We start from the raw sequence: 144,179 nt of genomic DNA, 5'->3' as shown, positions 1-144,179 counted from the left end.
CTTGCAGAGACTAAGATCACTCTGGGTGTCTTTCCAAGTTTTTGGGGAATTTCCAGTGCCTACCCTTTATTCTTTTAAATTAAGTTCAACTCAGGACTTGAGAGCATGTGGGCTAAAACCTGGAAGATGCTGGGCACTTGCATCTCTTACTGAATAGTCTTTTATCAGCCTATTTAGGTTATCCCAGTTTAACCCTATAGTCCCTTCCAGCAATTCAATGACTCAGATTAACTAGACACTTGGCCAGTGTTGGGCTCCAAGCTGAAGGTTGGAGAGAGGCTAGTCCCCAGACAAATGATGCATGGAATTTGTATCTCTGTGTTGCCATGCCAACGCTGAGCACAGATTGCTCAAGATTCAGCAGGACTTGGCAGGGACCTTTATGCTTCCCAGAGACCCACTGACAGGTAATATTACTGAGTTTCTGTTTTATTATGTGAAGTCCCATTGAAATGCTCAGTACAAGCATCTAATTCATTTCAGTGCAACTTTGCATAGCAAAAAAGAGAAAGTGGGAGGGAGCAACAGGGCAGAGAGGGACCCTCCTGTTCCCAGCACAGTGTGGGATTTGCTTGCTGTGTGGGACAGTTTCATCTTTCCCGTACAGACTGCTCTAAATAGGCTTAGACAGCCAAAGATATCTCCGAATATTTCATAATTGATTGGTGCTGATGGCATATTCTCAGAGTGAGCGCTGCCTGAGAGTTTGGGATACTAACCTATGATACAGAGAGTGAGTAAAAAAATAAAAGAAAGTGACAGAAGTCCAACAGTGGTCTAGATGTGGGAGTGCTCAGCTGCTCATCTGCACAGGCACAAAACAAGTTCACGGGACTGAGCAGCACCAGCCCCAGTGCTTGACTCCCAGAGGGAAGCAGAAAGGCTCTGGAGATGCTGGTGGTCTTTGGTTCAGCTCAAGTAGTCAGATTCACTTCTCCCACAGAAAATACTCAAAGGGTCCTGCTTCCGTGACCTTGGTAGAGCTGGCTGAACTAACTGTTATGAATAAATTACGTAAATAGCTTAGCACCCTGCCTTCTGCTCACAAACCATTCAGGAGCCCCTCTTCTTCTACATCAGCCTGTCTGTTCTTGAGGAATTTATGCCAGAGAGTTTCTGTGTCAAATTTCTGCCTTAAGGCTGTTTCCAAACCACTCAGCTTCCCTCCACCCCTTCCCCCATTACTGTTTGTTATTCTGAAGGTGTAAGGTACTCCCAAGTCACATGAGACACTGTTTCCTCCTCTCTAACTTTGCTGGCTGGGAAATAATAAATGGCTAAATGGCAGAGACACATTCCCATGTGATGCTCAGAGATAAATCATTGTGTTAAACCCCATGCTTTGTTCAGGGAGCCCTGGTATTTTAGATGGGGCTTGGGATTCCACTACATGGCAAAGCGCCCAACAGTTAAGGGCTCCAACACTTGGTGTTGCAACACCTAGGTCCTTTTGTTGACTTAATGCCTGTATCTTTGCCCAGAGCAAAATACACTGGATGAGATAAAAACAATCCAAATAAACAGTGAAGCACTGGCATCATCCACTGGCATAAGGAGCAAAACAAGACAACTGTGTTTAGTGAGCTGAGTGATAGCCATAGAAAAGATCAAGGTCTGTCTTTTCTGGCCAAAATGAGAGCTCTTACTGTTGCACATCACTTTAGCTTCATCTAACTGAAGGCTGCCATGGAAAGAAGGAAACTAGTGTGTTTGTCTCCACCTGCCTCCAGGATTCTGCCCTACTTGCATTGGACCTCTGCAATCTCAAGACCCACCACCAGCCATGATCAGTGTAATATGAGGTGGTGGAATGAGAGCAGAGTGAAACTAAAGAGTAGCAGACGGAGCTGACCCGCTGTAGGGTGCAGGGAGATGCACTGACCAGCTTGGGCACCCTTAGTCAGGCAGCCAGTATTCACTACCTACCCACCTGTGACCATGCAGGTTCTGCAAAGTTGCCCACAGTTTCTGCAGTGCAGTGAAAAATAGAAATGAGACCTGAACTTCATCCATCTCCCCCATCTCTTCTGTCCTACCAGGATTTTACGGGATCAGATGTCCCCTGCCAATGTTGACACCAGTTCTGTGTTCTCTTCCATCTGAGAATAATCTAGGGCTCTGAGGCCCAGGACAGGGAGGCCCATGGGCACTCAGTGCCCACAGACATCCTTAGCCAGCAACAGCTTTTTAAATGCAAGAAAATGGTAATCTTCCAAAGCAAGTGAATGTACGTTGACTAACCATATGCTTGACTTACACATTGATTTACACATCAACAAGTTTGCTATCATACACTGCATCTTCATACTTAATATTCACAACAAGTACATAGATTGTTTATGGTAAATATGTACCAATATGAACTCAGAATTTTACAAAAGCAACCCATTACTACAGAAACAAAGAAATTGGACTAATCCATCAATCTGTCCAAGGAAAGACCAGTGCTACCTTTGGCATTCCTAGCAGGTACTTCACCAATCTGCTCTTAAAGACCCCCATCAGAAGGATGCGACTTTTTCTATAGCAGATCTATTCCAGAGAAAGGACTTTCCTAGAAGCTGACTTAAATCTTCTCTATACTTATAACTTGGTTGCATCATCCACAATGAAGAGAGACAGAAAGGTTTATTATCACCTCATTGAGGCAATATTTTACTTATTCAAAGCCTGACAGGCATGATTCCTACCAACCTTCTCCACATAGATTAAGCAGACACTGTTTTTGACACCTGTTCCCATGGAGCATGCTTTCAAGACCTCTGTCCAGGCTCATTTCAGTTGCCTGGACTTTCTGCAGTCTTTCTTGTTATGTGATACCCAAAACTGGAATCTTCTCCCCACTGGAGGCTTTACCAATGGAAGGATTACCTCATATGTCTTTTGTAAAAGTCTGCTGTTTATACATCCCAGAATAATATTTGTTTCTTTCACAACAAAATGCCATTACTGACTCATGCTGAGCTCATGATCCACTACAATTCCCAGATCTTTGCTACCTCTCCTCTCACTTCCCATCAAGAATTCAGCAAGACATTCAGCTTTACCGACCTGCCTGTTTGTATTCAGTGTTATTCTATCCCTTTCAGAGCATTTCTCCCATTTCTCAGGCCTGTCCTCCAAGATGCTGGCAGTTTGTCAGTGCTTAGAGTCACATTTAACATACATGCTCTCTAGTCTATCACTTCAGTTACTGCAATGCTAACAGTGGATCCACACCCAGGACAGTCCCTTAGAACCTTACCTGATAAACGCTTCCAGTGCAATATTGAATTTCTGACAGCTCATTCTTGACTGTCATTTTCCAAGCAGTACTGTGGGCATTTTGCAGCAATCTCATCAAGAATCGGCGATCCCTTAGCCGTGGCACTCGCACAGCAGTGTGCTCGTGAAACCTTCAAATCAAGGCTGACAAGAAAAGAAACACAGAGTTTTTCAGTATTGTTTGTTGAACCCAGCAAAGTTAGAGACCCATGATTCAGACCACAAGTCCCTGGATGCTTATGAAAATGCTGTTTGAGGCAGTGTCAAAAACTTACTGCATTCTTGCCTATCTACATGATTTGTTACCTCGTCATAGGAAAAACAAACAAACAAGCAGGCTGGTTTGATATGATCTGGTCTTGACAAGTCACATTGAGAATTACCAATCACTTTGCTCTCTCACAGATCATTCGATCCCTTGTCCAAAGATCTTTCTGAAAAACAAAAGTCGGGTCAGCTGGGACTCTGTGTCCTCCTTTTTCTCTTTTTTTTTTTTTAATAGGCACTCTGTCAGCCTTTTTCTAGCTCAGCATCATCCAAATTCTCCAAGATAATTACCATGGCCTTCAAGATTGTTCAGCTAGTTCCCTAAGTAACCAAGGGTGAATTACAGGCCTGACTGATCTGAGAAAATCTAATTTATCTTAGCAGTTTCTAAACATTTCTTTCACTATTCTTGCCTGAGTTCTTACCCTTTTGTGGTTGATGTTAACTGTGTCAACCATCTGATTACAGTCGGCTTTTTAATGAAGACTGAAGCAATAAAAGACATTAAACACTTCAGCCTTCTTGGCATGTTTTGTTATTAGCTTTCCTGTCCCATTTGTTAGCCATCCAAAGCTTTCTCTGGTCCTCATCCACCAAGAAAGGTGTACAGTGTTTTCGTGTTACCCTTTATAGCTCTTTACATTGTTCTGTGTGTTGGCCTTTCTTATGTTGTACTTGTGCTATTCTTTTATGCTCATCCTTAGTTTTTTGACCCAGATTTCACTTTCTGTGCATTTCTTTTTAAGTTTTATATTTGCAATAGAATTACCAACTTATCCGCAATGATATGTTGCTAGACACAGTACCTTTTCCTTCTGCTGGATGAATCTGGAGTGTAGGTTTAATTTTTTTAAACAAATACCAATTCTTCAGAACTATAGATATTTTTCTCTTGGTTGTCTTTGTTCAATTCTATCGATTTTATGAGTGTGTTCAGATTTTCTTAGCTGTTTTTCTCTGATTAGTTCACAAAGATTATGGATTCTGCCCTAAAAATACTACTGTCTAAAAGAAAGGAAAAAAGGTACAAATTTAAGTCAGCCTTGAATATGCAGTCATCTATGACTTTGTAGGAATCTATCTCAAATGAGCAGTCATACCTTTAGTCTTGAACATGTAAGATTCATCCACAAAAAATGGCCCAAGAAAGGTGATTAAGGGAACTTCAGTAATGATGTAAGTGAAACGGTTAATGATCTTATTAGGTCTAAATGCTGGACCAAGGTTGGATATGCTTGGTGGATTTGTTAATTATAATGATTTGGTTGACACTTATACATAGGAACCTAATGAAGATCTATTGCTTTCTGGTTCTCCCTTTTTTATTTAGTGAGGTTAAGAAAGCATTACTTCAAATGAGTTTGAATAAAAGTGCAATGGCAAGCAACCTTGACCACAAATTATTTAAAATAATTGCTTCATCCACAGTAAAATTAGTAACTGATTTATGTCACTTGTCTTTCTTCATTGCAAAACACTGTAGTGTCACTGTAAACCGAGACATTTTTTGGAGAGGTGGCCTAAAAGCAAATGCTCTCTGTTCCTCATCTGTCAAATACCTGGGGGCAGGCTCTGGTTTCTACTTTACCAGAAGAGTTTTGCATTATAGAAATAAGACTTTAAAGCAATCTGTCTCTCCACTTTTTGTAAGGACATAGAGGCAACTCCTCATCTGTTTGGAGCAGTTATTCAAGATGTTTGCAGTCAGTACCTTATCACGTTCCTATGGACACCTATGGTGTCATCACTGTATCTGAAACAGGCTCTTCCAGCAGGCAAGTGAAATCTTGGGTAGGTTGGACCTTGTCTGAGGATGAAGAGGGATTCCAACAGTCTGACTTGTCTAATGCATTTCTTTCCAGGGTCTCAATCAAGCCGTTCTTAGTGGACAGAATTGGATCTGTGTTGCTTTGTGAAAACCAGCCCTATTCCTGGGCATTCAGAACTGGATAAGCTGGTGGTGAAAGGATAGGCACTTCTATTCAGAACTGGGGTCCACAGCCTGATTGCATGGCTGTAACAGTCAGCAGCCAAAGCTACACCATCTTCACTCTTGCAGTCATGAACATTAATAAAGCAGATGACAAAAGGGGAAAAAGAGTGATTCATCTGAGTCCATGCACACCATCAGCTGCTCCAGGGAAAAGAGACCAGTACCTGAGTTTCATTCCCAGGTCACACTGGTTTCCCTACCAAGTCCCATTGCTTGTTGCAGCACTCATACTGATATCAGAGCTTTTCCTGTTACATATCCAAATTACCTGGATTTCTGTGCCAGGGGTTGATGACTGTTCAGCATAACTTGCAAGAAAAGCCATCACTGTGTAAAGCTTCCAAAATGTTGAAAAATAGCACGCTGCACTTTTTCCCCTTTTGACAAAGAAGCCTGAGATGTAATAGCTATGGAATATCAGACACAGATTTATTTTTGTCTCTTCAACTGGCTGTGGGTTGCTTGCATGCACATATATTCATATTTGTGTGGGTCTGGGTTTGTGTTTGTGTGCATATGCCCATATGCTGTTAGGTTTTCTTATCTTTGAAGAAAATGACCATGAAAACTCGTTCAGTTGGTCTATGCAAGTTGAATAGCTAACAGGAAGGAATGACTCCTTATCTAACAAAACCTCTCACACTGTATTAACACTGAAAGGAAAGTGAGAGTCCCTTACATCACCTTACTAGTTAATAGCCAGCAGTGTTTGTGTTACTCAGTATTAAAGGGATATTAGAATTCTCTAATGTTGAATTTTTGCTTTGTATTAAAATAAGCATCTATTTTAGTTGAACATTGCAATAGGGAAATGAGGGCTATTCCTGCAGATGGCAATTAGTTTTCTCTCCAGATTTTGTGGCTGTGATGAGACCATGGTGCTGCAGATCAGCCTTTAACTACAGAAGCCTACGGTTATCCACATCAGTACAACATCTGCCATACCGACAGAGGCTGCATGAGCCAGCTCAGAAATTGATCTGATTCTGCCCAGGAAATCAAATCCATTCATATCTCATTGTGCAACTGAATAATGTATTACTCACTGCGTACTGAAATATTGCACACGAACATCTTGAACCTCCATGATGCAACACAGAGAATGAGAGATGCTGAGATGCTGCTCAGTTCCCACCAAGGTGAACAGGAGCAGAGGATCAGAACATCCTAGGAAGACATCCAACACCTTCAAGATTTTATCTGAAGCTTGATGTGCACTTGTTGACAGAGCATATCGTGGGCAGATGGAAGCTTGTTCAGCTGGTGTTTGGAGCCAAGAAAGCTGTACGGCCATGAAAGTAGAGGCAGTGTTGGTAAGCCCTACAAGCTTGGCACCCTGATGCCACCATCACCGGTTTTTCTTCATGTCAAGGGATAGGCACAAGGAAGCTTCAGTCTGCACAGTGCAGCAGCCAGGGGAAGCTCACATCTGCAGATTTTCTTTGTCTTTCATGCACTAAAATCCAGAAAGAAGTGCCAGTCATCACACTCTTCGGGATTAGGAGCTGGGAAAATCCTGCTGCTGCAGACACAATCTTTTTTGCTGTGCACAAAAACATGAGTTGTAGGAGGACAAACTACCAAAGGCTGTATGTATTTGAGGTCACCAGCTTGGAGGCTCTGAGAGTTGCTTCTGGCCCATTTTGGCTCTAAAGGTTGCTCAGCAAACCTCTGTCACTAAGTGCTGTGCAGTGGCTGCTGTAGCCACAATTTAAAGTCTGCTCACTGGGATTTAACTGATCACTGGTAACACTTCCTCATACTTCTTTAAAATCTCATGTTGAGTTGGAAAATGTTACTTTCCTGACAGGCTCTGAATGCAAACGGATATGTTTGTCTTACAACAAAGAGAAAACTCATGAAACTGTTTTTCCTGCCTGGAGTCAGCAAGAAACAACACTTTTTAACACCTTTCTAAGGGTAACAGGAAAACTGAAACAGGCTGCCTAGAGACATTGTGGGGTCTACTTCTCTGGAGACATTCAAAACCCACCCTGGACACATTCCTATGTGACCTAAATAATCTAGGTGTTCCTGCTCCGTCAGGGGGAGCACTAGATGATCTTTTGAGGACCAATCCCTGACATTATGTGATTTTGTGATTTTAGGCTCTCATAGAGGAGGAGAGGGAAGTGAAGCATGTGTTCTGACAGTTGCCTGTACCTAGAGATGCTCTGGGAACTCCACCACCTCAGGCCTCTCCAAGATTTCCACCATTGTTTTCAGGGCCCCAGCTCTTCCCAAGACACACTATTCTGGTCTGTTGTGGGACTTTCTGACCTCAGCTGGTTTCCACAAAGTATCAACAGTACTTCCACAGCAGAGCAGCACCAGCTTCTCAAGGAACACATCTGGTCCCATGTTTGTGGCAGTGGTGTATGCTTCCAGAGGAGCTGTTTTCATCATTTCAAAGTTTTTCATCCGTGTATCGTAATAGACATGTCTCCCTTGCAAGGCAGATGTTTTTCCCACTCTGTGTTGCAATCCTCCTTAACAAGACAACAGACCTGCTGGGGCACAGCACGTGTCTTTCCTTTCTCAGACACATGGGTTCCCTTCTGATAAAGGGGTGGTGCATTGCAAGATCTCATTGCAACATGCATGCCACCAGGTTGAAACCAGAGAGTACAGCTGCACCCTGAGCCTGGGAGGTCAGCCATCCCCACGCTATTTCTATGAGCCTAGAAGCAATGTCAACTGCAGATGTCTGTCACATTCAGTTCTGCATAGTAAAGAGAAAGAGAGGCAGAGAAAATTGCACAATGCCAAGGTTGTCCCTAAAGCACATGCAAACCCTGTATGAAACAGTACATAAAGCAATGTGCTATACCCCAGAGTGTATAGCATCTAATGGTGCCATGAAAGTCCATGGGATGTGTGTAAGTATTGTAGTCTCTCTTCTTTTAATTTGACCATGATGAAAATGCAGTGTCCTCACATATGTGTGCTGACAGACCAGTGCAAATGGCAGTGACACATTTTTTGATAAAACAGTGTAACATAAATGTACTTGAATGACAAAGATTTGACATTGCACTGCCTTGAACCTTTGGGATTCTGGGTGCTTCTCTCCAGATTTTTTCAAGCCCAGAGGGGAGAGCTTCCCTGTGTTTTCCATATTAGCTCAGTCCTGGAGGCAGAAGTAGCCTAGCATGGCCCATGCTGTGTGCCAAGACTATCCCAGTGATGCCACTAGGGATGATCAGCAGCCACCTACAAGGACAGCATTACCAGAGTATGGCATACACCAGCCATGTGTCCTGCAGCTCAGGCAGCAGGAGCAAGAGCTAGAGGAGGCACGTCTGGAACTGGGAGGGGTGTCTGCATGGCACAGCGCTGTGCAGGCAGCCAGGAAAGGTCCCACTCTCCTAAACTTAAACAAATCCCAGCAGTGGATGGCTTCAGAGAGCAATCACTTATTCTTCTGAAAGTACCCTACCAACTTGTTTTAATTGTAAAGAAATAATCAGAGAGAACGAGTTTGAGAGAGTTAGTCTATTAATCATTTATTGTGTTATTTTTATATGGCATTGTGCTGCTGCTATGATATGTGAAATATTGCAGCTTGATGTGTGGTCCCCAGGCCCAAGGAGTCCTATAAATTAGATGGATTTTTCTAAAGTTCTCTCAGTGAGAAAAGTTCCAGAAAAGTGAGAATAGCTTAGATGCAAAATAACACCAGTTGACTGTGTATTATCCTAACTGCACAATATTCTCATGGGAACTGTATCCACAGGAATCCCTTTTAATGGAGTTTTGAACAGGAGAACTAATCTGCATGGCTATTGCGAGGTACAGCATCAAAATAAAAGTTTCTCAGGCCATTGGAAAGAGATTTTAAGCCTGAGCAAAAATTAACTTTGTCTTTCCCAGAGTGAAGTCTGAAAAAGGCAAGCAAAGTTCCTGGTCTCAACCTTCTGTATTAATGAGTTGGAATGGAAGTCAGAGTGTTTTTCCCTATAAAGCACATGAGGGGCTAATCCTTCATTCATCCAGGTGGGTCAGAAGGAGAGCTCCAACCTTCTGTGCGCTCTGGATATGTCATCTGAGGGAACCCAAGCCCTGCCACTGCTTTTACAGAGCTTATGCATGTCTGATCTGCTGTATAGGTATCCACCTCCAGCCAAAATCATGAAAGATCAGGTTTCCTCCTATCCAATCTGGGGACTAATTTTGGCCCAACAAACCCATTCTCTGTGCAGAATGATTATGTCACTATCCCGACAGCAGCAAATGCAGCTGTACGCCTGAAACAGCTGCTGGAGTGGGGGGAAAAACAGGTTTGTCGTTTGCTGAGAAACAGAGATCTCCCCACGACTTTTTCTCTTTAGTTTTTATCCAGAACAACATCAGGTCCCAGAGTATTAACAAATCAAAGCTGACTGCACTCAGCAGCTCTCAGGAAGACGCCAACTTACAGGAAACACCCTTGGAAAGGATGTCAGTATTACCAAGCCTCCTATGAACTGGTAATACTGGAACTTGCAAGAAGATTAAGAAAAGTCAGTTTCTATATTTAAAAATAAACCTGCTTTGGACCAAAGTCTGTGAAAAAAAAAAAAAAATGCATGGAACTCTATATAAAGTTTGTAGGGTTTGCTATCCTATAAATCAGTAATACATTTTTCTTTAAAAAAATTAAAATGAAATCTGGGTTTGCAGTCTTCACGCCAAGTTTCCACTCTTACAGTCTGAAGAATCAAGGTTTGAAAGAGCATAATGATGTATAATTCATGCAGTAAATTATCAATATTAATAATACTCTGAGAAATGGTTGCTACAAATAATATCAGGGGAATGGGATGATTCCAATGGCTCTTTCTTTGGTAAATCTCAGTTGATTTACAGTGAAAGTTTTGCCTGAAAATTGGCCAAGAGGAGACTGCAAGATTTTGATGGCTGCTTTTAGTTGTATGGAAAGAAAAGGAATACGGTCCAATTTTCATTGAAGTCAATGGAAAACTCCTATCTGAGGAGCAGGCTTACTGCAGCCAAGGAGTAAACCCTAAAATCCACCAGCACAATCATTCATTCGGCATTTTCAGCCAGCCTGTGTAGATGTCACTAGGGATAAAACTTGGTTATTATCCTCTACAGAGGTGTGTCAAGTTCTCATTACTCAAAGTTTCAATATGACAACAGTGAGTGCTTTGGCTGAGGTCACAAAAGATTTCAATCACTTGAATCCATCTGGTGATGTTGGCTAAGGTCTGAATTGGAGCATCTTTGAAGCACACTCACAAGGAAGACTGTGCATTGCATCCTAATTTCTTCTCAGAATATACATAATTAAAAAAAAAAAATAAAATAAAAATGAAAACAAAAAAAAATTAATCTAGATTTACATGAAGGCATGTTCCTGACTAGAAGGTTGCTATGCTGTTAAGCAATACTGATACAGTGTCTTGTGTACTGTCACACTTGAGTTCCCCTGCATGGCCCTGGGGCTGCAGGATGCTTGCCAGCTCCATCTAGATGCTGCCCTGTCAGTGCAGCATGGCTCTCCCACTAATATTTCCTGCCTCTCTGCAGGGCTTAATGCATGACACACGAGGCAGATGCTCAGACTGCCTGCGTTCTGGCACTAAGCAGGGCTTGACATACATTTTAACTTAAACCATGACTCCCAGGGCAGGCAGAACATATGGCTTCCCAAGACGGGTTACATCTATCAACTCAGAGCAAGGATAGAGCAAGCTCAGGTCTTGATTCATTAACTGTATTGTGGGGCCAAGATCATGTAGGTGTGAGCATTAAAGCTGTCTGAACTTCTGCTTGTGTGTATGCATTGCCATACTACAGCATAGAAGGGATTGCTGGCAAGCTGGATACCTGCTCAGGTTTGCTTAAGTGTCTTGAGGTGGCTTTATTCAGTGCTGGCCAATGACAAGAGTTAATTGCTATCTAGAGTCAGATCTATCAAAGCCTTACTCATTGAAGCCTTCTTTCCCCTGTCACCCACATGCTCACCACACCTGAAGCTCAGCAAAAATGAAATGTAATTTCTAGCCTGTGCTAGAAATATTCTTCTCCTCTCACACAGAGGGCAGGAGATATATTCTTTCTTCATTGCTTCCCTTTGGTAGCCAGAGGCTGTATCTACGGTAGGAAACTAAACAATGCCAGGGTGCCTTCCTGGGTGCTGCAGCTCTGTCGCCACTGTTGTTGCTTTGCTGGAATGGGTCCTGGCATGCATAAGGTTGGGACAAGCAGCATTTTCCCAAGCCGTTCCCAGGCACAGTTTGCAGAGACCAGAGATCAGGAGCCACTTTCAGTCAGCATACAGCCTTTTTGTTTTGGAGACTCGGAGCTCAGTGGCATGGACAAAAGTCCCTTGTGCCAGCTGGCATTGGAGAACAGTACCAGACTTGTTTAGTTTACCGTTGTAGATGCTGCCAGAACAACCACGTGAAGTAGAGAAGTTATCTTTATTGTGCAAAGGGAAATGTAGTTAGAAGATGGAGGATTACACTCAGATTGTCAGCTCTAGTGTTTACCTTTGGCACGGTGACTACAGTGGCATCTCCAGTCAGAGGGAAGTGATGCTAAAGCCTCTGCCCCTTCCTCTGCCTGATTCAGCTTCCCTGTGCCGCTGAGGGAGACAAACCCTCTCTGGGCTCTTTGAATGCAGATCCAGCTGTCCTGGGCAAAATGAAACAGCAAGGCTGCAATAAATCCAGGGGAACCTGAACTCAGGACTTTTTTAAGACCCTCTTTCTTCACCTCTATTGCTTGCTGTACAGTGCCAACCACCCAAGACCTCAAATTCTCAGAGCAGCCCCACATCTGCAGGTTTTATTGACTTCAGCTGTCTTTGTGAAAATCAGGCTCCAGTGCCCTACATGGAATTCCCAGAAAATAATGAAGAAAATATTAGCAGTTACTTCCAAAAATTTGGTGAGAGGTTTAAGCTCAACCTCCCACAGGAACTTTACGATAAAAACAGAGATAAAAGCTACTTCCCCCACATCACAGCCAATTACCTTAACCATGTAACTATCCCACTTCTTCCTGTTTCATACATGACATGGGTCTGCTTCATTCTCCATTTATCACAGATACACTGGAAAAATCAGGAGTCTTGAGGAAAAAATGGAATAAGATAAAATAAATAGAGAGCCATATCCTGTGTGTACTGAATGTTGGACAGTGAAGGGTCTGTAGGCGATATGTCAGCTTTGTCTGGTCTAAAGGAAAATCTGTGCTTATGTGGTATTTAATTAACGTGGACTAATTCAGCTCAAGCCAATACATCGTGCATCCACATGAAGAAACTGAATGAATTCAAGTCCAGCTCTTTTAGTTCATGTTAATGACAGCATGACCACTACCCTAATGTAGACAAGGCTCCTGTTCCCTACAAAGCAATGAATGACTCCCTGCACCTTGTGGGGGTGCACAAGCCACCCTCAATTTAATGCAAATAAAATCTGTGGTTTTAGAATACACTATTAGTACTGCTTCAGCAGAGCATGGTTGTCATTTCTCGAGCAGCACTCATACTGATACACAAGTTGATGGAAATGGAGGTATTAGTATTACAGACAATGAAAACAGAAAAAAAAGCAAAAAAAAAAAAGCAAAAAAAAAAAAAGCAGTAGGAAAGCAAAGCAAACAGGGATTATTGACTTAATTTTGACCTCAGTTTCACCTACAGAAAAAGAACAATGCCAAAGCAGCCAATAGAGTTGCTACAGTGATGGAAGACCGGTGTCACTGAAAGGCACTGTTAAAAGCACACCACTGCTCAAGGTAAGGGCACCTCCTCTGCAATGCTGTGCCCAAAATAAAACCTGTGCTGGGCAGCTCAGCAGCTTAAATTTGCTATAATTAAATGTATCACAAATAGCCTAGGGGCCAGTTATGCCGATAGGACAATTCCCACTTGCTCCCACCTTTTTCAGGAAAGCCCATGAACATACTGTGTGCCCCAGCTGCTGTGTCCAGACAGGTGATGAGATCATAGAATCAAATATTCCAACATGGAAGTAACCCACAAGGATCATCAAATCCAACTCCTGGCTCCACACAGGACTAGCATGCTCCCACACAGGTGGAATGAGTCTGAGACCTACAGCAGCATGATCCATAGAGGATCCTTGAGCTCTGGGCACAGTGGCTGACTCATCTTAGCCTGCTCCAGTTAAGCCTATGCACGTAAAACCTTGTGCCTGTCTCAGCTACCAACCACCTCTATGTGGCACTGGTCAAAGCCCTGTCCCACCTTCTGCCTTCACACACACTGTTGTGTCCTTAGATCTGCGCAGGAGCTGCCTTGTAATAAACAAATACTGATTTACCTCAGTTGAGGTCAGCAGTCTGCTGTTAGCATGACAAGGGTATGAAAGGCAAATCTGAGTTTATATTAACCTACTTGTAATTCTGCAGCTGTTAGAAGTGCCCTAGAAACCTAGGACCTGCCCCACCTAGAGCTGACATAGCATCATAATAACAATGAGGGAAGGGGTAAATGGTACAGAGGAGCTGGAACTTGCTGCTCCTGAGGCACTGTGCTGGTATGCCACTGCTGGCCATGTGCACTGTGTCATGCATTTCTTTACTGTGTCAAGAGCACAAGAGAGCAATGGCTTTGACTTTGATAGTTTCTTTAAAAATAAATAAACAAAAAGAGGTGATGGGCATTTTATTGAATATGGCCTCCATAGCATGACTGGGATATTGTCTGGGTTCTAGGAGCCCCTGCTCAAAAATACAGGTGCAACTGCAGGCCTGATGGCACTCTATGCATGTTTAAAAACATGTATTGCACATCTGCATGTGTGAATGGCCTGCTAAGTTGTACAACAGATATTTGGTAACCTAATTGTTTTTACCAGAGGTGTTTTCACTGTAAATTGCTTTGGCTTTGCAGAGACCCCACAGTCTTACAGGGTAGAACCTCTCCGGGACACCACCCTTCCTGTAGCATCCTAGAGAGGTAAGGATTTGCAGTGTTTCATAATATAAGTACAAGAAACAGCATCTTCTTTTGAGATCATACTTAGTTTGCTATCATATTTTGCATGAACAATTGGAAATATTTGGAAGAAAAGCTGCTTCAGACTGATTTGTCAACCACCCAAAGTTCAAAGCACTGGTTATCTCTCATATTAAAATGCTCTGTTGTTCCCTAAGGAAGAATTTTTCATTTCTGATAGGGCCATTGTCACATAAAAATTGCCAGTGAGGGTAAGCCTTTGAAAAAATATGTTTTATTCATTAATTATTTTCTCCCATAACCTCTCTAAATAAAATTGAATAGGGAAAAGCCGCATTATGAAACTGCAACTTCATTCTCTCTACCAGAAGTAAAGCTGTCGCAATACAGCTCATTTCCCTTCCTACATCAAACTGCAGGAAACACAGTAACTCATAGAAGATATCATGCCTCAAAGCTATGTTCTTCAGAAGTATTTTCCTTATTTATCTGATTAAAGGATCAAATGTACAGCGATGCCCACCCCACGACTCACATTTAGTCAGTTTTAAAATAATTTGCCATTTACATATGTTTTCACTAGATTGAGAATTAAAAAACCCACATTTTATGTAATTCCAGAAATAAACAATAGAAAGAGTCACATATATCTCCTGGGTTTAGTTCAGCAGGCCTGCACTAGATCCTTGTGCCTCGGAAAGTGATATGTTTTCAATGGTGAAGGGTTAAAAGAGGATACCAAACTATCTTCTGGAAATCATTAACTTACAAAGCCCCAAGAAGATAAAAGTTTCCATTTTCTAAAATGTAAATCTAAAACATATTCATTAGTATTGCAAAACAAACATGCAAATCTTCACCACTTGAAAAGCTCAGCTAAATATGTACAAGGGCAATACCCAAAAATACATCTGGTCCTCGGTTAGAAAACTTGCCTTTTTGGTTTTATCTAAAGAGCTTGTCTGTCTTCCATGGTTGGCTTCTTGGATTATTGCAATTCATAATAAGCCTTTTAGCTAAGGATGAAATAAACAAAGATAAAGTCTACGTCCTAGTTTTAAATGGTCCAGATGGGATGATTTTTCCATATGTTTAGCACACCAAATGTTTATTAATCATTATTAGCAGAACTCTGAAGATTGCAACAGTTTATTAAAGAGGGCAGGGGATAACATTTACAGTTTGTGTAATTTCTGCCCACTTCCCTAATCCTCCACGAGTGCGGGGTTTCATTTTGTAGGCACTCAGGTTTGGGGTCTGTGTGTGAGCGAGCATGTGCGTGTGCAGTTGTTGTTACAAGGCAGGGAATTTCGGTTAACTGATCAAGAGAAGGTTTTGTGCCCTAATTTGGATACAATATCAGTCATGAGGAATGTGTTACATCATAACAATGACAGTGTGGGTAAAACTGGCAGTACTTGACTCGTTCTTCATCAGAGTGATTTACTTAGTGTCTGGCAATCTGTTTTTCACATGATGTTTGTTTCCCATAAACAGTTTCAACATGGGAGAGTATGGTGTCAAGATAACAGTCGTATCATCAGTCACTGCACAACATCTACATGGGCTGCCAAGAAAATGAGGCTCTTTTATCTCTGGCTTCTCTAAGTGCTTGTGTTTTAGTGATTGTTTCTTATAACGTGCCTGATTGTTTTCTGAAACCTGACCATCAGCAGCTCCATTATGTTGTCACCTCAACCTAAGTGAGCCGAGGGCTGTCAAGGAAGCAGGGCTGCCCGAGGAGCCAGGGGAAGGCTGCGGAGGGAGTGTCTTCCAGAGGCTGGGGAAACAGTGCTTAGAAAGTAGCACAATAGAGAGGCTGGAAATAGAACCACAGACAAACACCAAAGAATCTGCAAGAGGTGCATTGCACCACACTGTTTTCCTGTGACCTTTCAAATCAAAAAGTTTGGAGTATTAGTCAGATAGGATGAGAAATTTTCCATTGCATTATGTATTCCTTGTGCTTATAAACATTCTACGTTTGTTAGAAGCAGAATGAATGTAACTTTAAATAACAAGTAGGCAGCAACAACTGAATCTCAAGGCATGTTTTGATGGAACATAGCCATGATTTGAACTATAAACAGGAGAAAATAAGCCCAATCCTATTATTTCAATGAAATAACTCACCCTTTGATTGGAGATAATTTACATGGGGCTTTGAGGTAGATTTATCTCATCCAAACAGAAGTGACTTATAGCCAGATATACAGAATGCAAAGTGTACTTCTGATTTTAAAGAAAGGTATTTTGATTATTGCATGAGGCTAGAGAAAAAGTTCCCTGAAGTCAGTAAATTCAACACCTGGTGAACACACATTTGCTCAAGACAGTTAGCCTGCCTGAGCCTGTTTCCAGCTTAACAAAGGGAACTAGAGGCTGAAAATGTGATTTTGGTACTTCTGAAAACATTGCAGCTTATGGACTGCATTGAGACTGTGGCCTGAGGCACTGCATCACTGCATCACATCCCTTCCAATCCTTTTTCCTTGAGGTACTACGAGCTCCTCTCACGAAGCAACAATAAAGCATAGGCGGCATCTCATTTTTAAGAAAGAGTGAGCCATTAAAGCATCCAGTCATGTCCTGCCACCTGCAGGGGAGCTGGCCGGATAAGAACCTCTGAATGGATCTTAATTTTGGCAAAAGTAAAAGTAAAACTTTGGACAAAATCAGTACAGCTCTGGTACAAAATCTCCACCCCATATGCCAGATGAAACGGAAAGTCCACTGCACAGCCTATTCACAAGTGTCTGCTCAGGCTCGAGGAAAGCAGCAGCTGCACTTGTCCAAAAGAGAAGCTTTTGGCTTGGCTTCTGCTTCATTCCTATAGCCTTTACTTCTGGGGCTTAGAAATATCTTGGCATCTTCTGGTTCCTCAATGTCCAAGAAGAACAGGACCTAATTTCCTATCCCAAAACATAGAATTGCTGATGCGAAACTCTAGAAAATATTACTATCATCTCTGGCACGGAAGCAAGGGATGAAATTCCTGTCAGCAAAAAAAAAAAGTACAACCGCAATCAAGATTTCCTCCAGGCCATTATATAACAATTGTGTACATATAATTGCACATTAATATTATGGTCATCTTGCAAAGACCAGTCTCTTTGACCCCCAGAACCAATCTATATTCCAGTTGCCCCTCCCTTCCTCAGCCCCAAAATCTTTGGATCTTCATCTTCCTTTCTCTACCCCACCATTTTCCAGCCCAGCACTTGCACTTACCCCTTCATATGATCCTATCTGAGAAGCTCAGCATTGCTACAGTCATATTATGAATAGGTCGTTTTCTCCTTCTCTTCCATATTACTTCAAACACAGAGAAATCTCCATGTTTTCATCTCCAAGTATCACAGTAGCCTCTGGAGATAACAGGAGTAATTGCTTGGAAAGTGCTACTCCATCCAGGAATGGAATATGCCCAATACATAATTTACATAGTGAAACAATCCGAGTTTGAAATTTCATTATAACCTACAAGGCCAAGTGCAACAACATTTGCAAAGAAGCCAAGATTCAAGTGAAACTGGACCAATTTACCATCTGGGGTGGAAAACTCATTCTTTTTCTGCTGAGTTTTGCTTTGCATCATGGGATCCATTTGAAGCCAAAACAGAAGGTAAACTCATATGATAGGGACCCTCATCAGTTGAAACATAAGAAAAGCTTGCACAATCTTACAGAGATTATCTGCAGCTCAGTGTCTGTCTCCATTTCCAGTAAGAGCTTTTGCAGGTGAAGACAGAATAGGTGAAGGCACAGGAATGTATTAAATCTGACGTATGTTACAAAGGACTAAAACATGGGATACAGCAAACTGGCCACTGAATAACATATGTGCACACAATTTTCATTAATAAAAGCAAAATGTTACAAAGGAACAGAATACCCAATCATTTGGGGATTTTGTCATTCCTTCCTGTGATTCTCTATAACAGCATGTTACAATTATTTGTCAAGACCTCCTAATTTTTCCCAGAGATGAAACCTCAGAGCCTCAGGCAAGTCTTGGCATTGCAGGCAGTGCAGAATCCACGGAGACTTTGGACACAGTTTCCTCTTTACAGTTTCACCTGGATGCCAGCGGAGAACCAGCTGCTGCGCTTCAGCCAGCCATGACAAACAGGAACGTCAGAGGAGACATACAGCCACCTTCCTCACCACGCACCGACCTGAAGCTGACAAAGCTGTTCCAGAGAAAGATGAAGAATTATCCCCAGCTGTTTCTGGTGAACAGCTATCTCAAATAGTGATTTTATAAGGCTTGTTTCCAGCCTCTGTTACGTAGTTTTCCTAGTGCCGTCAGTCGGAGAGCCTATAAACCTCCAGTGAGGGCTCCCCAATATGAAAAGCTTTGCATTTTTAATTTCTTTTATGTGATTTACAGCACTGCAAGCGTGATGCTTTCTGTCCACATTTCCAAGCTTTTCCCCACATGCAGGAGTTGAAATGATTCCTGGTGCTGTGGGATTCCAGAAGAGCCAAGGACCGAATGCTGTGTAGATCCGCCATGATGCTTCTTGTTTCTGATGGCCTTCAGATCCTGACACAAGTCAGGCACTTACATCCACTGATGTGATACCCATGCCCTGGGTGTGAATAATGTCATTGCCATTACAGCCCCCTGTCTACCAAAAATATCGTACTTGCTCAAAAGTCTCTCTGCTTTCTCAGTATCTGTGAGTCTCCCCTTTTTCCTAACCCCAACCAGCCAATCATCTGGGCCACGTTATTTGCAATGGGTGGTATAATGGGAACGCTGTGAGTATACATCTGAGCTTGAGACAGCATGCTGTATTTTTTGGCTTTACACTGGAACAAAGTGGAAGGAGAAAGGGGATAGTGGTTTTATTTTATTTTATTATTTTTAAATTATTACATTATTTATTTTAAAAGCCTCTTCTAGAAACATCTGTGCTGCACAGAGGAACAAAAGCAGCTCAGGTGGAGCTGACTCAAGCCATGCTGTTTTACATGCATTGAAGTACTCCTTTTTAAACAATGGCATGGACTTATTCCCACACTGGGAGCGATTTCACACAACCACACCATACTCCTTCTGCCTCAGAGTCACAACATACAAAAAATGCATTGCTGAAACAGAAGAATGACTAATACGGGGATGTAAGTAATTTGTGTGCAAATAGCATGCAAAGAGCGGGACTGAGGCTGCATCTGAAGCCAAGTGTTCCGTAAATCAAGTCATACGGAGTGGGAAGTGATAAAGGGTGTGACCCATGAGAGAAAAGTCTAAATTAATTAGGAAGATCTCCTGCTGAATGATATATGGAAGATTTGACATCTAAAAAGGGAGAATGATGTTTCAAGATTTGAGTTCAGTGTTTCAAGTACCACTACTGTGCAAGAGGTGCTCGCAGCCTGCCTGCCCCAAACACACGGTTTGAAATACCCATGTTAGATCAATCCCAGCTTTGATCATTTTTGCAGAAACACCCTTTCACTCTATATCAAATTTAGAAATTGACAGTCTTGGCCTTCATTTCCTGGTATGAGTCTCCTGACGACAGACATCATCATGGCAACACCCCACTCTTAATGCTCCTGGGGCTGTGACTAACGAAAGAGAGGAGAGTAATAGATTTTTTTAGGCCAAATAACTTATTAAGGTCACCTACACTGACCTCCTCTGTGCTGCATGCCACAGCAAGCAGAGACTGAACACAGCACAAGAATGATTCTTTAGAATGGAAGCCAGAGCAGTGGGCCTTCTTTAGAGCAGCCCCAGCAATAGGCACGGCCACTTGGCCACGGGGATACAGCCGGCAGGAGGAGGAAGAGCAAGAAGCTGCAAAGAGCAACAGCAAAGCATGAGCATGAGTGGATGACACACACATCTGCTCACAACAGGTTGACTGGGATGCAATTGTTATCAGGCAACGAAGTCAGTTTCTAGCAAAAGGTCAGACACTGCAGCTCTGCAGGACAGATGTCTCCCAAATGACGCATCTGTGTCAGATGTGCACCTCAAGTTATTGCAAGTCTGTGAGCCTAGAAGATTGCAAATGGTGTTCAAAGTCCAGAGCTGCTCTGTTTCACTAATGGGGGCTGACAAGAAAAACCTGAATTCAGAAAAGCCCCAGTGAGAAGAAACAAGAGAGACCATTCCTTACTTACATTAATCCAGGCAACAAGACATTTTCATTTCTCATTCTTCAGAAAGACTTTTAGAAGATAAACCTTGAAAGGAGAATCAAAGTCACCTGTGGCAGGATGGCCCTCAGGGCAATGCTCACTTATGCTCCAGAAATATTGCATGGCTTTTCTAACCACCAATATTTTGCAAGAAGCACTGGAATTCATGCATGAAAAATGAGATGGAAGAATGAAACATTGTTCTCAGATGTGTGGTGCTTTCAGAAACATCTGATCCATTTGCTGAGCGCAGACTGCCTGAGCAGCTCTCAGCACTGGGAGGAGGTTGGACCTTCAGAGATGACTGAAGATCTGTTCTGGTGCTGATCCTGGGCTCTGAGCAGTGTACTGAGCAGGATGCAGGTCAGGATCGCATGCGTGAACTAGACTTTGGTCTTTCCAATGAGACCTGATCTGGATTTAAGGAAACCATCACCATCGTTTTCCTTAAAAAATATTTTAGGATTTTTTTATTTTTTTTTTTAAGAAAGTAAATACAAAAGACTCTATAAAACCCCAGTCATTACCAGAATAGAAGCATAATCTTTAAAATTACAAATATGTACATAATTGCTCAGACCTGATTATAGCTTTCTGTGTTTGCCTGGCTATAGATCTGACAATTCTGGGAGACCTTGGGCACTCAGATTGCTTTTTTTTAATCAAATCACTGAGTTAAGTGTCTACATATAAACTCCTTGGAGCCTAAGTTTAGTGACCTATTTTTGAAAATCTTGTTCTATTTGCACTCAAGCAAAATTACCATCGGTGTAACACAAAAGACTGTTATAGCCTGCCCAAACAGAGAGAAAAACAGATTCCCATCACAGCTGCTTGGTGATGAACACCACCACACTGTGCTGAGCAGCTTTGCTATTAGGAAGGATTTCTTCTCCAAAAGAGTGGTAAGACATTGGCACAGGCTGCCCAGGGAAGTGGTGGAGTCATTGTCCTTGGAGGTGTTTAAGGAAGGAGTAGATGCAGATTTAGGGACATGGTTTAGTGGGCAATAGTGGTAGTAGGTGGAAGGCTGGAATGGATGACCTTAGAGGTATTCTCCAACCTTAATGATTCTATGATTCTATGACGCTCTGCTGATGTCAGAGACACAGGCATTTCCTCCATCTTTTGAATAATTACACTACATGGGCTGAAGCTACCTCTCCCTCCTTCTCAGTATGGGCACCAGTCATCTCTCTTCAGCTGTCGCCAGCCTCAGAGCGTCTGAAGGCGATGTGGGATCTCCACCTGCCATTTTCAGATCAAATCTCTCCCCAGAGTCCAAGAGGATCTGAGTAGCTCCAAACACAATATTCTCTCTGTCCTCTATAGCATTCTCTGGAGTGCTGTGAAGGTGGCAGAGCATCTGCAGTCTCCCTGACACTGCAAGGTCCAGGAGTCCATGAGAGATACTCCTGCTTAATCCTCACTGAAGGGGGAAGAACAATTTTAGAACATAGTGAAGTATTTGTTTAATTCCTCTTAGGTGCATGGTGCATTTTAATGAATAAAATATTGGATTACCTCATATAAACAAAGTTTAACACGATCATGAATCGAGGCCTGAGAGTACTTTCTGAGAACTCTGAAATTGCCTTTGGGAAACTGGCAATGTTTGGCATTTCCTGACTGTATGTATTTTATGGAGTATATTATTCACAAACATAAAATGTGCATTAAATAAATGTAAAACTATGTCCAAAGCAGTGGGGTCATTAAAGATCCCATGGCACTTTATACTTATTGTGGGTGTTAGCCCTGGTCTTCTGGCCAAAATCTATTTGGCCATTACAGGCTGTTTGCCTAAATTCTCAAGCAGTTTTTGTCAGATGCCATATTCCTCACTTCCTCCTGAGACCATCGAGTAGCAGCATTGTGTGCTGCTCAACAGTGTGTTTCATCTTTTAAATTACTGTAGTGGCCATGTCAGAAAAGGGAGCTTAAAAGCTAGAAAATCTTAGTGGACACTTGGAAGGCTTTATTTGCTTTGGGTGGGTTTTTTTTGTTGTTGTTTGTTTGGATTTTTGGTTGTTGGTAATTTTTAAAAATTATTATTTATCTGGCTTAAAAGTAAAACCAAGGAGAATAAAGACATCCCCAAAATAAGGATCTCTGCAGCCACATTGGAAAAATATGGTTACAAAATGTTCTTCTGCCCTGACCCAGTTACAACCTGAATTTAATTTGCTGCCTACATTGCCCATGGCTGTAATACATCTCGGGAGCATGCTATTCACATGATAAGGTCCAATCCAACACCCATTCCTCTCTGTGAGAGTCAGACTGCCGCTGCTAATAAGGATGGCATGATTCTCTCCTCGTCATTATGGCTGCTATCGTGTGCCAGAGTTTACACGTTCCCTTTAGGCACATGCTTTTAAAGAAAGAGTTTATTGTGCACTTCGGTGGAATCTGGAGCTGAAGCACAGAAGCCATATGTCAGGGGCTAGCTGTTTTTATATGGAGGTTTGCCATAGTTACAGCTGTAGGTAATTATTACAAATAATAATGACTAACATTTATGTAACAGCTTTCTCCAAGCATCTCAAATCACTCAGTAAGCCTTATATATTGATTACAAATCCTAAGCCAGATTCTGCTTTCATTCATATATGCACAACACTGATGGAAATCTCCGCTGGGATTTATATACGTAGCTAAGGGCAGAAATTAGTTCTATACATACACATACGTACATGTGCAACATGTATACACACACTCATGTAGCTGTATAGAGATTGGTTCATTTACTGGCTGAAAACTGAAGAGTGACACATTTTAAGCAACATTCTGCAACAGAAAAAGCAAGTTGGGATTAATAAACATTTCCACAGAACAGTTTTCTTTGGAAAATTGGACTTCACTTTAATCAAAAAATGTCAGTGGGACAAATAGGCCAATCTCCAAAAAAAACTAGAAATAAGTCAGTTTGTCTTCCTGATTTTTTTTCTGAAAAATGAAACATCTTCACTGTATCAAAACAAAATATTTCCATATTAACCAAAAAGCCATGTTACAATGAAAAAAGTAATAATGTGACATTTCCTATTCTATCTCTTTTATTTTTTCTCCTGAATGGACAGCCTGTGAGAAAACAGACAGTGAGATTTCTCATTGACAGCAAAAACAAATCTAGAAGAGTAGAATTTCCCATGAAAATAAATTCAGTTTTCCAACCAGACCTACTCAGCAAAGAGATCGGGACACAGATAGTGAGCTTAAAGCCTTTGTTCTCCACTATTTACATAAACCAGGAAGAATGGACAGAGGAGACTTTGCATCATCTTTGAACTTCCCACCTCTTTTAACCTTGGATTAGCAGAAGTTGGCACCTGTGGGTTGCTGTAATACCTGCTTGCCAGTAAAAGAGAGGAAAACCAACTGTTTTTAAATAAAGCTCCTATATGGGAGAGTTTTGGATGAGCAGAGCACAATCACCATAATTATGAGTTAATCAAGGAGCTGGAATAAGCAATGCAGCTCCTGAGAAATGTCCAGTAGTGAGTATTCTCCCTAGCATTGCAGCATATTTCCAGTTCCAGGCTCAACCATGGAGAGTCAGGACACCATCTCCCACCACATGCATTTTTGAAGATTTCCCATAGATGCACTGAGCAGGCCCAAGTCTGCTTAATGGAAAGAAAAAGATGAGTGCTGGAGGCAACACGGCAGCAGGCATGCATGACAAATTTCAAGATTCTGGACAGCTTCAGAAACCAAAACTAAACAACACAAACTGGGGGGACAAAAAGCACAGAGTATTTACTATGCTACAATGATAAGAACATTAGGATTCCAAAACAACAGATGCCTTCTGCAATATCTATTAAAATGAATGACACTGTATTATTTATTTTAGAAATTAAAAAACACCCTTGTGAATTATTCATCTCTTTCTGTGACTTAAGATGAGATGGTATGGTAGAGCACATCTTGTTATAATACACAGCAGCATTTTGATCCGCAGATTTAAAGAATTTCAGATTGCTTAGAGATACATGAGGCTCCATGGTGGTATGTAACATAATTTCTCACACAGTCTACCCATTGGAACAACTCTTGCCTTAGAGGAGGTTAAGTGGTAATGCGAAACATGTTGTTTCCTATTGTGAAGTTTTAAAGAAATGCATTAACCACAATACTTAGATTTTTCCCTTCATTAATATTCTAGTTCAATATACGCTACTAACAGGCAACTCTGGGACAGCTCAGACAGCCTGGCTGATATATAATAAAAACAAGGGCCCTTGCTAGCTCAAGCATTGAAGTTTTTGAGCAGAAATACTCCATTGACTTCAGAAGAATTCCTCCTTATTTACTGAGGTACGTGTGACAAGAGAATCAGGCTGAAAGCCATTGTATTGACAGTTAGAAAAATCTCACTTTATTCTCCACAGAGAAACATAATAGTTGTGATTTCCATTTAAAACGTATCTATTTTGATGAAATACAAAAAAATGTTTTAACAAGACACTGTACCATTTTCAATCTTCACAAAAGCACAGATCACATTTTAGAGAGGCATTGTGAAATATTCTTAATGAAACATGCACAAAGGTCCTCCCTCTGAGAAACCTACCAGACTAACACATCAATAGAAAGGGAAAATTAGACGTGAAAACAAACTCTGGTTAGATGATGATAGGAAGCGCTAGATAGCCTAGAGGAAAGGAAAGGTTTGGAATTTAATGCAAAATTTAACTCTTCTTTTGACACAGGAAAATTTCAATGTTTCTTTGGTTGCAAACTCCACAGATGCTAAGACTTTTCGTAGAGGAGATGAGTGTAAAATAAATTATTTTCGGAAACATCTCAAACGTTTGACAGGCTTGAAAGAGCAAGTCTGTTATTAAGGACTATAAAGAGAGTCCTATCTCCAATTTTGATTTTTCCCAGCATCGTTGATCTCAAATCACCCATGAAAAGATACATTTTCTTCCTGTAGCGTTTTTGTTTGTCCAGCTAATGCTTGGAACATCAGCTGTATTTGTGAAGGGAGAATATATGCAAGGAGTTTTATGCTACCATGTTCCCATTTGATTTTGATTATAAAACTGGTCTGTCCTAGAAAGGGATGAGGTGGGAATGGTACTGATCATCTGCCATGGCATGTTGGGAACTGATCCAGCTAAGGATCTGGAGCAGAACATGCTGTAGGATTGGGCTGAGCACCTTAGATCTCACACGACCACCAACCATGCTAAGTGCTAAGGCTCTTCATTCTGCAGTTTCAGTTCCTCAGCCATGAAACAGATAGATAGAAAATCTTCCCTTATTACCATTTTATTTCCATCCTATTACCATCCTATTGCTATCCTTATTCTCTCCTAATAGTTTTAGTATACAATATTTTGTGAGAATTGATTCCTACTGAATGGCTGAACTGCACTTCACACAGTGAAGTCCCCAGTGTCCAGTGGTGCCTTTTGCAATACAAATAAACTATGGTGATAAATATGTCTCCTGAGGAACAAGTTTCTCTGAGCCAATGGAGCTCTGAGCAGTCCCCTTAGGCAAATTCACCCTTTCATTCTTAGCATTTAAAACTCATTTTATGAGCTGGTTATAAGCTTATAATGTTTAATCTTTGCCTAATACTTTTTATGGGGTCCTTGTGGATGAAGGGTGCACTTAGAGGGAAAGTCAGGCTATGTGAAAACTGCCGAAAGCAAGAGCTGGGAGGACGGTTAGATGAGAATTTGGGAATAATCCTGCGGGTCCTTAACACCAGAACTTGAAAATGAGGGAATTAAGGCTCTTTACTGCTATTCTACATTTTTTTCCAACTCCTGTTTTGGGCCATGAATGTTTCCATTTTAGCCAAAGCAGATACACTAATGGCTGGATGGTCCATGCAGTTCTTTTACTGTCTCATAATAAAGGCAACATTGATTGCCTTATCAAAGCCTTAATTAACTGCAGAGAAGATATTCAGCCCTTAAAGATGCACTGTTACCAGAGGCATCCAGAGAGCAGGCTCACCTTTAGTCCTATTGCATCACTCACAAGATAACTGTTCACTTCTCAGTTGCTGGTCCTCGTGGGAAGCTTTCAGTAATCACACAGAATCACGGAATCACAGAATGGCCAGAGTTGAAAGGGACCTCAAGGATCATGAATCTCCAACCCCTCTGCCACATGCAGGGCCACCAACTTCAGCATTAAATAGTAGACCAGGCTGCCCAGGGCCCCATCCAACCTGGCCTTGAGCACTTCTAGGGATGGGGCATCCACAGCCTCACTGGGCAGCCTGTTCCAGCACCTCACTGCTCTCTCTGTAAAGAACACTGACATCCAACCTAAATCTTCCCTCCCTCAACTTAAAACCATTTCCCCTTGTCCTACTGTTATCTACCCATTCAAAGAATTGATAATGCTTGATCACTATGAAATGCTACTCTTTTTTGCTCAAGGGAAAGATGCTTGTTCTTGCTGAAGTGGTGGGTTGCAATCCCAGCTCAGTCTGTACTGATTTTCTACAGCAGCATCACTCCCCTCATCTGCACAAAGACCTTTTCTTCCATCCTTTCTGGACTGCCTCCGTGAGCCTGTGATAGGTGAGGTCTTCCAGGAAAAAGCAGAGCTCATGTTCTTGCAGAAAAGTAGAGCCTTGCTGACTTTCACAGACTTTAGGTCACGGCCTCTGCATCCCTGCCTTTCACTTCTGTGCGCTGCTATCTGTATGTAAAAACATTTGTTCCCACACACTGGATGGTGTGTGCACCAACGGTGCATGCATCCATGGACATCCTCCATCCATCTTCACAAAATAAAACACCACCTGCTTTCTGCACCCACACAAGCATTTTTCTGCAACACCACCTCACACTTCAGAGCTATGTAAACACCAGTGAATTTGCATGGCAGAGCGAACCGAGCTCACAAACAGAGCTCTGTGAGATGTGCCTTCTCAGAGTACTTCAAGCCTTCCATAAATCTTCTGTCACCACCCAGGAAAGCTCTCTAGCTTCTCCAGCATCATTCTGAACAGAGTCAGAGCAGTCACAACCACTACCTGCACACGTAAGGAGTACCAAGATCGTGAACCCCAATCTCTCATCCATCAAGGCTCAACATTGCTGGTTCTGGTGATCACACAAACACTGCAAGATGCCCTACTCTTTGTTCTGCCCTAACACAGCTCAGTGAAAATAATAATAACACATCCTTCCCTTTTGGAAATATGAGCTAAATCTCATTCACTTTTATTGAAAATAACACATTATTTCAAGTAGTTCCCCTAGCTCCTACAGAGCAGGTGCCTCTGGCTGGTTATATATCGAGCTCAGCTACTGTTTTGATCACATATCAATATCTGCCCTGCTTTTACCTCAGTTATGCTTCCCGCAGCCATTTGAAGCACAACGCAGTGTGAAATTGCCCACATGAACTGGAAATTTTGACTTTTATCAATCTCAGAAAAAAAACTGCAGGCTCTCACTTGACGCCCAAATGACACCAGTGATGGACAAAACCATGATGTGTAAGTATAGACTCATTATAGTGACAGAGCACAAAGCCCTGGATACTCACTCAAGATGTCTACCTGGGTGAAAATAAGCAGGAATTATTTGGTTGATTCAGATCAAATGCTGCAAAAACCACAGAGATTATTTACATTGAAAAGAAGAATTTTGGCTCATAAAGTACTTTTAAGCAATTTTCCTCATGCCATAGTCACAGGACTGCAATAGGCAGTAATTATTCCAGTCTTTAATACAGACTTTATCCCCCCTCCTTTTTCTCCTCCTGCAGAGAAAAAAAAAAAAAAAAATTATAGGTAGTAATTTTCCTTCATTGGCCAACACACGGCTGCGTGTGAAGAATGCTCTCTGGTTATCCAGCACGATGTAGGCTTTGATGGATGGAAATAAAAGATCATTCTCTGCAAGCTGGAGCTGAAATGTTAGCCTTTGAGAGCAAAGGTTATTTTATCAGGAAATAAATCAGAGCCCTCTTTCATTACTGTTTTTTTCCGAGCTCATCTCAGTGATGACTAGGGTGTGTGTTCAGACCACAGGAATCTGAAGAACCACCCAGTCGCTTCATCAGTCCTAGAAGACGACAGCGTTCAGAGTCAAAGCAGCACCATCCTGGATTTTTTTTTTCTCCTTCAGTCTTATTTCTGTTTGTTTGTTTGGATGTTCTCATTTATAGGCTGGTGGTTACAGCTCATTTTGTGGATCCTAAGCCAAGCAGTGCTGGGTTTTGCTCCCAGCAGCCAGTCCCCTGGGTGGCTGCACTGCGATATGCCAGCCTGGAGCTCTTCCTGATGGGTCCCCTGGGAGCACTGCATCTGAGGCCCTTTCTGAAGATTCATATTCATGATTCTCCAATGTATGTCCTCAAAGGAGAGGCTCTGCCCCATTGTTTGACACAGCTTCTCCCCCTGGCTCTCAGCTCGCCACGAGCTCATTTGTGACAGAGATGTTGTGCTGGCTACAGAAGTGGTTGCCCTACTGACGCTGGGGTCATGGTTTTGAAGCCTCCAGACCCCCACAGAGAGGAAGGAGACATGTTTTAGAACTTTCCTCCTTGAGGGGAGGAGGATGGACACCAGTACAAGACAAGACATGCCTAAAGCTGGGGGAAAGGGAAGGCCCATTGAGAGCAATGTGTGAGGAGAGAAAAAGGGAAGAATTTGGGGAGAAATGCACAAATGGTAAAGGTGGAAGACACAACAACAAACCAGTACATACACCGGCATCCTGGAGGGCGGAGGGGCACAGCAATCCCCTGACAGCCAGCAGGACAAAAACAACATGGGGCTGGCCCTGGTGGGCAGGATCTGGATACATAAGCCAGAAAGGAGGGTAAATAAAGGGCTTGGCCAGGGAGCCAGGCCCACGTACCTTCCACAGACACTGGCCTGTAGCGCTTTCCTACCTCAAAACCTGAAATAAACTTGGATACCACACCTTCAAGAAAAGATACAGCTATTTATAAACATTCCAGCTATGCCTTTGATGCTATTTCAAAACCCTAAGATATAATTTAGTTTAAAAAAAATAAGAGTATAAGAGAAGATGAGAAAAAAGAAAAAAGAGTTTAAAAACAGAAATAAAGTGCTACCATCATATTTTGCTACTGACCTACAGGCCTCATTTAGCCCCAGCTTCCCAGCAATCAGATTTTTAATTTGTTGATTTATCACTGTATTTTTATACAATTAAATGCGTATCTTTTCAGATATAAATTTTATAGTTATCAGCTGTTAAACACGCACCTCTCCTGCCCCTCTGGGAAAGAGAAAAGCTATCACCATTTTGCACATGGCAAAGCTAAGGCATCAACACGCTTGACGACATGTCAAGTCTGCCAAAGCAAACCTATGTCACAGATAAGGCAAGAGCACAGGACTGCTTCATTTTCAGGTCTGGTGCTAAATGTCAAGCTTTTCTTTTTAATCTATTTTACTGCAACCTGGCAATGATTGTAAGTCTGACTGGAGAAATAAGATCTTCAAATTGAATGTCTCTTAGTGATCTCGCTGTGACTCCTACATCTATTTTATACCAATATCCAGCCAGAAATGGAGGTTTCATTTCTTCTTGACAAGACTGTAGGTTAAATAATGTCTTAATTATCAGATATACCTACATCTTTTTGGAGGTCTCCTTTTTACATCACAAATATCACAAAGGAGCTGCAAGATCCAAGATTTAAAAATACCATTGATCAAGACCCAAAGATATTAGCCACTACAGAAGGCTCTTCTGGGTAAAACATGAAGAATTTACGCAAATGGTTCATCTCATCATGGCATCTTCTGTTTATCTGTATTTTGCACAGCTTGTAGACATTCTGTTTGGCAAAAATCGCTCACTACCTTCTAATACGTGAATACACATAGGAACTCACTAGCAGCCTCCGTGTGATAAAAAATACTTGGTATTTGAAAGCTCTCGGAAATGATACACTGCAGCTATCCAAATGTCATTACAGAAAGGATAGCAACAACTTTGAGGTTCATGGGCTTACAAATTGCAAAAGATGGGTGCACGTGCTCTGTGTATTCCCACCTGTACTGAGAAGTCTTGGACAGAAGTTTTGCTGGGGCAGCAAATAACCTGTTTGGGCAGCATACAATCTTCCCAGTCTTCTCCATCATCCTGAGGAAGCACATCAGATCTGGTACATTTTAGAAGGCAGCATTTTAACCACAGCTTTGACCTTTTCTGATGCTGGCTTTGTGCCTGTTGTATCAATCACATGCTATGAGAACAGCAGCTAAGTTTATCACAGCATACATTTTTCTCTATCTAATTACAGTCCTGCAGTCTACATTATCTGCACAAGTTTGTTTGAAGTTTATAATGCGTGCTTTGAATGTCCCTTAAGCTTCCCGCCGGTCTTGGAAATCTTTCTCTGATCAGCTTTGGAAGCCTTCTTTGAAAGCCGTGGTTCTGAGCAGGAAACAACAAGTTCAGGATTAGCATGCCGAAACACAGCATTTGCACCTATGTAGAGCAAAATGCATTGTGTTAAAGACTATTACAGGTCATCCAAAAGAGAACGGCATGGAGCTGCGTCAGAGGAGGGGCGGATGGGGGTCAGGGACAGGGTGTGCACCAGGGGGTGGTGGGCATGGAACGGGACTGTGGTCACGGCACCAAATCTGCTGAATTTCAAGAAGCGTTTGGGCAATGCTCAGGCACATGATTCGAGTTTTTTGTGGTGCCATGTGGAGCCAGGATCCTTACGAATCCCTTCCAACTCAACGTATTCTATGATTCTATGTTACATTTTCTCCCTTTCATTCCAGAAGCATTGTCTCCATTTTTCTCTCTCTTGAAGTCCTGTATAGTGCAGGATACAAAATAGAAGCTTCTAGGCATCACAGCCTTCTGTCTAGGAGCTCCAAGAAATGCATCCGTGGCTCCTCAGCCCCACAGAGGGTGCTCCATCACCCCCTGCTCCCGCACAGGCTGCCTCCATACCCGCCGAGCGTAACAGTTGGGACAGACTGAGTGCGTGCCATGGGGTGGCGGGAGGGGGAGACACACCAAAATATACCATGAGCAGACATCTCTTAAACACCATTTTCAAAATGCCTCAAGGATTATTCACCTCATTTTAAATACATACCGGATGTTAGACTTGCTTAAATATATCTTTCACTGAAGACTGGACAAGTTCCAACAAAGTCATCCATGCTGTTGAGGTAAATGATATGCAATTTATGACCATTTCTTATTTTATTGAACAGAAAAAGGAAAACAGAAACTGTCACTGCAAGAAGAAAAAAAAAATCTTCCTAGAAGAAAACACGTATTTACTTAATACTATGGCTGCAATACAAACTAAGAGAAGCCAAGTGATTCAAAGTCAAGTCTAGCCTTTATGCTTTTACCCCAGTAGCTATATCAGGTGAGAGCGGAGTACCAGACATAACTTGCATTTCTTATCCAGTGCTGGTTAATGTAGCAATTTGTACATTTTGGAAACAAGCTTCCTCTGTTGAGTCAAACCCTTTCCTGATTTTGCAGTGCCCACAATAAGTACTCAGAACTATCTTTTCCTGAGCCTTTTATCTCTCACTTTTTTTTTTTTTTTTTTTTTTTTTTTTTTAGCATATTCTTTCAGATTTGGACAACTCTGTGCTCTGGCTCCCTCCCTTAACTTCTCTGGGCTCCGGTCCCTGGGCTCAGTGACCCTCTCAGACCACATTCATGGCTAATGTGAAGACAAACCTGGTCCTTAAGCACCCAATGGGCTTTCCTGGCCGTTTTACTTAGGGCTCCACAGGAATGAGAGCAGCCTATAGCCACTCTGGTGCCAGTCAAATGGCGTTATTCCTGATTTTTCTCCCCCATAAAGCAGACTAAGCTCAGGAGCTCTCAGGTCCTGCCAGCCTGAATGCTTGTCACAGCAGTAGATTGCAAGCCCTCATCTACAAACTCGAATATTATTTACCATATATATTGCATTACATTAATACCTGAACCACAGACCAGGTCCCCGCTGTGCTAGGTGCTATGCAACCTCAGAAATGAAGGATGATTCCCACTCTGACAAGCATATTAGGAGGAAAAGCTGACCTTGCAGTTCCAAAGAGCTCTGTTCGTTGTCCTGAACCAGTATCACCACATACCAGCAAATATCATTTCCCAGTATATTTTTCAGTGTTCTGCCAAGGGAATATGTTCTTACAGCAGCACAGAAGGAAGAGGGAAGGGTATGTGACGGGACAAGAAAAGGTGCCTCATTAAGGGTTTGTGGGAGTAATGGCTTGCACTTGAATTCAGTGCATGCTGGCTGACAGGCAAGAGGATTAAAGGGTTGCATACCAAGTAGAATTAAGAAGTGCTAGTTTTCCTAGCTCCTATAATTTGTAAAGAACGGAAAGAAAAAAAAAATCTCATGGAATTAATCTATTTCTTATGCTCATTCCAGCTGTGTTTAATTTACTCTTCGCTATTTCTCCCCTCTGATCGAGGAATGCTGTATCCTTACATTCATATTTCCCCTCAAAATCCCTGTGTTGAGCAGAACTTTTCTTAATTGCTTTAATATGCTGCATTCTGGGATGGGAGAAGCTGATCCAGAGTGACAAGGTCTGCCTCTGCCCCACTTCATGGCAGCACTGTGCTCTTTGCCTTCTTCCTGCACTATTCCATTCCACCTAGTGCTGCACATGTGAAGAATGGATGCCCAGTGCTTGACACGGTCACACCAAGCAGCTTGCAGCAAAGCCAGAATGCTCCCCTCTGCCTGGCTTGCTTTTGTTCATGGATTAAAAGGCAACACAAAAGCCTCTGGGTGGCCCATCAGTGATGTAGCAACCTACGTCCCAGATGGACCAAGCCCGGAAGAACAAGGACTGGGAGAAATGCTGAGCCAGTTAGGTGACAGTATTGCAAAACAGAGAGGAGCCAGAGAAGAGGGTTTGTCATTTCTGTTTGTGTGCGTTAACCTGGACCCAGCCTGCAGGGGGTTTGTGGATGGAACCTCTTTGGCTAAGCTGGGCTCTGCAGCCAGCATGGACTTGCATATTTCCCAAGAGCTGCCAAAGGAAGATCATCACTGCAGGCAGCACTTGGCAGTCTGAGTGTTGGCAGCTAGGATTGATGCCACAAGGAGACCTTCCTGTAGACTCATCAAGGCCCTGCCACCATACTAGGTAGAGCAATGACACACATATCCTAACCAGAACCAGGACAAGGATGAATCTTCCCCCACCAACATCTACTACCAATTCATCTTGTAGATGGTGCACTGCAAGGTCATGAGAGACTTCTGCTCCTCAAGTGAGCCAAGAGCTTCCAAGAGCCGTGTACCCATGATTTTATTTTTTCTTATGATCCAAACATTTCACTATGTAACAGGATTCCATATCTAAGCCAAAGTGTTATTCCTTCCAGCAGGAGTGTGTCCATGCAGAAGGAACAGACCTCCCCAAGGATGAGCCACCAAGGGCTGATGTATCTGGCCCTCTCCATAATGACCAGACTTAAGACAACACAGCACTTTGCCAAAATAATCACCTCCATGCTAGCCATGCTCTCACACTCTGTGCAAGTCATTACGCCTAACTTATGTGGCAGATACATGCGGCAAAATGGGAATTGCATAGCAATTTATGGAGGATAGGATGAATGTTCTGGCCAGCAATTTTCCCCCTCAGGAAGCTTCCTTGCACGTATCTCCCCCTGCCTCAGTCCTGTCCCTGCCTATGTTCTAAGACCTGCTCAGCCTTACTCTTGTGCCCCTTGCTAAGAGTCCGTAGAGAATCCCTTCACAGGCTTTGGGGTTCATTGCTCCTACATTTGGGAATTGTTCTCGAGAAGCTTTGGACTGAATGTGTGACAGGACTTTTTTTCCCCTTCAGTTTCCCATTCTGGCTATTCCAGAGGCAGCCCAACAACTGTAAATAGACCAAGCTCCAACAAGGGAGAAAAAATAAAGAAGAAAAGCAGGCAAGTGAGATGATGACGTGAAGTTATGCAGCACAACCGGGAAGTTGACAAAGAGGTAAATTATGTGGCCTTCGGCAGGGACAACTAACAGCAGTGTGCACGCCGCACCCTGCCCTCAGCTTGGGGATGGCCAACACACAGGAGACCATCGTCTGCTGCGAGCTGCTGGGCTGCTGGATGCCAGGGGACACCGGCACCACCATGCCCACGAACCTGGGGTTTCCTCCTCTAGCAGCCACAGGCATGCTCCACCACTGGCTGGCTGGCTGCTGCTATTTATGCCGCGATTTTCTAAAAATGTGCCTTGGCCTAGAAGCCCAGAGCGTTGCCAACCTCCTTCTTTAATAAAAGTAACAACAGCAAGGTATTGAAAATCACAAGGCATTTAGAAATATACAGAGTCCTTTATGGGTGAAATAATCTAATAGACAAGCTGTTGTTAATTTACAGCCTCAATTTTCAGACACACTTCTTGAGTCAAAAGTACTTCCTGCTCCATAATTCCTACAGGGACACAGGTGGCCCAAATTGCAGTATACATCTACTGTACATTAAAATGTATTTCGGACTTAGCTTAAACATTTCTGAAATCTCAAGTTTATGTCTAGACTATTTTAATCAGCTAAATGTCATAATAAGCCATATGTTGGGCTTGATAGGTTACATATACCAGTCCTGCTCATAAAGTATCAAAAGGTGTTTTTAAAAAGGAGTCTGTGTTTGTTTTACCAGGAAAATGGTGCTTTTAGTGAATCGTATCAAACCTACTAACAGAGTGCACGGGCTCTGACGTAACTCCTGGGAATGAGGGGGCCATGGTGACCGTGGTGTGGGGAATAGAGATGGCTCAGTCTGGGGCACCACTCCACTGCCTGGAGACACCGACCACCACCACCTTTACACTGCGGCATTCCCTGGGCTGGAGCATTTGGGCTGGACCCCTCCATGCAGGATTAAAGGGCACCCTTTGCATCTTAATGGTGTCAGGGACACATCCTCTGATTTGCATCAAAAGAAAGAGGCTTTCGCCCATAAAGCTCTGCCGCCACCAAATTAAATTAATTAAGCATAGCAGAATAAAATAAATCATACATTTTCTGGTGGAAAATAGCAAAAAAATCAAAGCCTCCTGAGCGCTGTTATGGCACCAGCCAGAGTGCCCAGCTGGAAGCACCCCACAGCCCAGCACTGCTCCGTGCTGGTTCCCCACCTCAGCTGAAAGGGATCCTGTGTGCGCCCTGTGCCGCTGAGGGCCTATGGCACATAGACACGTAGCCTGGCCTGCCTCCAGCCATGAGTGGGGATACAAATGCACATGAATTCATCACGCTGTCGTGGGAGATTGTTTCCTTATGCAAAGCTGGCTCCCTTCTGGACGCAGAAATTCCCCTTCTGCTTCCAACCGCTGCCACCAGGCGGGTTTGCAGCCCCTCCCCAGCACCCTGACCACCAGAAATACTCGGTGGCTGTGGGCCAGGCAGAGGCCTGAGCGCTCTCATTGCACGGATAGCTCAAAGCACTTCTTACCTGGAAAACAACACACAGCCCCAGACAGAACACGTGTGCCTGGTGCCGCAGAGGATGTGCCGGGAGTTTCACGGGCAGGAACCTGCCCCTGGAAGATCCCCAGTGACTCAAGCTACACAGAGTGGAGCTTAAAGAGCATTTTAATTATAGACTTTCCTTAGGAAAAACAGTCCATTCAGTGCACAAGGATCCCCAGGGGCAACACCTGAACTGTAGCTATAAGCAGGGCATCCCTCTGGTTAACACAGCTCCACAGGATGAGAGGTTTGGGGTACTAGTTGGAGTGGCCCACAAACTGTGCTTTAGCCTCCACAGCTCCCAGCTCTTTGGCTCCTGGGTAATTTCACTGTGTCCTTTCCAGATGCACTTTTTCTTCCTCCTTTTAATAAGCCTCCAGGGCACAAAGGGAGAGAGAAAGCCAGGCTCTCATTCTGCAAACAATGCGCAGTGCCTCTGCAGGATGTGAAATACGGTCCAGCAGGTGAAACCATGCAGCAGCACAGCCTGCCCGTGGTATCAGGTAAGAATACTGCCTATTTTAAAAATATGCTTTCCTGTCAGTGTCTCCACCACCAAACATAAATCCTTACGTGATCCTATTTTTTCAGGATCCCCCTGTTTGCCAGCAGTAAACATCTGAGAGCTGTTTTTATTTCCACAGCACTTTATTGCTGTGCAAATACCATAATTTTCAGTCTCTACAAACAAAGAGAGATCTTCATCCACCCAGTTTGTTACTATACTTGCTGGGCAGAGGGATGTAGTAAAAGTCATGATTCCCCTCTGCCCAAAGTGAAATTGCAGTTTTTAACTCTTTCCCTGCTTGTACAGGCAATGGTCATTTTCCCTAACACTGTCTGGACAATTTGAGCTCCAGTCTGAAAATTCATCCCACTGCTTCTCATATTTACTATGTGCAGACACCAGGGGAAGGAGCAGCTGGGCAGATACTGAGCTACATCACCAGCCCACAGAAACTGACATGGCTTCATTGAAGGTGCCATTCTGAAGACATGAGCTATTTGCATTTGTGGTCTTAGAAATAATGATTAGTCCATGTTCAGGAGCTACAGCTGGTTATTTCACTTCCTTGGTTTCCTATTTTGGTTGCAAAGATCCAGGACTATGTCACTACAGTGTAAGTTAGCCCAATGTCTTCCTGCCTGGCCTTGAGGAGAGAGCTCACTGCCCCAGCATTGAGCATCCTTGGTGTGCGTGTACTACTTAATGGACAACACCAGCTGAATCCAAGTGCTTCCCAAGCTGTTACTGGTACAGATGGATCAGCTTCTGGAACAGAAGGCAGACAAGAGAATGTCATAATTCTACAGTCTAAATGATTTGATTCCTAATCTGGGTGACCAGGTACCAAGGAAGGAAAGTAGGACATAACTATGTATAAGTTGAAAAAAGGAAACTATCACATGGATTTGTTTTCTCAAACACGTGGCTCGGCTGGAATGGGGACTTCCAGTTTTATGCAAATGAAGATGTCATATCAAGGGTAAGGAAAGGAATAGGGGACTAATTGCCATAATGTCATCAATAAGTAGAGGCCAAATTCTGTTGTTATATCAACGTATATATTGAGTTGTGCTGCTATAATCACTAGGATTATGTGTGAGTTTTCAGCCTCTTCTACCTGTTAATGCTTTCTTGTTTAAACAGTTCACAGTGGCACAGAGGTGAAGGTCAGTCCAGAAGGGACCAAATCCAATTAATTAAGGCTTCTCAAATGCTTAATGTAACATGTAACAGTCTGACAAAACTCCCTGTATATTCATTATGGAAATGAAGTGCTTTGAGAGACCTCTGGGAACGAATTCTGGCTGTATCCATAACAAGAGCCCAGGAAGAACTGCCAGTTCCCAGCTCCAGATGCTCAGCCACCACCTTTCCTTTCTTCAGGAAGGAAATCCAGGTATGGAGGCTAGGAGCTAAAGGTATCCCCTCTACCTGAAGAGAAAACCAGGGCTGAGGCACCTGCTCTGCCTGTCTAAATGTAGCTCTATGGGTAATCAGGTGCTTATATAGGGAGACCCAGATCGCTTTGGCTTTGCATCTAGCTTTCCTGGCACTTAGATCTACCACTTTTCTTCCAGATGAAGGGAGCTGAACACAGCTGTTAACGAAGATTAAACCCTGGAGTTCAGTCTTGCACCTAAACAGGCAAAGGACTCCTCTCCATGCAATTCTACAGTTATACTGAGACATCTTCATTTAAACATTTCAATGCACTTTCTTGACAGAAAACATTTTCATAAATAGATGCATTTCTTGTGTCATTGAAATGACCTACATGTTGTGTTTGTTGGTTTTTGGTTGTTTGTTTGTTTGTTTTTTCCAAATCAAGTCCTGGTGCAAAGTATTCCCATTTTTAATTTATTTCTCATTACAAGCTTTTTTTTTTCTTTTTTTTTCTTTTTTTTTTTTCCTGAAAGTATCCTTGCTTTCATTTTTTAGTGCCTTTTGAGATTTCCTTTTTTAAACTTCCAGCTATGATATTTTTAACAAGCAGCAATTATAAAACACAATACCTGATAGCTTCCCAGACAGATGGATCACAAGAGAGTGTAATTGGAGGTGGGTAGGAAATTACACCCTACCACTCACATATGCCTCTGTTCCTTAGACAGAGACACATCTTCTGATCCTTGAGAGCTCTTTAATCTAACAAGCACACAGAGAAAAAAATATCCTGCTTATTTCTACACTGAATGTTGTTGACTACAACTCTGTCAATCAGCACAACTCATTTCAATTAGGTTTTAGATAGTGGATTTTGACAAATCACCGTCTGTTAGAGCAAAGTTGCTCTTGGAACATATTGCTAAATGGTGTGATGCATTTTCCTTTATTTATCCGGTCCTGACTCAAAGTCTCTATTTGTCTAAAATATGTGCTGCATTTTCACCATAAATTGTTACAATGGGAGAAGTTTTCATAGTGCAAAATCTATGGCTTTTGCAATACTAGTCAAAACAGGAGTAAATATTGCAGAAAAAAAAAACCTCAGCCCCCCTGTTCTGAAGTGACTTGGGACCACAAACACAACCGTCTTGCTTTAATATGAAGAAAGGACATGAGTCTAGTACATCACTTGAGCACTCCTGAATGTGCTGAAGCGATGGCCAACCTGGGGAAAATTCAAGTTCAACAAGACCAAGTGCCCACGTTCCGCACTTTGGCCAAAACAACCCCAGGCAACACTACGGGTTTGGGGCAGAGTGACTGGGAGACTGTGTAGAAGAAATGGACCTGGGGTTGTTGGTCAGCACTCAGCCAAACATGAGCCAGCAGTGTGCCCAGGTAGCCAAGAAAAGTAATGGCATCCTGGCTTGTATCAGAAGCAGTGTTGCCAGCAGGAGCAAAGAAGTGATCACCCTTCTGTACATAGCTCTGGTGAGGCTGCACCTTGAGTGCTGTGTTCAGTGTTGAGCTTCTCACTATAAGACAGATGTTGAGGCCCTGGAGTGTGTCCAGAGAAGGGCACTGAAGCTGTGAAGGGTCTGGAGCTCAACTTTTATGGGGAGCGACTGAGGGAGATGGGATTGTTTAGCTTGGAGTAAAGGAGTCTCAGGGGACACCTTATTGCTCTCTATAACTGCCTGAAGGGTGGTTGTGGTCAAATGGGAATTGGCCTCTTCTCCCGCATAACTAGCAACAGGACTAGAGGGAATGGCCTCAAGTTGTGCCAGGGAAGATTCAGGTTGGACATTAGGACCTTCTCTGAAAGAGTGGTCAGGTACTGGAATGAGCTGCCCATGGAGGTGTTGGAGTCACCATCCTTGGAGGTATTCAATAGATGATTAGATGTTGTACTAAGGGACATGGTGTAGTGGGAAAATGTTGGTGGTACGTAGATGGTTGGACTGGATGATCTTGGAGGTCCTTTTCCAATCTTGTTGATTCTATGATTTCTAGTGGTTATGAATAATTTCTTTTTCCAGAAATAACCCGTTCAGTTGTACAGTGCATGTCTCACCCCACCAAACAGAAGAGCCCCAGTGCCCCCATCAGAGACGTGAGCCCCCAGCCTGGCACCCAGAAGAACATCAGTCTCATGCTGGGTATGACCCAGAGTGATGGGTCCATGGGGGACTCTCTGGGGCACCACACTGTCCAGGGGGTCTTTGCTGTGGAAGATGGGGCTTATTATGGGACGCCAAGAAAGAGCATTCTAGAATTGTGTAATACTTATTATGGGATGCCTAGGGGAGGAATCAAAGGCTGGGAAAGGATTTGTGCATCTATTGGGAACAGACACTCCATCTCTCTGGGGGACGTGGAGCTGCAGCAGCCTCTCCTCTGCAGGGCTACTGGATTTGGCAACTCCTAGCATAAGCTTTGTGGATATTTCCAGGCAAAGATTGAAATTAAACATCCATTATTCTTAAACGAATTGTCAAATGTCAGACTGAAATAAAACATGAGCTGCAATGGCCATTAGCATAGGAAACAGAGGGAAAGTAAATAACAATACCAGATCCCCTAAGTAAAGCCACAGTATCTCCATTTCCAGCTCAGCCTCGAGCTCTTCTAGCGATGATAGAGATAGACATGGTACGGAAATTACGGAGAGGAAGCCAAGAAGCAGCAGAGGGGACATCCTGGGGAGTCTGATAGCCGTCAGCTCTGTCGGAGCAGAGGACAATTAGATCGATGTAAGGTATATTTGTAAACCTAGCAGATCAGCTTGACGGAGACCTGGCAGCCTCCCAAGCCTCTGACTACCACTGACCCAGAACAGAGGCAATCAGGGAGGCTGCAGAGCAACCACAATGGGTAGCACATCCTAACCCAGCACTCATGGCCAGCGCCTCACCAGCACCAAGCACATCTGAGGAGGAGTGTTCAGAAATAGGCCATTCAGAAAATTAGAAGACAAGGAAGAGGAGGACTGACAACATTATTACAACAGGTAGCGCTGCCAGCCCCGATCAGGAGCGCTTTGTGTTTGTCAGGTTGGTCAGCTTGTTTGTCTTTGTAATAATACCTTTTGAGTTTCTTGTTCACCATTTCTTGATCACCATCCAGGTCTATAAATATCTAAGGTGTGGGGGGCTGAATGTCGAGGCTGGACTCATTTCAGTGGTGAGTGGAGACAGGACAAGGGGAAATGTCTGGAAACTGCAGCATAGGAAGTTCCACACAAATGTGCGAAGGAACTTCTTTACAGTGAGGTGACGGAGCACTGGAACAGGCTGCCCAGGGAGGTGGTGGAGTCTCCTTCTCTGGAGATGTTCAAGACCTGCCTGGATGCCTACCTGTGCAACCTGCTGTAGGGAACCTGCTTTGGCAGGGGGTTGGACTCGATCTCTGGAGGTCCCTTCCAACCCATACAGTTCTGTGATTCCGTGATTCTGTGATTTGGGTTTTGAGCCTTGAAGTTTTTCTCTCAAGCCTTTCCTCAACAAACACAAAGTACTGCTTAGAAAATTACTTTCTTTAATACAAAATGAAACCCGAGATTCTTCCGTGCTCACAGGAAATGGCACTTGAAGAAAAGTAATCATCACCAAGCCATGCCATGCAAGAAAACCATCGTACCACCTCTTTTCCAAACTGTTAAGGAGGCTACAAGAGAGTTCACATTCCTATAGAGCAGGTACAGAAACTTTTCCTCCCCATCCTCTCTGGCCAGAAAATATCCTATTTGCTCATCTCTGAGGGCAGACCTAGAATCATGGAATAACTTGAGTTGGAAGAGACCCATAAGGATGATTGAGCTCAACTCCTAATCTAGTTTTCCTCAGCTACGGATACGAAGAGAACATAGAGGCCCAATGACTGGAGTAATGTCACTGCCAGCCATGCACTTGGCAGAGCAGAAAGTACTGCTCCTCAAGTAAAATCACTGTTGCTATAGTTGGGAATGGGCTGTGTTTAAGGCAGAATAACAGGATTCCTCTACTTTAAGAACTGTGCGTACATCGAGTACATGAACCAGATCAGACATCCAAAGCAGCAGATGAAATCAGAAGAAAATGAAAGTAATGTCATTTATGAAAAATTCACTTCAAGATGAGGAACAAACCAAAGGGAGACTGAGAAGTCTGTAATTCCATTCCTTGTCTCTTCCAGTGTTTTGCAAAAGCAACAAAAATGGCTGCAATGTCAGTGTTTAAAATGCAGTGCATGCCCCAAATGTTTTTACAGCAACTGTTTGCAAGCAAGTTCAGCTCTGCTGCAAAGCAGCCAGATTCATCACTCCAGCCTGTTACCCACCAAATGAGATGTGTTTACTCAAGAGATCAAGCACTGCAGCCTATCAGTCACTTCTGAAAAACTGGCCTGAGCAAACAGGTTGAAAGCCAGCTGCAAAATGTCACCTGCTCACTAATTAGCCTTTTCACACACAGTAATTGATTTACCTTGTCATTACCATATCATTAGCCATCCTTCCAGGGTTTCCTGCACCCCGAGGACGTCCCCACCTGGAGAAGCCGAAGCAGAAAACCACTCCTCCTTAAGGCCACCAGAGAGTCCTCAGCCTACCCAAAGCAGGAGTCCAGCAAACCAAGACCACAATGAGATGGTCTTAATGCTCAGCTCCTGTGCAGCTCTATTCATATGGTGAGATGGGTTAAAGAGAGAGCATCCACCTTCCAAATTCCTGTCTGCAGCCACTCTGAAGCCAGCCCTTATTACTAAATATTTTTTTTTCATGCTGAATATAAAAAAAATCCTTCATTTAATGCATTAAAAAAAAAAAAAAGATGCTGGAAAGTTTTCAATATTTCACCTGAAATACACACATTAGATTAAAATCTTAGATGCAGTGTCTGAACTAATGTAGGTCATCGCAAAGAAATAATTGCTAAATGTAAGCCTGTAAGAGGAAACTGTTCAGTGAAGCTGGATAATTGCAAAACAAGGCATGTATGACTAGATAGGAACTCAGATTCTACTTCAGTCACTTATCATTATCAAAGTACTCGAGACAGGTGATTATTTCAGGGAATATGTAACAGCACATAAATCCTTCATCTATAATGCCTCTGGTGCAGCCTATGCAAGCAATGCGAGTCACCCAGCCAGCAGTGCTCTGCGGGGCCCATGGGCAACAGGCAACCTACAACATACAAGAAGGTGGTCCATGAACTGATTGCAGAAAAATAATTAAAATCCAACCCCAAACACCTGCACGTGCCATCCCTCACAGTTGGCAGACACTCAGCGCCTGCCCACAGGCACAGCTCGTGCACTGGCTGCTGTTCCTTGCATCAAAACAGCTCGTTGGTCCTTTGATTTTGAAAGATTGAGAAACGCTCATTTAGCTCCTGTGAAAGAGGACAGAGCTGTCGCAGCAGCACCCAGAGCCTGTGTTTTCTTCTCCTGCGGCTGGCAGCGTGCCACCCCTACCCTGCTGCCTGTCCATCGTGCAGAAGCTACCAGCAGGGATAATAGGTTCAAGCTGGAAAACCTGCATCTTGAATCAAATTTCCTTAAAACCTTCCTCCAACCTATTCCCAGCTGCCCTGGTGGGCAGCATTAGTGGGGTCAGCACCGGATGCTGCTGAGCTGGGCGGCCCCCTGGGCAGAGTTACCACGCTGGCAGTGGTGCTGCTTCATTCACCTCCTGTGGGATCAGCACAGTCATCATCCCCTCCATCCCCTGCCCAGGAGTGGGGTGAGGAATGCCCTGGCATCCCCTGCACAACGGAGCCCATCAGCAGGAGCCTGCAGCCAGGGAAACAGATCTCATCCAATAGTTAAATAAGAGGTGAAAGGATCCCTTTATGTTTAAATTTTGCCTGCTGACATCACCGAATGAAAACAAATATGGAGAAATAGTAACAAAATGAACCCCACAGGTTGTCTGGGGAACAATTGCTGTGACCTCCTGCACATTACTGGGTACATTCATATGTACGGCCGATAGACTTTATTGGTAAACCAGATTTTTCTGTCTCAAGGTCTGTTCCAGTCTGCAAATGGGAGTGTGAGAATATTGTTTCCCCAACCCTTCCCCGATCAAAAGCCATCTCAGACATAAGAAAAACGCAGTTTGTGGGTACTGTTTTTAAAACAACCATTTATTTGAAGAGTGCTTTTCCCTGCCACTTGTGAGCATAACCAGGACCAGCACACTCCCCTTTTCTCCTTGTCTGGGGGTAGCATCGAAAATTCCCTGAAAGTTTTTTCTAAGAGCCAAGAAAGTGAGCCAGTAATCATGTGGGGCTGTGTGGCCAAAGGCACATAAACTGACTCCACATGGGACCCACAGTAGATCAGGTTGCATTGGGTGGAATGAAATAAAAAAAATCCCAGAAGTCTAGTTTCTTTGGAAACGAACCAAAACTGTCTCGCTATACCAACCTGGCACATCATATGTAAGAAAGTGACTATTTCCTAATACAGTATATGGGGTGTTTTATAGAAGTCAAAAAATCAGAATGGCCTTAGTTTGACATCGTAAACACAATATACTGTAATGTCATTGAGAGACTACTTGCCCCAAGATTAAATGCTGAAATTGAGCACGCAGACCTACCTACAGTTTCCCTCTGAGCACAGACATACCGGAAAATCTCATTGCCATACAGCTTGGAAATAATTGCAATAGCTACGTAATAGAAGAAACCACTTCTGTTTAATTCACCAGTATTATTTACGTCTGCCCTGAGAACCTGCAGTGCTGAGAAGCGATGGCGTGAGAATGCCACCCCCCATCCGGGGAACCTTCTGTCTGCATCCCCTGGTGGCTCTCCCAGGATGTGGATTTGGGATCCCACTGCAATGGGTGTATGGCACACAGTGTTGCAACAGGGCTGCTCTGCAGGCTTTGCAGATCCAATGCTATTCAAGATACTTTTCCTCTCAAGACACAACTGCAGTGACAAGTTGGTAGGTGAAGAGGTCACTGAGGATTAACAGGTGTCTCCTTCACAGAGTTGATACCAGTTTAGCTTTTGGTGAGAACTAACTGAAAAGATCAACTGTTCACAGTGCCCAGATGTGGGCTTGGCAGCAGGGTAGGAGAAAGAGGGCTGTCACAGAGGCCCATGAGCTCCAAGTCATAAACTTCTTAATACTGTCTTAATCTGTTTGTATGCAAGATGAGATTATTTTTTTTGACAGGCTACATCATGTATTGGAACCAGTGCATCATTCTTACTAAATCAGATATATTGTCTCCAAATTACAGATCACCACCAGCCTGGAGGCAGGGATTACTACACCGTCAAGAAGAAGGAACAAAGGTAATTAAAAGGTGCTGCAGACACACACACACAAAAACAAAACAAAACAAAAAAAAACAACCACTAATATGATTTTATGTAAATGAAGTTTTGATCAATAGCAGTGAGCTCCAACCCTAAACCCCAACCACCAGATGACAAAGTAGTGAGGAATCACCAAGAAAGCACTGTGACCAGATAACTTCCTAGGCAGCATGGGCCTTACATCTGGAAATTTCTGCCCACAGTTCCTGTATGCAGCTTCCTAAACAATTTTCTGTAGCTGCATCCAAAGAGGGGCAATCCATCAGTGCTGCAGGAGAGCTGCTCCCACAGCCGATGGCCAGTAGATGCACGTGATGGCAGTGGCCTTATGTGCAGAAGTGATCCAAGCAGTGAAGAGTTTAAACTCGACTGATGTTATTTGTGCCCAAAGTCTGAAGGTATTCCCGAAAATGGGAGTCAGGCACCAAGATTTACACGCTCCTTTTTGCCTTGTATGGCTATTAGCAGGCAGCAATTAGCTCAGCTGTGTTCTCATTGCTGCTGCTGCTCCACAGTGAGCATAGCTGGGTCTCACTGCTCGCTCTCACTGCTGCATTCCTCAGCTGCACCAGATGTCAGCCCCTTCGTTTGGGAAGGTTAGAAGCTGACTCCAGGAGACAGACAGCCCTCAGCCGTTCTTAACCTCTCCACGCCTGTCTGGGTTCTTTCCTCCTCCCATCATGAACAGACAGAGCACCAATGAACCTACCCCATACTAGGTTCTCAAACTATCTGCTTGCCATGAGGTATCAACGAGCAGCACTGAATTATTTATTCCAGCTTCCTAGGCAGGTGTGTGGCAAATTTCCATGCAGCTTTAATGGGAATCAGATTGCCAGCTTCAAACCCTAATTCTTCATCTGCAACACAGCGTGACTGTGAAGTGTTGCTGAGCAAGGGTGGGGTGAGCAGCTACGGAGGAACCGACCACGCGGTCACAACTGGCAGAAGTATGTGGGTCTCACTTAATAAAACTCGATAGAAAATAGTTGTAGCTATACAAAAACATGGGGAAAGCCAGCAGTGTGATACACTTAGAATCCTAGAATCATTTGAATTGGAAAAGACCCTGAAAGGCCATCTAGTCCAACTCCCCTGCAATGAACAGGGATGCCTACAGCTAGAGCAGGAAGCTCAGAGCCCATTTCCAGGTGGATATTCACCATGGCACACATATGGTGCTGCGGGATCTGGCCCAGCAGTGGGTGCTGAGTTCGCCTAAGTCATGGCTCCTGGCAATGCTTGTCCTGACAGGCACAGATCTGCCCCAGCCAACAGCTAGGGAAGTTTGAGAGGAGCTATGGTGTACCCTGACTGTGGAACATGGCACACACCTGAGTGCCCAGAAAAATCTCATTGCACAGGGAAACAGAATGCCTTTATTTACTCCCTGCTAGTGTGGAACATCACACAAAGCAAGGCATTAAAAATAAGAATGCCCTGATTTTTACTGCCACTGTTTTGTGCTGATTTGGTTAAATAAAAAAAAACAAAACCAAAACCTCAAACCTTACAAACAACTGCACAGCACTAGAGCAATAAACCAGATGAACGCTGAGGAACAAAATTTGGTGCAAATCTCCAGTGTCTGAATGTGTTTCTTTTAATAGAGAAATGTCTGTGATTATCACAAAAGGGGTAGAGCTGCAGCTCCACTGAAGGGTCCTCGACTGAAGGGCCCTCATTCTCTCCCCAGGCTCGCACATATTGAAGGACTGCAAGGACAGCTTATTGGCTCACCTTGCCAGCGGGGCATCCAGGGAGGGCTGGAAGTGATGGTCTCAATTAGGGGTGGAAAGGGGAGTGCTGTGCCTGGATGCTGCCTACGTCTATAGTACTGTACCTTGAACCCATGCCAGGGGTAGGCATACCTTTATCAGAGCACAGCAGGCAAAAACATTCAGAGCACCTGAAATCTCAGAGTTGTCTCTATTAATTGAGCCATGAAATCGATTTAAAAAATCTCTGAGGTCACTGCTGCAGGTCCAGTTGCACAGGGTGCTACACACCTGCAGCTAGAATGGGTATCTGGGGGCAAATTGCGTCTTAATTATCTTAAGTAATGAATAAGAGAACAAAATGGAAGTGGAAAGAACAAGGGAAAAAGTTCTGGTTTGGACACTATTTCAGAGCTCAGTACCTGCTGCTGCCTCATCTGGATCTATCTTCAAATGGTTTCAAACCATGCTAATCACTCTTGTGAATTAACTCTGCAAGTCGGATGTTGAAAATTGAATGCAAAAGCAAAGTGGAAATTCTGCAGTGCTATTAAAGCTTAACCAGTTTGAGACTTAGACACAAAATGAGAAGCAGCAGCCCCTGGGTGGTGTGGGGGATGCAGAGCTTTGGAGAAGATTGGGCTCAGGTTCTGCAGGGACACACTGACTCTCCAGGAGGTATCTGTGAGTGAATAACTACAGCCTAGGAAGAAGTTTCCCGTTCCACCAATTTCATCTCCATTTAACATTATCTCTGCTCAAATCTCAGCTTCCTCATCCCAGCTCACCAACACTGGCCAAATGCTTGCAGCAGAATGCTCACCACTGCCTCCAGTCTGCCCACATCAGAGATTTTCTACCTAATTCCAGCTTCCTCCACCCAGGACTCTTCCCCAAACAACAATATTAAAATCTACATTCACAACTGCCTTCAGCATCTTCCTCATATATGTGCATTTCTTGAAGTTGGGTTCTGCCCTAGCAAATTATTGCTTTCTTATTCCTCACATTTCCTCTTGCTTCTTCTGCCCCACGTATGCTGGCATAACTGACAAACAAGCACTTGCTTTCCTTCCCCATCCTCATTACACACTCCTGAGAACACAACAGTTGTGAACATCCAACTGCCTCAAGCAGGTTTTGTGGTTTTTTAACACTTTTGTGTCAGAAAAGACTAATACTCTCCAAAGACCATTAACCTTGATGTATCCCTCCTTAGGATGTTCAGACTTCACTTAATCTCTTTGGCAAGCCAGCCTTTTTGAGATAAGCAGTGATGGACACAGAGCTTACTAGCACTCCTAGAGAGCCTTGTGTTGGAGATGGCAAGTGTGAACAAAACCACCCCGCTGAGAAAACAAAATGTTCAAAACAAAGGCTGTTAGAATGAAACAGCTTTATTTTTTTTGTCATCTGCTATTTGTGGTAAGTTAAAATGACCCTGTTTTTGGCATATACAACATCGTTTGGAGACAGAAGAGATTCAGGGCTGAAAAGACAACAGGAAGATGACAGGAAGATGACCAAGGTGTCCATCTACATGAGACTTAAACCTGGTTTTGACATCCAGAAAATGTCTCCCCTCCTCGGTTCTGCCACCCCCAGCCCTCTCCTGGCTTTCCCACCTTTTCCTTCCCCCACTTTTACTTCAAAGTCCTTTCCCACACCTTCCATGTGCCACAGTGACTCTCCTTGGTGCCCTCTTGCACCTCCTGGTGTCACTGCCATGGAGAACTCAGAGTACAGCCACATCTCCAAAAGCAGTTGTAAGTCCTGATGATAAATGGCACAGCCCAGCAGCAGGTCCCAGCACCCATAAACACTCAATACCAGGCTACCAGTAACTCTCTGAAGATGTATCCAGGAGTTGGTGACACACTGAGCAATAGTAGTGGAGAAAAGTATGAGTGGCCTTCTCAGTGCATGGCGCAGAAGAGGCAGCTGTGATCTGAAGATGAGGAGGTTTCATTCAGAGGGACAAATAAAGTCATGAATTAAGGTATCCTGGTGGCAGAAGAGCTATTACACATGAAATAAACAACCTTAATGAGGTTGTAACCTTAGATTTATGGTCTCATCTCCGTACACAGGACTTCAGGTGCAGAACTCCATTAGCACTAATGGGATGTGCACAATTAAAGCCCCCTACACCAAGATGAGACTGCTGCTATTAATACCAGCGGCAAACAAGCTCCAGAGAGGGTCTCCCATTCAGCTCAGCAGAGCAGTCTGAACAAAGCTCGTTTGCAAGGTGGTCATTTCTGAGCACTTGCTGGGCCCCTGCACAGCAGATACAAGTCTGAGGACAGACCTTTGGGTCAGCAGTCAATGTGTCCCTTCACACTTACTGGGATATCGGCTCTCTCTCTTGGGAATGGGCTCGAGCTCTCTGGCTATGGTTGGCAAAGCTTCCAACTTCAGTTGAAGGGGACAAAAGTCACCTAGTCTGTACAGATACAGAACAACACATCTCAGTGCTTTAGCACTGTAAACACCTTGCTTCTGCTTAGGGGTACAGCACGTATCCCCATGCTGAGAGGCAATGCACCAGTTAAGATCCCGGGACACAGCCTGTTAAGCACTGCTAGGGGCAGCAATCACCAGCTGAAAAGGGCAGCAGCTCCAGCTATGGTGTTCTTTAGCAGACATTATCCCCAGAATGGCTTTCTTGCCAGGGAATGGCAAAAGCTATTTACATCTGAGCACCACCACAGCATATATGGGGGAGATGGAATAAGGTGCAGGCGGTAGGCAGAACTGCGATGATAAAACATTAAATACAAATGTGATTTTAGATATTGTATTACGCTCTCCCAAGAGCTGTAATTTTTCATATATATGAAGCATTCAGAAAAACGGAATTGAACTCTTCATCACAACATTTTTTCTACAATATTAAAAATGTAATTTTACCAGAAGCCACGGGGACTCCTGTGTTCTTAATATACTTAAAGGTCTTTACAAGCCAGCATTGAAACCGACTGAAATGCCGTACACATCCTTGTTCCTGCTTAACATTATTCTCAAGGCCATTCACTTTAATTTTGCATCGTAGTGTTCATTTTCTTGTATTCTTAACGCTCACAGATTTCAGAAGTACAGAATTCTGACATCATTCCTGAAAAGTCCGCGTTCACACAGAAAGCAGCAGAGTTTTACCGCCAGCTTTAGTGGCAATAGGCTTAAGCCCAAAAGTCTTAAATCTGATGGACATTAAAGATGGAGAAAATTTACTGGTTAATCTAATTTAGCCAGCACAAGAACATTCTCTACAAGGCCAAGGTTATTAATGGCAGCACAAGTAGCCGCATTTATGCAGAGGCTACTTAACTTTTTCCATTGTAATACTCTGCTTCAGGATAACTTTGAACAATTCAGGCTAAGCATTCCTGACGCTAGCTGTCTGACTAATGGGATCTTTTTTGGGAAGCTTTTGCTCAAGGGATTCAGCTATTTCCAAGACTGAGGTTACACGGGAAAAAAAAAAAAAACAACTGAGAAAACAAACTACAGTTTCACATGAAGAGCTCAAATGCTTCCATAAAGTTAAACAAGAACTTCAGCAATAAATCTGCTAAAAATTCAGACAATGACTAAAGGAGTAAGGCTGAAAAAGCACACACTATGGATGAAAATGAAGTGATGTGCTAATTAGAGAATGAAGAGGCATAGGAAATTAAAAGCAGGTGCTAAGGAGAGATTAGGCAGAAGGACCTTTTCTGGTCAATAGGTTTACAAGATAGGGGTGTTCGCATCCCCACACTCTGGCCTCAGCCCTGCTTCACTGCTTTGCAAGTAGCAAAGAAACCTGTTATGAGCTGTTATCACCTCCTGCTATCAGGGCTGTGTCACAGGTACCCACAATGTGCTGCTGCTCTAAACCAGGGGGATTACTGCATCCAGCACAGCCCTCAGACAGAGCCCAGGCATCTCTGTAAGACAAAATCCGCTTTCCTAAACTTTGGAAATTTGAGCCCTCCAGAGAGAGGAAAAACTGGAAATGTCAGTGAAATCTTCATCCAGCTACTCAGCATACAACCTTTTAATGGCTAATCATTTTCTCCATAAGATGTAATAATCAGGCAATTACGCTCAGATTGCATTTGGAGCAGATATGCTCCAAATGATATCAAGGACCTGCTGAGCGTGGACTGGATTGAGCACATTAAGCACTTTAAATGTATGTGACAGACATGGACGGCATCAGTCTTAAGGAGCTTACACTCCATAAATACAAAAGAGCCAGAACCCATTCTTAATGCACATAGCTGAAGGATCTGTTTGGGTCATTTATCCGACCTGCTGAATCTGGGCTCAGACACAGGACCCCTGCTAGGCTCACACCTCCACTGCCCAGCAATTGCAAGTGATGAAGCAGCCCATATGTTTTGTATCAGGAAGAGCTGCTGTTTACATAAGGAAATTATTCACCTATGTCTACCAACACCAAGATTCCAGTAATTAGTGACAAGTTCGCAGCCACTGTCTGGTGGGAGTCGGAGGTTTATGGCTTGGAGACCACAGGCGGGGATGAGCTTCTCGCCGAGAGTGCTGGTTTCCTCCTTTGGGAATGCTCAGCCCATGGCCTATGGCCCTCTCTTCAATGTGGAAACCCTCCTACTTCGGGTGAGAGCAAAGCAGATTCAGCTGTCCCTGGACAGAAAGCAGCAGCTGCACATGGAGGGGATGAGAATTTCAGATAAATGCCTGACTGGTACCACTCCAGTCACCATTTATTTGCGAAATAACATAAATATTCAAGAGAAGCGTCTTCTAATAGCGTTACAATTAAGAAACATTAACTACAACAAATGCTTAGGATGTATGCACATAATTTGTAGACAGCCACCATCCAGTCACTTGGTGAGCATATTACTGCTTCGGTGTCGATTCAGAAGCTCTTTTTCTTCTCACTGATCCCCTTATTTCCTTTCCATAAAGTTAAATTCTCTGAGTATCCTTCCCAATTAGAAAACGTTCCCTTCTGAGTGAGGATTCATTGAGGATTCATTAAAGATTCATTAAAGTCTTACGGAAACCAATTAGCGAAAGAGAGCTTTTCATTTCCAAGTAGCTCGTTGTGGTGCAATCTGTTACCCACCCCGTGACAATGCCAATTCCGTGTGACCCTGAGTCTGTACTCAGCCTCCTCTGCTCTTTGTCTGCAATATGCACAGCAATGCAAGCAAATGCTTACATTGAGCTTTGCTAAAGAAACAGGGCATACACAGTGGTGTTGTCTTAACAGCACTCTAAATTCTAAACCCAGCGGCCAAATTCAGCTAAAATGTGGTAGATTAGTAGGCTGAGGCATTTTGTTGAGGCAGCAAATTGGCAGGGGCTGAAGCACTGCTGGAAGTCTGCTGGTGTGGCCAGGCAGGAGCTATGCTGGGGATGTAAGGATTGGACCCACACCTGCTCAAGGAGGAGAAGGGACTCCGGGAGGAGCTGTGGGTTCTGCGGCAGCTGTGTGTGGAAGTCATTGGGAACAGCTCTTTGTGGTTGAACTAGGAAGACCAAAAAGCCACAAGGCAACTCCATGAATATGTGCTCATATACGCAACTGTAGAAACTGCTCTTCCATCAACTGCAAGCTATTACTTTTTTTCCACTGATGGATGCCTAATGGCATCAAGAGTCACGTTAAAAGTGATTAAATCAAGTAAGACCCTGTAGTCCATGTAAACAAGCTGTTAACACTGCCAGAACTCGTAATTACTAATCCTTCTGGAAACCAGTTTTTTTACAGCTAGTAACACTGGATGTGTCTGACTACATGCTATGCCTTTTGCCTAAGGTAAGCTGAAATAATCCGTATGGAAGTCACACATTTGGTCGAAAGCAGAAACTGCTCAAGTGTTACAATCTGGTGTAATACAGCCTTGATCGTCATATTGTTTACTTCTTATCCTAAAATACATAAATTGGTCATTATGATTTAGACTCCACTTTCAGGCATATTTATTACCACAGCTTGAAATAGACAAAAACATTGCCGCTATTGCATTCCAGTTAAATATTTTCGTGCCTTATTCTGCAATCTAAAAATTAAATTTACTAATGTTAAAAGCCAAGTGAAAGATTTCAGAACAACAAAAAGACAAATTAACAAATTAGTGACAGACAAAACCTACTATAAATCTTTCAGATACAAGCTTTCAAATGTTAGGATATGCAAGCATGCAAACACTGGCTGTGGGATGACACCTCTGAATTTTTCCATCAGCTTTCAGCTTTGTGCCTATTGGGTATGACTCTCAGTCCATCCAGCTACAGAGACATGAAAAAAGATGAAGTCATACAACTGCATTGCTCAAATCTAGGCACACACTAAAAAACTCAAAAGCTTGATGTATCATTCCTTTTTAAGGAACACCAATACCAACGATGGTGAGATTAATAAATTGATCATTTAAAACAGAACGGAAATCCTTAATGCATGCATCCTTTTCATCTTACAAAGCTCTTGAAGTTTGCAGCTTTGTGCTGGACAAACACATTTGCTGCCCTTCCTTGTTTACTGACGTTAACGCCTTTTCATATCATTGTAAAATGGATCTGGTCATTTTTCCCTGCATATAAACGTTCTTTTTAATTGAAGTAAGATTTTTTTTTTCTCACTAAGGAGCCTTTTGCAAAATCTGTTTTTCAAGACACCTTCTACAGCTCTGCACAATTCACTACTGTTCAGCGTATGATGAGTCTTGTGAACAGCAATCTGTTCTGTCAATTGAAAGACTTAAAAAAAATAACAACCAGTCCCAAAATGCCTTCCAGTTGTAAAGTTGGTGTGAAAAGCTTTCAATTCACTCTGTCTGGTGAAGTCCCACAGAAGTCCCACAGTCTTCTGAGCAGTGCTGATGCACTTGGCACCCTCACACCTGAAGATGAGGGGCATGAGAAAAGTGTACTTGGGAGCACACCTGGAGCAACGATCCAAAACTTCCACCACTAATTTGATGTGCTGCTCAAAAAATTTAACTTATCTTTCCAAACCTATCCAGAAGAACTCACCTCAAAGTGGAGCACATAATGACAGACATCAGAGGACTTAGAGCAGCATGGTCTTTTTCTTAAAGATCAACAAGCTGTGGGTACAATTTGAAGGAAATTAAAAGCAAGTATAAAAACCAAGGGAAGAAAATGCACCAGCATACAAAATCACAAGGAAGGGTATATCTTTCACCCCTGGGCTGACACACTGGCTGTGAAGCAGATCTACAGAGAGCAATTCAGTTTCTCTTACTGCACACATTGCACATATTTAGGCTGGTGTTATTATTTGCATCATCAGCTCCTGATGGCTCCTTAGCAGAGCGCCGAGAGTTTTCTCAGTCCTTTAGACTATCAAGTAAGAACCATTACATAGCATTTGCTCCTCAGAGATGTCTCAGATTGTCATTGGTGATTTGTTTCATCAGAAGGCAAAAAAATCTGGCAAGAATGACCAACAAGAAGATTAATGACTCTGCACTCAGGAATTTACAAAGCACAAGAAGCACGAACATGAAGATATCAGATGTTCTTCACAAGTGTTAGAGGTTGCCATGGCCAACCCCATCCAGCACCTCTGCTAGCACAAAGCAGGACATCCACATGACTCAGCCCTTCTCTACCACATACTCTGTGCAGATGCAAACAGCCACACAAACACTACCTGCTCTCACCTGGCAGTGCCTTATAGTAGTTCTGCTCAACTCTGCATGGAAGTCCAAACTTCAACAGGATGCAGAGAAGGTAAAATCCAAGTCCTAAAAAATTTAAGCATTTGGGGGAATATTGTATATTGAATAACTGGGTATAGAAGTCCCTGGTTTCCTCCACGTGAGCAGTTTGCTGCAGAATACTTACAAATACAAGATGGAATCTGGTCCAAAAGGAGAATGGAATACCACTTCATAACTTGATGTAGAGATAAGGCACACCAAGTACGCCTAGATTAGAGAAAAGCTCTCTCTCATTTGGTTTCATTTTCCTCAAACATTAAGGATTAGTCACTGCTAACAACATGGCAGTAAATGGCATCTAAGGATGTCATCATGCCTACCCGCTGTAGGGAACCTGCTTTGGCAGGGGGGTTGGACTCGATGATCTCTGGAGGTCCCTTCCAACCCCTACAGTTCTGTGATTCTGTGAATTATATCTATTTTCTTAGTTTAACCGAGCAGATAGTCCAAAGTGTGGCTTCTTTTCCTGTTGCCTGTCCTGAAGATAATACGTACCCAGACACATTTCAGAGCATTAGAGAAGCTCTGTGATTAACCTATTCTGCTCATTTAAGAGCAGGTGCACTCACAGTTCAATACTCTGACTCCTCAGGGAGGGCATCACTTCCGAGTACAGGAACAGTAACTTCTTATCTATGCAACACCACTTGCATCTGCCTTTGCCTTATACCAACACTTCTATGCCTTGTTTGCATGTGAAAAGAGAGTGGGTGCAAAGGACTTCATCACCCTGTAGGCAAGCAGTCACAGCAGTGACTGCAGCATGGGGCTAGTGTTACCACAAAGGGAGATGGTATTTCATTTCTCACGTGGGCTCAGTTTCGAGTACAATTAGTGCACCTTAATAGTAGTAGTGGAACAGAGGCGTTGTCACAATAAAATGAGAGCTACACCAGTGAAGATTCCAAATATCAAGCAACCAGAAAAAAAATGCTGTACACTTTGTCTCTTGTGAGCATACACAATAGCTGTGGATATGTAACAGAGATGGGAGCTCAGTGTGGAGGCTGAGAGGTTGATGAGAGGTTCACTGATGAGAAAAAGAACAGTCAATGCTGACAGGCAGCAAAATTATCGACTGTCTCTGGAACAGTCACATGCAACATGAGAAAGTTCTCCTATGCAGTTCCTCTCTGTAAGTGATCTTTATGGGATCTACAGAAGCCTATGAATACCATGAGCAAAGAAGATTTTGTACTGCAGCTCACTACAGATATCAAAATTCACTATCTTAGCATTATTAAAATGGAGAAGTACGGAAAATTGAGACCAGAGCAGGCATTCTAGGGAAAACATTTGTTTCCAAGACTAAACACTGTATGAGTGGTCAAGAAAACGTTCTAACTTGTTTAGAGGTGATTTTTAAAGATTTTAATGTCACTGCATATGCATTTAGAAGCCTTTCACAACCAAAAATAGATAGTGCTGTGATAATGAGAAAGGACTTGTCTACATAGAATGAGCTGCCAGCTCTACTACTTCAGGAAGGGAATGGGTAAGAGCTGAATTCCAGGAACACATTGATTGTGGGGAAAGCTGACACCAAACCCAGCACGGACACATAGCCCCTTTTAATTCTTAATCCCCACAGCTGTTGAATCTCATTTACAGACTGACAGCTTCAAATGACTCCACCTGCCTGGCTCAGGTAGGCTTCCCCTAATTCATTGCACCATGGCAGATGACCAAAGTGTAATTCAGAACAGAAGAGACAGAAACCACCTCCAAAATCTATTTAAGCCTTACTTACTATTGTAGCTCATTTCTCCATCTGACTCAAATCCATACACCTAGAGAAGCCATGAATCTCTACTGAAGATTTCAACATTTCTCCATATGCTTTAGCTGACATTTTTCAATTTAGCTGTAATAAACGCACTGATCTTGTTAAACTCTAACACAGGAGATTATTGTACTTTCATTTATATCCACAATCTTAAAGGATTCAAAACACACAATTTGTTTTGAATCTATCCTAAGCATTTATTCTGCTAACACCTTTTTTGCAGACCTAGTTTGCATAATGTTACTTCACTTTTTATATACAGCCACTAAAGAGACAGTCGTTTATTCCCAGTCATTTAGAAGATCACTTTTTCCCCTCCATTTCAAGTGTCCCATCTTATCCTAACTATCTGCTCCTACTTGTGCTGCAATGGGGATTTTCTGGTCCTTCAGAAAACTAGAAAATTAACACAGTTTAAATATTATTTATACAGAAAACAAAAATCACGTGCACTGTAGCAGAACGTTGAACAGATTTTTGTTTTCAGATAAGTTCACTGTAGGAACATGAACACAAGGGTGCCTAAAGTTTCCAAGATAAAAAGATCAGACCGGCAATTTGCCAGATATTTGAGGGCTGAACAAAATTTGCATACATATTTGCACAAATACCACAAGCACTATAGTTAAGACAGACAAAAATAAGTTCCTAATCTATCCTCTGTTTTCACACACTTCTGACTTTCCAAAACATTCACCTTGCAGGCTGAAATTTTCCATACTAGGTTTGTATTTAGAAGACGTTATTCATTATAGAAGACTAAAATCAAATTCTTACAGCCATTTTAGGCTCTCAGGACTCATCATACCATGACAGGCAATAACTTTTTCTTCTTCTTTTTCTTTTAAAAAACAGTAACATAAGTGCACTGCCATGCATTAAACACTTAATGTTCTTGTTAAAAAGCAAAGTAGCTCAAGTTCAGGAATAAGTGCGTGTGCAGATGGTAAAGTTAACACAGTGTAGTCATGGCATCCATTTACACCACACTACCTACTACAGGTTACTCAATTCTACAACATCTTCCGTGCAGATTTCAGCAGGATCATTGGGTTTCAGTCTAGTTGGTGGTGGCAATAGAAAATGGGAACACAGCCTAGCATGACATCGTGGGGATCAGCCTTCACAGAATATTGATTCGTATGTTCCAACTGCGAAGCCTATGAGATACCTGCAACATGGAAGGTCCACTGCACCATACTGTCCAAACAGATTAGAGTGAAAACGGACAACTGTTCCAAGTGACTAGCATATTATGGGTTGTAAGTTCTCAACCAAAACTGGGAAATCTTAAATTTCTTCTGTAAACTCAGCTATGCTGACCGTTTGTAATAACTTGTTTTTATTTCGGATTCCAAGCTAAATAAAATATGTATTATTTGCTATGACTAAGTATGAATAACCGCCAGGCACTTAGAAAACCTGAGTGACCACAGAGAATTCCAGTCCAATATGGCCAACAAATAAGGAAATACTAAAATATCATTAAAATTTGCCTTTTATTTTTCTTGCTGGAGAGTTTTGCACAAACCAAGCTGATTGTTTTACAACATTCTTTTCCCAGTATACAAAGTTTTCAACAGGAGCACAAACACTGTAAAATTCATTCTGTTGAAGGCTATAGCAAAGTTTCTTCAATTGTTGTAGTCTTGGAGAGCTTGAGCCATGAAAAGCTTGCCCAGGTTCTGTGCATTGAACTCCTTAATATTCTGACAGTAGGTATTAATTTGACCTGTCAATAAAAAGAAGATTAAAACCTCATCAATTTTCAAATTCAGAAAAGACACCCCAGAATATGATTTTTTAAAAACAGCAAGATCACCTTTCATGTAGGATCATAGAGAAGCAACTGAAACAGGTTGAATACACTATAGTCGGGAATTCACATCATCAATATTCCCAAACAGGTTTGGAAAGAAGAATAAATTAGTAGAGTAGGTAAACTGGTATGCTCAAAACCTCATAATTTTCCTACAACTGTGTAATTTACAATTTCTTAAAAGATATGACAATAAGAAGATATGATATATGACAATAAAAAGAACAGTTTTTGTAGCTGTATCAGAAGCCTAATGATATATAAGCCTAATAATATTAACTAATGATTTAGCTAATTTAGTTGCTCTAAAATTTAGTTGTTCTAAAAATACTGTATAGCTGATTTTCAATTCTGCTTCTGTACATCTGCTGTCCCTATTATAATGTTATAACAACAAATATTTTCCACTAACACTAAATACTGTGGTACCCCTGTTTCACAATTTCTAGACTTTTTTTTTGTTGTTTCCACCTAATATTTCACTTTGTTAGCTATTTCAAAAGCCATCAGGGTATGAAGACTTGTCAGTGCTATACAAATCAAATGTGCCCATTAAAACACTTTTATACAAGCACTGCTTCAAGTTATTTCCCTAGTTAGCCAGGAATAGCAAAACAAGAAGCCAGTTTAATCAAAATTAAGACTGTTTAGAAGCCCAATAAACTCTCAAGCTAATGCTCTATTTGAAAAGTTTTTAAATGCCTCAGAGACAAAAGAACTAAGTTTTATTCTTTATCCACAAACTTTACTTCATCTGAATTTAAGTAGATGCTTCCAATTCTTCCCTTGAATGCAGTAAAAAAAGAAATGAAGAGTGCTTTGGCTGAAAGCTTTGTTTCTCCTTTAATAGTTTTTAATTTCTCCTAAGAGATTATTCACATTAAGCTATCACTATCATAACACACGTGTGCACACTTATTTTGCATATTCTAAGCTATGCTAAATCTGAGTGTTTAAATACTTTACTGCTACTAGGATTCATTAACTGTTCAAAACTGTTCAGAACCATCTAAACAACAGTTTGTTGAAAGACTCTGGATTGAATAATGAATCAAGGACATTATTTCTTTTAAAAGAAGCAGTATGAAAAAATATCAGTACTACCTTAAATCTTTTGGACATTCCAAAATTGAAGAGTTAATTATTATTTTTTTTTCATGTCAAATCACTCACTTTCTGTATTCTAACTGCCAAGACTTCTGTTTAATTTTCTTCAAGTACAGAACAATGGTGATAGCTAAGCTGAAAATCCTCCCATAGTTTAAAAAAGAAAATGGATTTCCTGTGACATTTTCCAAACTTATATTACTTTCAGTGCATCTAGGTTTTCTGCTCCCTGTGAGGTCCCAGCTATTTTTGCTCTTTCAGGGGCAGGGACTGAATTTTGTAGCAAACTGTGGCTGTACACTGCAGAACACCAGAAAACTGAACAGACTGGGGGTGAAACACAACCAGAAACACCTATGCTTTGTTCCCATTTATATTTTCATTCACATTTGGGTGTGGGAAGATGGAAGATAGATACCCTAGAACTCTGGCCACTAAGATCAAAGAAGTGGGCCCAATTCTATGTGAAGTTAAAAGCAACGTTCTCAGCTTCTGCAACAGTCATTTCAATACCTAGGGATGGTCACAGTAACTTAGAGCTGCAGATAACAAGGCAGACACATGCTCTGCTCTGACTCAAAGCTCCTAGCCTAAGCAGTTGATTCCTGCCTCTCAGCTGTGCACCCCATAACATGTGGAGTTGAGGGAGGAGCTGGGCTATGAGTGCAGAGAGCTGCAGCAGTTGCTACTCCAATTTGTGCAGAAAAGCCATGCTCCATAGGGCATTTCTCCAGCTCTCCTTTCAAATCCCACTTCAGCTTCTCAGAATGAAGCCAGGAAGAGGCTCTTGTTGCTCCTGCCCTTTTCCAGCAACCCATGAAACACAGATGGTCAGACACAGGCTAGCTGTGATGGCCGAGTAAGAAATAAACCAAGAAAGTCTCCATACATCAAGTATAAAGCTATATACAGCCATTTTGGTTAAACACAAAGGCCTGATTTTATGCTAGCTAAATGTAGCCATTTTAGTTAAACACATCAACCTGATTTTATACCAGCTAAATGCAGATGTTTTGGTTAAACACAGTGGCCTGATTTCATAAAAACATGTATGTTTATGCCAGTATCCGTAACATGCATCAGTTACTTCCCTAGATGGCTTAGAATTGTTCCACGTGTGTAAGTTCACTTTCTAACAGAGGCATGGACTGCCTAGTAGCAATGAAGCTGTTTATCTTAGCCACTTCTTTTGGAATGCTTCAGCCACAAGGGCAGTTTGCTCCAATCAGAGCCTTCGACCAAACGAAGAGCAGAATTTAGAACGAGACCAACACCAAAACATAACACCATAGTGACAAAGATAACAAAAAATTAAGATGCTTTCTAGGGTAACAACTGCAGTTTTTCCCAGGGTAACATTAATGCGTGAAAAGACGAGTGAGAAAGACTGCTGGAACATTACCTGCAATAAGGAGTGATTCCATTCTGGCAGGGGGCTGTGGTGGTTTAAAAAGTTTATTGATGTCCTCTTCAGGCAGAGGGGCTTCTCCTCGGCTTTGACGCTGTAAATTTTCTTGCTGACGTCTCTGCTGATACTGAAAAAAAAAGCAACAGAAAAAGAATGCAGCAGTGCTTTGGAAGTCCTGTTAAGTTTTTATTTTCAGATGCTCTTTGCTTAACTAGCAAGTACGTTTTCAAAACCTTTCTTATCCATACCGGATAAAGAGTCAAGGGAATTTCAAATACCCCTTTATATAAGAAACAAAATGACCAAGTGAAAAAGTAGCACAAGCTCTAAAAGATAAGCCCAAATGTTGCATTCAATTCACTGGCAACAAGCGTTAGTATTATTTTCTCCCTTTAAGCTGGCACCTGAAAGAAGTGAGGCACTAAGAAATCATGCGGCACTGAAATGGTAGGATCATTTTTATTATTTTTTTTTCAGAGTTAAATACTGTATCTGATGAAAAGATTACAGCATGTTAGATAAAAGCTTCCATTTATCCAAGCAAAAATGGAAAACAAGGTTAGAATATGAAGGTATATGAGAAACCATTGCCTCAAACAGTTATAGAAGTATAAGATGGTAATACCCAATTTTACATCAGTTACAGGTCTAAACAACAGTAATGTGAAAGGGAAAGAGAACTTGATTAAACAAGGTATTTTAAGCCAAAAGGTATTAACTCAAACCATCACAAAGTGGTAACTGAAACAAAGTGTAACGGCTCATTTCTCCATTCAGGTTATTCATATATTCTGCCACACGTATGTCATTTCTTTGTAGGTTACCCAATGACACACTGAAGCAGCAGTCTGTAAAAATTAATCTGCTACTAAAATATACTGACATTTGTTTTCAGTACTTCTCTTTTCCACGTAGATTATTAAAACTTCATAAAAATTAAGGCTGATCATTTTTTCATCTGTTGGACAAACATTTGTTCTCGCAGAACTACATGCATTCAAAAATACATATGTGAGATTTTGTACCAGGTGTCAGAGCCAGGAGTAAACATTGTAAGCTTTGTCCACCAAAGTCCTCATATTCAACACAAAAAAACTTTAAAATAAACAAGCCAAATTGTACGGAGTATATTCTCTCACTTACTTAAACGTATCTGTGCACAAGAGAACAGTTCATACTTGGTGGCATACTGAAATGAAGTAATTTTTTTTCCAGTACTAGTGACAAATGCATCTTTTTGGACATTGTTAAAAATAAAATATTAAATGCCCATATTTGTATGTGAATTTCATGTAGTTTCTTCTTTCTTTGCATTACCCCATTCACTTCTCAGCAGTCTGCCTATTATTCTCTATTGAAACGGCTTGCTCTTAATCATAATCACTCCATTTTAAAAATGAAGTTAAGACCACTAACTATGTCACAATGAGCCACTACTAAAGCAGTCATAGTTACTAAAGAAATGAAGTGAGACACCATGGAACCTACTCTGTTCTGCTTTTCCAAATAAATAGATCCCCTTGTTATCCACAAAGCCTTTGAAGTGTATGCCATCTTTCTATTCAAATTAGGCAGCAAAGGAAAATAATTCTTCTGAAGATAACATGCAGGAAGAGTCTATGTCCTCAGGAATTGCAAAGCCAGAAGAGGCCCCTGATCACGTGCTGCTTCCTTAAAGTAATCCCTATGCAAGCCATATTTAAGTGGGGGGGAAAAAAAAAAGCAAAAAAAAAAAAAGCCCATTCTGATTTAAAATAGCCAGTGATAAAGCATTTTACGTGAAACATGGATACTCTTTGTAATAACTAGCTACTTTGTGTAGCAATAGCTGCAATATTTTATCTGTAAACCAGCCTGGTCCAATTTCAACTGGCCAATATTAAATCTTGTTCTATCTCTGCCTGCTAGATTAAAGAGCTCAAATTTATTTTTCTTGCAGGTACTTCTTGAGTAAGCAGGTCACTCCTTAATTTTACACATGAATTTATCATATGAAGTGAATTGTATTCAAGAATATTGCTTTCAAGGCTTTTAAATCATTCCCACAGAGCTTTTATCCAATTTACCAGCATTCTTCTCTAATTAGACATGGTACTGCATTAGTTGCTGCTGCTGCTGCATTTGGTAAAGCAACTGCCTCAGAAATCACAGCATGGTTGAAAGCTGGAAGAGGACTTGAGGTCATCTGGTCTGTTCAAGCAGGAGTATCTACAGCTGGTCTTTCTATTCTGGATTACCAAACCAGAGTCTTCTGGATTTTAAGCAGCTTTTTTTGGCATTTGGAATTAAAAGCCAGCACCACCTGATCAGTATCACTATCTACTGACATAAAATATGACTGAAATGTCATTTCTGATGAGGCCACTCTGCTGTCTTTTCAGCATGGACTGCTTCTTTAGAGGACTATATACGATGGTATTAAAACAGTTTGCTTCAGAACACTTCACTTGTACTTCACTGTACTGCTCTTTCATCTCACTTACTAATCCTCTAATCCTTATGTCTACAGTATATCTATCAAGTGACTTTGCTTTTATCACAGATCACTAACAAACACATAAAATAGCAAAGACAGACAAATCCCCATCATGTGTCAGCACAACTGAATTCATTTGATGATTCCCCACTAGCTGTAACATTTTATGACCCTACTTAAAGGATATGTTTCTGTAAAAATTTTATCTTGCTTAGATCCTGACCCAAATCTTAAACCATCTGTCTTAGATAACACTCCCAAAACCGTATTTCATGGAGAAAGTCTTCTTGTTCAGGTTTTCCCTGTTACCAACCTGGTGCTTCTGCTGCTGCTGCTTGCTTACATTCCTCAGGTAGGTATTGTATTTCACAATGTCTTGGCTCATCTCATCCACTCTGTCCATCAGCAGCTGCAGACTCTTCCCCAGGTGATTACTGAAATACAAAAAACATTCCTGAAAGACTGAATTTATTACAAATATATATATATATATATATATATATATATATAACTTGAAAATTCAAGTTATTTGACAAACTTTTCTGCACTAATGGCAGAGCTTGCACACGTATTTATTTATTCAGTTCCTGGTTATTTTTGTTCATGCATGTATTTGGAGACATTCTACCTGGCTTCTCCTCCTACAGTGTCTTGCCACGTTACAAATATGATATTTAAATGTTTTGGTCTTTGCAAAGAACTTCCTAGTTATGAAAACCTTCTGATTAACAAGACTTATGGATTCAGGTCAAATGTTTAAAAGAGAAAGCCTGATGCCTTTGTGGTGACACACAACCTTGAAAAACATTCTAGAAGATGTGTTCAGTTCGGTTTCAAGCTATTTCTGGCTTTTTTTCAGTGTTTCCAATGCTCAATAGGGATTGTTAAATACTCTTCAGAGGACTCTCTCATTAGCTAGGCCATCAAACCATGCCTGGAAGGTTCAGCAGACATCACTCGATTTTAGCTGTTGAGAGGCAGTATCGCATCCAGCCCAGCCAATTCCACATTCCATATCATAGGCAACATGGAAGCAGCTAGGCTGGGTGCGTCCAGTTCCAGTTATGCGATCTGCAGCCTTGGCCAGACAAATGCAGTCTGTTAAACAACTTTTATTGCAACCGTTTTTAGCAATTGGTTCAGTATTTAGCAGGAACTTAAGGTATACTTTCCAAGTTTAAGTTTTGGAACTTTAAAGAGTGGTGCCCATGGAGACGGTATTCATCCTAGATTGTGTTTACAAGGTAGTGCAGTAAAAGAAGGGTACTCACTGCTCTGTATTGATCCCTTTGATCAGAAGCTAGGTTTCTGGCTCCAAATTTAAGCCACACCCAGTACAACCTGGCTGAAGACCAAGGACTAAGCAGCTAAACCTCATTCTTCTCCTCTTCAACTGAAATCCACTAATATTCATGGAGTTTCTTTCAACTAAAAGCAGTTTGGTGCATTTCTATGTCAGAATCATATCCCTCTGTCACCATTTCTCCCCGTTATCTGAGATTCCTACTGCCTTTTACAAAGCATTCACTCCATCCTAAGTCCTACGGATCGGGGAAACTAACTGGAAGAGCCAGTAGGAAATAGCAGCGCAATGTGAAAAGGGAACAAGACACCTAATACTAAGCCCACTGAATTCAGAACTGTAGACAGATGCTTGTAATACACAGAGGCACTAGAAGATACCTGCTGGGAACGTAGCTCAAGACACTCGCCCTCATCCACAAGAATCAGAACAGCTATTTCACCAGCTGAGCTGCCTGCTTACCCAACAAAAGGCTGGATCGTTAATTCCTGAGCACAGTTTATTTAAAGCCATAGTCTTAAACTTCTGTTGCCTACAGGGGCAAATGGTGAGGAAGATTTCAGCTACGTAGCAGAAAGAAAGGCGCCACTGTAATAATTATTTCTAAACTCCTTGGAGGGTTTCTTTCTTTCAGTCGAGCATTTCAAGCACTGCGATATTCAGAACTGTGGAATATTGCCATGGCCATGGGTGTACATGTTTTCATTTTCTACAGAGTTTATATTACACTGAGTTAGTGTAAGAACTGGATATTATCAGAACACTAATGACCTTACAGGGTTTGCAGCCATCAGGAATACAAAATTATTTTACAGATAGCACCCTTATGAAATATAGCTGGTTACAAGAATGATTTTATGTGAATCTCTCTAGGAGCAGCTTAGTATAGCAGAATACTGAAACAGGGAGTTATTGTTAAGACACTGCAGTAATATAATGTTTGCTCTCATTGCCAAGGAAACAAAAATCTAAAAACAGATAACTTAAACAGATGTGAACTGAGACATGAAGTGATAAGTATGCTCCAAATACAGGACCTGCTTTTTCCTTATGTCTTATGTGCCTGATACTCTCTTTTACTCCATCATCTCTTTAAGAATATACGAAGGCCAATAGGAAGCAATTTATAAAACTCTGTATGCGACGTTTAAGTACGTTTTATTCAGCAGAAGTTTATATGAGTGAGATTTAGAAGGTTAAATTGTATTGCTCCAGCCCATAAAACTCACCATACACTTACTCAGCCCAAAAGCTCTTTTAGGTATCTCCTTTCCTTCTGCGCTCCCATAGAAGATATCAAAACTTACACTACATGGTACCTAAATGCCTGATACGCTTTAATGCAATAATTAAAAAAAAAAGTGCAAGTAATTGCTGCTCACATATCCATAAAGATTCATTTTCCTAAAAGTCTCTGTGATAGTGAAATGGAGACAACATGGAGTTCAGCACCCAACAAATTGTTCTGTGAGCACAAGTAATACAGAAATAGCATTTTCAACAGATGTGTTGAGATAGCACTAGGAGATGACTCAACCTGAGGTATCAGTGAACATTCATAGGAGAAAATTATTAGAAATACCTAGCTGTAGGATTGCCATCATAGCAAGCATCAAAAAGTCCACACAGGTGACTGTATACATGTTAGTGTTGTGCACTTTTTCAGCCTTATAATTGATTCCCTATTCCCCTCATTACTCTTCACCAAAAAGGGAAGATATACACTCAAATAGTTGGCACAACAGTTACTTCCAATTCCTTTTATCAAATAAAGTTAAAATAATTCTGAGAGTGAGAAATGGAAAGCTGTGAGTGGACAGCCCTAACCCATAGGTGACTTGGTTATTCTGGCTGACGAGCCTTGCCTTCGGCAGTATTATGGTCTAGCTTCCATGGAAGAACAAAGCATTACCTATAATCAGATTACATCCATTTATCAGTCACTGCATGAGTGTATCCTGTTGAGCAACCTGGTCTAGTGGAAGGTTCCCTGCCATAGCAGGGGTCCCTTCCAACCCAAACCATTCTATGATTCTATGATTAGGATGCAGATCTGGCTAAAGGACCTGAATGCAAGCTTCCCTCTTCGTGAGGGAATGCTCATACCACCAGAGCCTCCCGTTGTGGATATATTTTAGAAGAGCAAAGGTACGGTTTGCTGTTGCCAGCAAAGCTGGTTTAAAAGGTTCCAGCATCAGCATCTTCCTGCCTCTCCCTCTGCCCAAGGATTACAGCACTCTCAGCTGTATGGATTCAGCTGTTTGCGTGGGCACACTTTAAACCGTTCCAGTGAAACGCTCTACTGTAAATGCAAAAACACCCTCTGTTGGGGTTTCTTTAAACAGAGGGGGAGAAAGAGAGAGAGAGAGAGAGAGAGAGAGACTGAAGGAAGGGCTGGAAGGGAAGAAGAGTGGGAGCCTGACTTTTTCCACCAGTCTATTCCACAAAGCTATTTGTACAGCCGTACTCCAAAACAGATGAGGGAATAAAAAAATCTTTGAGGGCGGGAGGGATGCAGAGATGAAATGGGGATAGAAGGGAGGAATGATGCAAGCAGCTGGGGGTTGGAACCTCAACTGGCTCCACTTCTGTAGGATTCGTAGCACGGAGCTACACATGAAGCCCACATTTCCCTCAGCATCTTTAATCGGGAAAGGACTCCACACGTACTCACTAAAGGTCTGAAACACCCACAATGCATCCTCAAGTTAGCCACCAAAGCTTCAAAAAGAAGCAGGAAAAGAAGCAGGAATCCCCATCATTCTTAGCTTCCCATGTCCCAGCCATTAGTTTTCTCTCTCTATGTGACTTGTAAGGCCTCACAGTTTGCACTTTCAGAGAAGCTGAGCTACCCATGCTGCAAAACGAAGCAGAGCCTCTGAGATCTGAGTTGCCATGCTGATCCACGCACTTCATGTTGGAGGATGGCAACACAGAAGCTGCAGGAATCCAAAAAGAAAGGCCTTCCGAAATTATCATAAAATAAAGTACATGCGGGATCCATTTATTTGCATCTTGTCTAAAGAAAACGAGAACAGGGAACAGCAAGGGCAAGCACAAGAAGAGCCCTATCTACTGCTCTGGTTTTCCAATTTCATCAGCTGTGCTGAGGCCCCTCTCTCTGTCACTGCTTTATGGGAAAAGGTGCCACTCTGCACAGCATTCTCCTCCTGAGGGTAACAGCATTGTGTGGATTAGAGAGGTACTGCTGGGCCAAGCACATCTTTTTGATTAAATATTTCTAAGGAACATTCCCACCGCTTAGCAGAAGAACTTGTTTACATCTCCACATTTCAGCCTGAATACAACCTGTGCTCTTTTTAAGAGGATTTTGTTTGAGTGAGATATGTAAGTCAGGAGTCTCAGAGCTCCATTCCCTTTTCTATTTTGACTTTGATGTGTGCCTTTGGGCAACACATTTACCCTCTGTGTGTCAGCTTCCCCCATCTGCAAATTAGAGATTTTCATAATTATCTTAATAATCCGTTAAACACACAGATTTCTGAACAAGCAGTACAGTGAACAAAGGTTAACATTATTTTTGAATGCCAAAGTAACCCTCCTTATGTCACTTCTGTAAAAATACCGCATCTGATGTTTGAAAAATCTTTCTGCCAAGTAGATGTTACTGCAGTAAATGTTCAGCACATGTTTGCTTCCACTGACGCACACTATTAGAAAAATTGCTTGAGACAAATTGAGATATTATAGAACAACCCTATTATGAAGCTAGACCACAAAAAAGCTTTTTTTAATTTAAACTAGATCATCAATGGAACGGGGAAGAGATGGATGAGAATGGGAAAGTTGGTTGTAATTATTTCTCTGAAGATCTGGAACATTATCTGACAGGATTTTAATTCCTGAGTTTCTATCAAAAGATTGGCAGCATTCCAAGGTCTTCACAAGACATTTTGGTCCTTAAGGGTAGCAGGAGGATAACAGTTTGAGCAAAAAGGCCTTTACTTGCTATTACTTGCTAGCTGTGCGCTATTCCACCTTTAACTTCTTTCCCGAGATTACTCCAGTTAACTCACAATTCACAAGAGAAACACAGATTTATGCCCAAAAAGTAAACTACTTCATACAATTATCACAAATTTACTTCAAAAGGAAAAAAGACATTAAGGTGCATTCAAAGTACCTCAAATAGGTACAGCTTCAAACTCAGACAAGGTGGGTGGCTGAACATGTGAGAATCTTGATGAAACAAACACTCCAGATGAGAAGAACCAAGGGTAAATAATTCCATTGCCAAAACCATTGCTTCAGAAGATTAAAAAAGGTTCAGGGATGCTCCCAAAGGACAGGGGGAAAAAAAAAGAAGCCAAAAAAAGCCACCAAAAATGAACAACAACAAAAAACCCATCTCACTCTACCTAAAATAAAGTAGTCTTAAAGCTATTGCCAACTAAATCTACAGCAGCAGCAGTTCAATGAGGAAGACACCTCAAAACTTAAAACATTGATATATTGATTTTTCAGCCTATACAAGGACAAAAATAAGGAAATACAAAATGAAAATAAAACTCCAGAATAGTAGTAATTTGAACTCCCCTACTTCAGGCAATATATTCTTTGACAGAAATCTTGGTAACTGAATTCAAGTTAAAATGAGTTAAATATTTAAGCAAGCAATGTAAGTCACCCTCCACCCTACCTAGAATAAATGAACATTAAAGTGTTCCTATCTTGCCAGTTGATGCACACCAATGTAAAATGTCACTGAACGTAACCTGCCACATAACTAAGAGCAGCTCTAAAGAATTAAAAAAAAAAATAAAACAAATGCATTTACAATAATCTTCAAACAAACTCACTGGGATAATTTACAAGATCTTGTCTGCTTCAAATCAAACTAAGCACCTTAAGCTTCTCCAACAGACCAGGTGAGCTTGAAGAATGCTACCAGGAAAGTCAGTTCAAGAGGCAAAGCTGAAAACTGATGAATCTGCTGAATTAATTCCCAATTACTGGGAAGCAGTAGTCTTTGGTAAGCTGAAGAAATTGCTGCCAGCATAAAGGATAGTAACTATGCAAGTTCAAAGAAACACATTTAATTGAAAAGTCACTTTTAACCGGGTTTATCAAGAATCCATTTCTACCTGTGTCATTGTCAAGAACAGTGCTATACTGCTCTAAGAAAACACCTATTGAAAATACACTTTGATTCTAAAAGGAAAAAAGCTCTCCTTTATTCTCCTGTTGTGAAGGATTCCTAAGCACAAATGGAGAGCTTCTTTTTTCCTTCACTTCTCTGATGAAAGGACTGCCACAAAAACCTGTCTTGCACTAGGCTACAACCCAACACTGCCATTCCAATAAGAAAACTAACTTGTAAATGTCTGTCTTTTAGCTTGAGTCAAGGTAGCAGTACAGCACAGTTACTACCAAAAGATGACAAGCCAGTGAAAAACTTCACCTGTGTTTTGTGATCTGTTCAGACTCATTTCCATTTAAAGAACTGTACTGTGTGACTAGCAGCAGCCTGAGTAAGGATCCAGGTTGCTTAGTAGTCTTTTTTAACAGGAGAAGCAATAAAGGACAACACTGTCAAGTCACCTGCACACCTTCCCGCGTCCTCATCACAGTTCTCCTTTTTATGGTAAAGTGGCAAAGCTCATGAAGAATTGTTCATCTCTCACATCCACTACCTGCCCATTCCTCATGGCAAAAGCCTTGACATCGCAAAAAGACTGACAGGAAGCCTGGACACTGAGTAGCCTGCACATCTCAGCAACAATTCTTTACCTACTGATTAATTCCAGACACGGCAACTGAACTGGACAAATTATTGACTAAATATTCTCCTGTGACATCTGTAAGTTCCCAAGCACAGTTCAGCCTTAGATCCAATCTCTCTTGCCCAATTTCTCTAAAAACATCAGATCCCTCAGTATGTGAACATAAGCTCTGGAAAAGAAAACAGAATGAAATGGAGTTGAAGACTACTGCTAACTCCAGCAACATATGGACTACTAGCAACATGGAATCTTAAATAGCTTTACATGGTGAGGGGAAGAAAAGGACCTAATTTGGTTGGCAGGGTCAATAGTGGAGATCAGAATCTTGGCAGATCAAGGTAAAAAGAGTGTTATACTCCAAAAATCTATTAGTGAATATATTCCATTCCTACGCAACAAGATATTGCATCCTTTTCCGCATCTGTTTTTTTCAATCAGCTCAACAATAACCAAATTAACTACACTGTGTCAGGTAGGATTTAACTACCATCAAATTTCTGATCACGTTGCTCTAGGTGAAGCCTCTTTTGTATCGTAAATGTACTTTTGGGGCGAAGTGCTACAAGAACAAAAAGCTACTTAAATAATTATCGACATCATTAATGCTGGCTGCCACCAACATCAGCCTGAGCTTTTTTTTTACAGTTTCTCAGACAGACTATTCTTTTAATGAATCCTGCAACTAAAGTAAGACAAAAGTGATTTATTTTTTATCAAAATTATTAACAGCGTCACTTAAGGATTACCTAACAGAATTATTTGCCTTAATTTTTCTCAATACTGGTATTTTTCTGAAGTGAAGAAAATATGCATTACTGAAAGGGGTACATAGTTCAAGCAGTACAGGTAAATACAGATTACGGGCTGATTTTAGTCCTAGAATTAATGCTATCGTTTTACCACGCAGATTTTCCTTCAGCAAAAAACATATGAAGGTAAAGTCTTAACCCCATTAGAGTCAAGGCAAAGCTTCCATGGGCTGTAATGAGACTGGGATTTCACCCAAGGTGTTAAACTGTGGCTTGGGAAAGCGAATAAAAATACATCCATTATTGTAACAAGTACTTACCTGCTAGCCAGACTGAGCAATTCATGTCTATCAGCTACTGCAGATTTCTTTTCCAGTTCCCACAACATCACATTGATCAGGTATGAATTCTTAATTACAATGGGCACTTCTTCAAACATGTTTTCATAAGCAATATTCGCTTTTTTCAAACTGTGAAACAAGTTAAAAATATTTATTAAAATAACCAGTACCTGTTGTTCATTTTGTTAAACTGTTGCTCCAGCTACATTAAATAGGCAATTTTGTTAAAACTTCTCATTTCCAGAGCTCCATCTGCACGCAGAAGTCAGGTCTCTCTGTTAGAGAGCATTTGCATGGCAAAACCTCACATTTACAAAGAGTAGGAAAAGCTGCTCTACAAAAACTCTCAGAAGTCAAACAGCTGCTTTGCTCGCTAATACATTACTTACATGAAAAAGCCTCCAGCAAAAGACTGCACTGACAGGATTAACTCTGCCCCTTCCAAAATACTTCACTACTTTCCTTGCCATCAGATTTTCTTAAACAGAAGTGAACAGTTACCGTATAACATCAAAACAGCTTTAAAGTCATAACTACTACAACAATAAACTATTTCCCCAATAGCTAAATGATTAAGAATTTTATTGATGAAAATTAGACTGACAAAACACCATGTTTCAGAACAATTAAATTCTATGGTGGATATTAAAATACAAGTTTATAGTGCACTTTTAAAAAATATAACAACTTTTGTTCGTGTTTTAAAATAAAGTAGATACTGACACCTTTCATAAAATCTGGAAATAAAAGCATGATATATGTTTCTAAGTAAATATATCCTTAACTTCTCTGTATGCGTATGGAATCTTAAAAACATTTGCCTTTTTTTTTTTTGACTGAGGACCAGATTTGTTTGTTCATTATGCAAATGTTATCTTTAGACACAGAGCAATGAAGTTACTTGGTTTCTCCTCAATGAATAAAGTTTAACAAGTGTTTGTGCTTTTGCTGTTGAACACCACGCTGTTTGAGGAATAAGGAGAAAATTCAGGCCTACATCTACTACAAGCAACTATTCTTTTGAAACAGTTAATTACCTTTTACTCGAGAAGACTGCGTCCACACGGGGGAGTTAATTTGGAATAAACACAAAAGACCAGCTATTGTAAAATACCTGTTCAATTTTCCTTCTGAAAAAAAACCAGCTCAAAGACAGACCAGCTATTTCTACTTCCCCTTCTCTCCTGATTCCTCCCTTTCTTTTCTTTTTTCCTTTTATTTTTATTTTTTTTATATATTTTTTTGACTATTCCCAGACACAGCTGCCTTTGCCATGTTCCTTAGAGCCAGCCTGTCCACCTCCAAAATGAGCCCAAGTGCCCCCACCCCTGCCCTCATTTAAGTGCCCAATGACAGACTTCTGTTCCTTCTCCATGACTCTATCAGTACACATCTATCATCACACAGAACACATCCAGTTTCCCAGCATGTGCTGTTACATGAGATTTTAAAAATACTGTATTTCATCATCCCATGTACCTTCCTGCACCCAAATAATCCAAGAAGATCATCAGAAATCATTCTTCTCAATTACTTACGCTTCTGGAGAGAAGTCCTTTTCTTTGCAAACTTCCATCAGTTTGGGAGTCAACCGATACGCCTTCAGTGACAAAGACCCTTGGGCAGTCTTAATGGGATCTATAATCAAAAACAAAGGAAGAATATTAATATAAACTCCAGCTTACTTTATAATTTATAAACAGGAGGCAAAGAAATAAATAGTCGTCTTGGAAAAATAAGACAATCAACACATATTGAAATGTAAAATACAACTATGTACAATGAGGTTGATTAATAAACATAACTTGGAGAACACAGTGGGGATAGAGAACCCTCCTACCCATAACATTATTTTCCCATTAAAGGTCTAATTCACATTTTCTATTTCTTAATGTGAACTATCCACATAACTTATGTAACAGCGACCTCATTTAAATAAATATTTTCCCCTCTAGTCATTATGCAGTAAATCAAAATATTCGTTAAACAGCATTTTAAAGAAAATAGTATTTCTGAGCAGCAATAAGCTAATTCAGATCAAGTTGCCCTGCTGCTCGGTGCACAGCGATGTAACTGGTATATAAAATGCTTAATTTTGCCGTGACACACTACACTGAATGGAGGGGGAAATTTTCTAAACAAACTGTTACATTCCTAGGACAAAGAAGCTTAACACTTACTGCATGATAATGGCTGAATCATGCCAACATTAGAATAAAAGCTGTGTTAACATTCATGTTGTCTGAAACTTAACGCAGTAAAACTTTTAGCAATCGGTGATAAAATAAAAACCAAAATAGACTGAAACAAGTGGAAAATTCATCAAGGTCTGATGATGCAATGTTTCCAGCCAATATAAGTATACTTTAACAACTTGTTCTTTACTGTAATCCAATTGTTAACATACTGAAACAATTTTGGGGCAGCTCATAAGATTGATCGTATTCATTAGTATTTTTTCTGACAGATACTCAGGACGTTACATTTACTTCTCAGCTGGAAACTATATGCAAGTCTGCCAGATATGGCAAACTGTGAGTGTTTGGGGAGGGGGAGGCTATAAAGCTGTTAAATTGCCTACGGTTCTGATACAGCACAGAACATCTGGTCTGGAGAGCTTGAGGAAACACCATTAAATAGGCAGAAAAGAAAAAAATCTTTGTGCTAAGAAACAGTCCAGGTTTTGTATGCTTCTGTCAGAGGTATAAAAAAAACTTGGCAATTCGTGTCATGATTGGTCAGTCACGTACAGAGCCAGACACGCTAGCAATCGGGGTTTGTTAGACATCTGGTCGAGTTCCACCAGCCCCTCTGACGAGGGAGGGGAGATGAAGGAATAAAAATGAAGCAGCTACTCCAGCATTCCAAAACGTACACATCAGGGCTCTGATAGCAAGAAAAATAAACAGAAAGAAGGAAACCCTGTCTAGACTTAGCTGCTGCTGAGGCTGCCGTAGACACAGGGTTGGTATTTACTTGAAAAGGCCTGCCAGGCTACTCTTACAGGCAAAAGACAGAATACAAAAATAGTAGTAATAATATTAAGAGGGGAAAAGAATAATAAAGGAAACCTCATACTAACCGTAAATGAGAACTACAGACTCCTCAATTGCGTGCTGGTAACTGAACTGGGAGTCCAGGAGGGCACGGGTGACAAAAGAGCCATAGTATGTGGACTGGTACCAGCCAACGTGAAGATGATCAATGTTTACGTGGCGAAGGCTCCGCATCATTTCCATCTGGTATTGAACTGGATTAAATAAAAATTATGTTTAGAAAGTAAACTTACACAATTTGTACTATTTCTAGAGAGCATTTAATATTCAATGACTAAATTGTACTACTTCTTTTCATTGGTTTTTTCTTTCATTCACTGCATAGAAGTGTGCTCCTGCACTAACTAGACTATCTGCAGGAAAATACAGGGCTTCCTCAGAAAGTAAGACTAGCCTAAGCAAGCAGACTTTCTTTTTTCAGCTGGACTTAATTGCTAAAGCGATCAACAAACTGTTACGTCTCATTTGCAGTGCGTATTACTTGCTCATTCATAAAAAATCGCAGATACCAGGTTTCATTAACCAGTAGTAATTTACCATTTTATAACAAAATAAATAGTGATTTAAATCACGGTACTGCTAGGAATTAGATAATATTCCTTTAGATCCAAAAATCATCTAATGCAAATACAAAATAGGAAAGAACTTTGTGTGCTCCTCACAGTTTAGAACTACATTTTCAGTACTACAGTTTGAGGCACCCGCTATAGTTGTCAGACAAATTTAATTGCATTTATCTTCGACTTTTTAACAGTGTTTCTTTCATATATGTATATGCAATATATATAAAGATAGAGAGATAAGTATTATACATAACCTACATACAGAGCGTGTTATCTTAGCAGAGAAAGGTTGATTTTTTAACTTGTATTTTTTTAAACCCACAGCTGTAATGTTTTATTGTGCCCATGAACAAATTCTATTTCTACCAAACACCTCATTCAGACAGATTACCATGATGGAAGAGCAATGCTTAATGTTTAAGCAATGTTTAACACGCTCCGATCGAGCAGATCCACACACCTTATCACCTATCAGACCTTCTAGACAGACACTGCCTGCTGACTGTATATGAGGGGCTGATTTCTGTGTGCCAGTGCTCACAGACAAACGATAGGCAATCAGATGCAACAGCACTACATGATCCTTCAAGTTTTATCTGCTGCTCCAAATTCACAAAAACAACTCCATCCTATGCACTTATTTCTGCCTTGTATTTTTTTTTTTTTTTTTTTTTTTTTCCCATGGGCTCTCCTTGCGCAGATGAAAATATGACATTCATTATAAAAGAAAGCCACATAAATTAATTAGAGAATAGAACGTGCTACGTGTTCAGAACCCACTTTATATCATTTCCAGAATAAAAAACAATTACATCCTTTTAAGATATGAGGAGACATTTCTCAAGAACGGACACATTTTCCAACTTATCACACACAAAGCACAAACTAAATTCTGCAGTCTGCTAACCCTTTTAAATTACATGTCTTAAGCAATCTACATACGTTCGTATAAGCACTTGCAGACTTCTTCCATCAGCATACGTTGGTGCCTGCATTCTATTTCATGATGCCTTGATATAAATGACTTACAATTTGCGTTTCACCCAGGACACCAACAATAACCTAGCACCCCACAGCTAACACAGCAAAACCATCCAGGTTCAGTCTGAAACGCCACACGCACCTATGCAGAAAGGCCCGCGCCACGGGGCTGCCACTGCACCGCGGCACATCTAAAGGTGTCACTGCTTCCCAGGACAGCCAGCTAACTGGAACCGATCTAACAGCTCCTTTACAGTCGCTACCAACACCTTTCCCCTCGCCAGACTGAAATAAAATAAACGTTAATCCCCTTTTCATTGCATAACTTCCAGAAATACAGGACAGCTTCAGGAATCCTCCTTACTCAGCAGCCCCCGCTGTTCAGCAGGTAGCGTCTCAAGACATTTCCCACTTTTCTAACAAAAACAAAGTCAAGATCTAGCTTGTCAGAAAAGCACAGTCCTCACATTTAAAGGTTTGGTCGGCTTTTTTCCTTTTCTCCTACTTTTTACAATTAAAACATACAGAACACAATTATTTTCCAAAATTGCGAGGCTGCTGCTATGACCACAATTTTAAATAGAAAAAGCGTACGATACATTCAATAAATGTGGAAAACGTAGATAGAATGGGCTATTTTGGTTTAATGGAAGTTTTTTTTAAAAAAACTTGCATAGAAAGCAAGTGAGACTTGCTTTTGACATGACTTGCAAAGACATGAAATTACGGTTAAATCCTCTCTAGCTAGATGAAGTCATGAAAAAGAAAAAACAGAAAGATTTTCAAAAGCAGTTGAAGGAGAGGAAATATTTTTTTAAAATGAAAATAGAGGAGGATTTTTAGACTGTTGACTAATTACAGTGCTGATTTTCTTCAAATCGAAGACGTAGTCAAAGTTGAAGCGGCCATGAAGCGATAGAAAAAAAGTATTTTCTACACAGATTCCTTTGAAATCATACGGTAAAACCCATTCCAGTATTTTCTCCTTTAAGAGATCTTAAGGAGATGTTAAAGATAGGGAACACCCAAGGAAAACATCCAGACCTTGTAAATCTGAATAAAGGTATGTTATGCTCTTACAAGTCTAAGTGCAACCCAAAAATTATGTTGGAGGACTTCTTGTCTTAAACACAGCATCATGTAACTGAATGTGAGGGACATCACGTAGAAGAAAGGCCTCACTGAAAAGCATCCAGATTTCAAGTCAGCAGTTCCTCCTCTCATGACTGTTAGCAGTTAGATGATAATGAAGGCAATAGCGGAAAAATCTCAAAGAGCCAATAAAGCATCGATAGTTAACATCTCTGCCTTGGGAAAACAACTGCAGAAATTAAAACATGATGCAGTTCCCACCAGAGAGAAATGGAAACTCTTTTAACCAAACATACATGTTTTATAACGTGTATTAGCAGCTAGATAGCTCCAAGAGCTGCCAACTTGCACAAATGTGTAACAGTCCCTAAGTTGCTTTTGCTGATATCATTACTGCTATTTCTTCACATCTTTTGCCCACTCTACAAAGCATCATGTATTTAACTAGAAGTCAAGTACAAACTAGGGAAGAGCTTTCTTCTATCCAGTCCTCACTCTGCTATGACTTGGGGAAGTCAAGCACTTTGACAAGAAGTTCACTGTTTCAAACCATAACGTTTGGAAATGCGGGTGCCCTCCAAGTCTAAGAATGCCTGGAGCTTAAATGAGCAAGGAAAAGGGCCAAGCATTGGTCAAGTCAGACCAGAATGCAACAAAGTTTGCATTTTTAAGCAAATTATTTGCTCAGAAGCTTCCTTATGATGAGGTAAGCTATCAGACATGTCTGCACTTCATGCTTTTTGCATTAAAAATGCACCCACTGCACCTCTACCTCCTAAACACTTGGCAGGAATGGATTTTTTGAACAGACGACCTTTTTCACTGTCGTTGAAATACATATTTCCTCCAAAATTACAGTCAGTTTTTCACTTGCTTGCAAAGAAATTAAACGGGGAAGCAGGAAGGAAGAAAATAAAATAAGGCAGCTAGTAAGCATTATAATTAATTTAAAGCAAAAAAAAGAAAGCAAAAACTGTCCAGTATGGGTGCTTTGCTTGAATCTGAGTGATACTTGTCTGTACAAACAAAATCCTGAAAATTAACTGAAAATAGAAACATAAAAGAGTATTGCAGTTATTCAGTGGATATTCCATGATTTAAACTAAATTTTAACAAAATTATCATAAAAGAATAAAGGAAATACTCAAATAACATCAACATTTGCTTCTTTTCCAAAAATCAACAACACTAGAAACTATCTAACATTTTACACACATATCCTCAAGGTTAACAACAAGGAAATAACATACACAAATTCATATAATAGATCAGATACAATACCAAGAACTGAACACTGACGTGGTGACCCATTTAACATTAGAGACAACTCAGCCAGAGTTGGCAAATTCACATTCTGCTTGAAATAACAGCTTATTTCCCAAACTCTTCTGAAACAAGTGTTCCTGTAACAGCCTCATACATGATGCAAGTCTATTCAACACTCCAAAATCATATTATTTTCTCTATAAACAATTCATTAAAATCCAACCCTTATGAGGTCACATACCAATGTACATGTTGCCAAAAGTCAGTTCTGAAATAGTTACTGTCAGATGAGATGTATGTCAAGCTGGCCACACTCACACTACTGGTAATTGTTACAATGTGAAATACTGATCAAAGATGACCCAGAACCAACACATCTGATGGTACCTTAGATGTGTAGGGTCTCAGTTTCCAAAACACTCTTTAAAGTTTCTACATGTTAAGAAGTCTGCTTTGAAGAGTGGCAACGGACATGTCTCTGAAGTGGAAGAACTTGGGACCAATGCTGTGGGCTGGTCTGCCATCCTTGCTCATCCACTGCTCTTCACAGCGTGGCACTACCAAAGAAACCAGCAACCACTAACATCTGCATAAGCCTGCATTTCACAATTAAGTGTCTGACTTGCCTTGCATTCAGCAAATTGGTCCTTCAACTACAAACTTGAGAAGAAATTACGTGTGTCTCTTTGTGAGAGCACATCAAGCAATTTCAAGAGCAATTTAGAGGCAGCTCACCCCCAGGACTCCCCCAAGGACTGCCCAGACCACCTGAGGATGAATATTATTTTCTTGCCGGACTTCTGACAATCAGAAGACAGAAACTAAAGCCTATCAAAAGCCACAGTAACCAGCTCCTGCTCTAACACATATCTGGATTTAACTGACAACACAGACATAGCCAATTTTAGTTATTCTGGTCAAATTATATTGAAAACCAGCCAAAACATCCTTTTTACAGCACCACTACTAACGTGCAATATTTTTAGGGCAATTAATTGGTATCTTTTGAAGTGCTACCCTGTGGCAGCAAGCATTCTAAACAAGTGCTATACTCTACATGGTACTTTTTAGCAGCACAAAAAAAATTCTGTTTTTTCCTATACATATTAAACTTTGCCAAACCACATGTATGCATCACACAGTATCTTGAATGACTAAAACAAGCTAGCAGATGCTAGTTCAAGGAACTAGTATATGCATTTGAAAAGAAGGAAAATTGATTTATTTAATGTAATTAAGCTCAGAGAATTATGGAGACAACAGATTATTTTTTTCCCTCCACACATACAAACCCAATTAATTGCCTAAAAAACTATGAATCATAAAGACTGCATCTATTGATAACACAAATTTTGAAAATGCAAGCATAATTACCACCACAACCAACTTATTCTTGTTAAAAATATGAAGGATGGGCAAGGAGAACCAAGAAAACAGTTAATTCTAGTGATAGCAGTATATTACTACAGCCTTTAGATACCACTGAAACATATTTTAAGCTTAAGACTGCAACACATGTGCATGTATTTGCAGATTTTTATCTATATCCAACTTCCAACTTCTCCCAAGACAAACGCACAAGTGGAGTAACTCAACAATTCACCTATTCAGGGTGAAAAAAATTAAAAGTAAATATTGCCTTCCTCAATAATATTCATTTCCTCCTCTGAAATATCAAATCGGTTGCAAAACAGTACTCCATTTTATGAATTTTTGCTACAGTGGGCTGAAAGCACCTGATCTCCTCTAAACTTGGAAGCTAAGCAGACCAGGACCTGTGAATATCTGTTTGGGAAAAAATCACCTGAGAACAGGCAAAAGTCCAGGAGTCATAGTCAATCAAAAGACCACAAAAACAAAAATGAGTCAAAAGGCTGAATTCAACTTCATTTTAGTTGCCATAATCCAGGATGAAAAAAAGTGGGGGCAGAAAACGCATGTCCAAAATGGATTAAGTTTTTCTAAAGGAATTGCTACCTTTTAGTAAGTCAGCAACCCAAGTAGAAAAATTGCGTGCTATTATAACACATGCTTTCCCAAGGCTGCTTTTTTTTTTTTTTTTTTTTTTTTCTTAGTAGAGATCATGGGACAAATTGAAATTAAAATCTGTAGCAATCATCTCCATTTGTGTTACTGATGCTCTGTAAATTGTCTTCTGAAAAGGTGATTATTACAGAAATGGAAGATTTGATAGTGTCTCAACACTTTCTGAAGCCAAAAGGCCTTCAACTTTATAAATAAGAAGGGTGAAACAAAAAGGGAAAACTTTTTAATACTGCTACTGCTAATTGTGTAAGCTCAGCAAGCAGCTTTATCTTTAATTCCAGTTACAATCAGAATCATTAAGCTTGGAAAAGACCATTAAGATGACGTAGTCCAACCACCATGCCCACTAAACCACATCCCCTCAGTGCCACATCTACCCCACGCACGGCGGTGTGCGTGACAGGGCAATGGGAAAGCAGCGAATGGAAGCACGCCACTTCCTGCACATGTCCTGGCACGCACCCAGCGCTCGCTGTCAGGAAACATGGAACTCCAGCCTCAGCATATAACCACCGAATAAGGGGGAAATCAAACTCATCAAGCTATCAAATCATTTCATTAGAACGTAAGTGAATACTCAAATAAGCCTTTGAAAAGCTAAGTAAACCTTACTGACCGCACAATTAACTGCAATTCAAGATAATGGAAATTCACGGTATTTTTGAACAAGTACATTGGAACCTCATGAAGAACCTTGAAGAAATGGGCAGGACTGTCAAGGTGACTTCCAAAATTGTCTCTTGAAGTGTGCAACAGTACTCTAAAGGATAAAAGCAACACAGTACTTCCCAAAATACTGCAACAATTGTCTTAAATTAGAAGAACAGTCTTTTAAAATCATTTTTAATGCTGAATGACACTCCAAACTAACATTTTGAAGTTAAAGATGAAATTAAGCAATGCACATTCCACTGTTTTGTTGACAAAGATCCCTAAGAAAGAACTGTCAAACAACAAATGCAATACATTTTAAGGGTTTTCTGCCATATAACTGGAGTAGTTTTCTGGGCACGTACATATGTAACAAACTACGTCTTCACAATACTGTACAAACACTCATCACTTAATCTTCAATCTCTTTCTTCAAGGCTGATAAACATTCTCAGTATTTTAAGTATTAATAGTTTAGTACTATTATTTTTTGTACACTGGTAGAAGATGCATTTTAAACAAGATTAAAATCTTCATCAAGAAAAAAAGTTCCCATCAGCAACTACATTGTCACGAAAGCAGTAAATTACGGTAAGAACTGCCATCCGGACAGCCTGATTCTTGCTTTCCTTGTAGAAGGAAAATAAGATGACATCTCATTTCCTAATAAAAATCAAACTCCTAATGAAAGCATTTTCTACCAGAAATGCATTCCCCGTCAGCTTCAGCACCTTGAAGCCTTTAGATATACAATTTTAGTGCAGTGAAAATGATTCTAGGTGCTAAAATGCAAAATATGATTGAAAAGTATAAAAATATCTATGTTACCTATTAGGTGGAAGTTTTTCACACAGAGGATGGTAATGCACTGGAACAGGTTGCCCAAGAGGTTGTGGATGCCCCCATCCCTGGAGGCATTCAATGCCAGGCTGGATGTGGCTCTGGGCAGCCTGGTGTAGACATTGGCGACCCTGCCTGTGGTAGGGGGTATTTGAAACTAGATGATATTTGAAGTCCTTTTCAACCCAGGCCACTCTATGATTCTATGAAAAGAAGCCAGCGTGGTCAAAAACAAGTCTTGTTGTTAGGTACAGTAATCTGCTATTCAACTGATCAGCTCCTTTAAAAAAATTATACTTTTTTAAGAGACCAAATTCCCAAAATATTCTCTATCAGTCATTGATTTTTTCTTGTTTACTCATCACAAAATATTAGCAATGTACCTACCATAGTGCTAATGAGCTACAAAGAAAGTAAGAACACAGCAAGACAAGAAAGTATGGCGAGAATCTAATTCCTTCCCTGCATAACCAAACTGATTTAATGGATATGATCCAATACATACTTATGAAACTCTCTTTTACAAAAATGCTCTCAGTTCTTACTAATTTGTTATATATTTATATATTTAATATATTCATTAAAATACTGGAAATGTTTGAAGATTAATGAATTACATAGTCATTTCCTTTAAAAAAACAACAACAAATTTTCACATCCAAAAATTTGAGAGGAGAATCAGAACAATGTAGTGGAAACAACTTAGCAATTTGCTGCATTTTGAAAATCCATAGCGTTACACAATACACATCACAAGCAAGTCTCATTTTGTTAAAAACTTTTCAGTAAGAAAATTGATTGTGACTTCACCTAAGAGATTTGGAGGCTTTCAAATCCCTCCACTTCTCTTTGTAAAGAAAAAAGATTTTGTGTTTTTGTAAAATTTGGTATTTTGTTTAGCTTGTATCATTTTGTACCATTTTTTGCATTGCAAAAGCATGGCAAGAGAGAAGGGGCATCTCCAGCAGCTTGCTCACAGCCAAAACACCCTTTTCATTTTACCAGATACAATGAAGCAAGTGGTTTTCTGATGGCTTGGTATTAAATATCCACACATCTTGTTTTGAAGAATCCCTCACACTGTTTTCAAGCTCACAAAATGCGGTCCAAACACTGAAGCAGACATCACACTCACAAAATAATTTTCATGGGTTGTCCTTACAGTAAATCACAGCTTACCAAAAGAAAATTCATTGCTACAGACTGTTTCTTCAGTTGGAAATTACACAAGCTATTTGTTTTCCACGACCGCCATCAGCCCATAATGCAGGGATAACACTGTTAAAACATTTGGCAGGGAGGATAAGTCAAGAAAAGTTCTAATTTCTGGCAAAGCATAGGAAGAATGTGGTTGCTACCCCCCTAAGCACATGTCTTTTGAATCAAAATTACACAAGTATCTAGCTTTCAAATGTGTTAAGCACACTTGGAAGAAAAGACAAGCTGCCTCAGGCTTACAGCGTCTTCCACTGGGAGCCCATTGGCACAGCACAGGAACCCACCGGGTGCCAGGCCAGAAACAGTTAACAGGTAAGGGAAGAAAGAAGAGACCCCACACAACCCCAAATTTCACATTCATTGTACAAAGCCTACTGGTTTTATACAGCCCAGGTGCTGTTAGTCACCAATTAAACAGTAGTAAAATGCTGCATTCATTTCTTTCTTTACAGTCAGCACTTAACTCTCACCCCTCATTTAAAGCAGTAACAGGGAACTCTGTGTAATACCTCAACAAACAGCGTCACAAGGATGTTTTGGTAGGTCTCTTACAACACTGACACCTCTTTGTAACACATCCCATACAGCATGTGGCCATTCAGTTGTCCGTGATGCAGAGGACTAAGATATCCCACTCAGCTGTGAAAGCACTAGTTAAGGGTACCTTAGCTTGGATCCCAGCTGTCCTGCTGCACTCATCTCTGTCAAGTCCTGAAGCCACGACCAGCATACCAGTCATCCACACACCATGAGCCAAACCCAAACAAGATACAAAAACACCTCTCCACTACGAGATTTGGGGCCACGCACTATGAGATAAAATTAATCAATCCCTTTCACTTGCCATCCCTGCCACAATGCTCTTCTTCAGCCTGTACAAAGAAAGCTCTGAGATGGACTCAGAGCAGTTTCCCTGCTCGTTCACTGCTTGAGCTTCAGACCCAGTGACTACACAGAAGATAATGGCTAATTACCCACTGATAGTGGGTGATGTAGTTGAATGAATCTGAATTTTAAAGAGTTCTTTAAAACTAGGGGAAAAAAAATGCCAAACTTTACCATGCACAAGAACTCTTAACACGCATGTTTCTGAAAGGCTAAAGGAACAACTCCTCCAGCTAAGTATTTCTATAAATGAAATGAAATTCTTCTGTTGCATATGTGGAAGCTGTGGATCCAGACTTAGCTGATGCCTAATGAGAGCCAGAACTGAAAGTATGAAATTACTGCCTTTTTTTTTTTTTTTTTTTTTGATATACTAAAATATTCATAAGGGATACACATCACATTGGTATTTTATTGTAGCACACTGGTTATCAAGAGCTGTTCTCAATTCTGTCTTAAGATAGGTTTTAGCAGCAACACAAAGGAAGTTGATTGTAGGTGGGCTGAGGAATGAAAGACTCTGATTAACATCTAGAGAGATTTGAAAAAATGAACATTTTGGAGTATTGGAGAGTGTTCTAAGAATTGTGAAGGAATTTGCCTGGAAGTCTTCTAAGAAGCTCTGGATAGACAGTAAGACATTTTCACATCTCATGAAATCTACAATTTTAGTAAGCCTTGCCTGCCAACAGGCACAGCACATTGATTTTGGACGTTGTTGGCTGTACCAAAAAACAGCAGGTGAAATCAAGTTCTGACAGAGGCAATCCCTCTTGCCTGCAGAAATCAGCCTCCACAGATTGCCAAAGTCGAACAACATTATGTAAATGTCAACACAACAGGCAAAAGCATCAGCAGCAAAGCGGAGATAAAAAACACCACTTAATGACCATGGCTGCAGAAAAGCCTAAGTGATGAGTAATAGGACATTCCAACCAGAAAAATGTCATCCAGAACAGACAGAATCCAAATTTTTAAACACGTATCATCCCATACAGCTGACCACTAAGAAAACAACATGTTAAAGAAGTTTGAAGCTAACCAATTGAAGAAGCCTATTTTGCTTCTTCAGGTGAAACTATGTTCTTATGTCAATTCTAACACTGATGTTTGAGAAACACATCACTGCCACCACAATAGCTATTCATCAGGCAGCATGTGCAACATTTAGCTAGTGAAAGTCTTATTGCACTCAACATTTAAGAAGTTTATGTTATCAGGCATAACAGTGAAGATTTCTAAACAACTCCAATAGAATGTTTTAACACAGGATCAGCAAACCTATGGGTGCCCAGGAAAGCCAGCAGGCAGAGTCCTGAAAGGAACACTGACACTTGAGAATGACCCCATTTTGATGCGAGAACAAGACAGCCAGATTTTTCCAGCTCCACAGGGCCGTTTTACAAGAACACACATGATTTAACACATAAAAAACACTGAAGTACTTAGGTAAGATTCTATGATTCTATAGCTAGCATTGTTTAGTCTTCAGAAGCTTTCCACACAGATGTGGAGAAAGTAAAACTCGGTATGACTAACTGACATTTCAACTGACCACAGCACATCCAGCCCAACCGTTCTGCTGCATTACCATTCCCCAAAACCACTAAGTTACCTCATATTTTTCTATCAGACTTCTAATTTTGTCTTGGACACTGAATAGTAAACTGTCACAGGTCCTGTTTTCTTCCCAAGGAAATTGGATTCCTCATCACCACTTGCTGCTTCACTGTTATCACTTGTGTGTATACATATGTGTACACACAAAGAGGAAGAAGGAGAGCATATACAAAAAACTGTACTTCAACATGGATTATTTATGCTATTCACTTTGGTTTAATATCACCATGTTCATATATACATGTGGAAAAAGGGCATTGTAAAGTAAGTAATTTACTAAATACCTTATGCCTTGACTTAAATTAAAAACAAAAACATAACAAAAAATTAAGACATAAAAATGAATCTATTACTATTACACCTAGGTTCAACAGTAAGTAATTAAAAGACCACTGCCCAGTAATAAACAAGACAGAAGCCTCGCTGCATGAGTTCATTTACAGCATTACAAAGCTCACAGTTTCATAGCACTGCTCAGATAATAAACCAACAGTTAGGACATTTAGATCACAGTAACTCAGTATTACAAGAGAACTCCATTTCCCAGCATAGTTTTGCAATATTTAGAAGGCTTAACACTGCAAGGTATGTGCTGAATGTCACTAACAGTGACATTACTCAGTGGAGGTTCCAACGTTCAGGCTAACACTAGCAGTACCCTATTGTCAGTGTGAAGCCTTCAATGCTCCCTCAAGCAAACAATGAGTTCAGAATGTTACAGACCATGCAGAAAAGCTTCAAATGGTCTTTTCCATAGGGAAGTGAGAGGAACAATAAAAACAGGAGTGGCTGGATATTTGAGGTAAAAGGCAGTCATGCCTCTTCACAAGCAGCCTTGGGCATCTGACAACTTGAGACCATAGACTATATTCAGATGCAACAATTTCTTAATAATTTAAAAAAAAAAAAAAAAGATCCTCAACAGTTTAAGAATATTTAATGCATTTTAGGCAGCAAGTAAAACTCCTGGATTTTAGATTGAACTATAAGACAGAGAGTTAGGATGAATTTCTCTCCTTTCTAGGGTCCGTAACATCATACAGCAGAATTCAGCAAACCAAAGCTAATATTTCAGCAACATAACACTTGCAACTTTTATATCTAAGTGTGCCTTGTTCTTTTAAAGTAGCTAAAAACTAGACTCACACCCGGTTTAAACAGGCAGAAAAAGTACTCTGTGCCAAGGAGGAAGTTATAAACTTAAAGTAGGTTTTGTGCACGGGAAACTCAAGTTGGGAAGTATTAGGGCAGATCCACAACAACCAGTACTTTAACAAGTAAGACAAAAAGCACAGGGTAATTTCAGAACTAGGGGCAGGAGGTTGCAGTTCCACTACTGATCAGCTGATGGGCTCATCAATGAGCACAGAATAAATCAATTCTTTCAAATCCTGCCTCTCTTCTGAAGACGTTAAGCTCTTGGGACACCATTCACCATTTATTCTAAATGCAGCCAAAGGGCAAAACAGCCCAGTTTGAGGAAAAGATAAATCATTGCATCACCTAATGGTATCTATACTTTCCAGACTGCCAAATTGTCTTCGTAACTGGAGTATATTTACAAACCTAAATTATATTTCGATTTTTAAAAAGTATATCAAGATTAGTATTTGAGGGGAAGATCATGCCTGATCAATCTAGTGGCCTTCTATGATGGAGTGATGCATTGGTAGACAAAGGGAAGGCATCTCATGTCATCTACCTGTAGTTCTGCAAGGCCTCTGACACTGTCCCCATCACATTGTTATCTCTACATTGGAGAGATATGGATTTGAAGGGTAGACTATCTGGTGGATAAGGAATTGGTTGAAAGGTCACAGCCAGAGGGTTGTGGTCAATGGATCTATGCTCAGACGGAGACTGGTGACGTGCAATGTCTCCCAGGGTCTGTCCTGGGACTGGTACTCTTTAATATAGAATCGTATAAAGGCTTGAGTTGAAAGTGACCTCAAAAATCATCTAGTGCCAAAGGTCCTGCCACAGACAGGTTTGCCAACCACAAGATCAGACTGCCCAGGAACCCACCAAGATCAGCCTTGAATGCCTCCAGGGATGGGGCAACATCTTCACCAATGACATAGATGATGGGATCAAGTGGCCCATCAGCAAGTTGGCTGATGACACCAAGCTGAGTAGTATAGCTGACAGAGCAAAAGGCAGGGATACCATCCAAAGGGAACTTGCTAAATACAAAAGGTAGGCCTATGCAAAGTTCAACAAAGCAAAGTGCAAGGTTTTGCACTTGGGTCAGGGTAATCCCAGATATGAATACTGACTAGGAAAAAAACTCCTTGAGAGTAGCCCTGCAGAGAAGGACTTACAGGTCTTGGCAGATGAAAAGCTTAACATGAGCCAGCAATGTGTGCTTGCAGCCCAGAAGACGAAAAGTATCCTGGGCTGCATCAGAAGAGGGGTGGCCAGAAGGCAAAGGAGATGATTGTCCCTATCTACTCCACCTTCTTGAGGTGCCATCTGGAGTACTGCATCCAGGTCTGAGGCAACACAGGAAATACATGGGGCTTTTGGAGAGGTCCAGAGGAGAGCCACAAAGATGATCAGAGGGCTGGAGTACCTTTCCTGTGAAGACAGGCTGAAAGAGCAGGGCTTATTCAGTCTGGTGGAGAGAAGGCTGCGTGGAGACTTAATTACAACCTTCCAACATTTAAAGGGAGTTTATAAGCAAGAGGGAAATCAACATTTTACATGGGTAGGTAGTGGTAGGAAAAGGAAAAATGGTTTTAAAGCAAAAGAAGTAAGATTTATATTAGACACCAGGTGAAAATTATTCAGAGTGCTGAGGTACTGGAACAGGTTGCCCAGAGAAGTTGTGAACGGACCATTCACAGAGGTGTTCAAGGTCAGGTTGGATGGGGCTCTGAGCAATTTGATCTGTTACTTGACCTAGCCACTGGCAACTCTGTCTACAGCAGGGGGGTTGGAACCTGATGATCTCTGAGGTCCCTCTTCCAATCCAAGCCATTCTATGATTCTGTGAATACAGATCAAACAGACTCTAAATAAAAGATACCATAATAACGAGGCCTGCAGAGCTGCTCAAAAAGAATCCATGGAGTCTTCATTTTTGGAGATCATCAAGTGGACAAAACCCTGAGTAACCGCCCTACAGTTGACTGTGCTTTGAGCATGGAACTTGAAAGAAAGACTGCTGGACATCCCTTTCAATCTCAGCTATTCACTGAATCTGTGATTGGACCTTACTAAGTTTGAACCCTTTTAAGAGACAGAAGGGAAAAAATTAAATAAACAGAACACAAATTGCTAATCCAAGTCACAAAGAAGTGGCCAAGATCACAAAAGCTCAGTTACACACTACAGAAAAAAATATGGCGATCCAAGTTTGGTTTGAGTAAAAGACATGCTTTTACAAACAACCAACCATATTGTGAAAGTTCAAAGAGGATATTTTCTGTTTCAAAAGCAGTTATTTTCCTTATACGTTCAACTTTTTGTTAGTTATTGAAAACGTTAAAAGCAATTATGCAGAGCCCTATATAATTCTCAAAGGATTCAGACGAAATGCTTTTTCAAATGCAAGCATGACACTATTCACAATAGGTACAAAATCCCTGGTTAACAGCCACACACTATATTTATTTTATTCACCCTCAATGACTGTCAAAGATGTTAACAGAAACTGTTTAAAAAAAAATTAATATGGGTAAACCAGTCCAAAAATATTTTGTTTCGCAAACTGCATTTAGATTTGGGACTGCAGTTCAGTGTGGTGGGCAAACATGAAAATACAGAACTGTCAGAGGACAGAAAGGAAACAAAGACTGACTAACACTGAACTGCAATGTCAAGAGAACTTGAAAGGAGAGGCCTAGAGAATTCATTTTGTTCAACAGATAAGGGAAAAAGGCAGAAAGAAATATACTATAAAAAATGTTAAAGCATCTCAGTACACTGACCATGAGCTCCACTGTTTAAAATTGCATTTAAGTCAAGAAAATGGAGGGATATTGTTACAGCTATCAATGGCAATGGCAGTAAATTCCCTTGAAAAATAATATTACAGCCAGAATAAAATCTAGATAAACTGCTGAATATCCTTTCTCTGCAAAATATTACAAAGAAAGCTATTTTCTGAAGTAATTCACTGAAAAATGAACATTTACACATGTCACAGATATATACACATATCAGAAAGCAGCTTAGAATAAGGAAGTTTTATGAGACGAACTGCAGTAACTGAAGGATCTGGAAAGGTGATAATTCAGTAAAAATAAGCTCAACTTCTGTTTAATTGAAATAATTACTTTAAAATTCCCCGTTTCGTTTATTTTTATGCAACACAATCATAATACCCAGAGCTAGCAGGAAATATGCAATCCTCATCAAACACTTTCTCTGCCTCAGAAGAAAGTGATGTTTATACCGTTCTCAAAGTCTCCAAACACCTACTCAAAAACTGCAATTTGTGTTTCTAACACCTCCTCCATATTTTATCATAAGAATATACTCAAATGGACTGCCAAAAAAAAAGTCCTTTCTGTAGGAAGACAGAGAGTAACAGCTTTGCTTGTTGGAGAGCACTGTCAGAAAGCTTGTGCTATGTGGGCAGAGCCCTTTGCTATACAACTCTGACTGGTCAACAGCGTAACAGAGAGATCTTTTCTGCATAGTAAATTAATTCAGTTTTTGTTCAAGTTTAACAGTCACGATTCTGCAAATAACTTTTCTTGATTATCAGTAGCAGGGTCTGGGAAACCACAGCCCACCCCTCAGGAAGGAAGGACTGCCTGTGAAGAACGGCCCCAACATAGTCCTGCAAGTCAGGAGCACACAGTAAACAGGCCAGTGTAGAAACGTATTGCAAACTCGCAATGAGAGAGCTGAGTCCATGAGATTTTTAGGCAGCTCAGTAAGTTTGCAGTATTGGTTCAGTGTTCAAACTGAACATTTGCCTGTTCCACCACCATCTCTTAAAGCAGAAATGAAATCTGGTCTCTTCTCTTTCCAACACCTTAATCTTACAACTCACATGGCAATGAGTCTGCTCTCAAGACTCGTTTCCCTGGAGGCTACATTGGATGCACCAGGAGGAACAGGAGCACTGCCCTAGGTGTAAAGATACACTAATCAGCTTTTAAACCAGACTTCCAAATTCTGTTCTGGGGAGCAATTGCTGATCCCATTACACTAGCTCTGGCTGCTAGCTGTTGTTTCAAAAGACAGCTATAAATACATAAATTACTCTCCTAGTATTAACTTTTCCAGGGAGGCCGTTGTAGCTGTTAAAGAAAGGTTTTATAACTAAATTTAAAGGAAAAAGACACACAGTCACAAACGAGGGATTCACAAACAAGAGATTACATCCAGAGAATGGTCTATTGTTAGAATCTGCTTCATGTTACACAAGAGCTCACAAACTCTCAATCCGAAGTGTTACAGAAATGACTCTCTGTACTTCTCATTTCAAGGACAACAGCAGTAAAGAATTGTTGTTTTCCAAAGCTGCATTTCAAGACATAAATTACACTTCATCTTTCTTGATTTTGCTAAGTCGGACAACACGTTATTACTATTTTTAATCCGTAGGAGCTCATATTCAGATCTACAGAAGAGAATCAAGGAATGTACCTTGTTCCAACTTACTTTCTAGTTGACGTTGACTAATAATTCGGCCTGCTAGTTCATTAAATTTGCAAATGGGATATCTCCTTTACAGGGATCTAAAACTGCGATGGAAGCAAAGACAGAAGGCAGAGAAAGAGCAAATCTCTTGTGAGCAAAGCTCCCAAGTAAGCCTGGTTAAGAAAATTGCTACATGAACTTTACAGGCTTGCTGTCCCTACAGTTTTCACTGGTAAAGCCTTCCAAAATTTGGGTTTGCTATACTCTTGAAAAACAAGGCAGGAGTTCCAAGTATTTCATTAACAGACACTGAACAGACAGCAGCTTTAGGACCACCTCATAACTCACACATGGCGAGGAAGGCACATGGTCTAAGTATACGAGCAGGTGCAAGAACACACAAGCTGAATTTCTGCCCTCCAGTTCATTGCTGGGCAGTGACCATTGTGCAGTGAGCCACAGAAACATCCCAAAGATGAGTTTTCTTCTGCCACTACCAACTGAACGTGTCTCTACTTGAAATTCTAAGTTATTACTATAATGCTGAGGTTTCCCCATCTAGAAGATTTTCAACTCTAAACAAATTTTACCAAATATGTAAGATATTAGACTGAATTAACTATTTATACAAAAATATGCAAGTAGACTGAGTTTTCACAAACAAAACCTGCTCTGTTTACTGTTATATTATGTTTACAAGTACACTTAGTGTAAAAAAGATTGGATCAATACAAGAAATAAGGCACCTTGACAAAATACGGTTTAAAAGAAATATATATTTAATATGATACATTATAATGCTTCTTCAGGTTGTAAAAGGGTTCCTTTACCTCCAAATGTTCATAACATGTTTAAAATACATTCTGAATTTTGATTTCTCACAGTGTTTGATATAAAAAAAACAAACCAGAAGGTTGCCCTAAAGATAAATGAAACATCTGGTGAAACATGTAATAAGCTGCAGGCTCACATCTGCTACTGAAGTTAGTATTCCCGCACCATAGCTACAAGCTCTATGCAAAGCTCTACAAGAATAACTGAGAACAGGGAGGATTATAAGGAACACATTCCTCAATCTAAATTGATATTTCCTCTTCCATCTGAATCAACATTGTGCTTCCATATGTACGCATTAACGTCCAGCGCTAAACCTCAGTGGAAAATTATTGCTAAAAGTAAAGTTCACATTTAAAATTATATATTCTAGAGTGTCTCAGGCAGTTTTTACACATCTGCAACAACCCAGCCATATGTATGACTGCCGATACACATGCATGCAGTTTTGTCTTGTCACATACATAATTTTATCTCATTTTCTCTAGCCCTAGGCTACAAGTAAACTTTCAACAATTAGCTCTTCCACACACCTCTGTGTAACCAAACTTATTTTAAAAAGCCAAGAGTAGACAGCAAGAAGCACTGTAAGTGTAATCGTATAACAAAGAAGCCTCGAGGATTTTCAAACAGTAACTGATAAAATTGAATGTAAGATATTTCCTAAGAAATAAACTATGTGTAACTCACATTCTTGTTTCTATAAGAAGGTTGCTCAATATTTATCTTTTTTTACCCATTCACTCCTAAACTTTCAATTTCTTCCATAAACAACCATTGCAAAGTGTTTACATTTAATGCCAACATAAAATGCTTTGTATTTGTGACATTTTTAAAAGACCCTTTTGTGCCATGGAGAGTTTAGAAAAAGACAGATATCTGCACAGCAGGGAAAAAAACCACTTACATTTTGCAACAGCTGTGAAAGATCAGTCCTCTGGAGTAACTGAAATCAACGGCAAACTGAGAAGTGTTTAGGAAATAAAATGTTTCCATCACCTCATACTATCATTCACTTCCATTAGTACTGATGAAAGAGAGACTGCATTTTACACAGTGTTATAGATGGTAGGAACATTACTGGCAGTGGAAACACAGCTTGGTCACTAAACAATTCAAACATCAAACTTGGGACAATAATCTGAAGAATAAATACTCTAGTGGGCATTTTGTTAACTTAATTTAGACGATGAAGAAATGACATCCAGACCCAAACTCATCTTTTCTGGATAAAAATTTTGTACTAGCATTGAAAGTGATTAAAAAGTTTAAAGCCAACACAGGTACACCAACACTTTTCCACTGATCAGACCACATGATAACACAAGTCAGTGCAGAAAGCTCTCTTTGTACAGGGCCTTCCTCTCCTACTTACCTTTGTGTAACAGCCTGCACTATCGTAATTGAGAAATTTTACACGTACTTAATGCAAGGCAGAAGACAAAAACAAGGAACAGATGAATGTAACGTGATCAACAAGGGAAAACGGAGATTAAAAATTGGCCATGGAAGATATGAGGATAAGCCAGTAGTGTCATGACATAAATCATGCACTATACCAAGAATCTATCATGCAGAATAGAGCTGTGATACCAAGCATACCAAATTACTAGGTGTTGATAATAGCTCATGTCCTGCTTGTTGACACCCTGCAGAAATGCGCTGAAAGGATCCAGGGGAAGAACGGATAAAGGAAGTGACCACTTTTGATAAAGAAAACCAGGAGCCAGAAGGAGGGCAGCTTGGGTTTATTTGTGGTCGTTTGTTATTCTGTTTCTTTGTTTTGTTGTTATTTTTTTTTTTAAGCAAGAAAGATTCAACTTCTACTCCAAATAACAGTTGCACATCATCTACCTTCAAGTGCGTCTTTAAAACACTCTGAAGACAGGAGTGATGCAAAAGCTTTTTGCAACTAAGATCAGCTGTTACAAAAAAGTACAAATGAGAAAAACATTATTCTGACAAGGACACCCCTTTGAAATCTGTACACTGGGATCTATAAATCGTTATCTGCTTACACCACCTTGTCCTGCATAGCAGTTTGAAAGAATCTCACAGTAAGTTCCATTTAAAGAGCCATACCCTGCTAACCTGTCAGTGAGCTAAAATGGAGTTCTCCCCTTAATGAGAAACACAACAGTTGCTCAAGTTGTCTGCATGATTTGACAGATATATCTCCAGCTGTGATGTGGTGACATTTTGCTCGAGCTTACTTTCTTAACAATGTTAACATATTATGCAGATTTTTAGCTAGGAGAAAAACAAGTCATACAAGTAATGCTTAGATCTCTTGATCATTATGCTAAAAATCAGCTTTCCACTGTGTTAGCAGACAATAAATAAATAATCCAGGAACAAAAACGATATTGCTTCACACTCCTATTTTACCAATAATAGCTGCTAAAATGTGTGGTCCCATTCTGCCTCTTCCTCCAGCTCCTTGAGCTGCATCAATCTGTTGTATTCACTCTCCACCAGATCTACAAACCAATCTCTGTCAGTTTGTGGCCACACAACCACTTGGGCTGACAGCCTGGTGCAGGATACAGCAGGGACCCCTCCTGCCCTCAGCTGTGAGACAGTATTGCATGTCTTATGGAAACTCACCTGCAGGTAAACAAATCTCTCCTTCCAGAATAAGAGTACTGTAACAAGAAACAACACTCCCCCCCATCCCCCCCCCCCCCCTTTTTTTTTTTTAATACAGAAGTCAAAAACCCTTGTACTACTAAAATAACAAAGGAAGGGTAAATTACACGTTACGGTTAATTTCCCATTCTTGAAACAATCCAACTCAATCAATACACCACTGCTTCCAGGCCACAATATAAGTACCTCTGTTACGAAAGGTTTGCTTTGCCAGGGATTTGAGCTCTGAATGACAGACGCTTGAATTACAGAAATCTAACAGCCAGAAGACTGCTGTAAGAACACAATTAAATTAAACACTACCTGCAAAGGTCTCTCTGTAGCAACAGTTATTTGCTTCTGAAATGACAGTGCAATCAGTGATCTGCTCCTCCGGTAACACACAGCTTAACAAGAACTATAACCAATTAAGGGAAGGGAAAGACAAAAAAATTAAATAAAAGTAAAATTTAATAGAATATTTAAAGTCATCCTGAACTCACAGAATTTATTAGATAATACGTATGTACAACCTTAACTTGTTTTCCACCTATGAGAAGCTGAAACAAAATAGATAGAACTCAAAGCAAAAGCCCAGTGACATTAACTTAAAACTAATTTGCTACAGTCCACAACGCAAAGGAAGACAAAACCTTTTTCAGTGTCCTACATACAAACACAGGATTTATGCAGCAAATTATCAAAAAGGGAATGTCAGAATTCTGAGAGAATAAATCTTTTTATAAAAGTCATCTGTGTAAAGAAAAAACATTTGCTTTGTCAACTAAAAACAGATATCCTGGGAGTAGCGTGCATTAAGAAGTACACTGATGATAAAAGAAAGCTCAAATACAGTTTGAAACAGAAAATCATGCAATGAAAGACTTTGTTAGTACTTAAGGTCTACTGCTTGGAGTTTATATTACTAATTTGAGTATTTCTGCACAAGATGTGATTAATAGGAAATGGTTCCTCTGAAAAGTTATATAGGCAAGTAGAATCACAGGGCTTCAATTCATTGACCTGTTTCTCTTTAAGCCATTCTGCATTCCTCTCCCCATCCCTAGGGCAACCAACCACCCCCTCCAACACAGGTTTGTGGTGCTCTCAGCAGGCCAAATAGGATCAAATCAGAGAGAGAAAATAACAGTATACACTGTATTTCACCCTATGACCAATCATGATTTACATGAACTAAGCCAAGACAGAAATTGTCAAAGAGAGCACATTCCCTCCCGCAGAATTCAGTATGGACAGGACAAATCACAAAGACTACTTAACCTGCAGCTGTGAAATGTGGTTCTTCTGTTATTACAAGTTTCATTATGTGAGAGTCTGGTAAAAGAGCAAAACAATTAAAAGGATTGAAGTGTATACAGAACTCTGTAGCAAATGCAGGATTGAGTTCCCAAACTGAGTTTGACAGTTGCAGATAAGATGGTAACAGCAGAAGGCTTCCCACAGCACCACTTTACACCTCTATGCCCTCCTAGAGACGTGGCATCTTTGAGCATCTTCCTACTGAACAAATGCTCCCTACCAGCTCTGGTGAAATTACTTTTTCTCCATTTCAATTACCACTCTACATAGCATAACTGATAAAAAAAACATCAAGTACATTTTCTTCTTCCCAGTTGGCGTTCCTTCTTCATCTGACATGCCTGACTGCTTCTTTGCAACCCAAGCAAGCTTCAGATTGCATGAGAAACCCACCTCGGAATACACCTGCCTTTATCAATATGTAAGCTCACCACACACACTGGTTACAGTGTGTACAGTCAGCACACAGGGCTTTTCTTCAGTTTGATCCCAGATCCATCCTTAACAGTTCAACAACCACAAACCCAAACACGGCCTTTCCTATATACAGGAACAACAGACAAACAAATGAAAGGCCCAGTTCTCCAAGAGAGTCTCCAGATCCTAAATTTGAAATCTCTTTCCTTTGGCTTCGACCACTACACTAATAGCTCCATCACAAGTATTCACAATGATTATATAAGTAGCTCTATGCAACCATATTAACAAGCACCCACACAGCATTAGGCAGATGGCAGCGAAGGAGGTGTTATTACAACAAATGTAAGCTGACCACTTGTAAGGTCTTGAAAAAGACTGTAAGACAAATAGCAACCTCTCTGGGCCCACCTTTGTAAGGTGGTTTTAACTGCTACACCACTGAAGTAGAACACTTACCTAAATAAGGGATCTCTTTACAACTTTTAAAATTATGTGCATTATGTGTAACATAGGGGGAAAAGTCTCAATTCTGTGAAAAATGAGAGAGTTGTTCATGAATGACTTTAAAAATTCTTTGAAAGACCCAGCTTTTAGGTACATAAAAACAAGAGATAAAACATTATTGCATTTGTAGAGAGGCGGTTCATTACACTGGCTACTAATAAGAATGGGGTACCATAAGGAGTACCACAAGTGTACTACAGAGAGTAGAAGATTTTCAAAATCCTATTTTATCATCTAATGAAAACCCCAATCATAGATATAGTCTCCTACATCTCAGCAGAACACCGTGTACAATTACAGTTTAAAACGTGCTTGAAGAACAAACACAATCAGTCTTTAGCAAAATAATCAAAACGTGTCCACTAAAACACAGGGAGAACTTGTAGTAGTAGCTCATTTTGACAGAAGAATTACACTGCAAGTCTCTTATACTTTGAGAAATGATTCCTGTGTCTGGTAAAATAGATCTCACCCTCACTTCACCTGCATATTTCTGTGTGAAGGTGCAGCACCACAGCAATCTTTTGACGTTGAACTGATTAGTTACTCCCTGCATTAAGTATCTGTTTTTACTATTTGTTGCTCAATTCCATTCAGTGATGCACCTTTATTACAGTCAGATCAGACGCTCACATATTCAGTATGGGATGAAATTTCAGTTGAGACCTGCTCTGCTATCAACTGAACTGCTGCCTCCAAGCTTCTCCATCTCATAAATGAGGAACGAGCCTAGGGAGATGTCCCAATAAATTCAGTTTGCCCTCTGAGATATTACTGAAGGACTTCATAAACTACTGCCCCATCCTTTCTCCATCTTCATCAGCTTCTCCCTCAGTCTCAATTGCTCATCACTTCCACAGCAGCTGTAGCTACCATACATCCAAATGACTAACGATACCAGAATAACCTACATGTCACTTGAAGGAAATTTAAAGAAATCTTTTTTTAAAAAACAGTCTATATTATTATTTCTATTATTATTAGGAATGCTTCAGTTCACAGCATAAATGACTAGATTAGGTTCAACTGCAGGGCAGCGTTCTACCAATTAATCACCTGAAACTAGTTCTCAAAAGATGGCATAGGTAACCGTCTTATTCTAAAGAAAAGCATCCAGTCCTACACCCTAAACCAGTTGGACTCTGTCCACTGCAAGGAACAGTGCAACTACCAGATGTGATTCATCATTTCCATAACATTTATGTTTTATTTAAAATAACTGAAAATCTGACACCCCGCCTTCCCCCAAGTCAAAATTGGCTTGTACAAATTATAAGGAAAAAAAAACCTTACAAATCATTAATTAATAAACAACATAGAAAAGTATTTCCAAAGATTTTACTTTTTCCCCCTTTATTACCACTGTAAGAACTACAAGCTTTATTCATTCTGGATTGACATGCAAATCATATTCCTCTAACTGCTCATAACATTGTCCACTGTATTCTAATGGAGGGTAAGGATGATTCTTTCCGATAACAAGTTACACAACCCATTGCCTGCCAGATGTTTTTCTTTCTTTTTCAGCTTCTTCAAAGGCCATCCACTGATAGCAATTCACTTCAGTTTATTTTCTTCTTACTTTTACTTTTTCATATCAAATCAAATATTCCTACCAAAAAAAAAAGTGCAGGCAGGCCAAAATTCTGATAATGTGATGTTCATAGGCATTCAGGTCTCATTCTCCAGTTGGTTTTATAATGGCACGATTAAATACTGCAGACATGTGAAGAACTATTTAATGCTCAAGAAATAAGGTGCTTCATAGCTCGTCGTCTTAACTGGAAGAGTTGTGTGAAAGCAAATACATACTTTCATATGAAGAGGAATTAGTCTATAAAATAGAAATTCTGAATAGAAATTCCTCAAAAGAGGATGCAAATCGAAAATAGAAATTATTATTAAAAAAATAAATCACCAAATGTTCTGGAGCAGGTCCCCACAATTTGATTTTGTAGTGTTTATGTAACTGAGGAATTGAAAAATCAGATTAGGTGACACAAGGCAAAAGATTACTATCATCTTCACCCACGAAGCACACACCATTACCAATTTATGGTGAAATGCATTCATTGCACTCAGATATTCAGCAACTGGGAACCACAGAGAAGCCTGTATGAAACATCATATCTGCACTTCTGGCATGACTAAAGGCACACACATATTAGGTTTCTGTATGAAAGTTCTCTCTTTACTTAGGTTAGCAGCAGGAGTTATTTTAAAGAATTACACATTTCCCTCAGTGTCAAAAACTTGAAGGTCCGCAGGGTCCCTTGCGGAGGTAAAATAATCACTTACCACACAGTTCATCAAATTTCACAAATGCTGGTTTTATGCACTGAATTAAATCCTTGGATTTTTACAGTCTCGGAAATCAACTTACCCATTTTTAGCCTTTATCTTTATAAAGAGGGAGGCTACACTCACAGACCGTGCTCAAAAAGACCGATACTTTTGCCTTATAAATTCCACTTCCCATAATCGTTTCCCTCCCGGTAACCCCAAATTACAACTCACACCACTGAAAAGACATTATATCTCCCTGAATAACTTTTCCTCTCATTGCTGTGATCTCTCTTTTATAAATAAACCCCTATATTTCTTTCTATTGCCCCGCTGCTTCAGCTTTGCCTGTTCACTTTCTTATGCAACACTGTGCAACCTGAAAGCAGCAAACAACCACCTTCTGCGTATCTCTTCACTGTTATTCTTTCATTTGTTCTATCATTTTTTCTTGGCCTATTTCTTGTTGGATACCTGGACCAAACTATCTGAAGTTTTTTGTTTCTTTTCCCCCCCAAAGAAGCTTACCATGGACATTCTTCTTCCTAGTTTAAACAGTAGGTAAACACTGCCTCATAGCCCGTTTACTATTTAAAATTAATATCCTACCTGGCCTGCTCCAATCCCAGTATATGACTCTTTGGCACGTTTCCATCCCCCAGCAGGATGCACTTTATAATACCATTTGACTGCTATGATATCAATTAATTACTACCTACTTTAAAGACTTCATGATGTAACTTTTATTACATTACATGGCACAAAAATGAATTATCAATAAGAATGAGAACATTACTTACAACAGAGATGTTTCTCGAAAAATGAAAATGTATATATGCATTTTTAAAGAATTAACACTTAATCTTCAAATCAATATTGAGTCACCGTGAGCACCACTCTGCTTAGGAGTAAAATCTAATTAAGCTGCACTAGAAGTAGCTATTTCAGCTATTATATAGTCTGAAAAAAAAAAAAAAAAAAAAGTAAAACCATCCCTCTTACACATTAATTACTGAAAACTTTGTTTTTATTTCAACGTGAGAAGGAACAACAAATGTGCATTTCCGATAGGTCAGCTGTGTTATCCTCTGTAAAGACAATAAAGTTACCTCCAAAATTAAGTGTTACTGGGCATTATTATAATTTTGTAAGCCCTTGTGTAAAAGAAAAAGAGCAAATGATGCTGTTCTTCAAATGAGCTCCCCAAGCTTTTAAATATTTCCGGGTTTTTATTCCTGTTACAAATAATTGCCTAAATTATTTGGGCGGCGCTATGACTTAGCACGATACTGATTCAAAAGAAGAAAACAACAAATTCTTGTGCCAGATTCCAAATAAACTTGATATCCAGGCCAGGAACAAAGAACCACCGTGCTCTCGGATAACAATTTAATAAAATTTGTGGCATCTGAAGTAGCAATCTTTAACTCAGCACGATACTCACAGGCATCAAATTTAATAAAATGACCCCAATAAAAGTTAATCAGAAGTGTTTAAACGTATTGGCAATAAAACAAATTTTATGGCCAGTAGAGTCAGTTATCTTCTGTGTGACAAATTAACTGAGCACTGAAAATTGGGCAATGCATCAGTACCATTCCAGCAGTGAAAAATGCATGATATGAGGAAAGAAAGGCCAGGCGTAAATAGCATGGATAAAAATCCCTCAATACCCCATTTTGTACTACACAGAACAGAACAAATAAACAACAACAGTTTTCTTCAGATGAAGACAACAAGAACTTTACTGAGATTCCACCAACAGGTGCTTCAATAACGCTTGCTCTTTAATTACATCCTGAAAGCAGAAGTACCACCATTAAACACTGGAAGAAAATAGCTATGATCAAAAGGTTTGCAGGTATAATTACAAGACAAGGGATTAACTCTGCTCAGTTATCACTCACGCAAATTTGAAAGTGTACCAGTACAAACCTCTGGAATGTGTAACACACCTAATGTGACCCTAATTAGCTTATTTGAAGGTATGATAAGCTAGAGTGAGCTGGTCGGTATGACCTGTATGCAATGCATTACAGTCAGTGTGTGAAAGTAGCATTTTCAAAAACTGCCAGTGTTTGCATCTAGCACAGAACTACTCAGCTTGATTTTGAACTCATGTTTCTTGAGAGTTTCCTCCCTGGAAACAACACATTACCTTTCCAATCACAACAGTCATCTTGTTGCCATATAATCCTTGCCTCCAGAAACAAAGACAAGCTTTGTAAATCTTCTTTTAAAAAAGGTTTACAATTGCTCTTATTTTAAGGTGGAAGTGCTACGTAACTTTGTTTAAAAAGATGCAGACAAAAAAAAAAAAAAAAGCAGAAGAACTAAAATGTAAGTCTGGGATAAAAATACACATAAATCACACCAAAAAACTTTGTCTATCTTGAATATTGGACCTTCTGCTTCTGCCTTGCAGCACAAGCTGCACTATTGACTATTAAGAAGCCGAAGAAAAACTACCTTCTTCTGTAAGGCAAAAGGAGCTGAACAGAATGATTAAAACCAATTATCAGTCTTGTCAAGTCCACCAGTATCTTAAAGGAAAGTCCTGTTTACTTTTTTCTTCTCCAAAGCCGAGGTCAAAAAATGTGTTTTGCTTATTGAGCAGATGGCTCATACCAGCTTTCTTTCAGCACTTCTCACTCTCCAGTGTCTCAAAAATAAAAATCATTACTAGCAAGAACCAGTACATGTAATAAGGAAATTACGCTGGGGGTGAGGGGAGAAGAATATGTCCAGTTTTTATCCATGCATACTTCAAACCAAAATATAAGTTGTCACAGCTCCAAACATTCTGAAGCACTTTTCTATCTTAAGAATTACTACTCTCAGTTGCATTTCTAAAGATAGCATTTTATACATACTATAAAGGATGCAGCCTGTAACACAGTCTCCATACATGATAGGTTTAATTTTCATACTCCAGCACCTCTTCAGATAAATACCCCATACGTCCTTTCCTGGCGAACAGTAACTTCTACTCACTCCTGGCTTTATAACCAGTATAGATACGGAAGAATTCTACACAAATGTGGTTAAAGCGATTAAAAAGTTAGCTCTGATTGTTTTATTCCTAACGTGAAAAAGGCCAAGTAGGAATTTACTAACTGCAAAAGTTTTCTTTGGACCACAGAGGTGTACTCACATGCTGAAACAGCACTGCCATGATTTAATGTGTATGAGGTCTAGCAGAGACAAAGCCATGGCTTCCCATCAGCAGCACCTTGCACTGCCAGACCTCCAGCGCCAGGAGTAAGAGAAATCAGGCACGACAGCACTGCGTTATCATTTCTCAATGTGGCAAAAACAATGGAGAGCAGCTCTGAGATACCTGTGCGTTCAGAAGTAGAGAAGTCAGTCCGAAGATTCAAAATATTTCCATGTCAAAATGCCACTCTTCAGCATCTAAAGCAGATGGACAAGTTACAGTGCTTTAGACTCACACCTAAAAGAGCACTTGGTTGCCCTTTCCAACAGTTCTCTTCAGCTGCCACCTGGAAGACCACAGTTCAAAGGACAAGGGGGAGAAAAGCACAGACAAGGAACCCCACAACTGAAGAGCTGGAGGAATTAGAAAGAGCAAGGCTAAGTTCCTGCCTTTTGTTAAGGGAAATTAGATGCTGTGATATTAGGCATTCCAAAATTAGCAAGAGAAGAACTTCACACATTTCTCCCACAACTACCCAGGCATCCCAAAGAAGTTACTTAAATTCTTCTATGCATCCGTTTCTTTAACTGTAAACTAGTGATAGCCTACCTCACAGAGAGGTTATGAGGCAATTAACTGATCATAAAGTGTGACAAGACTCTCAAGTGAAAGGTGCTATGCAAGTGCAGGGTATTAATCTCACACTCCAGGTACAAATCATTCTCTTATCCCACCTTATACCTAGCGTTGGCAGCTTTACAACCATTTAAACTCTCTACTACACAGGTTGGCGAGGTGCCCTGCAGCAGACATCTTAGACACAGTGCACTTTTGTGGTTCAGCTACCTACACCTTCCTGCATAAAAGAGGGCATTTGGTTCAAGTGTTGTGCAGCTTCAGGTTGTATGCACAAACACGCAGCCTGCGAGCTGCATACAGACATCAGGTTTTTGGCTGCTGTACGAGGAGATCCATGAAACTTGTCAGCTGCATGTAATGGATATGCTGCCAGATACCATCTAACTTTCATAAAAGCTGCAGCACAGGGGAAGCAAAAGGATCACTAGCCATCTTTGTAAGTGTAGATTTTAATTGCATACTTTTCAAAATGTCCATTGGGTCCATAACCAGTTTTAACACTTAGACTTCATTCATCGTGATGCTTTTTAAACAGCGTATTAGCTGAAGACTTCCTTCTAATTAACGAAAATCTTAAGTTGGGAACAGGCAAAAAGACTAATTTGTTACTGAGAGCAAGTAGGATGAGAAGACAGATCTGTGAGAAGAGAGATCTAAGCATCTTTTTTTTCTAATATATATATATTAAAGTGCTTTTTAAAATACGTGAAGGGAATGCAAAGAAAGCCCACCAGGACCAGGCTTGCATCACAGAGCACGTGCAGGGAGCCCAATGCCGGACCAGAACGTCTGCTGCCTTAAGTCAAAGCCCTGCGGCTTCACTTGTTCGTTACAGCAGCTGCAGCACGCAACATCAAGACATGCTATGGATATCCATACTAGCCCCAGATGCAGCCCGGCGCACCATGCAAACTCCTTCATCTGCTCACAGCAAGTCTGAGAGGTTACGATGCTCTCCATGGCTCAAAGCAGATGTGTTCCAGCTGAAAGTCATCTGCCACTCCACTTTGAGAGTACAAATTTTGTTCAACAGGTGGTTTGTGCTGAGGTGGGCAAGCTGAACATCTTCCCCATACCAATTTCTGATTTGAGTCATGTCTTGAGTTTTATAGCCCTTCTTTGTATTGAGTCAGATTAAAATTTGTAGTGAGTTGGAATGCTAACATTACAAGCGGACAACTCTCTGTTTCAAGTTGTGATCAAAGCACCAAGTAGCCTAATAAAATCCAGGTGGCTCCAGCCTATCATCCACCATACTCATTACTTCAATTGGTCCATTTATTAGATTTCCAGGTGTCAACAAAAGGAGGCTTGCTGCCAATTCCTTCATATCTGGCTCTGCTTATGTATCTGGTGTCTTTTGATAAGAAAGTCTCATTAAAATTTAAAAATTAAAAAAAAAAAAAAAAAATTTTAAAATAAGTCAGGCCTTTTCCACAGTTAGCAAAACCACAAAAACCAGTGCGGCTTTGTATTATTCACCATCTACTTAAGACTAAGCTAATTACAAGTAGCACCAAATGACTCATGTTTGCCAAAGCTTTTTTGATAGAGTTTGTCCTGCAAAGCACAAAACAACTTAAGGGCAACATTAAGAGAATTTATTTGGAAGTTTAAATTCAAAAGAGTCAATACTTATAACAGTTTTCAAAGTTTTTACTTTTCAAATACAAAAACACACAGAGAAAAGGATGACTTCTCTTTCACTCTTTACGCATCCAAATATATCAATTTTTTCACTTGGAACAATACTGTAAGAGAAGAGGTTGGATGATTCAGTCCAATGGAGCAGTGTAAGAAACAGGAACCCCTTTCTCAAATGCCATTTTGAAAAGTGAAAGAAAAATCTCAGAATTCTACATTTGAGAATAGAGTGACTTTTTGCTTTTAACTCTACACAATTATATCAGAGTTGAATTTTACAAAGAACTCCCTCATCCTTCAGCCTGCAATTCATTATTTCAATTAGTGCCGTGCTTTCCACCCCTTCCATGCACATTTCGATTTCTGACCTATTATCTTAACTCCATTCCAAACAAAACAGCAGGTAAATTTTTTGCAACAGAGATCAGCCTTAGATGTCTCACATTTTCTAAGTGTTCTGTCCTAGCATTCTAAACCCCCCTCATCAACAGAACTGAGACCTCATTTTCCAGTAGCCAGGTACATAAGGGCCAACGCTCCTGTGGAAGACCTCAACTCCTATGCCTTTCCTCAACAGTTTGAGCACACGTGTTTGTAGAAGGGCTAGGATGCCTAGAGCCAGCTGATGCCTCCAGGCACAGCAAGGCATAAATCAGAGCCTGCATCCCAGCTGGACAGCTGCACGGCTTTCAGAATGGCAGTATTAACCTTGCTCCAGTTTACATCTGAATGCTTCTCCTCACTCCCACTCCTCAGCACTCCTCTTACCTTCAGCACTCAGTGCCTATCAAAAAACCATCATGCATGCCTCCAAATCTAGTTTCTGTAAGTCCAACAACCCCCGAGTGAACCTGAGCCATTTCTTTCATCTGGTTTTCCATCACAGCATACCATCAGATTATTTTACAAAACACTGTATTCTCCTAACAAGCAATAAATCCATGGAAAAAAATAAAAAAACACAGAACGTATGTATACATATGTGTGTATATATACACACACTTTGAGGGAGACCTTTCAGTCCTATTTTGTTTTTAAATTATTCTTTCTATTCCTGAGGAGAACTGTGGCACTTGGTCTGGCTCCTGAATACTTGGTGCTGTGACTGCGTCTTTCTTGCCTATGATGGAAGCTGCGCAGCCAGACAGCAAAGCATCAAGCCTAGAAAATCATTCCCATTATGATGACAGAAGAAAAAACAGATGAAATCTTGCCCTTGTAGCTTTCATTACTCTGCGTAGGACTGAGGAATATGTTTTTCCAGCTAGGGGAAACACTTGGCTCTGAGGACGAAGGCCTTCAGAATTTTATGAGCAAAGATCTCCATTTTTAAGAGCGCTTGTTGTTTCACTGTACAAGGAAGGCTTTCGAGCCTCTGTGTGTACCAGGAGTGGCACCCAGTGTCCAAACTGCATCCTTACAACACCGTCTTCGATTTCCTTTTCCAACTGTCTTCCTTCACTCCTTTCTCCCCGACTGCAGCCACAGAGAATCAGCAGCTCTGTGAAATGCACGGCTTCACCATCAAGCTCACCAAGTAAAGCAGCTTGCACGAAGCTTTTGCCAAACTGTTTTTAATCAAGACTGCAGAGATGAATCAAATTTTAAACTATTTAATATAGAGAACAACTATCAAGTCTGGTAAAATTATTTAATTAAGCTATGCAGCTACAGATTTGAACCCTGAATAAAATCAACATTTGCATACACCATGGTCTTTCAAGTGCACTCAACAACTGACTTAACAGCCACAAGCTGATTTATTCCTGGTCGCTGTTGGTGCTTTTATAGCTCCAACCAATTTTATTAAACATGGCTTGTTAAGGCAGAACTAAAAATCACCCAAGGAATTACAAAAAAAAAAATATTTTCACGTGTTGCAGCTATGTGGGATTTTTAAAGACAACCTGTTGTGCTTGGCTACAATGACTGACTAAAAATGAGTGTGACAAATCCAGCAAATAAAGTCCTTTTGTTTACTCCCAAATCGATCAGAGGGTTAAGGTTTAGGTTTAAAAAGAGATTCAACACCTGGATCCGGCTATAAGGAAAGCTCCCCCCCAACCTGCTGCGACAGCCCCCATTTCTACTACTGTTCCTTCGCTGACACAAACAGTTGAGAGTTAGAGATGCTGGATTAGGATATTTATCTATAAGAATGATTATCCCAAAATATTAAACAGCTGTCACTTTCTCAGCAGGTAAGATCGCGGTATATAAACCACTAAAAAGTCAAGATTTTTGCACAAAGAACATAATGGAAAAACCCCTTTCCACCTCCGTATGGAAGTTTAATTGCAAGTACCATTCAGGAATCGTGCCAGACTTCAGCCAGTCAGTCTTCCCCTGTCACTAACGTTAAATCCTAAAGCACAGAAGCGTGCCATCACCTCTCCTCTCAAGCAAGAAAGCTCAGCACTGCCCATCTCACTATCTGCCCTGCATGTGCAAGTTGGAGGAACATTACCAGCACCTTGTCAGAATCCCAACGCCTTGCAGCTGAGTGCTGTTCTGAGCTCATGTGAACTAAGATTAGATCTGAGTTAGAGTGCGAATATATCTGAACCAGCTTTTCCCCCTAAGCCAAAAGGCATTAAATTGGCACAATTTAACAGTTTAATCAAGACCTCCAAAATCCCGGAGTTCAGTGTCTGTTCTGCCTCCCTAACTTACCCCTCTAATTTCTCTCCAGTATAAATGTTATATCTCGGAGCTTTTGTATCACACAGATGATTTATTTATATACACACACTGAAGAGAGCATTCAAATCTGCTGCATTATTTTCATGTCAAGATTTATTTTGTTCTAAGGAGACTTCCACTTGCAAAACCATGCACACACTGCACAGCAAATATATCTCTGTTAGGTGCCTAATATGGCCAGGGAAACCATTTTGATTATTCCGTGCCCATTTATGCATTGTCCTACAAAACAATAAGATAGAACAGCAAGAAACTAGCAATTAAGAGAGTCTGAATGCACATCAGGAATCACTAAAATCCACAACAGCCAAGTCAGGAACAATATGACTGATGAATAGACCATATTATATTAGGATTGTTAGCAAGTATTAAAAAATTATCCTTCACAGATGTCCCTTATGACCTAAATATATTGCACAAAAACATGTCTTTTTTTCCCCCCTTAAAGTTTTCTGAAATCTTTTCGTTTCTATTATTGAATAAAGCTCCACAGTGCCGCATGTTGGCTATAAATATCTGCATCAAGGATTTATCATACCAAACCTACGAAAAAAAAAGTATGAATATTTTACTAGAGAATAAACAATCTATTTTAATGTGTATTTTTCTACTGCATTAATTTATGCTGAACCCAAGCATATAATTCAATAAAGGAAATCAAACTGTGTGTTCAGCAAACAGTGAAACAAAAGAAGCTGCGTACTACAGAAACTTCTCAACCAATACACCGCAAACCAAAATAAAGCAAACGTCCTTCAGTTAGAAGAACAACCTTATCTCCCATAAACACATTGGGTAGGTAGGTTGATGAGAAATTAAAAACATATAAGCTGATATAAACTACTCCTTCTGCAGCTGTGCACACCTAGACCATTCTCAGCACAGTTTTAAACTAGTTTGTACTTCCCTAGTTTTGTCATTATTAAGATTCTATACACTGGATCTAAGCTCTACTGAGGATTTTTCTCCTTTCTATCAAAGACAAATATTTCTCTAGAAAATCATTTAAGTTCAGCGAGCTTTGTGAATTGATTGCTTATCCCTTCAACTCCACCGCTTCAGTAGGTTTGCTGTTAACAAAAATGGATTTCAACCACCTCTATTGCTTAAGTATTTAATTCAAGATTCAGCACTGAACCCTGGGCCAGTAACACGGCTCAGTCCATTAACAAAATAAATATAAACACTATACACTAATATGGCACGACTTGGGCTTAATGCCTTTTATACCTTGACAACATACACATTTTTTGTCAAATAGAACACTGCCTAATTTCTTCAGGTTATGCAGCTGTGAGAAAACCATAACACATTATTAGGCAAGAAACAACAACAAATCATCCGATGCCATTTCCTGCTCACTAAAACATCCCAACTGATCTTTAAGAAGTTGTCATAATTGTGTTGCATTGTAAGATAAAAAGCATATTCCTCAGAACAATAAATCTCACATAAGAAGCTGTTACTCTAACAGTCCCCCACCTGCAGGAATACATGTTGTTTCCATGCACACATCCCAGAGCTGCTCCCAGCCTTCACCATTTGGAGCAACCGTCAGATTATAAAAATCTGTTCCATGACCTCCATGCAACTTTTGCAAGAAATTTGCTGCTCAATGTTTAATTTTTAATTTTTTAAACTATGCCCAAGACAATACAGTTGTGTTCACCACACAGCATCAATAGTGTTTTAGGTGATATCTTAAGAACGCTAGCACTGCTGTCTGGTCACAGAACAGAAAACATATCCGATAGGGAAGATAATACAAACAAAAAAGATTGATATATTTTTTTATTTACCATTACTTTGTATTTCAACCCATTCTTATCACTTTTACTCAGATGTATTGCTCTGAGTTGTTGTTGCTATCTCCATTCCTTTTATTCTGCCTCTTGGAATAAGAGTCCAGCACAGGGGGTTTATGCAGTTTACTGTACTTTCCTTCTGCTCCCTCAAGTTTATTGCAGCATTCTTCAGGGAAGGAAACGGCTAAATACTTGCATTAGCAGAAAAGGAAAGGGGAGGGGGAGAATGGAAACAAGTAAGAAGGTGTTAAAAGATCATTCTCCTTCTTTTGGTGCAGACACACTAGAAGTGTTACCAAAAGAACAAATGAACTGAGAGTCATAGCTAGTTAAAGGCATGGGGGAACACAGGGACCACAAAAAGAAAAAAAAAAAAAAAAAGAAGAAAAATCAAATGAAAATCAGTCTCTTAAGCAAGGACATGCTAGAGACCACAACAAAACACACACAAAGTGAAGATAGCAATCCAAGCAGCCAAACAGAATGGAAATTTCCATTGCTGCAGCATGTTGTCTAGGACTGAAGACTCATAACGAAAGATGAAAAAGCAAGTTTTATTGCAGTGGACACCACTGTCTTCACATGGTCTGGGCTTCCTCCTGCAAGAAGCTCATCTGCCAGGCACAGAGGTAGCCTAAAGCTACTTACTGCTCGCCTAACTTTTGGGCACCTCAGAAGGCACCTACCTCAGTGTGACAGTTGAGCACACGCCTGTCTGTCTACCAGGACGCCTATTGTATGTTACAGCATTTGCCTGAAAAAAAAAACTGCTTTCTTAAAAAACAAATGGCTACATCCAGACTTCGACTAAACTGTGGTACAGAAAAACTCAAATGCTCAGTAAAAAATAGAGCACATCTGAAAAAAAGGCAGCACACTTCACTGTTGCCATATGTTCACGCTAACATCTTTTCAGAAATGAATCTACTGAAACTGTACGAAAACAGCTGTAAGGAGCTGTAAGGTTTACTTGGGACTCCACATTCAGTACAAACTAGCACCTTAGATATTGGTTACCATAAGTTAATGATAAAATACAAACAGGAGATCATTTCTGTGTGATTTTAAATGTGGAAGAATATACAGTATTTCCATATTAAGCCTGCATATCCCCAAAACAGAACGAATAACACATTAGGTTAATTTGTAACAAGCAAATAACCTCAAGATTCTGTGTAATTCGCCAAAAAGTAACTCTGAAAATCCTTCTGAGTACTCAGGGAAAATAACCTGTAATTTTTTTCATCTCTACTAAGCATTAAGCATAAGACTTTCTATTTCCAAATGACTATCATAAAATTTATAGACTACTATGTGAAAACAAAGAACATATTAAAACCTAAATATACTTTTTGTATTTCTTCTTACTCTTCTCTGTACACTTTTAGTCAGAGTGCAGCCCGTTGCATTTGCAAGAAGAAACAAAATCACAGTTGTCTGTAGCTTTCTATTTAACCTGAAGAAAATAAAGAAATTGAGCTTTCATATTACTGATTACATTAAAAAAAAAAAAAAAAAAGTGCTTCTGCAAGCATTATAAAATAGGAAATATTCATCTAGCAAGCTGCACAATTGTATATCGTGGTTATAAATGAAGAATAGAGTTGAGATGGAACACAAACCATGAAGGAAAAATCTTCTGGCTTCAGGTTCAGCACTCGCATGCAGTGAGTACCTGAACGCCAGGGCTGCACGATGCAGTGCTGCTCAGCCTGCTGCATACAGCCCTACCTGCACAGCTGCTCCCTGCAACTGAGAACCCTCTCTCACCTCCTCTTTAGGACTATTAAATGAGTGTTCTGAAGTACAGTTTTCAGTAAATTCCAGCATAACTACGAGTTTATTAAATATGGTAATTAAATCCACTGCATGGGTGGCTTACAGAAATCAAACAAACGGACCGAATTACTGGAATCTGGCAGATGTAAGTATTTCATCTTTAAAATTACTCAAAGAAAAATGTCACAAAGAACATTTTCTTCGAGTAAGATAAAAGGCATTACGGCATTCCTGTGTTTGGTGCAAATTGCCCCGACTCCTTCTGCAGCACATCTTAACGGACGTGGATTTAAATACAATTTTAATACGTCTGTGCTTAAAAGAGCACAATTCCTCAGTTTTGATTCAAAATGAGACGCTGAACAAAAGGATTTAATCTACCTCTGCAAAGTACTGTTTCTACAGCAAGAAGGAATCCACTCGAGAATCCAGAAGCGCAACAAGCAAAGGTATTTAGCACCAAGAAAAGGAACAGAATATGCAACAGTATATACGCAATTCTTAAATTGACACAGCCCACATAAACAAAAGTCCCTGTCTCCGCACTAACCGAGGGGTTAAACGCGTGGGGATCGGGAACGGGAGAAGAGAGCCGGCCGCCGCAGCCCCGCGCGGAGCTCCGCAGCGCCCGGCGGCACACGGACGGAGCTCGGCACGGGACGGGGCGCCACGGCCCCGCGCTGCAACGCTCCGCTCCCGGCCGCCGTGCGCGGGATGATGGCGCCCCCTGGCGGCGCCCCGCGCGGGAGAGCAGAGCCTCGCCGCACGGCCGCCATCCCGCTGCGTAAGGGCGGACGGCAGCGCCCGGCCTGAGCGAGATGCGGGGCATGGCTGCGCATTGCTTTCCACACAGACTTCGAACCCCGCCGTGGAAGACGAGAAGACGCTGCGCACTGTGACGCTGGGAAGCACAAACTCAGGCAGTGCTGTTTTTTAAGGACCTACAACGCCAAATGCAGCAGCTCACAAGCTTAGCTTTAACAGATTTAACATCCAGAACGGCTCCTCCAACGGGTCTGGAACCTGAACAGAGAACGTTCACTTCAGTCTCACTGCAGTGAGACCAATTCAAGCACGCGTGCCCCAGTGTGATGCTTATCTTAACTCCTCCAAAAGCGCGCTCATTCCAGCCGTGTGAAGCCCTCTAGCACCGCGTAACTGCAGGGCACAGTGCTGGCAGTGCTGCAGGTAGGGCTCTGCACTAACAACTGCTGCTGCCACTGTCTGCTTCAAACCCTGAAAACCACCACATGGGATATACGTGTCGCTGCACATGCCCCTGGGTTTGAGGCTGAACTGCAGCCACACGCATAGCAAACCGTGCAACATTCTTGCTAAACGCTCACCCTGCTATTTTAGTTATTACTGACAGCACAACTAAATACAGCCTACACACAACAAGATACACGCAAACGTAAGAATCCTGAGATAGCTCTTTTCTGAAAGCTGACAAACAAAATTAACCTTCAAGCGAGGAAGTAAAATTCACAAGTGAAGACATCACCTTTCCATCTGCAGTATTTCACAACGAACTTGATGAAAACTCCACATAGCTACAAGAAAATTCTAACATTCTAGAATTTTTTCTTTTTAATACATGATTACACAGTTGTCTCAAAGTTGTTATTGGCACAACTACCACAGCACTTAATCTATTATCTTAGCTTTGAAAGTAAGGTAGTAAAAACATCTCAGGTTGAAATAAAGTGTCTCAAAACTTATCATGAATTTCAAAATGTACATTACATCATTTTTCTCTTCTGTGTTATTCGCTATGTAGCTTTTCTTCCTATTTAAAAGCAATGTGTATTCCTTGCATGGAAAGCGAGTTAACTGAAATGAGAAGAACAGAACACAACATGTCCCTTGCAGAAGCAATTTGTAGTCAAGAATAATATGTATTTTCTTCCTTAAATATTAATGCCATGCCTTACAACTTCTTTGTAAATGCTAACTGAAAGAAAAGCTAAGCACAGACAAAAGCTTTGAAGTACCCTAAAGTGAAACTAATTCTCAGAAAACTAACCTCACAGAACAAAGATGTGCGTGGGTACTGCTCATTTCACAGCAGTGCTTTCACCAAGAAATCCTTAGAGCAGAAATCATTAGATTCAACTCATGTTTAGGGAAAACCTGGAGGACGTCACATGAAAGTATCTTCTCAAACTTAAAGACCTCTGTTTCGAGAAATCATTTCAATACTTTTGAGCGTTTGAGTGCACTGAGAATAAAGAAATAAAGCCATTTGGAAGTAAAAGCCTGAACAGGAGTCTAGAGAGCAGCCCTAAAATCAAAGCCTGTGCTGAGGCACATTTTGCTGAAGACTCAACAACATATACCAGTTCGGCAATTTTCCTCCATTAGTTCACACATCATCAACTAAACTTCACCTACAGCTTTCTAGCACAGATTGCTGGGCTGAAAGTCTCCCTGGAAAATATTGTGCTACAGCAGGCCATTGTAGGTGTTTAAGACTTCCCTGACAGGAAAATCTTACGAAAAATTATACTTTGTAAAAAGAATCGCAGGAAGATGACACTGCAAGAGAAACTTTCTGAGATGAAAAACACCTGTGGATTCGTAAATGTTAGACAGCCCTCACAGATTTGTAATAAGAACTATTTGAAGCTAAATATATATATATATTTTCTATACTTTCTAGAAATAGTCCAAACTACTCCGAAGAATCATCTTACACCAAAAAAAAAAAAAAAAAAGAAAGAAAATCAAACAAGCAGTGACTTTTGTTTTTAAATTGTCAATTTTGTTTTTGAAGCAATTATATTGAGGCAAATAGTCAAAATTTACTATTAGTTCAGATATTAGCAGTGAGAAGCAAAACATCACCTTTTACAATAAAAGCATATTTGAAGCAAAATGTCACCTTTTTAAATAAAAGCATATTTGAAGTAATGGTTGTTGCTAACAACAGTTAGAAATCCATCTTTATCCCACAGATTCTTAAACATCATTTAAGTACCTATTTCAAGTTTAAGTTAAGGGCATTTTCTTAGCACCTTCAAAAACGTGCTTTATATCAGATCTCAGTTTTAAAAACAAATCAGTAGCTTTCATGTTTCTTGCTAAGTACTCAACAATTTGTTTGCTGAAATATCACCTTCCCATACATAAACTTCATTCTCTTAACAATAATCACCTCAAGAGCAAAAGGTAAACGTGTGTTTTACATGTGACCTACTCCTAGAGCTCCTGCAAGACGATACAGAATAAACTATTCTTTGTGCATTCATCCAGTTCTCACCATAGCAGATTTGGTGTTTGGGAACAGATAACTGCAGCATGATTGCTCCCCCCTCAGGAAGAGGTCAGCTGGGGTATTGTGGTCCCTGCAACCTGTGCAGCAGTCCCTGCATTAACACACAATCATGCATGGCCAAAGTCAGGCAGGATATTGGCAGACCAAGGTTAGACTCAACGATCTCTAGAGGTCCTCTGCAACCTCTACAATTCTGTGATTCTGTGATATGTATTTTGCAGGCCCAGAACCTTTCATTGCAAATAGAATTGTTTCTATTCCAGTATCCTGGATAAAAGAAAAGAGAAAAATCCAAGGACACACTAAGAAAACTAGAGGAAAAGGCAATATAGCCTGATGCAGATCAAAGCGAACTAAGTTCAGTACCTTTCTGGGTGATGGAAGTACTGAAGCGCAGAGACACATTTTCTTTCCCTCAGTATCTCTGGGTCTGAATTTGGGTAGACACATAAAACCAGTAGTACTCATTTATATAAGTCTTGTTTGGTTTGGGTTTTAACATGGTGAATGTTAAGGTTCTAGCAGATAACAATGGATCTCTCTGCTTAAATACCTGCATCTAAAAGAAAAAAATCTTTTGAAAATCCAGCAAAGTAGTGGCATAGAGAAGCACAGCTCCAGGGAAAACAAACAAGACACATCGAGGAGATGGAAGACAGTTGTATTCCAAGGGTAAAAAGCTATCTAACACTCAGCTGGCTACCTCAAGAGACACTTTGTTTCGATTTTCACCTTCTCTAGCCCCTCCACATGAGTGAAAGTGCTTAAGAGACCCAAAGTAAAGGTAACGCAGAGTGAACAACAGCAGTGTGTGAATGATTTTGCCTGCTCAACTATTGAGAACCTCTTTGTACATAGTGCAGCATTGGAGAGCTCTGCTGACACGGTTGCCAATTCCACACTGCTGTTAGGCACGTAGCAGTCAAACTGCTACACGTGCCATCTATGCTGGCTCGAGTTTATTCTTCCCTCTGTAGCACTGGAACAGAAGGTTGATATGCTAAGGCATCCTGGCATGGGAAGCTCCACAAGCATTGCCTTTGCACCTTACTTGATACCAGGATAAGTGCCTGCTTGCTGAGAAGAGAAAAAGAAAAACTGACAAGAGTTCTTGAAATGAAGTTTTTTACAAGCAGGAACAGCTGAACCTTGCAATAAGATCACAGACTTACAGCTTCAATACGGTTGTCATAGTGAGATAAATCCATCTCAGAAACTAAGAACGTTATTTCACTGCTTGCTTATCTATTGGCTACACAGAAAAAAAACAGCCTTTTTGTACAGCAAAAACTAAAGCACAGGCTCCAATTAAAAATTTAGCTTACTCTAAACCTTTGAAGAGATACAGAAGAGAAATAATATTTAAAACAACTCTTAGGCTTTAAGAAAATACAGCTCTGACTCTGGTACCATATTACCATAAGACAATTAACATTCCCTTGTTTTGCTGTTCTTAAAATTCTGAACAACAAAACAACAAAAGCAATAAGCAGCTAAGAAACTTTACCAAGCTGCACAGTCTTAAAACAATCTCTGTTTTAAAGGCAGTTCAAGGTTCTTTTGTAATAAGATATTAATTTAATAATATCTAATCTCATTATAAGAAAAATGAGTTTATGCCTAAACACTACTTAATCTTGCTCAAACTGAATTAGCAAAATTAGATAGAATCAAGCTTCCAACCACAACTCCTTTGATTGTATTGCCTCTTCAGTTACTCTTGAAGTCAAATTGTTCTTCTCTAAAACCTAACAAAGAAGCATTTCTACCAGCATCACTAGATGTATACATACACACAGTGCAAAGATTAGAATTGTAAGCCTCTAAAATTTGTTTTACAGATTTTGTAATTCTTTGTCAGGTCAACTATGTTAACTTATATTGACAATAAAATAAAAAAACCTGCTAGGCCAGCCAGTAAGCACCGAGACAGATGTAAACCTCTGATACTATTTGTAGCTTAGTTGGAGAAGCAAAAAAATCATGCAGATTTCATGTTAACCAGTGGTTCTTAAACTTACAAAGCTTTGCCTTCCAGGCTTTCAGTAAGCACTTAACACATATAAAGAAATCCACAGGGAGGCAATCTACATGCTTGACTACATATATACACATACATGGATATACAAACTGTAAGTCTTTTTGTGAAATGGATACATGAATTACACTGGAAACAAATGTAATTTTCAGTGAGACAGTCTTACTCTACAATATGTGTATATACATTATAGTATTTATCTGTAACTTTCCGTATGCTGCAGTTGGAAATGCAAGATGGCATTTTAAGTAGAGCAGTTATGCCTCAAATCAAAACAAAAACACTCTCTGATCACACAGAACCCACTGGCTGTGGTGAAAAAAATCTCTTTTTGCAAATATGGCTGGTGTTTTACCACAAGTTCTGCAAAAATTGTAGCCATTACCTTCATCAAAGTCTGCATCATCTTCTGTATGCTGAGGGAAGGGGAAACAATTTGTGATTTCAAGTCTGTCATCCACCACAAGACCCAGCAGCACTCCTTGGACCACTTCATTCCCCTGTCCTTCTTCTTGGTAATGTTTAATGATCTTTAACACGACCTAAAACGCAAAGACAAGAAAACCATAAGATGTAATCATTTTTCCCCCAACAATTTTAAAACTCATAACTATATTCTTTTAACTGTTGCATAGACTAGAGCTGCAAAACAAGCGAGCTACCAGTTAGAATGCCAGTATCTTCAAGGCAAGTTAAACAACAGCCACTCTTAAAATGTTGGGGAATTTAAAGACCACTAAATGAAGTAAAAAAGCAGTTCTAAATCATTTTTCTGAAATACCCTCCTAAAATGAAATATTCATTTATGTTTCTGTGTCTGTTTCAACTTTATCTTCTTGCTCTAATTTTTATTAGCTCTCAAAGAAACATTACCAAAACATCTTGAAAGTAATTATGGAGAAACCAGTAGGATTTTTTTTCTTTAAAGCAGAAAACGTACTAACATTTAAAATTGCACCTTATTGCAATTTTACTTCAGATAGTCAAGCAATCTGTATCTTGTGAACTACATATTTCAAGGAGTAATGAACGATTAAAAGGAATATAAGTTCCTTCTCTTTTCATTATATTTCTCACTTCCTTTCCTAAATTTGAGTTCTACAATGAATGACTCATAAGGCAATACAAAAAGAAATAGAACAGTATAAACAACCATCACTCATAGTTACATGGTAGAAATGCTACTTTACCAGAAATTCACTGCACAAATAAAATTTTGTTTAATAATAAAAACTAGAATGTGACAGGATATGGTTACCACAAAAATAGACCTTAAAATCTTATCCTTGGTCCATCACATGTGGATTTTATTTCACTAAATCTCAATCCACCCACCCAAGCAAAATGCACCAGAAAATGTCTGACAATGTGTTGTTGTTACACTACTGCTACAATACATTCACTGGTAAATCCCCCACTATAATGGATTTCAGCTCAACCTCTTGAGGGTTGTTTAAGCTTATATTTAAATACCAGTAACATAGATCTTTTCCTACCTTGTCCTTATATATTTGTTCTTAATCTTTGCCTCAATTGGCGAAAAACACTCTTAATAAATTAAAGAGTTGCAGTATAGATTAAATGGAAGAAAAACGTGCTTTGAAAAAAAAAAATTATAAATAGATTTCCTTCATGGGAAAGAACTGAAAGCAAAGGAGAATTTTGCAACACTTTAAAGAAGTGCAGCAAACATGAGCTAGACCATATCGATCCACCAAATATCTGTTATCACACAGCCAACACATAAGTAATACTGAGTCGCATTTTGTTAAATGTAACATTTGCTATATATTTGCCATAAACTCGGTCTTTCACTCAAGAAATTCATAAAAAAAAATAATTCAGGACTAGACTCATTACAACATACCGTGCTCTTTATGCACTGCACTACTATTCTCAATATACAGCCCAAAAAGCTTCATTTTTTCAGTATTTTTCTCCTCATTTGCTATTGAGATTTCTGTGTATATTTACTGTTCCCATTACAATTCCCATTTTCCTACTGACTCCAATCCAAAAGCGCTTCTGATATTATGTCAGTTTTATTACAGCATTTCTGACAGCATTTTCTGTGAGTATCTGCTCACAGAAAACAGCAGCGAACAAAAAGAGCACTGGCTGTCACAGACCATCAATATTTTTCAGGAAGATAAAACTAGGGATTCAAATGCTAGTCAACTACTTCAAAACACAACAAAGTTGTTACCAAAGTCAGCAATTTTCTATCTCCAACCTGAAAAATCACAGCAACTATTATCCAGGGAGACACAGACCCCAATTTAGGCTCACCCACAAGATTGTTTTCTAAAGGAGTCTGAGCAAAGTAGAGAAGAAGTAGCTCACAAACTCGCTTCTCTCAATTTCACACCCATTAACAAGCTGCAGAAGTTGCGGTTTATGACTGCACTGGAAAATACATTAGCTACTGAAATCATTTATGAAACAATAAATGAAGGAGTCTGAGAAATGTACCTGATGACACGTCAACCCTGTTTTCATTTTGTTCTTTGTTCTGGAGAATTTCATTTAGTGCATAGCACACAAGCCTTTAGTGGAGCAGGCTCTTCAACTGGGATTGAAAAGCTTGCCAACAAAATACCGTATGACCGGTACAGATATAGGCACTGAAATTCTTATTTCACTATTAAGAATAGACCTTCAAATGCAAGGTTTGCTGCTCTAAATACCCTCAGAACCATCACTGCTACGCCACTGCCACATGAAATTAAAAGTAACAAAAAACATTTCAGCTCTTACCGTCATTTAAGTAATGCAGTTACAGAATATGACTCGCCAACTATTAAAGGCTGCCTACCTACTGGAGTACAAAACACATTAAGCAATGTGACTTACTATAAAAACACATATTTAAACTTTGTTTTTTAAAAGATTTTAAATTCCAGCATCTCTGAACACAGAAATCAGTCACGTGCATAGCTTAATATTTCATACATACTAAATGCATTTACTAAGATATACAAGGGCTCTTTAGAAGAGGGTGGGTTTACAAACAGCTACTAACTAAACCTCAGAAGTACCCCAGCATTGTAAAGGTAGTCTTCAAAAATTCCAAAGCAATTCAATCACTTGGAGTAGCCACTTGCCAAATTTTAATGGCCATTAATCCTTAATTAATTTAAAAAAATGCTAGCTGTTTAGCAGTGCTTCTAATCTTCAAAGCACTGCTCAACCATTAAAAATGAAGTCATACTACAGAAAGAAATACATTCTGAAACCATTAAAAATGCTCAAAGATGCATATTTTAGTCGTATGAGCAATTTCAACTGGACATAATACAAAAGCACAGCTGTTTATTTCAAAAGTTCGTATTTTAATACAGCAATACCTTTACCATGAACTGACAACCTCAACAGTAGGGATCCTGGAAACATTCAGTTGTAGTGACAAGAATATGTTAAGATACACATGTCTGTATTTCTCTGAAGAGAGAAAACACCAAATCAAAGTACTGAAAGTTCATATGTAGTTCTGTTCCAGACAGCTGAAGGTGCCTATATTAAAACCAGATTTCCAGTACCTGTGCTGAGCTGTTTCTTAGAGATACAAAATTAAGCAAAATAGAGTTACTGGTAGCCCACTAAATACACAATGAAACAAGCTGATTTATGTTCTTAAGTCATGTATTTAAACCTTTCTGAATGCTTAACAGTGTTTCCCACCTATGAAAGCTTTATTAGCACAACCACCAGCACCAGTAGCCAGGATCTGGGGAGAGAGTGTAAATAGTGATGTTATTGAGCTGTTTTCAAACAGATCATAACTGACATGGGCATCAAATACAGATGGCGCCATGACAGCCACATCCTCTCACTAAATAACACGAGGGAAAACCGTGATCAATATTTAGCTTGGCAAAAGTCTTGAAAGCTTTTACTGGTAATAGTGGCTGACACATTTTGAATGCGTGTTATCACAGTCCTGGAACCTTTCCCATAGCAATTCTTAAAGCTCGGACCACGAACCTTTACGTTTACCGCTACATCAGGAATGGCAATTTCATTTAAACTCCTAGCATGGAAAATGTTCAAGAGAGCAGAACTGCCAATGTACTTCTATAAAAGGATAGGTCTGAACCGATGAAACCAACTCATGCAATTGTACTGTCCTAAACCCACAGATGTTGGTGAATTTTAATGAAGTTTAAATGTTGGTATCTGCTTAATCCATATTAAAACCACTCTGGAGAAAATGCTATTTAATCTGTTTGATACTTTCCAAATGGAGACATACCAAGTTGTATACACTCTAGCCTCCGTGGCGTTTCTCTGCATATGCCACACCAAAAAGCAAATCCACAATCTGTGCTGGGCTAAAAATCAATTGGCTATTCAGGTATTAAACTTCATTAATCAGGCAAGCATGGAATGGCTTTGTCTTTATCAAAGACCTGGAGAGCTGGAAAAGAGAGAAAACTACAGAAAGATACAGTGAAACATGGGCAATGTTAACATTTGTTAATAGCATCAGGTGATGTTTTAACAGAGGACAGATAAGTACTTATCCTGCAGTTACAAAATACAAGTTCTGGAAGCTGATGAAGCAAAAGTTGCCTTGAGCTGATTTATCACCTGGCTGTAGCACCACTGGATAAGACAGAAACAAAGTATCTCAGCTTTCCTACCTGAAAAAAAAAAACTCCAAAGAAATTAAAGATACCACTGTAAGAAAACATGTCTAATACATGTAACGCTCTCTCTGGATGTTTATGGTGACAGATGTTTACATACACACAAAGAACTTCAAGTTAATTGGGGCACTACTAGATCTCAAACTAAAGGAGTGTAGATTTAGATTGGATGTAAGGAAGAAAATTCTTATAAGGGTGGCGAGGCGCTGGAACAGGTTGCCCAGAGGTGGTGGATATCCCACTCCTAGAGATATTCAAACCCAGCCTGACGGGGCTCCGAGCATCATGCTCTGGTGGTAGGTGTCCCCGTTTGATGCAAGGGAGTTGGACTAGATGACCTGTAAGAGTTCCTTCCAACCCAAACAGTTCTACAATTCTGCATCCTAGCCTTTTTGTTGCTGTATATGAAGCTTCACAACAGAAGACCGAGAAGTACTTAAAGTGGAACCTGCTCCCCATCCCCAGTTTGCTTTTAGAATAAAGGCCCTTACAACCATTAGACCAATCTTAACCCAGAAGTTAATATACACACACACACACACACACACACACACTTATCTTCCATTGCAATCTTTGACATCTTGAATTAATGGCTTTGATAAATATCTCTGATTGTAGCCATGTCTGTGGTAAAATACAAACCCTCTGATCTGAATACATTGTACAAAAGCTAAGGCCAAATGGACAAGACGGGGTAAATTTGAAAAGCAAGGTAGCTGTGGAAAAAATAAAAAAAAAATAAACTTACTCCTGAACTTGTTGATAAGTAACAAGTTCAACCCACACTGTTACATACAGCAAGTCAAACTGCCATCATTTCAACTGAAGGACTCAAAAAGCCCAAGTTTCACCCTTTGACTAATGTCTTAATACCAACTTTTAGAAAGCCTTTGGAAATGCAGTTCTTGGAATAGTAAACTTGCATTTTATGTCACTCAACAGCTAATAAATACCAGATGTTAAAGTCTTATTTCTGAACTTGACAAATTCGGTGCTTCAAAACATAATTCCATAGGAAGCACAGCAAAATGCTGCGTGCCATTTCATACCAATTCAATCAGGTGTGAATAGTAAAATATCTTTTGACGCAAGACTGGAAGTTTCCAGAAGCTGGAATTCAACTACTACTAACAAAGCACACTGATCAGAGGTGGTCCTCATATAATGGATATTGCATCTGTTTTAAGGCAAAATTACAAATCACAGGATTCTGTAGGTTTTGTCTCAGTACAAAATCCTGTGATAAATTAATTTTAATTGAATGGAAAAATACTAGATTTGAACTGTAATTTTAAATATATTTATATACTACACGTTCCTGTACTATTTGAATACTTCTGGGAACTGGAAGTGTCTGAAAATTATCCAAAATTTTTTATTCCCTGGCTGAGTTACTACATCAGCTGGCACCACAGTGTTTAGCTTATAAAGCTGAAGAATTCAGAAGATTTAACTGCAGGAAGTCTTTCAAAAAGCACAAAATAACACATTGCTGAAGAAAACCATCTAAATATGATCACTATACTGCACTGCTAGGGCACCAGAAGGATCTAGATGACATTCCATATTACCTCCTGCTTCATCTCATGCTTATACTTTCTAATTCACCACTTTCCTGTTGGTTTTTTCGTTTGTTTGTTTTGGTTTTTTGGGGGGGTTGCTTGCTCTGGGGCTTTAAGGAAGATTACAGGAGATGATGTTTTCATTTTTTTTCCTGCAACAGCACGAAGAAGAGGTGATTAAATCCATACATAGCACTAATTGAGGATATACCCTGCTACTGAATGGATGAATCAACACACAACTCAAAGTTGGTGACAGGTCAATAACATTTTATCACTCCTTCCTTACCATTAACTGATTACATAAAATCTTGGCCATCTAGCTAGAAATACTCTATCTTACCATACTGGTTTCAGCTAAGATAGTGTTAAGAAAACACCAAAGTCTGGTTGTCTCCCAGGGATACATGCACAACTAGGCACAGCTAGGCCGCTTGGTGGAAGAGCTGCTGCCATGATGGTCCAGCAGCAGGAAATGGACAGAGCCAGAATTAGGCCAGCAGTTACTCCATACCACACGTGGAAGGCCATACAGCTGTGGGCAGTTGGCTAGGGGCAGGCCACCGCTCCGAGGGTTGCAGGACATCAGTGAGCAGGTAAAGATATACTGCATTCTTAGTGGGCCCTTGTTCAGTGTAGAGAAGTTAAGACATTCTTTCTCTCCACTTCCCACAAAACATGAAGAGCTCATGCCACAGATAACAGACATCTCGAACTGTATACAAAGGTTAAATTACCACAAGGTAATGCCCTAAGTAAAATATTTCATAGGCATCTACTCTCTCAGTTGTTTCATTTTTTCTCCTTTTAGCAGAAAGTAATTTTAAATGCTGCAATTCAGGAGCTCCAGAATTTCCCAGCAAGCAAAACAGAAATCCAGTCTAACAACAACAGGGCCTTCCTCTACAGGAGGTAAAGCCTGCCCAAACCTTCTGGCCTCCACAATCTTCTGAAGGTGGTGGTCATTCACACAGTGCAAGTACAGGCTTGATAAAGACTGACAGGTGAACTGACACAAATGTATTTAACGAAAGCATACAAAACCTCTCATCAATTTTTCATTCACTTTATTACTGTGATACTTCAAAAACTGTAGAGATTTGAGGATATAAAGCCTACCAAAAAACCCCACCAAATTATAGAAATAGCTGTTTTTACATAAAATACGAAATAAATTGGTAACAACTAGAAGGAATTCTGGCAAATATATTAAAGATGTAAAAATGCTACTGACAAATAGGCAGGTGGAATTTAGCTTGATGAACTGAAGCAGTACAGGCACAAAAGCCTGTTTCTGTATAAATACAACATAAGAAGGGGAGATCTCTGGGTTTTGTTAGAGGCTCAGTGATTTGCCACAGGCTGCAATTCCTTTGACTCTGCCAGGAACTTGCATTTATCAGCTAATGTCTTGTAGTACCATGAAAAATCTGTTTAAGTTTAATATTTACTGTTAAGCTACATTTACTTGTAACCAAGTGAGCTGCTTGCTCTTGCAAAGGAAAAAAGTTGAACACAAACTGCAGCACACCAAATTAGGTCATTAAACAGCTGAGAAAAGTTCATTAAAAACACAGAAACACATCAAATGTTAGATCAAGGTGTCTTTTAATGAACAGATCCATCTCTTCCTGATTTTTGTCCCACCACATTTTAATTTAGCTTTTTAGACTACACAACAACTCAGGCTAACAATCACCTCCATGATTGCACACAAGCCATCAGTATAAGTATTGTCTCACTATAAGTCAAAATGCATGATTACATTTGTGCACTCAAACTCTCCATTGTCCTGGTCACAGACTGGTATAACGAATTTCTCTGCAATGCAAAGTTTCATAACAAATTTCACAGTACATGGATTCGTGTTCATTCCCACGGAAACCACCAGGGCCGCAGGCACCACAGAATAACCTTCTTGTAGAAACACTTCTGTAGCACAGCCTCAGGATTTCAATCCTGCAAGCAGCAGGGCATTAGATGCTATTAGCACACTGTTAGGAGGCAGTGATAGGGCTGTAATAAAATAAACGTGCAAAATCCTGCTAGTTACAAGTGGGACAGTCCATAGCAGCAGTACTATCAAGAGTATTATTTCTCCTATTTCCAATCTTTTGAAAGCTGAAAAACTTAGTATTTTAGACAGTTTTTCTAAACTGCCAACACAATTTATAGTTATTTTTAACGATTTCAATACACAACCTTCATTTCAAGAGTGAAAGCTGATGAACTGCGCCCTTTACAGCACACCAGAAGTAGGTAAAGTTTCAACATCTTCCAACTGATACTCCAGAGCCTTACACATATATACATATTAACTGTATTTTGACATATTTTGTGTATAAGTAAATCATCATCACTGAAATATTCAGAGTCCTTATTTAGCTAGCAGCGTATTTGCAAGCAGCTTTACTCTTTAGCATCAACTTCCAATACTTTCCTATTGATTTAAAAAATGACAGACAAAAGCAGCAGTAGACAATTTTATTAAAGCAGGCTATCCTTCAATCAGATTGTACCAAACCGTAAACCTTTCAAAGCTAAAGAAAAACTGCAAGATAGTCACTCCTATTTGGACTTCAAAAGACAGCTTGACTGGAAGAGGGCACGCTATGTTTTTCACGACAGTTCATCTTTTGTAAAGACCATAACCTGCACAACATAATGGCAGTGCACATACTATTAGTGCTTCTCTTAAAAAAAAAAAAAATAATAATAAATCACCATTTTCAAGTGTGTTCAGCAGATGCTTCTAAGTAGCCAGTAAAATCTTTACTGGCCCTGACTTCCATGGCAGAGTGAGCTGGGCTTGTTCAGCCTGGAAAAAAGAAGGCTATGGGGTGACTTCATTGCAGCCTTTCAGTACCTAAAGGGAGCCTACAAACAGGAGGGGAGTCAACTCTTTAAGCATAGATAACAAGGAGAAATGGCTTTAAGTTGAAGGAGGGAAGATTTAGGTTGGATATCAGGGGGAAGTTCTTTACAGAGAGAGTAGTGAGTGCTGGAACAGGCTGCCCAGAGAGGTTGTGGATGCCCCGTCCCTGGAGTTGCACAAGCCAAGTTGGATGGGGCCCTGGGCAGCCTGGTCTAGTATTGAATGTGGAGATTGGTGGCCCTGCAGGTGGCAGAGGCGTGGAGACTCAAGTTCCTTGAGGTCCCTTCCAACCCAGGCCATTCTGTATAATTCTTTCAGTTTATTAACATTTGCATAAGGCATTTTCCATGCTCAAGCACTTATCCAAGCATCTGCCTGAAAGGGTACGTGCTAAAGGGCTGAGATGGAGAAAGATCATCCCAGTAACAGGCTATGTAATTCTGAGAACAAAGAATGACTTATTTTCAAGTTTCCATGCTTTAAAATCCAAAAATCATAGAAAAAAAACCACCAAGAAAGTGAGGTATTCTTGATTATCTTCAGCTTCTCCATCAGAGATACTTGCTTTTTGTACCACCACAAGGACACGTGAAAACCACTTCCAAGTGAGCTCCATTTCTAATAATAGCTATTGTAACAGTAAGATTAAAAATAATCATTCTAATTTTATCACCAAGAAAACCAAAGGATAAAATAGTACAGCTTTCAGACTATTCCCAAATATTTATTCTGTGTCCTCTTGCAATTTGACAAACTTGAAAACAGTTCGTTTTCAGCACCAGCAATATGGTAATGATAAAATAACTGAGTCTTAAGTGCTCTACGTTAATGAAGGAGGCTGCTTAGCGTCCTCAGATCAGCATAAACAACAGACAAAAAGCAACTTACATTCTACAACAAAGATCCTTAACATCAAGAGGACACAACACTTGCTCAATATGAATAGCTGTGGCTATTACCTATAGCATAGACAGAATCACAGAATGGCCTGGGTTGAAAAAGACCTCAAAGATCATCTAGTTTCAACCTCCCTGCTGTGGGCAGGGTCACCAAACACCAGACCAGGCTGCCCAGAGCCACATCCAGCCTGGCCTTGAATGCTTCCAAGGATGGGGCATCCACAACCTCCTTGGGCAACCTGTTCCAGTGTGTCACCACCCTCTGTGAAAAACTTCCTCCTAATATCTAACCTAAACCTCCTTTGTCTTAGTTTAAAACCATTCCCCCTTGTCCTGTCACTATCAACTCATGTAAACAGCCATTCCCCCTCCTGTTTATACGCTCCCTTCAAGTACTGGAAGGCCACAATGAGGTCTCCCCGGAGCCTTCTCTTCTCCATGCTAAAGAAGCCCAGTTCCCTCAACCTTTCTTCATAGGAGAGGTGCTGCAGCCCTCAGATCATCTTAGAACAGGGACTCCACAGAATAGGAAGAACTTACAACAAATGGATGGCAAAGCAGGATGCAACATTTAGGCAAAACAAATGCAGGGACTGACAATCCTTATATGTTCAACACAACATCCCAGCTTTCTTTTTCCAATAAAAGACCAAAATTGTTGTTTTGTTTTTTAGTAACAGAGGCAGCCTCTCATCACATACACACAGCAAAATTCAGATGCATCTTCAAACTCCAAAACAAACAATATGAACAAATAAGCTTCACTTTATTAACCTAAAAATTAAATTAACCCATAGAAATGATTGAAAAGCTTATCTGAAATAAGCATCCACACACAAGAAATTCAGGAATACTCTCGCACTTACTCCTAAGCAATCTTGTATACGCATGCTAAAAAGATATTATCCAAGTCAAATGCTTCTAATTCTTTGTTTTGAATTTCAGATTATTGAATAATCCTACAAAATAGCAACAAGAATTACTTACTAGATTTACTATACAAGCGTGACATTTTCCAATTACATATGAAAGCATTTTACATTCTGTTGATACTAAGCAACACGCAGTTCACAGTCTAACTGCTAAGCACTGTTATCAAAGCAGATGACATCTCTGCAATCTTAACAGTCTGAAGATTTGGGGTGGAAAAAAAAAAAAAAAAAAAAAACCACGAAACACCATGCTCTAAACTGTACCATCAAGAATGCATTTTGAGCAAATGCATAGACAAGGAAAAACAATAAGCAAAGAAATCATACCCAAAAAAGCATCTGTGGCAATGAAAGATTAATAGAAAAGATGACAGCAACAATAAGTCAAAAACACATTGACTTTTTCCAAAGACTAGAAAAGAGATAAGGTGACCTCTTCCAAGACCTCCCATAAGGTTGAAAGATAAAGTCCTATGACACAGAAGAGCATAAAACCTCTGTCTGCTGTCGTGCTGCCAATGGCCTGCTATATTTTGTGCACTTCTCTGAACTACACAAAAACTACAAGGTTTGTTGTTGTTTTTTAAGCATACAATAAAGTGAAAACAGAGGAATATATTTAATAATGTTTTCAGTGTGCAAGAGGACAATGTTTTATCTCAGCAACAAACCCAGCAACAGTAATCTCTCCAGTCTCCGGTATCTCAGACAAAATCAACACCTAAAATAAGACAGAGGTGATGCCTACCACCTTTTTTGTTTCAGATGTAACATCTTGATCATGAAGATGTAGGAAATTTGGAAGATATTTGGTGGAAACGCTCCTTAAAACAGCAAAATAAGTAGCAAAAGAGCACAACACATTGTTTCCAACTGTGAAATATGCCTAAGTACAAGGCAAGAGACAAGTCTGATATACATATAAAAGGAAAACAAAATAACAAGGACTTGAAGTGTTAATGACAGTAGCGCAGAGAGCAACATATTACTTCTCCATGCACACAGGAAAGAAAAGGTTGCTTTGAAATACTATTTTCCCCTTCAACTCCTGAAGTCTAACACTGTCCAACACATTTAAACCACCTCCATATTTAGATTAACTCCTTTTGTCAGCACACTGGTTTTACAGTATGAAGTGATACCAGATGTTTTAGCTTTAAATTCCTCACCAGAGTATACTTACCATGACATTTAGTAGATGCTGAGTGCACAAGTGCACTCTTACAAATCATTTAAAGTTTGTGCTCTGTTAACATGTATACCTGTTATCCATTCAGACGAAACACTGAAATTTTAATCCTCAAACCACCACAATGTAGTTACTGTGTCCTTTTTAGATTAAGAACTCTCAGAGGGAATAGTATTTAGATTTAAGAATGAAATCAATAGCAAGAACAAGAGTTTAGGAAAAAAAAAAAAAAATAACAAAAACCTTCCTTGCTAGACGAAACTACTCACAGACAAAGGACTGAAGGAACACTAGGTTAGGAAAACAACTAAATCAGTAAATAAATAAAACAGCAAACCAATCTTTTGTTTGCTTTAAATAGGAATGTGACAATGTAAAAAGAAGGACAAAGAACACATAATATTCTTGGCACATTCCATTCAACTCTTTACCACTTTGATTTATAAAACCGTGACTCTGGTAACAGACAAAGCTAACTGTTGTGGTTTCACACCAGTAGGCAGCCAAGTACCACACAGCCACTCTCATTTCCCCTCCCCTGCCTCAGCAGGACAGGGAGAAAATACAATGAAAAACTCATGGGCTGAGAAAGCAACAAGGAGATCACTCACCAGTTACTGTCACGGGCCAAACAGACTCACCATAAATATGATCAGTATGATTTACTGCCAGTAACTAACAGATTAAAGCAAAACTAAAAGTCAACTAAAACCACCTTCTCTCTCCCATCCACCCTCTTCTACCTCTTCTCCCACGATACTTCTGGGGAACAGAAAATAGGAGCTGCAGTCTCTGCCACTCTTTCGTGGTCACTCTTTACCTCTCCTCCATGTGGGGTTCCTCCCACAGAATGTCATCCTCCCGGACTTGATCCTGTGTGAGCTTCCCACAGGCTGCAGCTCCTCAAGTGCTTCTCCGATGTGGATCTGTGCTGTGGGGATCATCCTTCATAATCACACTGCTTCAGTGTGGGTCCCCAGGGGGAGCAGCTGCCCCATACCTCCTGTTCCCTGCAGCCCACGGCTTCTGCTCAACTCCCAGAGCACCTCCTGCCCTCCTTCTGCACTGACCTTCGCGGCTGCAGGGCTGTTTGTTTCTCTCATCTTTATCACTTCTTTCTCTCAGCTGCTGTTGCTCAGCAATTTCTGGCCCTTTCTTAAACCTGCTCTCCCAAAGGCTCTCCCAGCATCTCTCACGGCTCAGCTCTGCACAGCAGACAATCCCTTTTGGAGATAGCTAAAACTGGCTCTGGCCTGGACACAGAAGCCACTTCTGGAGCCTCTCTGCTACCAGAACCTCATCACATACACCCACAAAGCCAACAAGTCAGTCACAGCAAGCCACTCTCCATACAGTGCTATTAGCACTACTGAAGTATTACCAATGAACTTACATGGAACAGAAAGGGGAGAGAAAAGGAGCTCTCACCAGCCAAAGCAATGAGAAGTCTCCAAATTTTACTGGCACTTCACTTAGCCCAAAGATTTACTGCAATGAGGCTCTTTACTTTTCAACTGGAGTCCACACTTTCACTTCTGAATACAAGCACAGATTATATGGCAGAAGATTCCCTCTGTTATATTCATGCAACTCATTGTACTTCAAGATAAGTAACATATACACACACACATACATATCTCACAAATAATACGGAATGCTTGCATCTTTTCTACCATTCTGGGAGCCATGAAGACATCCAGATAGTATTCAGATCATACACTAACTCTCAATCACAACTTAATTGATCTAAACTTTTAGGGAAACAGGTCAAGTCAAATAGATGACAATTCAATTCAAAATGCCATTCAGGCTCTTTTGGAGGACACACGCAAGAAAATAGAGCCTATAGGACACTCTATTCTAAAAGCCCATTCAGTGCAATGTCAAGAAGCTGTACAGAGAACAGCAGGCAGAGCACAGAGCCTGAGCATTTTTACAAAGTTTACAATAGGCGTAAGGAGAAGTGAAGAAAGCACAAGAACTGGAAAAGCGTAATCTTCACAACATAAGAAAATGTCAGTGATTTTTAAGCCAATTCAATCCAGGCTTTGCTTATTACCAACTTGCAATGAAGCATGCTCAAACACTATGGAAATGTACCGCTTTCCTTCTGAGCATGTTGGAAGTTCTCATTAAAAAGAGCTTAAAAAAGCGTTTACAAAATGAGTCTCAGAAACTGATTTTCTGTAAGTGTTATCTTGTGTTCTCATTTACTGCAATCAGATTAATTGCCATAAAGAGCCTCTTACCCAAGAAGCTAACTAGGCCTTCCCTATCTACAGTCGGAATACAATCCTACTCACCGTATGATTTCAGGGCAAAAATGGCTGTCAATAAATAAACAAGAAACAGGCAAATATTATGACTGTGAGTGAAGTAACTACCGAAAAACAGCTCAATAATTTGAGATCTTGTCTTGAGAAAGGCTAACAAGCTTTTAAAGTAGATTAGAAAATAAAACAAACAAAAATGCTTTTTACATTACAGATGAGAGTACAAACCATTAGGCACACTACGTCATCTCCAAATCAATGATAATGTAGTGAAGCTTAAAATAGCAGCTTTGGAATAAACTGTCAAATCTCACACAAGAAACATCAACATTATAGTCACACTACAAAAATACACGAAGAAGTTGGTTAAAAGTTATGTGTTGGACAATCTGTTTATGTATATGTATGTGTATATATATATATATATATATATATATAATAAATAGACAAGGCTATCTTAAGGTTGAATTCTACTCATATTTTTAAAAGCATGCCTAACTACATATTTAGATAACTAAGTAGCTGGAACAAGTATTACCTGACATTGGAACATCATCTTGAGTAATAACTGTTAATACTCAAGTGCCTCTGTCCTTCGTGTTGCTGTTTGATAGCCTGCAGGCATGCCTTACCTGCTGCTATCCAGAAAGGCTTCTCTTGAATCAATAAGCCTACGTGTACAGAATATTCATACACAGTGTTTTATTAAAAAAGAAATACGTTCTTTACTGAAGTAGAAAAAACAACCAACATTTTAATGCACTGTCCTGTTACTATTGCATAGCTGTATAACTGGAGCCATAACCACATATGAGAAAGCTTTACTGTCTAGTCAATGCTGTTCTCCAAAAGCATTTCTGAATGTAGTTCTGGAATGCATATGATACATTCAGCAGGTTAGAATTAAATTTAAGAAGTCATATTGGTGTTTAAGGACTTAGATGGACAAGAAATTTTTCTTCAGCAAAAGGAAACAATCTTCACTGTTATTCACTTTACTGGTACTCCTAGGACATCCTCATGCAAAGAATGAAACAGCTTCCCAACAACACACTTCCTGCTAACTACTTGAAAAGTAAACGCGATTAACAAAAACAAACACACAAAATCACCATAGTTGATACTGGCATTCAGTACACTTCCCTTGCTAGAAGATCCCTTCTGCCCAACCCACAGCTGTTACTTTCCCAGGAGAAAGTTTCCACATACCCTCTATCTACATACTAGTGGACAGGCACAACACACAAGTCCACCACATGCAGTATCTACATTTTTGACTATTTGTTTCATTTCTACATTTCATCAGATTTCATGCTTATCTAGCAAACAGTGTTATTCACCCTGTCTGACTTTATGTCTCTGAGTGGTACACTGGATCATCTCTGCTTTTACAGATTTGCATCTTGCCTGACATTCCTACTGAAATTGTGCGACAGGCAGAAATATGCAGAAGATGCTCTTGGTGCAACCTTAGTAGAACAAGAGTAGGAGTGTCACCAAAAAGAGCATTCTAAAAGTCTCCCAAGTTAAATGGAAATTCAGAATTTCTTAGAGCTGTAACATTTCCTGGAAAACTTAGAAAAATCTTCAACCTGCTTTCTTTCCTCATAGGGTGCCTGAGAGTTTTGTTTTTATAAGCTTACCCAAGGAGCTCAAGTTTGCAAGATAAGGCTATGAAGCAATGGGAAACAACAGAGAAATGAAGAAGTCACCCAGCACCTTACAGCCACCCACCTGACTCTTGCAGTAAAGCATCATTATACTGAGCCTAAACAATAACCTACAACTACTCCACTGAAAACAAAGGTTACAGTGCAAATGCTGAAGAGTTGCTACAAACTTGAAACTAGGTTACATCGCGAGCTTCTATTGTAATGATCCATCCAACACAAGACTTTTTAAACAAGTTCCCTTCACCTTAGCTTACTGCTACTCTCCTGCTGCTCCCTTTGCCCCATTTATTCATTTTGCTGAGATAAAGTGCAAAGGCAATACAGAGCAAACAGCCAGCATTCCTAGTGCACGTGCAAAAGAGGCCAAATAAAAATGGCAAAAACAGAACTGCTGTTGTGAAAAAGACTGTCACTTTAGAAGATAATGGCTAACTGCTAGTAAATGAGCTTTCCAGAACTGCAGAACTCATTCTCTTTTGTGACAGTATGCAAGAACTTAAAGTACCTTTATCATTAATCTGAGAAGCACAAAATTAAAGAACATCAACTTCTCTTATTTCAAGTATTCACAAAAGGACTAGAAAACAGCAGCACTCCAAGGAAAACAGCAATATCCCACAAGTGTACTTATATCTTGAACCATGAACAACTTACCATTATGACCATACCACGAAACAACACCAAAAACTAAAAAGCAGAACTACACCATGAAGATAATTTTTTGCAAATGAGTACAGGGCATAACGAATGAAAAAGAGAAAGAGAATCATCTGTTAGTGTTAAGGAAGCAAATGTGAAGATACAGAAAAAAAAAAAAAAAAAAAAATCACAATCACTTAGTTTGGAAGAGACCTTCGAGATAATCAAATTCAACCACCACCTAACACTACCAAGTCCACCACTATACCAAGTCAGTAAGCACCACACCCACACAGCTTTAAAATACCCCCAAGGATTGTGACTCCACCACTTCCCAGTGCAGCCTGTGCCTAACCACCCTCTTCATGAAGAAATTCTTCTGGACTCGATGAAACTTGTTTTCCATACAGCCATTGGCATAAACCAGCAGCACAGCACTACCAATTATGCTCCCAGAAAATATTGATGTAGTTTTTGGAAACATCTGAAAAAGGTTTACATGCATATGCAATTTAAATTAGCATGTCAAACTTGAGAAGTTCTGCATAAACAATGTTTATAGTCAACTTTACAAATTCAGAACTTCCTGGCTATTGACACTCAGGTCTGCAAGGACAAGAGTGGTGTAAAAGTTCTGGTGTATTTATAGACTTCTATTCTGCATTTTGACACCGCTAATGGGAATCCAATGGGAACCAAGTCATTTCCCTTGCTTTCTGGACAGAAAGACAGAAGTACTCACTGATTAACACAAAGTCACCTGACTGCACAGATAGGTATTCATAAAAGAAGGCCAGATCTACTCCATTAGCCTGAAAATTTCTTTCCATACAAAAGAATAAGTACTATCAACATTCTAAAATTCATCAGCCTACAGCTTGAAATTTACTGCTCCTCACTGAAGGGAAGGAATACAAGATCAGTGAACCAAATCTGATTAATTCCTGCAGTTGAATTCCAAGAATTCAGAGCTCCGAGCAAACAATTTAAATAGATAAATAAAAACAAGCTGCTGTACGTTTATTTCAAACAGCATGTAATAATTACTAACCCCTTGGAGTCAAAGGAGTGACATCTGAAGTCTTTGCTAAGGGTGAAAGTGAGAAACTAGCAAACTTATAAACATGAAAGAAAGGCTTCACAAGGCTTTGCACAGCCGTGTTTGCACTACACCCAAACATTGTGAGAATTACTTCAGTGTTCAAATTTTAATATGGTGCTCTTATCTGGACAGCACTATTTATATAAAAAGTTCAGAGGACTCCAGGAAACCTACTGAGCTACCCACCGAAATACTTGGTGCATCCGTTGCTACCACTCCAATCAACAAGGAAGAAAGGAGTCAATCTGTTACACATGAGCAGCCTTTGTTCTTTCCTTCCATGCTCCCCTCCCTATCTCTCAAACACATGCACCTCCAAGTCCACACCCTTCCCTTTTTCCTCCTCATACAATGCTTAGGGAAAGGATGTTTCATTGCTTTTCAATTTACTGTCAAGCAAAGAAAAAAATAGTTATATATAAGAGGCAAGACATGTTGCCAATCTTCAAGTGATGCCCCCGCTGTTAAATGTAGTTACAATCAACTGTGAATGCAGCTGGTATATCCAGACCTGCAGCCCTTAACAGTCACCAAGCAGGTTGTAATCCAGCATTCCAAGAGCTAATAACAAACCTAGGTAGCTTTTAGGTTTGACTTCTGCTAAAAGTCACATTCTCAAATTGCAGAATATGATAATGAGGTGACATTAGTTCTGGATTTCTAAAACGACTACAGAACAGTTTGCAGTAACCACATCAATCAGATAAACAAGTTCCAGTGATGCAAGGCAATGAGCCAGAGGTATTATTTGCTTAGTTCCCTATCAAGGGAAATCTTACCATTGTCACATGCATCAAGTTTTACCATCTACACTTTCAAAGTGATTTCACTCCGAAAAAAATAAACTCCTACAGACTCCATGAAAGCAGACAGCTGAGCAGGGAAGACTCTACTGGAAGAACAAGCTTACCTTCCAAAAATGCCTTTAAAATCCAGTCTGCAGCAGCTAGAAAAGACTGCAGATCCCCAAATGGAGAAACAAATTTAAGAAACTATTCACTGGAACAGGTTGCCCAAGGAGGCTGTGAATGCCCCATCCCTGGAGGCATTCAAGGCCAGGCTGGATGTGGCTCTGGGCAGCCTGGTCTGGTGTTTGGTGACCCTGCACATAGCAGGGGGGTTGAAATCAGATGATCTTTGAGGTTCTTTTCAACCCAAGCCATTTTATGATAAGGAGGTGAGCCCTCTAGCTTGGTCCAAACACCTACTATAATTCAAGCAGCAAAAACAGTCTTTTTTTTTTTCTTTTGTCTCAATCTTACATTATAATGGTGCCTACTGCAAATGGACATTTATGATAAATACGTACAGCTACCACTTCTAAAAATTCCAGATAATACTGAAGATGCTTCATAAATCCTTTTGTAGCCATTATCATGACAAATTTGAGCAGGTTAGTGATAATTTCTCTCAAGAAAAAAAAAAAAGAGGAAACACGAAAAAGCTGCTTGCCTACAGCCATATAAAAAGAGAAAACAAGATAAGTGTTCTATGCAAGTAAAATAAGAATGGAATAGAATAGTTAAGATATCATTGTCTCGCAATACAGAAGCTGTTAGTGAAATATAAGCACCACTTGGCAAGTGAGATCTTGACTTTACAAGAAAAAAACTGCTAGAAAATCACAGAATTGTAGGGGTTGGAAAGGACCTCCGGAGATCGTAGAGTCCAGCCCCCCTGCAAAGCAGGCTCCCTACAGCAGGTCACGCAGGTAGGTGTCCAGGAGGGTGCTGAACATCTCCAGAGAAGGAGACTCCACCACCTCCCTGGGCAGCCTGTTCCAGCGCTCCATCACTCTCACTGTGAAGAAGTTCCTTCGCATATTGGAGCAGAGCTTCCTATGCTGCAGTTTATGGCCATTTCCGCTTGTCCTGCCCCCACAGACCACTGAAAAGAGGTTGGCCATGTCTCCTTGACTCCCACACTGAAGACACTTATAAACATTAGGAAGATCACCCCTGAGCCTTCTTTTCTCAAGGTTGAACAGATCCTGTTCATTCAGCCTTTCTTCATAGGAGAGATGCTCCAGGCCCTTCACCATCTTTGTGGCCCTCCACTGGACTCTTTCCAAGAGATCCCTGTCTTTTTTGCACAAGGGAGCCCAGAATTGGATACAGTATTCCAGGTGAGGCCTGACCTGGAGGGATCATCAGACTTGTATTCTTCTTTCTGAGAAATTGTAAAGATTGAAAACTATGTTTACAATTACCTTCAGAAGTATTTTATAATACACTCAGGTACTCCATTCAAGTTACCATGGGTCTATAGCATGATACAGTTCTTACTGATTCTTCCTAAATCTACTGCTCCGTGGTGTATTTTATTTAAGTAATAATACTTCTAAAATTTGTGTGGATTTATCCCATCTTAATAGCCAAGGTTCCATTGTTAGCTTTTACACCAGCTACAGCCGTGCTTTTTAGATATTGTTGCACTACCTGAAACAAAGCAACACTTATTACAAATCCACATGGCACCATTACATAATAAAAAAAAAAGAATGCATCACATTAAAAGACTAAAGAAGTTAACTACTGGATGCCCTACTTGTATTTAAGAGCAAGACAGAAAAGTAGGTGTTGCTGCTCCATATATTACGTTTTCAAGTAGCATGCTGACATTTAGAACTTCATTAGAAAAAAAATATTAGTACTTTACTGTTCCTCTGAAATAACAGACTTCCTAGAAGCCTTTTCACTTTCTCACACATACAGAATACTGACAGATTATTCCATATTGCATAAGCAAAACCAAAGCAGCCTATACAGTGAGCCTGTCTGAAAGAATTACTTACGCCACTGCCAAGAGATAAGGCACCAGTAGAGAGAAACAGATCACTGACTTCCTTAGCTCAGACTAATTCATCCCCAGTTTTGGCATGTAATTATTCTGATCACCATTAATGCAAGACTGAAAAATCCCCATTACTTTGTGAGAATATAAATGAGACACTGAGACTAGAAACATCCAAGTAGAATTTGAGTGTAACAGTCCTAAGACTGGCAATGGGAGGCACTTTGGTTACAAAGAAAATAAAGTTACGCTAAAACTTCACAGACATCATGGACATTTGAGAATCACAATTTGCAACTTGAGAAAGCTCCTTAAATCCACTGAGATGCCTTCTAAAGGGAACAGTAAAAGCTGTCCATAATTTTCAGTAAGCCAGCTTCAGCTCTAATCTCCATAAAAGAGGTACTACCACACACAAAGACAAGAGAAAACAAGTAAAAAGCATCCAAAGCCATTGGACAGACAAGAAGACCACCACCAGGGCCACTCACAGCTGATGTGAGTGATCGGAATTTCACAGAGCAGATTACACATCTGTTCTCTTTTCTTCATTATGACAGAAACAAATCCAATCTAGAAGTATCCTACCCTCAAATATGTTTATATTGTTCCCTCAAACTTGTAAAAAACATACACACCACTGTCCTGGTCTCTAGAAGACTCTGACCTGCTTGCAACAACAGCAGTCTGCTATCAGTTGCTATATTTTTAACACTATGCTTTGTGACTGGTCAGTATTGACTATTCCTTGACAAAGCCCCATGCACCAAAGCCCCAGGCAGCTGAACACAGTAGTGCAGAAATGGTCACACACAGAAATTCAAGTACTCTCTTTTCAATCACACGACTCAGTATAAGCAAATAAATCACTCTCTGTAGTCTTAAATATTTACTAAGCTGCATGACTTTGGGATGAGTGGGGACTATCCCTTACAGACACCAGCACGCTTTTCAGTACTTACCCACAAATCATAATCTTTCTCATTCCTAGTATGTGGTTCTCCTTCATGCTTCAGCTGCACACTGTTTCAATGACACCCAGATGACAAAGAAGCAATAAATAGTGCTTCTACTCCGAAGAAGTAGAAGTAATCACCTCTTCTTCCTACTGTGTCATCCTGAGTACTACCAAGTGTATGATACATCAACAAATACAGGAGGTGCCAGCAGCAAAACCAAAAACCAACTTTTGCAAACACTCCCCCGCTCAAAGCCTGCATGGTCACCACCATTAGGACAGCTTCATTTTTTTATTACTATTATTTATTTTAATAAAACACAGCAGGCAAGGCAAGCTTATCAAAGAAGTTAAGAGACAAGAGACAGATCAAGAAAACTCCACCATGTGCTCCCCGGTGGCACCCGTTTGGCGTCACGTAGCACTAGGTACGAAGGGTGGAAACAGAGAATGCGAGCACCAGAGCCTGCCCCGGTTCGCGTAGGGCAGCTCGCAGCCCCTAAGGGATGAGTGCAGGCCGCGGCAACTCGGGGAGGAATCGAGACAGAACGGAGCCCCCGCAGCGCTGCACAGACCGGGCCGGGTCGGCTCCACTGGAGCTCCACGCGGCTCCAGCCTTCACCCCACCCGCCCGCCGCCAGCTGCCCCCGGGCACCGCCACTCACCAGTCCATCGATCTGCACTTGTTTGACGGCCGAGTCTCCCGTGGCGGCAGCTTTGCCTTTGCCCTTTGAGGCGCCAAAGCCACCGCCGGCCGCTCCGGAGCTCTCCTTGCGAGACGCCATCTTCCCCTCGTACCAACCGGAAAGAGAAAAGTGAAACACCGGAAGTGAGCTCCAAAGCCGAGGCGGTGCGCCGGAAAAGGGCTCCGGGCGGAAACTCCAGGTGAGGGAGAGGAAGAAGCGCGCATGCGCGGGGCTGCTACAGTGCGAGGGGTGTGTGGCTTTGCTGCCGTGTCGCGCTGCTCGTCAGGCTGTGGCTCAGCGGCTGGCAGTGGGGTGGGGGTTTGCGGTAAGCCGTAAACTTACGTCTGGGTACTTACAGGAAGATTTGAGGAAAGTCTTGCTCGATGGGGGGATTTATGTCTAATAAACTCGCTTATTGCCGAGGGGGAAGCTTCCTTCTACTGGAAATCTGGGAGAAAATGCATGTGAAAGCCTAGGACTTTCTTCAAAAAAAAAAAGAAAAAGCAGACTATGCAGTTAACGTGAGTGCCCGTCTTAAGCATAAACAACAGCTCGGCATGCTGAGCTGGGATACAAAATCCTGACCCTAGGCAGAAGTAAAACCCTGAAGGAGCAGCAACTCGTTTTGGGCTTGAGAGTTTCAGTGATGTACTAAAAGTCAATTGCTGCTTTTCATTTGATGCTTTTTTTTAAAGTACACCAAACCCTGCCCTCGTGTTCTGAAAAATGAAATTGGCTGTGAAAGGTAGATGGACCAAACATCAAAACCTCTCCAGATCCTGTGCCAAATGCGTGATCTCGTAGGAATTCACTGTGAAGTTTTTCAATCATGTGGTTGATGGTAATTTCTAAGTGGGGCAGGGAAACTTATTTTGCAATGCCAATGCCGAGGTGTATGTGCATTTTCCAGCAGACACATGCCCAGCGTTCGTTCCAATAAAATGACCTTAGCATCACACAGAATGATCCTTACCAGCTGCTTGCATGAGGGCTGGAACAGATTCAAGCAAAGAATCTTGTACAACATAACACCCACCAGGGAAATCATATCCTAAATGCCATTGATATCACTGACTGGATCTGCGTGGACTGAGATGAGAAATCTAGGTGCCCAACTTAGCCTTGAACTCCTCACAGTAGATGTATAAAGTTGGGTGAGATAAGGCCCACTTTAGATTTCCCAGAGGAAAAGCTGTTAAATGGAGATTGAGAGTCCCATTTAAAATTTACAGCATTAGTGAGGTCAGATGTGCTCCAAAGAAACTGAAGTGTGCATGTGCACACTGGATTAAGGGCACTGCTCTGAAAAACTGGTCAGAGGCTGATGCAACAGCAACCCCAAATTACACAGTAGTATCCTGTGGCCAATGAGCTCAACCATCGTTTAGGTGTTGCAGATTTGAGTCCTACCTTTCACAGGCTCCCATGACTGCTGACTCCCACTAGCATTGTCTTTTGAAGTTTTTCTAGAGAACAAAATTAATTAATTGCTTGAATATAAATGCTTCACAGTACTGTTATATACACTTGCATAACCAGATTTAATTTACACATATGATCAAATAGATTTTGATTAAAGAAAATTAAGATTAGAAAGCAGTATTATGGTAATACTGTGGTTTTCAGGGCCAGCCTACAGACTCCTAGAAATCTATGGGCTATTTCAAAGGTATTGGCAAAGCATATTTAAAAATAAAAAACACGCCTTCTGTCAGTAGACACACTGTGCTTTACCACTGGCAAATTCATAGAGACCTGAAAACTGAGAAGGAATGAAAACTACTTGAATAACACAAATGTGATTCATTATTCCTGCCTATATTGAACAAAAATTCCATTTAATTAAAAAAAAAAAAAAAAAAATCCGCTGCATGGATCATCAATATGTTCAAAGAGTTGCTGTGGGCACCAAAATAGCCCTATTCTAGGGACTGGCACAGAGCTCACATTTAGTGCACTGCCAGAACAACTCAGTCAATCTGGTTAATTATGATTAACGTGAAAAATGAAAGAAAAATATCAACTTCCTTCTATTTAGAACTCTTCAGATCATGAGAGGCTAAAGGCCACGAGAAATTCACCATTGAAAATACTGAATTATTGTAAAAGAGGACATAAAAAGGAAGTCAAGCTGAAAAAAGAATTAGTAACATTGCCCAAGCTACTCAGGAAAACCACAGAACAGAAGACTTCCATCACAAAATAATTTAGAAAGCTCAAGTAGTGCACAAACTCCATTAGTCATTTTTAAATTATACTCTAAGTCAAAAGGCAGATGGAACCAAACAAAGCCCTTTTATGCTCCAGTCCCACTTAAGTAAAAACCTTGATATAATTCAGATGTGTCATTTGCCTCCACAGCTTTGCTGCACCATATCAATGCTATGAGCAGAACAAGTGCTGCTAAATGTAAATAATCTGATTAAGGCTTCAAAGATGTAATCCCTTCCAAATTGTCAGACTGACTTTACCTTAAGGGCTAAACCAACTTGAATTGCTTTTGTACACGCTTCAGGCTAAGACCATTCACATGAATAGTTCCAGAGATCAGCCAACCTGCAATGACTTGTTACCACTTGGTTAATGAGTTGTGTCTGAATTCTGTGTTTTTTCTCCCTACCCTCTGAGCAATTCCAGGTATTTGGAAGTATAATGAATACCTTCATTTCATTATCACAAAGTGTGCAGGAATACAAAAGAATCACTTAGGATACACATATAGCAGTCTGTACTTGCACTAAGAGTCAACAGCACCCCAAATGCAAAGTTGCATTAATAGCTATAATCACCTAAAACAACATTTGTTATCTGCAAACAGAAACCATTTGTATTAAAATAATCTCCTCAACTCGGTGGCAACAGATTCTCCTAACACCCAGTTAAAATTATCTTCTAATACCTTGCACCCTTACAGAAGTCTCAAGTTCAGAAAGGCTGTTTTCTGGAAGAGATGAGGTATTCAGGCTTAAATTTCCAAACACCACAGCATACAGGCAGCTGGCATATAGGAGTATATTGCTGTCCTTTTTCAGTGTGCCATTACATGTAATATACCCACTCTGCCTTAGAAAGTGAGTATATATCACATAGAAGCGAAGTAACCATCTAGCATCTTTCCCTTGTAAGGTAAGGCTTGCACTTGGGAGCACTGCAGTGAACACAAAACTATACTTAGTCCCTACATTCAAGTGCAAAGCTCGTTCCATAATTCCTGCACGTGCCAAATGGCACGGTGTCTTTCCTCCTTTTGAAATTCCTTTCTTATATTCTCGTCTCAACACTAGCCTCATGGTCACACACCATCTCATATCTCATAAGGGAGGGTGACAATCCAAGAAAGCCCCTCATGCCTCCACTTACCCTGGCCAAGCATCCACCCATCTTCTTGTTCACTGCCTTCTTCCGTGGCATGGGGAGAAATCAAAGAGGCAGGGAACCTGTATGTTCAGAAGCACCGAGTGCTACGTAAAGGCAATTTCACACACCTCCTCCAGCTCCAGAAAGCTGAATTGTGTGTAAATCCTATGTAATTCTGGATTTTCTGCCATTTGTGTTCTGATGACATCTGCATTTCAGTTCTAAGGGAAATGCAGCACCTCTGGCTGATAAATAAGAGAGCTAATTATCTTGCTGATAAATAAGGCAGCATTCTCCAGCCTCTCTTTGTTACCATTTAACAGCCGTGCACTCCCAAAACACACAATATGTTTAGAGAGGAGAGACTGTTGTTTCTGTGCTGGGTGTCAGATGGGTTATTTCTACAGGTCAAGCACATCTCCTTCTTGCTCATGCAAGCTATTTATACATACTGTCCCACATTACTCCACATTTTTAATACAGAACAAACACCTACCTACATATTGATCAAATGAATCAAGTAGAATACTCCATCCCCTTTTGTCTTCTTTCCCCAGCCATCTGTGCCTGCGCAGAGTTGTTCAGCAGAATTACGTGACCCTCAGTGACCCTCAGTGGTCGTTTGAGATGTGTTCCCCTGACTCATTTTGCCTTTATGTGATCATGAGTCATCTAAGGGCACTGTTGTTCCCCTTTTGGTGTCTCAGTTCTAAGACCAAAGAGGAGGTATAACCTGGGCCAGACAAATTGCTGCTAACATGCCACATTCTTCAGGGAGCACTGACAATGATCCAAGCATCAGCTATTGAAATAAACTTGAAATAGACAGTGATTAACCTAAGAATACATGTGTTCATTCATATACTTGGTATCATCTTCAGACATAAATCACTTCACCAGACGCAATTCACTGAGGCCAGTCCTCTGAATGCGTATGCATGCGCATCAACAAGTTTCTGTGTCGTTGATAAATGATCATCTTCTGATGAGTCAAATATTCAGACAGTGCTTACTGTGAGTGATGTTAAATGTTTGTAAATGTTGGAACATGATTATATGATCGCATGGGCATTTTGTGTCTAAGAACTTTTAAGTACTAGGATTTGTCACAAGGCAAATTGGGATTTTAAAAGATGTTATTGGTGCTGATGCTGGAATGCATTGTGTAATTTTTTGTAATTTTCTTCTTGAGAATCAAAGTGAAGAAATGGTTTTATTGGATTTTTTTTTATTGGAATAGGGAATAGAAAGTAGTAAGGTTCAGCAGTAATAGAACAATTGTAAAGGTGGGGGCAGCAACCACATGGAAACCCCTGGAGACAAACATCAAATGCAATAAAGAAACTTCAGGGCAGAAGTGAGCTTTGAAAATTCAATTTCTTTTCATGAAGCACGTAGGTTTCAGAGGTCGTACTTGCTTTTAGCCATGCTTTTAAACAGGTAACGTTTTAGCACTTGCTTGAATAAATGTAAAAGCATTGCATTAAAATATGGGGCAGCTATCATGGGCACTATAAGGTACATGTGCACATGAGGGAAATATTTAAAAACTATGAGCACTTCTCTTTGGACTTTTCTTCTTCCCATTGTTCAACTTTTTCTCTGCATTTTTTTTTTTTTTTTTAATATCTATTTTCCCATCATTGTAAAGCAAAGAAAATAGTTATTTGCAATAATTTCCTGGAAGTTGCTAAGCACAACCAAACTCTTACGGTAGGATCGTGTTAGAAAACTGGGCAAGTATGGGGAATATATATCATTCATGTCCAAGTTTTAAAGATTCTACTTTTCTGTTCCCAATTAACTGATTTCTAATTATATCAACTAAAGGCTGAGAATAGATTCTTAGTATCTCATGCAACAGAATTCTCTCACGCAAATCAGAATTTGGGCCATAAAATTAATTTCTTATCTGAGAGAAGAAATGAAAGAAATGAACCACACGATTTCACCTTTTGATGTCAATTTGTTTAGCCCCATCTTTGTAATCAAGTGGTGCACCTTCTGATTTTCAATATCACACATGCTGTCACACACAAAACAACCTTCTCCATGGAGAACAAGACATAAAGAAACAAATGAAAATAAATGGATTTACTTTCCATCAGAAAGAAAACTAAGAGGGGGAGAGGGATGCTCTGCTCAAAATGAGAATGGACAGCTTCATGTGCTCAAGAGACGAGCTTTAAAGCATCACTTCCTTCTTTCCCTTCACCTATCTATTATGTCAGGTATCATAAAATTAGTGTTACATTCCAGTTCTGTGTACC

The 144,179-nt window shown here is 40.4% G+C and overlaps 1 protein-coding gene across 1 annotated transcript; it reads right to left on the bottom strand.

The window, feature by feature from the left end:
* Window positions 1-58,008: 58,008 nt before the first annotated feature.
* Window positions 58,009-138,677, bottom strand: EIF3H (eukaryotic translation initiation factor 3 subunit H). Its single transcript, XM_042839830.1, has 8 exons — window positions 138,532-138,677; window positions 116,708-116,864; window positions 74,558-74,725; window positions 73,014-73,113; window positions 71,455-71,604; window positions 63,652-63,772; window positions 60,857-60,989; window positions 58,009-58,260 (listed from the first exon to the last, which is right to left on the bottom strand). The coding sequence occupies exons 1-8, from the start codon at window positions 138,649-138,651 to the stop codon at window positions 58,163-58,165; spliced, it is 1,047 nt and encodes a 348-aa protein (XP_042695764.1). The 5' UTR covers window positions 138,652-138,677; the 3' UTR covers window positions 58,009-58,162.
* Window positions 138,678-144,179: the final 5,502 nt, after the last annotated feature.

This window comes from Centrocercus urophasianus, unplaced genomic scaffold (genome assembly GCF_019232065.1).
Source record: "Centrocercus urophasianus isolate 14NV4802_14NV808 unplaced genomic scaffold, USGS_Curo_1.0 seq_11, whole genome shotgun sequence".
In the NCBI taxonomy this organism is placed as follows: Eukaryota; Metazoa; Chordata; class Aves; order Galliformes; family Phasianidae; genus Centrocercus; species Centrocercus urophasianus.
The sequence above is the reverse complement of the archived record's forward strand: the minus strand, read 5'-3'. Positions and strand labels throughout refer to the sequence as shown.

Bases quoted from the DNA above. Each gene is read 5' to 3' on its own strand.
- EIF3H (XM_042839830.1), bottom strand. From the start codon at position 138,651: ATGGCGTCTCGCAAGGAGAGCTCCGGAGCGGCCGGCGGTGGCTTTGGC. The intron at 73,114-74,557 runs GTTAGTATGAGG...TTTTGATTATAG, and splicing joins GTCTGTAGTTCTCATTTACG to ATCCCATTAAGACTGCCCAA. The intron at 60,990-63,651 runs GTTGGTAACAGG...TTTTTTTTTCAG, and splicing joins AGCAGCAGCAGAAGCACCAG to TATCAGCAGAGACGTCAGCA.